Raw genomic sequence first — 141,944 nt, forward strand, 5'->3', positions numbered from 1 at the left:
ACATCATCGCTACACGCGCCATGTATACGGCGCCACGCAGCAATGACGTCCTGGTGACGTGCTAGGGTTGTGGGGCATCCGGAAACGGCACCCTGAGGCAACCCTAGCATGTTGTCAGGACGTGCTAAAGGGCCCATCTGGACTCATAGAGTTAGAAGGAGCCCTATGGGTCATCAGCAACATCTCCCTGCTCAATTCAAGCTGTCCAGCTAGAATAATAATAATAATAATAATAATTTGTATCCCACCTCTCCCTGTATTGGATGGAGGCGGATAACAGTAAACAAGAACAATAAAATCAAACTTGAGTATCAATAGATAAAAGCATAACAGGACATATTAGATCCTAGTTCCCCAATCTCTCTCCCACCATAAAATACCATTAAAACCAATTCCCAATAAAATGATTAATAACATAGATTGAGATCAAAGTCCAGTGGGTTTAGTTAAACAAATGGAGAGTGAAAATTCTGAGGAGATCAGTTTGGGAAGACCTGCCAGAAGAGATCCGTTTTTATTGCCTTCTTAAAGGCCTCCACCAATGTTATATGGAGGATCTCATCTGGCAGGTCATTCCAGATTTTTGGAGTGGCAATAGAGAATGTCCTCTGGGAAGTCATCTTCAGTCTGTGTGAGTACATAATAAAATGTAGTGTATGTAAAGCAGTGTGGTGTAGTGGTTTGAGCATTGGACCATGCCTCAGCCATGTAAACCCTCTGGGTGACCTTGGGAGAGTCACACTCTCTCAGCCTCCAAGGAGGGCAATGGCAATGCCCCTCTAAAGAAACTTGCCAAGAAAACCTCATGATAGGGTCACCATAAGTAGGAAGTGACTTGAAGGCACACAACAACATGCACAATAAAATACAATATGTGTAATATAGCTGTAAATAAGCCTTATGAAATGAATTTCTGTTTATCTTAGCGTTTTGTTCTTTTCTTTGGTCATGACCTTGTTTTTTTTCTTCTTCAGCGTCCTGTGTTTTGCAGTGCCTTGTCCTCATCCTTTTTGAGGATACGTCCTACATTTCTATCTTGGGTCCAGGAGGCCTTCCAAAAGGGCCCTCCCTTTTGAGCAGGGCTAAGAACAGGGTGGCTAGAGGTCCTCCTTTTCCCGGACACGTCCTACATTCCAACCTTCTGTTCAGGAGGGGACGTATGGGCATGTAAGGACTATGTTTCCCTATGGGCAAGTAATCCCCATGATTCTCTATGGGCAAGCAATCTCCATTATTTCCCATGGGCAAGCAATCTCCAATGAATCTCTATGGGCAAGTATGGTTTCCCTATGGGCAAGTATTGTCCTTTATTTTAGTACGTCCCGTTCAGGAGGAATTCCAAAACGTCCTCCATTTTGAGGAACTGACATTTCTACGAGTGTTTTTGTTTTTTTAAAGCTGTTCTTTGGTCAGGTCCCCAATTTTCCCGGACTGCCCTCCATTTTGCAGCGCCTGGTCCTCCTTTGCAGTGTCCGCTCTCCCGGACTCAGAAGCAGGCATTTCTATTCCTAGGAATATCTTTTGAGCCGCTTTCCTTTGCTCCTGTCCTCCAGTTCCCCCGAATGTCCTCTTCTCTTGCCATCTACTCATCCGGGTGACCAGGGAGGTCCTCCTTTTCCCAGGGACATAGAGCCTACCTTTCCACCTTCTGTGCAGAAGGTCCTCCATTTTGAGCTCCTGACTCAGAAGCAGGAATAATGGTCCTTTCTCTGAGTGCTCTCCTTTGGTCAGCTCCTCCCATTTCCCCGGACTGTCCTCCATTTTGCAGTGCCTGGTCCTCCTTTGCAGTCTCCCGGACTCCGAAGCCTGCTCTTCTCTTTCTATGAGTCCTTTGGGGAGGAGCTTTCCTTGAGTCCTGTCCTCCCCTCTTAGTCTTATTCCTCTTCTTCTCCTCTGGGTGACCAGGGAGGTCCTCCTTTCCCCAGGGACACAGAGCCTACCTCTCCACCATTTCGCGCCCCTGACTCAGAAGAGGGCACTGCCATCTCTGTTGGGTGTCTGCCTAGCTTCCCTTTGGCCCGCTCCTCCATTGCCTCTGGCCAGGGGCTGCCTGCCTTCTTGCCGGGCTGCCGTCGGGCCAGGAGCAGCGCTGCGGGAGCCGTCCTCCGCGAGTGCCGCTTGGAAGGCGCTGGGTGTCTGGCTGAAAGCAGCCCATTGGCCAGGGGGCCTTTGACGTCACAATCCGGAGTTCCTATAAACTCTCCCAAACGTTAGAGGCTCCGGAGAAGTTCCTCGGCGGCTCTTCGGACTGGAGGGGTGCAGACCCAGCTGCAGGCTGCATGAGGCAGAGGACGAGCAGCCGCCCCGTCCAGGGAGTGCCTGCCTGCCTTCCCAGCCTCCCAGAAGAGAGGGGAGCTGAGCCTGCCCAGTTTAGCCTGCTGTAGGCGCCGTCGGGGGTCTTCCCTAGGCCGCTATGGAAAAGGCCACCTCCCCAGCCAGCTCCCTCCTCCTGCAGCCCTTAGCTTTGGAGGCCAACCAGAGCAGCAGCAGCAGCAGCAGCAGCAGCAGCAGTGACAGCAGGGCCTTGGAGGAGAGCTGGGTGGTGGGCATGGGCATCCTGATGTCCCTGATTGTGCTGGCCATCGTCTTTGGCAACGTCCTGGTCATCACTGCCATCGCCAAGTTCCAGCGGCTCCAAACAGTCACCAACTATTTCATCACCTCCTTGGCCTGTGCCGACCTCCTGATGGGCCTCGGCGTGATCCCCTTTGGCGCCAGCCACATCATCCAGCGCACCTGGAGCTTTGGCAACTCCTGGTGCAACATCTGGACCTCCATCGACGTCCTCTGCGTCACAGCCAGCATTGAGACCCTCTGTGTCATCGCTGTGGACCGCTACTTCGCCATAACCTCCCCGTTCAAGTACCAGAGCCACTTGACCAAGAATAAAGCCAGGGTGGTCATCTTGTTGGTCTGGGTCATCTCCATCCTGACCTCCTTCTTGCCCATCCAGATGGACTGGTACAAAGCCGACACCGTGGAGGCCAAGGAGTGCTACGGCAACGAGAGCTGCTGCGACTTCTTCATCAACGGCGAGTATGCCATCATTTCTTCCATCATCTCCTTCTACCTGCCACTGGTGGTCATGGTGTTCGTCTACGCCAGGGTCTTCCAGGTCGCCCAGCAGCAGCTTAAGAAGATAGACAAGTGTGAGGGCCGCTTCCACCAGCAGAGCTCCCAACAGGAACAAAATGTGGGCAGAGCAGGTCTCAGGAGGGCCTCCAAGTTTTGCTTGAAGGAACACAAAGCTCTCAAAACCCTGGGCATTATCATGGGCACCTTCACCTTGTGTTGGCTTCCATTCTTCATTGTTCATTTTGTGCATGCCATCAATGAAAACGTGATCCCCAAATTCCTCTATGTTCTCTTGAACTGGCTGGGATATGTCAATTCAGCCTTCAACCCCTTAATTTACTGCCGGAGCCCAGACTTCAGGTATGCTTTCCAGGAGATCCTCTGCTTCCGGAGGTCTGCTCTGAAAATGTACGTCAATGGATATTCCAATAGCAATGGGAAAAGTGACTTCAATGGGGATCACAATGGCTATCATGTGGGACGAGAAAAGGCCTGTGAATTGCTGTGTGAAGAAGGATGCCCCCCTACTGGGGAAGAGTTTTTGCATTGCAAAGGTACTGTGTTGCATGGTAGCATTAATTTGCAGGGGAAGGCACGTAGCCCAGATGACTCCCTCTTAGCGTGACCACAGTTGTTCATATTCATGGCACATAAAATGGGGAAATAGAGTAGCTGCATGGACAACTTCAGCCAAGCAAAGGTTGGCTCCAAATGTGGGAGATGACACCATGGTGGTGTATTATATACCACTATTTTAGGAAGGGTATGATTGGATTTGAATCTATCCCAATTAGAGCTTCTTCTTCCACCAGGAGTTAAAGTACTGTTGGGGCCAACCCACAAAGGAACTTCTTGGTTGTGATGTAGTGTCACCATACCCATCTACCTCACAGATGTAGGAACAGAGCTGAGCTGTTCCAAAAGGCCCTGCACTTGAGAAGGAATTTGGTGCTATTGATGAGTCACTCTCTCATTGGAAGATGAGAGCTCTAAGAATTCCTTTCAGGTGGAGACATTAGGCTTAGGTTTTCACTTTTTAGGAATGCTGTAAAGTCAAGTGTTTACTTTTAAAAAAAATGTCCCTAGTGACTGAGTTATTTGAACGTATCAAGTTCTGTACCTTGTGTGGGAATCAGTTTAAGTGGAACCTCTGAAGTCCTCATCAGCCATTGCTGATATTGGTACAACAGGCATATTTTTAGCACCTCTTCATTTCAGTTTTTTTAAAAATTTATTTTCTGCCTGTGCAATCCCAGTATGAAATTTGGATGTTAATTGGCAATATTCAAATCCTCATTGCTTATGTAGCTGCCAAGCGGAGAGGTGTTTTGTAATGAAACCAATCCACTGTCCCTGTCTGTTTATTAGATGGTGTGTTTTCAAGTTGCCTGTTGACTTTTGGCGACCCCGTGAATTTCCTAAGGTTTTTCTAGGCAAGGAATACTCAGAAGTGGTTTTGTCAGTTCCTTCCTCTGGAATATAGCCTACAGCATCTGATATATGTTGGTGGTCTTTCATCCAAGTACAAACCAGGCTGGCTCTGCTTAGTTTCCAAGACCAGATGGGATATGGTGCCTTTAGTATATTTAGGCCCTAGTGTTCATTAAATTATCCCAGCATTAATAATCATGGGTTTCCTGCAGTCGGGATCATTATTTCTTATATAGACTCTTGACAGATAAAAAGCACAATTTTAAATGGCAGGGAACTCCTGTGGGTCCTTATTGTAAAATCATGAACCAAAACTTTTTGCTGCTATACTGTAATGCAGATGATGATTTATTGAGATCTAGGTGGAGTGAAGAGGTGTTTTTTTTTTTAAAATCCAGTTTGTGCTACACTATAAAATAATATTTGATTATGATGGCAGTTTAGCTCACTCACCTGCTGCACCAATGCCTTCCCTTGCCCTTTTGTGACTATGAGTTGAAACATGACAGAAGGATAAAGTTAAGGGTTGCTCTGAACAGTGCTTTGCTGGTCTTGGATCAGAAAGTAGCTTGCAAGCAGTTCCCATTCAAGGTACTTTGGCTAAACACTTAAGTTTAAGAAGTGGTTTTAAAGGCATAACACTACTTAAACTATAATGACAAAGGTAAATGGTCCCTGGCCACAGAAATACCACTTCTTTTATTTTGCTAAATTGAGGTCCACAGGAGCCTGGAGGCAATGAATTCTGGAATAAAAATGGGATCGATCTGGGTCATTTGTATCATATGGTTAAATTAGTACATAGTGTGCTTGGTCCTGCATCTTGTCCCTGCCTGGAGGTGTTTAGGCTATATAAAGACCTTATGTTTTCCTTAGCATTTCGGGTTCACTGGGTAGTATAGCCATTCCCCTTTAACACTTACCCCTCCCCAGCTATCTCCTTTTTGCCTCTGTCCAGTCAGTTGCCATTTTTCCACTCTTCTTTGGGAGCACTGCTGGGCCTGTATGACATTTGTCTGCCATGTATTGTGTGAGAGTGTGGAAAAGTAATCAGATGTCGTCACTTTTCAAGAAATTTGCCTCAATTACTGAAGATGTGAAAGCATTGTGCCATTGAACAGTCTTGCTGTCACTCTGTGAAAGTAGTTCTGTGATCTGAGTAGGTGTATGTTTTGCCACTTTTGCTTAAACTTAACTAAACATCTCAGAACAGAATGTTGCTGGAACTATTAGGAAACTGCAGAAATTCAGTAATTCTTGAAACACTCTAAAAACCCTTTGCTTCCACTGTTGGAACTAAGCCTTACCAAGGAGATGTAGGTAGCTGAAGGGGGATGTAGAATGATCTCTATGAGGCTATCCAATCTGGTGTGTGTGTGTGGTGGGATGGGGTGCCCACATGCACTTTGACAGGACTAGGGAGCATAACCAGTCAGTCATATGGTTGTGGGTGCCCTCTTCTCCTCCCCACACACCTGATTGCACCTTGGATGCAGCACTCTGTCATTTGCAAGCCCATGTTTGAAAGCAGCTTGTTTGCGATCCCTCCCCTTGGCACAGAGCTCCCTCACCTGGTAGCCAAAGTTTAGCTCCCCTTTTTGTCATGGGAGGGAAAGGGAAAGAAAGAAAAGAGATGAAAAGAAGAGCGGCACTTTTTTTCCCCAATGAGGTAGACTTGTTGCAACAAAGTTGGTGATTCATAAAGTGTGCATTTCAAAGGAATCCACATTTCTGTACGCCCTTCAGTAGGAATTCAGTAAGCAGACTATATTTCCTGTGGAATTTCTAGTCCTGGCTGAAGGGATGGGGGAGCATGGGGCGAAAGGATACTTCTTAAATTATATATGCTTTGGCTGACCAGATCAGAAGAGAAAAGCTCCAGAGAACTGCCTCTGTCAGAGTTTAGTGAGTGAGGTTACTCCAGTCTTTCAAAATCCCATTTGCTTATTATTATTTGGTCCATGGAGGAAAAACCGTTTCTTAGCAAAACTGAAATATTGGACCCAGCCCTGCCCAGTCATTATTTGCTTGTCATCTGACTGATTAGTTTATTTCATAGATTTTCTGACTGTCACTTTTCTTTTCTTATGGTGGGCTTCATGTGAGTTTCCAGTTCTCCATATTGTGAAAGGGGAAGATGATATCTAGACATGAGTCAACAGGTGCAGGAAAAGAGTGGATAATGGAGCAAGATGTATGTGGGAGAAGGCAAGCACTGCCTCCCTTGCATGGTTGTGGGGGGGGGGGGGTAAGCTCTGAAGTAAGGATTTTCAGTCATAGCACAATGCAAAACAAATGTTCAAATGACCCTAGTGTTCATTGATTATTTTTGCAATGTAGAGTTCATTTCCCCCAGCTCCGTTGCCTTTATTTATTTTCAGAACTGAGTGACAAGGAAATGGGGGAAGTGCCAAAGACCTACACAGCAGGATATACAGTATATTCTCCTACAAGGCAGGGACACATTTTCCATTCCAATTTTTCTGCCTGTCCTCATAATCACCATCATTATTATTGTCTCTCCACTCAATATTTGGCTTACTGAACTACCCAACCTTTCTAGGGTTAAGAGCTATTTTAAGCTCCTTGGAGTGCTCGGTTCTCTGTAAACTCTGTGGAGGACTGAAAAGAGGAAATGGCTTTTTTGCCAATGTATCCATTCTGGCATCCTCTTTAGACCACAGTATAGATTCATCCCTTCTAATGCTTTCAGTGGTGTTAGTTCAGTGACTACCACTTTCAGATATTATCATGATTTACTGTGACAGGAACAAGCCTTTGGCTTGTGTCCTTTTGCCTCTAGCCTGGCCCTGAAGAGGAAACTAGAGGCTTTCTAGTTGAGTTTTGATTAACTGTGGTCTAGTGTTATGTCCAGCCTCTAAACTGGAGAATGGAAGGGAAGCTCTGGAGACCTAATGTGAGCCATACTAGTGTGAGAGAACTGCAGAAAAAAAGAAAATGGCAGAAGTCCCCATAAATCAAGATTGATCTAGCTGGATTTGTAACTCTCCCTTTTGGGCTTGTGGGAGTAACCTGCAAAGGAGATACATTATGTTTAAAGCAAAACTGGGTCCCTGGACATTTCCAGAAGCAAAAATATTTTCTGCAATTTTTCTGGAAGGGAAGGGCTCAGAATGAGTGTGAAAGGGCCCACTAAGCACAAGACACCTGCCCCGATTTAAAATGTGGTTATTTCTAACTCTGGTTTGCTGAAACAAGGCAGCTTCTTAATCCATACTCTGAAACTGGCTTGTTTCAATTGGACGTTAGTTAAGGTGATCTATAGTTTGTTTCATTTGGATGGAACATTACAACTCACTGAACAATGGCAGCAAAATCTTGGATCTCCTCACATTTGCACTTGGGGTGTGTGGATTTCTTGGGCCCAAGGCAAGCTAGACTTTGCTCTTTTCACAACCCACTGTGTCTTGTGTCAACTCTGGCAATACTTTTTGAAGACTACAACTTGGCCAGAATTCTCCAGCCAATGTGGCATTTTATTGTGATACCCAAGCCAGTGTAATATGCAATATGAAACTGAGCATTAATAGCAGCAGCTGAAAGGGGAACAAGACAGAGGAGCAGAATAAGAGCAGGGAACATGTCCAGAAAGTACAGAAGGAAGGTGAGGAAAGCAGCAGTGATTCAGATAGCTTTGGCATTGGTAGGTATTTTCCTTTCTTCCACCAGTTTGTTGCTGGGTAGAATATCCAGACAGTGGCCACCAGCAGCAATCCATGTCATTCAGTCAGTGAATTCACTCTGGGTTTTGCTCCAATTTTTTTTAAAAAACTATCCAAGATGCTGAACCAGATTTAGGGACAGAATTCAGCACTTTTGATTACTTCTTTAATGTTCAGACTATACTTCAAAGCAGATTCACCACCACCACCACCACTAACACTGAAGCTATCAACCACTATTGCATCTAGGGCACAAAGCTTAATTCCTGGGTTTTAGTAATGTTATTTAAATTTTGAAATCTCAATAAGTCACTTTCTTTGGGCTGTTCTGTCCTAGGCTGCATCTACACTGCAGAATTAATGCAGTTTGACACTGCTTCAACTGCCATGGCTCAATGCTAGGGAATTCTGGGATTTGTAGTTTGTGAGATATTTAGTCTTCTCTGTCAGAGAGCTCTGGTGCCACAGCAAACTACAAAGCCTAGGATTCCATAGGATGGAGCCATGACAGACAAAGCGGTGTCAAAATGCATTAATTCCTCAGTGAGGCAGCAGCTCTAGTTAAGCTAAGTTATGGTAGTTTTACTCAGCTCTTTTATTATTAGAGTCATTCTGTTAACATGGCATCTATCTTGAATGTGTCGATTCTGTTTGTATAATAATTTTTTGTGAGGTTTTTTTCCTTTTGCTCGAAGCTACTGTCTAGTAATGGTGTATCTCATGCTGCAGGCAGCGAGTTAAGAACCTTTGGATTACTCCTCGAGGATTCTAATAACATGTTTCCAAGAATAGTGCCTTAATGAAAAAACATTGGGGAAGGAAATAATGTTTGTTTGTCTGATTTTTTTAAAAAGAGCTGCTCACAAGCTCTTGTCACCTAGCCTCATCAAAAGGAGGCCAAAGCACTTTATATTCAGAGAGAAAGATTATATTTTAGAAATACATTGTCTTTTTTATTTTGTTTATTTTTGAAGCATTGTAACTTCATGCTAAATACTTTTAAAAGAGATTTTTAAAAAATCATTGAGCATCAGGTGGCTGTGGAGAGAGGTATGCTTTTCGCTATGAAACGGGTATGAGCTGTCTTTCAGTTTGGGTTATTCATGATGTCTGCAGGCAAGACGTCTCAATGCAAAAGAGAGACAGTGAAAGAAAGTAAGGCTACACCAGTTTTCAAAACAAGAAGCTCAGCCTACAAAGGACTATTAAAGTACAGTATTAGCAAGTGTATGAACTGTGTAGTGTTGACCAAAATGTATTCTCTGATGAAGAGTTGTTTGTGCCTAAAATCTACTTGGGACCTCTGTTTTGTACATATTAAAGCACTGGTTGTACATTCTGTGGTTTTACACTCCCATTTTTGTTGAGCAGAACATCACAACAAACATGCATTTATTACACTTGACAGTTGCACCTTGATAAGACATCAGCCTGATGAGGATAGTCATAACTTTGCAAAATGCAGAATGGGACTCCTGCCTGACTGTCTCCCTGAGGTGAACTTGGTAGAGAATTGCTGAGTGCGTGAAAGGTGCTGTTTGGAGAACACAGGAATATTTGGTTCTTTCATAAGCATCTTCCACCCTCTGTCTGAGCACAACCAAATAGTTCTGCTGTTTGCAAACATCTTTCTCACAGACATATTTCCTGTACGATAATGTATCTTCGTAAACTTTTAGTCCATGCTGTGCTGGGCATGAGGTTTATTTTTATTTAGGACACTTTCTTAAGGCAGCCAACAATCCTGCCCTTCCTGAAGATGCCTGAAAGAGGAAGCTTTGGAGAGGAAACTTTGTGAGGCAGAGGAAGGGAGGACAGAAACTATCAACTCTCTGGTTTTGAAATAGTTGTCAAATATATTTTAAGCTGACTCAGAACAGTTCTTTTACCAAAGCGATTTTCTTCTGCATTTCCTCATTTATCCTCAGGTTGCAATTGTAAACAAACTTAGCAGGGAGAAAGGACTAGTGAATCCAGTGGACTTGTTTCTGGTTTGCACTGCAATTGCAAGATATGCAGCTTGACCCTAAATGTGTTAACTCAGGAGGAAGTCCTTCTACATTTAATTGGGCATATTATGTATTTGCTAAATACAACAAAATTCACCAAAGACCTTTATTGGCCAAATAAAATGCAGAAGATGCAGCACAGAGGCTTTCAAAGTTTTACTGGTGCTTTCAGCAAGTAAAGATGTTAAAAATCATACAAGAGAAGAAAGGTGAAGATGTTAGAGCCACAGGCCTATATTCTGTCTCAGATGTTATTCTATTCTCAGTTAAGATGGTATTGAGATATTTCAGTGCAGGCAGAGGCCATTGCCTTCTTGGCCATGTGAGAACCAGGGACAAAGGGCAATAAATGGTGGGTAATGTCTTATTAGCAACCAAAAAAAAATAACTTCCCTTGAAATACAGCTATCTCTGGCCTGTATGATGCTAACTACTCCTTTCTTAGGATGGGATTTCTCAAGGAGTCTCCAAACTGTTACATCTGGGAAAACTTTGAGGTGCTATATAGGTAAAATCTGACACGTAGTCCAGTGAAAGAGGTTTACCTTTGTCAAAGGTAAAAAACAGAGAAATCAGTCCATTGCTCTCTCTTGTTATAGTTTCCCCTATTGCAGCAAAATTTGATATTTTGATATTTTCAAATCCAAGAAACACATTCTTGGATTTCAGGGGTAGCCCGGGGTAGCCATACCACAAAGTATAACAAAATCCAATATCTACAAAAGATCAATATGTTTATAGGCCACCCAAAATGCAGAAAATGCATTCAAACTGCATTTGAAAGCTTCACTGGTTTCTTCATCAGGCAAAGATATTAAAATTCATACAGAAGAAAAAAAAGGTGAAGATGTTAGAGTTACAGACCTAGACTGGGTCTCAAATGTTACCCTGTGGATTTTGCATTTTGTTATATTTTGCTGTACGGCTGCCATGGCTTGTTCCCCTGAATATGTTTTGTGTATTGGGTGGTTACATTTTATGTATTTGTGAGCTACGTTTATATCTTGTCTTTCCTCCAGTGGACAAGGAAACCTGCATACTTCTCACCTAATCCTCACCACAAACTTGTATGTCACGCTCAAAGAGAATAACTGCCCCAAAGTCACTCAGTGAGTTTTATGGTTCAATGGATGCCATAACATAGCAATTAGTAATTTTAGGCTTTAGGCCACACACTGGCTCTCACAAGCAAGAGTACGGGGACTAAAAGCTGGAAAGAAAGGCAGTTTAAAAATGAGCATGCCACTGTAAGACAAGAAACAAGGAGAGAGGACCTCCTTTTTAGGTGAAATTCTATTCATGAGGTCCAATTTATTTCAAACAAAATCTTCCTTAGGCACACTGTAAAATAAAGCACTTTGAGTTCTTCAGTTATTTCCAGTGCATGTTATGTTGCACTCTTTGTAGAAATTATTCATAGGCGTGTTACAGATTATTCATTATTCATAGGCGTGTTACCGGCGCGCGCCGTCGGTTGCAGCGTCCGGGAACCGCAGCAGCCAAACGGCGCGGTTCCTGGACGCTGCCAAGAAGGAGCGCGAAAATCGCGCTCCTTCTTGCTCCCCGGAAGAGATGCCGCGAGGCGCTAGTTGCGCACTCGCGGTGTCATTTCCGGGGCGTGATGTGTGGACACAGAGCATCTGTTACGTCAAGATGGTGGCGGCCGTGTGGAACGGCCGCCGCCATTTGTTACGGACAGAGTCCGTAACAGGAGTAGGGGCGTCTAGAAGAGACGCCCCCTTTTTAAACTGGGACGTCCTAAGGACGTCCCAAATGGCAATATGTAACACTGAGGGCAACATGAAAGAGAGGAATCTTTCATGAATCAGGAGGCAGACAGCTAATTTTGATAATCTAATTGCAGACAGTTAGTAATTTGGCACAGTCCAAACAAAAGAAAAGGTATGGGAGGAGAAAAAGGAGCAAGGACAGGGATGGACAAAGAAAATACAATACTTAGAGTTTTCTTTAAATAAAGTGCAGAACAGCACTATGAGCAGTGTTGCCAACAAGCCTTGAAAATATTCCCTGGAATGTTTTACCAAAATCCAAAATCCCCAGAATTCCCCAATATTTATTATTGGCCTGGGACAGATCCCCTGAAAAGAGCGGCCTGCTGGTGGCCTCCTTTCCTCCGGAGGGAAGCCGCAGCCACCAAACGGTTCTCTGAGAAGTGGGTTCTTTTTCCGTCACAGGGCAGACGTAACAAATGTGCCAATGGTGCACTCGTTAACGTAAGTGACACGGGGCGCCATGTGGATGCCGTGCGTCGCTTATATAACAATGGCAGCACCCGTGTGCACTGGGCACAACTATTGTTACACCACCCATCCAGTTGCCGTGTGGTCCCTAACCCTAGAATCGGCACTGGTACGCCGCTTGTTGGAGGTATGTACTGCACCATTACTATTCAGTCAAAATCCCCAGAAAGAAATTAATTAAATTCCCCAGAAATTGGCAACACTGGCTATGAACAGGTTCTGCAAGGAGTATAAAGTGAATCTATATTTCAGTGTTTTAAATGTAAACTGTGAGGATTGCCCCCTTGTAGCCATCTCTGTGATATCTTCTAGGGGTGTTATTGCTATTTTTTGGAGAGCAGTCATGCCCAGTCAGCAAGCAGACCATTTTTTCCCCCAGAAGTAATATTCCTGTCTGTTATGACGTATGAGGTCATAGGCAGGCCCAGGGTATTTTTTTCCACCTCAGTATGAGGCTTCTTCCCACCTCAGGGCAATACGTGGAATAATGATGCTGGAAGAGTACACAATTGAGACAAGTCACCAAGTCTAGAAAAACATTTTCTCCTCAGATAAACATTAACAGGCTGTCCTAGCACAGTGAAACCTGACACAGGTTAAGACTTCTGTGCACTTGGGAAAAATCAGGTACTCTTTGTTAAGGAAGCCTGATTAACACAACAGGACACTGACATGCTGTATATCACAAGCAGTGATACACAAACAGAGTCATGCTGTACCAGCATTTCAGAGGTCCTTGAAGGAGATCAGTTTAGATCTGCAGTTAAAGTTGTCCACATCAGTCTTTACATTTTTTTACATAAAATATTCTATATCCCTTCCTGACATCACTGAGCTCAAGATGGGATACATAATCCTTCCCCATTGCACCCCACAACAACTTTGTGAGGTAGCTCAGGCTGAGGAATGGTCACAGGCCCAGGTCAGCAAGTATTATTTATGCAGGAGTTGAGATTCAAACATGTGTCTCCCCAGTCCTAATCCGAAACCCTGACCACCATATTATAATGGGCTCACTCTTCTAAAGCTATCTGTCATTCAGTCAATGTGATCAAGGGAGATGAAATTTGGGGTCTGTGAACACTAGTAAGCTTCAGACAGCATTTCCTAATGTGCCAACATCTGCACACGTTATAGTCCTAGGTACTGTTAAATCAGAGAAAGTCCCTTTGATGAAAGTAGGATTGGACTAAATGTTCTTTTAAAACACACCTAAACCTGAAACTTCCCACAGCAGAGAACACATGAATATGCTCTGGATTCCAGGCAGGCTACTGATATTTTCAATGGATTCATAGCTAGGAACATGATCATACCTTTTTGTCACATGATGCCAAATGACCAGTTACCATGTTCTGAGTTGCAGAAGGAGTACAACATAGACAGCAAGGGAAGCAAACTCTTCACAGTCTTTTGTATTTTTTTATGTGGCCCCCAAGTTTGCCTAGAGAACCTTGTAAAATAGCATATGTACCCTGATGGTGAGAGCAGACTGAACTGCCTTTGGAACATTTAAGAGAAGTTGAAATAGGGAGCACACATTTTATAGTGTAACATGCCACTGGAAATAATAGACATAGAAAAACTAATTTATTATTATTGTTATTATTGTTATTATATTTATTTGTATCCCGCCCTTTTCCCAGAACTGGGACTCAGAGCGGCTTCACAATATTAAAAAAACAATACAATTAAAACATAGAAAAGCAATACATTACAACAGAATAAAATTGTTACAATATTAAAATAGATTACTTATTAAAGAATAAACATACAGTTTAAAAGATTAAAATGTTAAAACATTTAAAACGATACAACACCCCAGCTGGTCCTTGAAGAACATTCTGTTTTACAAAGCCTGCCTGCACAAGAAGGTTTTAACCTGCTGGCAGAAGGCTAATAAGGAGGGGGACATTCGGGTCTCCCTGGGCAGGGAGTTCCAAAGTCTAGGAGCAGCCACCAAGAAGCGCTTGTGATGGTGGTGCAACATGGAGAAGGGCTTCTCCAGAGGATCTCAGGGCGTGGGCCAGTTCATACAGGGAGATACAATCTACCTGATATCTTGACTATAAGTTGACTTCATGTATAAATCAAGTGCAGATTTTGAAGCCAAACTTATGGATTTTGATATGATCCGTGGATAAGTTGAGGGTAAAATTTTGAGGCATATAACAAAAGATGTAATGGATGAAGCAAAGGAAAACAAGGTCAAAGAACTTACAAAATTCCAGCAGACATAACTGCTTTTGCTCACCTTAAAGCCTGGATGGAGAAGGAGGGAACTATGACAAATCATGGCTGTACAATGTGTTCAAGAGGCAACTAGGCACAGGTGGGGCTAAGAAAAAGCACACTTGTCAAAAAGGATGTAAAGGCAAGAGTTAAGATACTGCATTAACTCTTTTTTTTTTAAAGAACCATCCCCTTTTTTGAGTAGAGTGGCAAAAGATAAGCGCTTATCCCATCTCAGGAGAACCTAAAAGAAGCACTGACACTCCTCCCCCCCTTTACTCTGTTGACACTCCTTTGAGAAGAAACACCAAAGAGCTGCCACCACCACCATTTTTCTGGCCAGGTACTCAAAAAAGTCAGAAGCAGCACAGTGGTAGAGAGAGTAGAGTAGGGGCCAGTGTTTCTTTTAGGTGCCCCCAGGACAGACTAAGGGGGGAAGCAGACTGGCAGTAAGAGCCAGCTTGGGGGTGGTGTGTGAGCATGACTGCACACTGCATGCCCTGACTCTGCCCCCAAGCTGGAGTCACCCCACCCACCCGGTGGGCAGCGTGGGAATGCTCCTGCAGCACAGTGATTAGACGCCACACGCTGCAGGAGCACAGTGGTGATGAAAGGGGTGCCTTTTTTCTGGTGCAAAAAGGAGCATCATTTCACCAGTCTACTCAGAGAAATAGGATGGTTTCTTTTTTTGGTAAGAGTTAAGTACAGTACTTACATTGGTGATGTATTGTATCTGGGAAATTCTGGAGGCATGTTCCTTGTGCATATTATTGCAAGATGTCTAGCTATGATTTACAATCCCCAGAAGCAAAGCACTTTCCTTCCTGAACTGCTAAGAATGGAAAAGAAATCCACTGGATTCACATTTCTGTACAGAAATGTTGTATTTTCTGACACTGCTATTGGAATGGAACACATTTTGCCTCAAAACTGTACATTTGTGTGACTCATAAGACATTTCAGAAGAAAAAAGACCTATAATGGTATGCATTCATTTAATGTGCACAATTGGAAGTTGTACAGTTTTAAAAATCAGTGTGTATCATTTTTAAAATATATACTATAGGCAGTGCATTATTAGAAAGAAAACCTATGCAAATAATATGCATATTCAGAATGCATACATTTTGGCGATAGGAGTGGGGAAGAGAAATCTCACCATCCAGTATGGGAAGTGAATGTCAGTGGCGAATTTGGGATCAAATCTGATAGACTTGCATATCCTTTTGAAGTATCATCATCATCATCATCATCATCATCATCTTCATCTTCATCATCATGAGGTTTATTTATACTCTGCTTTCCTCCCAGTACAGAGACTCAAGTCAGCTTGTAAACCACACACAACCATTTTCTTTAATCACAGACACTGTCTCTGACATCTTCTGTAATCACAGGTATCAGTCAAGTATTATTGTGGCACATGTGGGGTTAGGGGGGTGGCATCATACCAACTGACCATGCCACCCAGCTCTCCTTTTGTTTGTAGAATTGCCAATTATACATTCCCAAATTTAAAAAAAATCATGCCCAAAAGGGACTGCATATATCTTCATAAAATTAACTTATGTTAACATATTTGTATATAAGAGAATTTTGAAATAATGAGAATAATTGTAATAATTTATTGTGGCACCAGAGCCCTCTGACAGAGAAAGTTTTAGAATTTGCTTGAGAAGTTTTCAGATAGAGTGTTTCTGGCAATCTCCAGGGTGTGAGTCATATTTTGAAAAAAATTTTTGCTTTCGGGGTGCCTTCCCATTCACTCTCCTTAGCTTTTCTAACTTTGAAAGCTCTTTGTTTTAATATCAAAGGTAATTGGATAAGCCAGTCAAGATGACCGGGAGTCTACAGGAGACTTTTGCATCCTTGGATCTGATCTCTACCTCTCTGAGGCAAGTTCAGGCTTTTACACAAAATTAGTTGACACTGTTGCACAGTAAATTGGTTAGTAGTTGCTCATCATTTGCTGTTGATCATCATTTGTTGTGGAGGATTCCAGACATTTTTCCTCATGGTAGTTAAAAAAAAACCCTTCTCTTCCAAAACCAGCAAAATAAAGCTACTTTAACAGAGGCATTATCGATATATTATTATAAGAATGGATTGCTCTCTGGGAGCCTAGCCCTCAACATTGCAATGGAGCCATTTTAGTTCTTTGCACCACCTGAAAATAGGGTTGGGGGCTGCTTGGAGCAAAAAAATGTTTTTCTAAGGTCCTGGGCATTTGCAAATTTCATTCCATTACCTTTTTAAAGAAGCACATACATACACAAAATCAATCAGGTTTAAATTTGGTGATATGAAAACCAGACAATTGGCAAAATTCTAATTATATCTGCTTGCTTCTTTGACTACTGGTTTTCTGCATAGCGCTCTAGGATCAGAAGCCAATTCTGCATAGGAAAGAGAGCACTTAGCAACTACCAAGGTCGGTCCATAAACATGAATTCAGACTTGATCTTTAAATATGGATCGTGAAAGCAGAATGATCATTTCAGAAGACAAGATGTCAATATGAGACATCTGAGTTCAAAAGCCTCCCTGATCAGCCAAGGATTGTCTGTGAGATTTTGGCTAAGACAGTATCAAATGCCCAAAGGAATGGGTTCATTTTTAAATACCCAGCCTCACAGAAATACAAATGGAGAGGCGGCATTAAAGAAATTAATATAGTATAGATTGTAAATTACTTTCCATACTTAAAACACAACTGTAATCTAATTAAATTGCTGAGCACAACTATTAAAAAGTGGTAATATAGCTTGATTGAAGGATTTATTTTCTGTGCTATTTTTGATGTGAAGTCCTTTAAAAAGGCAGTAGTTCCCAAATTTTGGTTCCCTATTGTTGCTAAACCTTTCCCCTGTTTCAGGGCATGCCTACATGGGCAAATGAAATAGTTTCCTCCAGACCTCACTGTAATATGTCTTCACAACTCAGGGCCAAAGCCCCAGTTCGACTGTGGATTGTTTTCATGACATGAGGTCAACTTGAAATGAAATTTGAAATTTTAACTTTGCATCAAAGCCCAACCACCTTGCCTTAAACGTCATTAAAAAAACTTACTGTTTGCTCTGGATTTTGCAGGAAAATCTGGAGCACTTCACAGTGATAATGGGTAGCTGTTTACACACATGTTCTTCTCTGCTGCCCAGCATCACTGCCACTGGTGAGAGTCATTCCCTCTGAGGTCACAATGAGGTGTCTAACCATGTGGTTGTCCTCAGCAACATGCAGCAGCACTGGGCAGCACAGCAGGACATGTATGTAGATAGCTGCCCTGAGTCATTCCAGAATGCGGCAGTAACAAGGAATTCAGGGCAGAATACTGTAGACCCACCCCCAGTTTCCTCTGCTCTACTTTGATAGTTTACCAACCTCCTAATAGGAAAAGAATAATAAAAAGTCACAATGGATGTTCTAGAAATATGGGTCTAATTCTCTCTCCCCCCCCCCCCCCCAAATCTAATTGATAGTCTCAACTAGAGTAGAATTGTTGAATCATGGGAGCTTGCTTAAGTATTGACTTCCTATTAGGGTTGCTCTTTGTGGATCTAGATTTAGGCCTTAGATTTTTCTCAGATATCTCAGCAGGTAACATGAAAAACAGGCCTGTTAAATATCAGTAGACTGCCTTATGGAAAGGGTGACAGATTGTCATTTTGCATACTCTCCAATTGTCCCAAACTATCAGAGACAGTTTGGATTAAGCATCTGTCATCCCATCTTTTCAGTTGCTTTTAAAATGACCCACTTCCTCTCTCCTCCCACCTTCTCATTTTGTCCTCAGCTTACTTCAATTGCTGAAATTGAGCTCAAAGTGCAAAAGTAGCTTGTACTCATTTAACTCAGTAGGGAGAGGTGAGGAGGGGTGGAACCTTGGCCTTCCCAGTAGGCTGAAGCAAAAGCAAACTGAAGCAGCCTCTTCTAGTTTGTAGGGTCTTCCTTGTTAATACCCTTTGCCTTCTTGACCATATTCTAATGTTGCTTGGCCACATGTGTCCACGTTTTCATCTGTGGAAAGTTGGGCGGTATTATTTTATTTACTTGAGACTATTAAAAATTACTGCATTTCTTGTTTTGGAACATTCAGATTAAGGAATGTCAACAGTGACAATGTAATTCCAGCTCCAAAATAATGTAAGGAAAAAGAAATAAGAAATTAGATTTTCAAGAACCCCCTTTCTAGTAGCCCTTTCTGATTTAACATGTTCCTTCATTTTATCACGTACATGAATTCCTAGTAATTTATTTCCTCCACGCCTGGAAGGACATGTTGCAGTCTGTCCTGGGTGGGGAGTACAGAGGGAACCTTTCAGACTGCAGAAAGATTGCAATATGTGTCTGTCCTCTGTTGCCTGTTAGAAAATTTATGATTGATCATGGGATGTCCATAACTCATTCCTCCAACTCAGGTTGCAACTCTTGTTTTTACAGTCCATGGAGAAGCTAGGACGTGCATGTTACCAAGCATGCTAGCTGCTTATCAGGTCCATTTCTCAACAGAGTTTCCATCTTAACTTATTCAGTCAAGTTCCTAACAGGCTGAAAGGAAAAACATCAATTAGCTCAACTGAGTAGAAACAAAGTAAAACAGGATTTGCCAGCATCTATCAACTACTTAGTCATTTGGGTGCACATATTTAATAAGAACAAAAGGCTATATATATACTAAAAGGTACATTGCATCTTCAACTAAAACACATTTGGTTTCCTGAAATAGTCAAAAATATTACACTGACTGACCAGTTTTTCAACAAGGTATCATGATGTGTCATAAAGGATGTGGAAATTTCTTTACACCACTAACAACTTAACATCACAGTTCTAATAGTTAAGTTGCTGCGTATTTATTAGGGTTGCCAGATTGAAAGTAGGAAAGGCCCCCTCTACATTTAATGTGTAGAAGAGGAAATTTGAGCAGTGTTGATTATCAAGCAACCAGGTTACAAGCAACACTTTCTGAAATCCTGGACCTACATAACTGTTCAAGTTCCAGAGGCCATCTCCAGTTTTCATTCTGGAAATCCTATGCATACTACTATTCTTAATTTAAAATCAAGGTGAATCCCATCTAGAATTCTGATTCTGAACTAATCAAACAGAATGAGCATTATAATGGTCTTCAAGGCTGGCCCAATCATTTGCAAGGAGGAGGTTGCTGCCTCTGGCAAGACATTTTGGAAGTCATTAAAGTGTAGTCACTTGTTATTTGATTTGATTTGTCTCATATATATATATTTTACACCCAGGATTTGGGAGAGTTATTTGTGATACTGACTGCTTCATGTGTTGGAATAAAATGGCTGGCTTTGGCTAATGTACACCATAACTTGCGTATGGAATGCTATTTGCTGCTCCTCTTCAGGCAATAAAACTGGGCCTGCTCTGATGTCCTTTCAGACACTTTATTCATTGGTCTTGATGTATTGGTGGCTTTGGACAAAAACTATTTATGAAATGGATTAATATCATACAGTGAGCTGGCATATCATCAAGCTAGCCAGTTGCAAATTGGAGCACCCATGGATCAGCCTGCTCCCATATAAGTCAGTGGCAGCACATGCATGCAGCTGCCTCAGTGTGGACATGCACATCGCTACCCATTGGCTAATATGGAATTGAGCTCTCATGTTTTTTCCCATCCATGTGGTGGGAGACTGGACCTGAATCCCTGTGGATGGGAAGAGCACATTGTAAGTAAAAAATGAAAATCAAAAGTAACTGGGTTGGCTTTTTAAAAAAGATTCAAAATATGTATTGGGTGAATACTTTTTATTAGGCAAACTTACATTGAGCTGGGGGGATCCATTGCATAAAGCTACAAAATATAGATATCATTGACTAGATAGGGATGCAGTGGAAAACATCAGAATGTTATTTTTTTATAATATCTTTATTGATTTATCACATACAGAAAATATAATTCAACATAGAACAATTATCCACATAAAACATACTGTATCACAAGAAAAACAGATACTTAAATACCCAAAGATCAATCACACATTGATAATATAATAAAAGAAACTTCCCAAATAACATGAGATCAGCATATGTCATTATAGTTATCCAACTTTCTTAGTAGAAACTGAAAAAAACCTGAAAATTGATAAGATACGCATATCATTTTGCTTTAATATTTCTCAATTTTCTAATCCTCTTTTAAAATTTAAACTATCTACTGAATAGACCTATCTCATATGAACCAAAATTAAATAATTCAACCATCAGCAAAGGCAGTAATATTCAAATTATTCAATTTACATTGTAAATATGCATAAAACTTTCCCCAATCTCTGGTAAATTTGCTATTAGCTTTCCCTTCAAGGATGTACATTAGTTTGTTTATTTGCTCTGTGTCTACTAACTTCCCCATCCATTCTTCTTCTGTCAGAGTAATGGACAATCTCCAATATGTAGCAAATAATGGCCCGGTACATACCACCAATAAGCGGCATACCAGGACCGATTCTAGGGTTAGGGACCGCACGGCAACCGCATGGTCCTTAACCCTAGAACGTAATGGTGGTGTAACAGTGGTGGTGCCCTGTGTACATGGGCACTGCCATTGTTACGTAAGCACCACGTGGCGTCTGCATGTTGCCGCACAGCACTTACACAACGAGTACCGCCCCTGCGACTTTAAAATAACCCACTTTTTGCGGGTTCTTTTTCTGCCGGAGGGAAGCTATGCGTTTTGACGGCTACAGCTTACCTCTGGAGGAAAAACAGGCACCGGCAGGCCACTGTTTTTGGGTGGTCTGTACTGCGCCTTAAATTGGGCGGGGGAGGGGGAGGGGAATCCATTGCATAAAACTACAAAATATAGATATCATTGACTTGATAGGGATGCAGTGGAACACATCAGAATATTATTACCCATGTACATAATCAAAATATATGCTGATTAAAAAAAATTGAATAAATATTTTAAGTTTCTTCTTAATAGAAGTACTGGCCTCTAAGAGCTGAAACAGACCGGCAGTAAGCGCTGTCTTGGGGCTGGCATGGGGGCATGGGGTTTAAATGATGCCCACCCCAATGATGCCCCCAAGCCGGCATCATGCCGCCCACTCAACAAGATGGCAGGCAGAGTTGTGGTGCTCTGGTGACCTGGCGATCAGATGCCACACACTGCAGGAGCGGAGAAGAGATGCTGCAGTGACAAAAAATGTTAGAGAATAAAGCTTGAAATAAAATGGCCAGTTGTGGAGAAAGTGACAAAGGTAACTATGGGTCACTTGCATCCTGATAACCAAGGACTTGGTTGCAGCTGGTACAGGACATGTGATGTATCTGCAAGGTCATCATGTGCTTGGTCATCTTGGTTGGGGGACAACAGCAGGAAGAGGCTGAGCTTAGTGGCTGCATGGCAAAAGTACATATAAAGCCCAAGCCTCATTGTACAGTGTGGGTTTGTTGGTTGTCGATGGTGGATGTGTAGCTTTGGATTTTGGTTTCTGTATATAGCAACTGGAAGATTAAAGAGCCTCTTTGAAGACACACATGTTTCAGTGTGCTTTCTCAGCATCTCGAGGGAAGGAGGAGATTCCAGATCAGTCACACAGCTCTGTGACAGTCTGCTTGGTGGTTCCTCTGGCAAGAAGCTTTTGTGTAAATTCACACAGGCTCCGCACTCAGCACATTCCAACAAAAAAGCCCCAAAAGGAGCAGCATTTTGAAAACACTAGATTGGGGCTGGGGCATGCAGTTGCTACGGCCCCGATTCAGCACTCAAAAGGGCAGCGTCAAGCCACCCCTTTAGAGCCATCTGTACCAGCCCTAAATCTGTTCATCTTAACTCATGAAGAGCTTTTGCATCAATTGGATTTACCTGTGTTTCGGCTCGCCATTCAGCAGTTGATTCAATGGGTCTACTCTCATTAAAGCTAACCAACAGGATTCCAGCCATTGGAGCATCCTCATCCCTGAGATTCTAGGGTCAAACCCCTGAGAGCTAGGGACAGCCCCTTATGTTGTCACTTGAGGCAAAGCTGGTTCTTTCATTAATCATCAACCCAAATTATTCCGAGCATGTAGTTCAAGTGAAAAATATCATTTTAAAAAGGTGAGAAAATACTTCCCTAGTTGGCAATTAGGTTTTCCAAGCATTGTATTGAATCAGACAAGGGATATTTTCTCAGCTCTGTTCTTTATATCTTTCTAATCACTGCTTTTAAGAACACACGGAAGTTGTAGTGTATCAAGTATCATTTTCTAAGATCTGCTTTGAGCAGGAATAAACAAAAGGTTTTCCAGCTGTGTTCTGAAGATTTTGCCAAGCACTGATTTTAACACGAGAGCTGTATTCCAACCAAATAAACTTTTCTAAGCAAAAATAAAGTTTTTCAAAATGCTTGCTCTCATTTATCAGTGCCTCATATCAACCACATTTTCTGTTTTGTTTGGGCAGATTGTTGAATCCTCCTTCATTCCTCCACTCCTTACAAAAATAATAATCATAATTGCAACAATAATCACCAACAATAATGAACAATATGCATGCAGATTCAGAAGTGAACTATATTGAGTTTAGTTGGACTTATAGCTTTAAAACCAGGAAAATCTAACATATCTCACTCATGGGCTCAAGGTTATCTTGGGCCTGAAAGAGTGCAGCAGAAGAGAGACAGAATGGATGGGAAAGAATGAGAAAAAGATGATGTGTATAGCTAGAAAAAGTCAGAGTACAAAGAGGAGGATGAGAGAACGCAAGTGATGGAGAAAGAGAGAAAAGATAGATGTAGCAAGGAGAACTGGAGAGAGAGAAGAAAATATGAGATCTGGTCACTAGTATTCTAAAGTATTCAACTAGTATTCAAAGTTGTAGCAGTTCTCTATGTGAATTATTTACGTTTTGGATAAACAAGTGTATTCCAGATTTGGAAAGTTTTCTCTTATGAAGATGCTAATCAAATCTGATGTTTGAATAGAAATGAAGATTGATTTGTATCTCTGCTTTTTAATGTCCATCTTAAAAGATTTGGGGCCCAATTCTAAATGGGAAGTCTTTCTGCATTATGTCCATGAGCCCAACCAAATCAAACTTTCCTATCCTCACAGAAATGTATTTCTTTATTTAGAAACAGTTTGAGAAACAGCAAGGACTCACTTTTCAAGATCAATTCCACCACAATGCACATTTATAGAGCAAAATAACTTCAGGTCTATCTGATATTGAACTATGTCTTCATAATAACACCTCAGGACCACAGGGTTTTACAATTGTTCTATCTTTCTTTAGTGTGATGCTCATTTTCAGATACTGGTTTTGTGGCTTTTATGTGCTATTGTAAATCAAATATCAGTTCAAAGAACCCAGTGCAACAAATGAGGCTCATTTGATAACCAACTGCAGAAACTAGAGGCTGTAGCAAAAAGAACAGCATGATCAATCACTGTTTATAGCAATTTATTTAATGGATGAGGAGGATTTTTTTTAAAGGAACAATTGAGCTGGACAAGTGAATACTACTTCTTAATAATCTGAAGATAAGCACCAGATTCATTAGATTCTAAGTCTGAAATACTGAAACCATTTATTTGGGACAGTCCCATTTGAAGCCTTATATCCCCTTTACTTAGAATGGATGAGACAGGTGTTCAGAAGCGTAGTACAGGGGCCCCCAATTTCCTTTCTGAGTATAGAGAATTCATGCTGTCTTCCTGTAGATAGCCAAATAACTACTGCACAATGTCCGTATCGGTTCTTCACCACAATATTCCTCCTTTTGATAAGTATCCAGTTTATTAGGAACATTTAAATTTTCCTTGACATGCAGAGATACAGACTGGGAACAGAAAGAATCTTTACAAATACTCAAAAAGGGTGAAAAAACATCCTTGAGTGTTTGGAAGCCCTGGTGCCTTGTTTTGTTTGCTATTTTTGCCCCCCAAAACATGCAAATTTTGCACAGAATAAGTCCCCAACTACAGCATTTACCATGTACAAAACAGCATGGGGGGGGGGGGGGGTTGAGAAAAATATTTACGTACACAAAATGCAATTTTCCATACAATTTGCTGTTTTCTGTGCAGAATACCCCCACATGTCAAATTTTCGGAGAATAAGTCGTAAACAGTGAATAGTCTTCCAGGAAAAAAAAGAGCACAATTTACACCAGGAAAACAAATTGCTAAAATTTCTCATTGCTTCTTTGAGTATAAAAATAGCAGAGAATTACGTCACTGGAAGTGACAGGGTGAGAACACAGAAGCATTGCTGTTTTAGACTACAGTATTGTTACAGTATTGTAACAGAAACAATGGACGAGGTGTTCAGCGATTCCGTTAATGAGATTGTACTGGATCAGCTTCAATCTGTGAGTACCGATGACGTGGACAAGCTCCTTGGTAGAGTGAGGAAAACAACTTGCCCTCTTGACCCTTGCCCATCATGGCTGGCCATCCGGGGGGGGATGCATTGAGGAAGTTCCTTACGGATATCGTCAATGCATCCTTCAGGGAAGGACATATTCCATCTTGTCTGAAGGAAGCGGCTGTTAGGCCGCTTCTGAAAAAACCTTCCCTGGACCCCCTGGATATGAACAACTATAGGCCAGTCTCTTTGCTACCATTCTTGAGCAAGGTAATCGAGAGGGCAGTTGCTCTTCAACTCCAAGCTGTCTTGGATGAAACTGATTATCTAGACCCATTTCAAACTGGCTTCAGGACAGGCTTTGGGGTTGAGACTGCCATGGTTGCCTTGACCGACAATCTGCGTCTGAGCATCGACAGGGGCAGTGTGACCTTGTTGGTGCTTTTAGACCTCTCAGCGGCTTATGATACGATAGATCATGGCATCCTCTTGGATTGCCTGAGGGGGTTGGGAATTGGAGGCACTGCATTGCAGTGGTTCCGTTCCCTTCTCTCGAGTAGATCCCAGAGAGTGCTGCTCGGGGACAGCTGCTCCAGTAAAAGGGAGCTCACCTGTGGTGTCCCACAGGGTGCTATTCTGTCCCCGATGTTATTTAACATCTATATGAAGCCGCTGGGTGAGATCATTCGGAGTTATGGAGCTGGGTGTTATCAGTACGCTGATGACACCCAAATCTATTTCTCCATGTCTCGTTTGTCGGCCTTGAATTCTGATGGTGTCTCCTCTCTCAATGAATGTCTTCGGGCAGTAATGGGCTGGATGAGGAAAAACAGATTGAGGCTGAATCCAGACAAAACGGAAGTGCTCACGGTAGCGGTCCCTAAACCAAGAATTGGGTTGCAACCTCTGGTCCTGGACGGGGTCACACTCTCCATCAAGGACTGCGTTCTCAGTCTGGGGGTGCTCCTTGACTTGTCGTTCCTGATGTCGAACCAGGTAAATGCGACAGTCAGGAGTGCCTGTTATCAGCTTTGGCTGATACACCAGCTGCGCCCTTTTCTGGAAGTAAGGGATCTTGAGACTGTTGTGCACGCGCTGGTAACCTCACGTCTAGACTTCTGTAATGCACTCTACATGGGGCTACCCTCGTGCTTGGTTCGGAAATTGCAACTAGTACAGAATATGGCAGCCAGAATAATTTCTGGAACATCCAGGAGGGACCATATTACCCCGGTTCTAAAGTCCCTCTACTGGCTTCCCATTAGCTTCCGGACCCAGTACAAGGTGTTGGTTATCACCTTTAAACCCCTAAATGGCTTGGGTCCAAGCTATTTCCGGGACCGCCTTCTCCCCTACAATCCTCCCCGCGCACTCCGCTCCTCTGGGAGAGGCCTACTTCAGCCACAAAAATCTAGACTTTCGACTACCTCTCAGAGGGCATTTTCCATCGTCACCCCCAGACTGTGTAACGGCCTGCCGGATGAGATCCGTCTACTTACATTCTTAGACAGCTTTAAAAAGGCTGTTAAGACGGATCTCTTCCGGCACGACTTCCCAGAATAGAGAACCCGGCCTTAGAAAAACGTCTGGGAAAGATACTGCTGCTCCCACTGGTTGCTTGTTGGTATGATGTTGTTGACCTTCTGTTCAGTTTTTAACTTGTATGTTTGTTTGTTTGTTGTTGTTTTTTGTTCTGTTTTTTAAAAATTGCATTGAATTTAATACTTTTTTAAGGAGGGGAGGGTACCAGGGATTTTATATGTTTTGTATTTTTAACTTTGTTAGCCGCCCCAATTGTTCTCAGAGGGGTGGGATACAAATAAATTTTATTATTATTATTATTACATCTCCTATCATCCCTCACTCAGTGTGCCTACAGCCATGCTGGTTGGGGGACTCTGAAAAAGGCACCTTTCTATACTATATTGGTTGTATATATTGGCTTTGTCGATCCACTTGTAAGCCTGTTACACTTCCAGCACATTAAACCCCTATATAGTATTAGTTGTGATTTCCTACAACTAGAAGAATGACAGTAGGAAATGATTTCCTGCAATCAGAAACAGCAGACAAACTGTTCTTTTGGGAAGGCAGTCCTTCCTTTCGAGCCTGCAGCTGACGTGTTAGGAGACACTATGTAACAGCTGTGGTCAGACCTCATTTGCAAGACTAGGTGCTGACAAACTGTACAGCACCATGCTGGGCAATGAGGGACGGGAAGAGAGGGTGGGGGACTCCACTGTACTTTAGAGCAGCAAAGCTGCATAATTAAGGTCAGGAACCTCACTCATGAACTGACGCTGAAAGACCTCTGACTTGAGAGCAGTAGCTGCGATCACAGGAAGTGACACAGTTTCTCAGTATGACCAAGTTTGCTTTGGCTTGGAGAGGCAAAAATGAAGAAAAGACAACATGCATCAACCAAAACTCTGGCTTTTGTAACTGCTCACAAACATCCAGCTTCAGCTAATATCCCAATGGTTTGTTGTGTTTTTTTTTTTAAAAATACACATACTATAATTACATCCAAGATATTTAGAGAATGTGTCCTGTTCCAAACTCAGAGACTGTACAGACTGGCCATTAAAGTTGACCTGGGGCCGGAGTCAGGGTGTGATGTCCACACGATGCATGCCCTGACTCGGCCCCCAAGCCAGCATGCCACTGCATGCCACACGGTGCTCCTCTGCCACTGAGTCTAGATGATGCAGTGCCAAAGGAGCACTGAAAAGCTGCAGCACCAGCAGCTATGGCACCCATTCTGCAGTGTAGAAAGGAGTTGCTTTTTGCAACTCCTTTTTGTGCTGTAGAAAGGCGAGATTGGGACTGCAGCGTACAGTTGCCATGGCCTCTATCTGCTAAAAGGGGTCATCTGTACAGCCCCAAAGAGATGGACATGGCACATAGGCATACACATTTCTGCAGGCAGATCATAACACAGAAACACCATGATGGATCTTATTATTATTATTATTATTATTATTATTATTATTATATTCCTCCAGCATACTATTCCCACAGTGACCAACCAGATGTCTATGGGAAGGCCACAGGGAGGACAGGAGGGCAGCAGGACCCCCTGGCTCATGTTCTTGGCATGTTGCCTCTAATACTAGAAGCAGTTGGACTACCACCCTAGAGACCAGGGTTCAGTTCCCAGCTCAGCCATGAAACCCACTGGGTGACCTTGGGCAAGTCACATGCTCTCAGCCTCAGGGGAAGGCAATGGTAAACCTCCTTTGAACCGATATTGCCAAGAAAACCCTACTGTCTTAGTGTTGCCATAAGTTGGCATGATTTGAAGGCACACAACACACACACACACAAAATATGCAACCATGATGGCTAGTAGCAGCTGATCATTCATGTGCATTAGACTGCTGCACTGTTGCAGATTCATCCAAATCTGATAGTGTAAGGATCTTTATTCACATAGCAGCTGGCTGAAAACAACAGCTACTCTCAGAGTGTCTTCAACGCCCCTTTGTTTCCTCAGTGTTTTGTGCTTTCCAGTTGCTAATCATTTATGATAACCCTAAGGCAATTCTGTCATGGGATTTTCCTGGAAATATTAGGAGAATGAGAGAATATGACTTGTGAGAATATGACTTGTGAGTTTCCATGGGTGAGTAGGATTCAAACCCTGGTCTCTCAGAGTCCTAGTCCAATATTTAAACCACTGCACTACATTAACTGTCTCTATATGCTGCTGAAGAATAATGGGCATGCCTAGTACTCATTATTTAATATTTTGGGGATGTACAGAAAGTATGTAGAGATCTATCAATAGCACGGATACAAGAAATAGTTTTCCATATAGTCAGGGACAAAATGGTGTCCCAACATTTGGGAAATCAGCTGAGAGAAAGGAGAATGACTTAAAGATTCTTTCCAATTTTAGGTATCTTTCAGGACAATTTGTGCAGAAATACACATGGCTTTTCTGCACACATTTTTCCTTTAGTCGAGAGTGTGCTTGGTTCAGAAAGCATTGTTTTCTGTGCAACCCTGCCCTTTACCACTGCATATATTTCTGCATCAAAGATTTGTCTTGAAGGATGTCCTGAAGTGTGGATCGTGCACAGAATCCCTTGTATTCTTGAGCAACAAAAATGATTCATTCTTGCATATGAGGACAAAAGAAGCAAAGATTTGCAAGAGATCATAAAGGATTTCTGACTCCCAGTAGTTTAACAATAGCAACAACAAAATTACTTTGGGCACTCTAAATTATACTGCTGAAAGAAAGAAAATTGGAGTGTGTCAGAGGAAAGGATAAAGAAAAAATGGATTTTGTGTATGTAGAAGAATTAGGACTTCCATTTACTGCTTCAGAAAATGTGAATTCTTCAAGGTGGTTGACATCGGGGTTTTACTTGAAAACAAAGTAAATTATGCAAGCCTGAAATCTGTCCACACCTGTAATCTTAGAGGGGTGTGTGTGTGTGTGTGCATGCACGCGCACATACACAATTGTGTTATTGCCATATATTTCTTTATTCCAGGCTTCTTTCCCAAATCAAACACATTGCCCACCCAAAAAAATCACTAAAAGTATTGTACCATTTTACAATACTGAGCTCAAATCTGTTATTCCAGAGGTGACACTGAGAGGATCTTTTTTTTTTTAATACTTTTATTAAATCACATATAAACACATAACAACACATACATAAAAATACTAAAATTGAAAAAAGATTTTCTATGAAGTACAAATTATTTCCGTAACCAAGCCTTATACAGGAGTATTTGTTTACCATACTTCTTTCATAGTCCATTTTCTTAAAAATGTTCAGATATCTATTTCAAAAAAAGACTATCAAGATACAGACTACATATTATCATTGTCTAAAATAGTGTCTATTTACTACTATATTACTCTATTATTATATTTCTAAACATAAATCTAAAACACAACTATGACAATATTAGACTAAGATGACACAGTTCTTCCTACTCTGTGCATGAGAGTTTTACTCAATATTTCCTTTGTTTCCTTATTACTAATAATATAATATAAAAAAAAACTAAAAAAAAATCAAAATGTATTAGCTACTTATTAATTATTTGCAATTCTGAAAATAACCCCAATTTTGTTATGTTTTTTAGGCAGTTGTTTTAAAGTTATATTTTACAATTAATTGCTGTATATTTATAGAGGCTGTTATAAGAGAAGTCATAAAGTACATCTTATTACAGATTGAACAAAAGTTGTAATTTACTTATCTAGATTATTCAGTTTTTTAAACCCTCTACAAACACATCACTTCTTCCTTGCTGTAAGTAACTTAAAACATCTTTCCAGTCTCTATAAAATTCATCCAGATTTTCATTCTTCAGTAAGCGTGATAGTTTGTCGATTTCTGCCAGTTCGTATAGCTTTGTGATCCATTCGTTCATCTCTGGTATATTCTTCTCTTTCCACCTGCGAGCCAACGTTAATCTTGCCGCCGTAATCAAAAGGAAAATAATTCTGCCATGTTCCTTTTCTAAATCAAAGTCTAATATATTTAACAAATAGGTTTCCGGCCTAAATTTCACTTTGAATCCAAATAAATCACGTATTATCCTATGAATTTCCTGCCAGAATTTTTTTACTCTTGAGCATGTCCACCAGCTATGGTAAAAAGTTCCTGTCTCTTTTTGACACTTCCAACATTGGTTTTTGATCCCATATATCTTTGCCAATTTATCAGGGGTCATATACCACCTGTAAAACATCTTATAATAGTTTTCTTTGATATTTTGGCATCTTGTATATTTTAACCTCTTATTCCATGTATACTCCCATTGTTTTAATTCGATATTATGACCAATGTTCTGGGCCCAAATTGTCATATTAGCCTTAATAGTTTCAGTTTCTAATTCAATTTTTAAAAGATATTTATAAAGCTTTGATAATAATCCTTTGTTGCCTGATTTTAATAGTTTCTCTAATTGAGTTTCCTCTGTGACAATGGATTTTTCTTTTTGGTCCATTTTAAATCTCTCTCTTAGTTGCCATCTTAAGTACCAGTGAATTTTGTAGTTTTGTTTATTGAATTCTTCCTCAGTTTTAAACCTTAGTTCGTTCTTATCCTTAGTTAATAAATCTTTGTATCTTAACCAATTTTTTACAGATCCTTTTTCTCGCCAAAGGAAAGCTTCTTGAGGAGAAGCTTCCAACGTAATTTTTCCCCCAGTTTTTTTCCTAGTTCTTTTCCAGATCCAGAGAAGAGGCCTTCTTATACAGTGGTTATTAAATTCTCTGTCTACTGATTCTTTGTTATAATATAGATAAGCGTGCCAACCAAATGCTATGTTCCCACCTTCCAGCTTTAAGAGTTTTTTGTCATTTAGTTCCCACCATTCTTTAATCCAAACTAGACAAGCCGCCTGATAGTAAAGTTTTAAGTCTGGGACATCTAGTCCACCTCTTTCTTTCGCGTCCTGAAGTATTTTCATCTGTACTCTAGGTTTTTTGCCCATCCAGATAAATTTTGTCAAATCTTTCTGCCAATTTTGAATTATTTTGTCTTTTATTATTATTGGAATTGTTTGATATAAAAATAATATTTTTGGTAAGATGTTCATTTTTATACAGGCAATTCTTCCTAAAAGAGATAATTTTATAGATTTCCAATTTTCTATATCTTTTTTAATTTGTGTCCATAATTTATTATAATTATTTTTGAATAAGTCCGCATTATTTGTAGTAATCTCTATTCCTAAATATCTTACTTTTTTTACTATTTTATTTCCTGTCACCTTTGTTATTTCTTTTTCCTCACCTTTATTTAGGTTTTTAGTTAAAATATTCGTTTTACCTACATTTATTTTTAATCCAGATATTTTTCCAAATTCCTCTAGTTCGTTATGTAATTCATTAATACTTATTTGTGGATTTTCTAAGAAAAACGCTAAATCATCTGCGAAGGCCAATGTTTTAATATTTAGGCCCTTATTAAAAATTCCTTGAATTGATTTGTTTTGATTTACTTTCCTAACTAATAGTTCGATTACCATAATAAATAATAATGGGGATAGTGGGCAGCCTTGTCTAGTACCTTGCATAATACTTACCGGTTTTGTTTTTTCTCCATTAATTATAAGGCAGGCTTCTTGATTTTTATAAATGGCTTTTATCCAATTCATAGAATCATAGAATCATAGAATCATAGAATCGTAGAGTTGGAAGAGACCACTAGGGCCATCCAGTCCAACCCCCTGCCATGCAGGAAATCCAAATCAAAGCATCCCTGACAGATGGCCATCCAGCCTCTGTTTAAAGACCTCCAAGGAAGGAGACTCTATCACCTTCCGAGGAAGTGAATTCCACTGTCGAACAGCCCTTACTGTCAGGAAGTTCCTCCTAATGTCTATGATTCTATGATTCTATGATTCTATGATTGTGTGAATTGCTGTCACAATTGCTGTCACATTATGAATGTTCTATGGATCAGTCATAGAATCTGCAGAGACAGTGCAGCTTCTGCAAGGAAAGGAGGCAGTCACTTTGGCAGGGAAAATTGTAATAGCTTTAAATCAGTCTAGGTTAAACTGGAACTGAGAAAAGGAAGAACAACAGGTTCCTTGGCTGCTTTAAACACTGCCAATATTCCATCTCAATCAAAAAACATGGGGAAAAAATCCAGTTAAGCACATAAGTAAGCAACAAACAACAAGGTAATCCCAGTATAAATAACATAATTGTATCAATTGCCAATCTAGTTAAATTCTTCTACTGTACTTTTCAGAACATCTCTTTTTGTCTCTCTGATGTTTCTTCAGATGCATTAATTCTAAATGTGGTGCCAGGAATATAACAGCAAATCTCTGCAAAAAAGAAAATGAAAAAAAATACCCCTTCTAACCACTCACTAGTATTGTGATCTTGTTTTCCTACAAATCCAACACTGATCTTTCTGATCTTCTTTTGCAAGATTTACACAGGCAGCAGAATGAAGTGGCTGAACATTGAGGAGATGCCAGAATGAGTGATACCATTCAGGCTCCAGGTATGAAACCAATCTTGATTGCAGCCTCATGTAAAATAAATAAATAAATAAATTTCCACAAGTAGAAAACTAACCCTTAGAAGGAAAGATTCGAAATATTTAGAATATTCTAAATATTTAGAGTAGAAAGGGTTTTTTCAGGGCACTGATATCTTCTGTGTTTCATTAAACCATCTCATGAAACATGTTCTGACCTCAACCAATGATTCTCACCTCCATCCCCCTTGCTTTTTCTCCACACACTTTCCCCAAATCTTCCATGACTCTCCCTTTGGGTTCTTCTAGTTACACGTTAGAGAACAACTTTTCAGAACCTGACTCAAAAGTGGAAATGCTCTTTCATCCTGAGGTCCAAATTCAATTTCAAAAGAGTTCATAGTGCTCTTTCTGACAATTTTCTTACACTGGTTGAGCTCTTTTATATTAAAATCTGTTAAAGCTAGAACCAGAAGAATGAAAGAAATAGGAACACGATAGTCACAGGGCTGATCCCAGATGTTTTGTTGCCTGAAGTTAAGCCCAAAATGGCCTCTTCTCTCATTCTGACAGACTGGAGCCAAATGGACTGGACACTGAGCCTTCGTTCCACAGTGTCAGTGGCAAGGCATTTCCTTGCATGGCTCTAACATCTTGACATTACATCCCTTGGATAGTTTTCAAACAATTTTCTACTGTTGCCTGCCCTCCAGCATCTGATGCCTGAGGTGACCACATCGAGCATTGCTATATTTCACTTCCTCAAATCTGGCCATATAATTTGCACATTATGCAGATTATTCTAGTTATGGAAATCATTCTAATCTATATTCTAATTATAACCCACCTCAGAACAAATCTTGCAAAAAACAAAACAAAAAAAACCACAACAAAACCCTGTGGGCTTAGGGTCACCATAAGTTGGAAACAACTTGATGGCATGCAACTATGACTGCTGTACAAAATAAGCACATTAATTTTTGGGTTTTTTTTCTTCCAATATACTTGAGCCTCCATACCATTCTTAATAGTAACCATTAATCTGAGATAATCAGTATAGAGTAATGTTTAAAGTACTGGATTTGGAACATAGAGACCCAAGTTCAAATCAGTGCTTGATTTTGGATTTTACCATGTAACCATAGAATCATAGAGTTGGAAGAGACCACAAGGGCCATCCACTCCAACCCCCTGCCATGCAGGAACTCTCAGTCAAAGCAGCCTGGACAAATGGTCATCCAGCCTCTGCTTAAAGATTTCCAAGGAGGGAGACTCCACTACACCCCAAGGGAGTGGGTTCCACTGTCAAACAGCCCTTACTGTCACAAAGTTCTTCCTAATGTTGAGATGGAATCTCTTTTCCTGGAGCTTGCATCCATTGTTCCAGGTCCTGTTCTCTGGAGCAGAAGAAAACAAGCTTGCTCCCTCCTCAATATGATTTCCCTTCAAATATTTAAACAGGGCTATAATATCACCTCTTATCCTTCTCTTCTCCAGGCTAAACATCCCCACTTCCCTAAGTTGTCCCTCATAGGACATGGTTTCTGGACCCTTCACCATTTTATTTGCCCTCCTTGGGACATGCTCCAGTTTCTCAATATCCTTTTTGAATTGTGGTGCCCAGAACTGGACACAATATTCCAGGTGGGGCCTAGCCAAAGCAGAATACAGTGGCACTATTACTTCTCTTTATCTAGACACTATACCTTTATTGATGCAACCTAAAATTGCATTGGCCTTTTTAGCTGCCTCATCACACTTTTGACTCATGTTCAACTTGTGGTCTACTTGGACTCCTAGATCCCATTCACATGTACTCTCATTTAGCCAGGTGTTCCCTATCCTATATCTGTGCATTTTATTTTCTGCCCTAAGTGCAGTACCTTACATTTCTCTGTGTTGAATTTCATTTTGTTAGCCTTGGCCCAGCTTTCTAATCTATTAAGGTCATTTTGAATTTTGATCCTGTCCTCTGGGATGTTAGCTGCTGCTCCTAATTTGGTTTCATCTGCAAATTTGATAAATATATTCCCAATTCTGTCATCCAAGTCATTGATAAAGATGTTGAATAGCACTGGGCCCAGGACAGAGCCCTATGGGACCCCATTGGTCACTTCTCTCCAGGATGAAAAGGAGCCGTTGTTGAGCACTCTTTGGGTTCAGCCAGTCAACCAGTTACAAATCCATGTAACTGTTACCTTGCCTAGCCCACATTTTACAAGCTTGTTTTCGAGAATGTCATGGGAAACCTTGTCAAAGGCCTTACTGAAATCAAGATATACTATATCCACAGCATTCTCTTCATCTAACAAGCTGGTAATTTTATCAAACAGATAAGATTTGTCTGGCATGACTTGTTTCTCTGAAACCCATGTTGACATTTTGTAATTATGGAATTGCCTTCTAGATATTCACAGACTCTCTGTTTAATGATCTGCTCTAGAATCTTTACTGGTATAGATGTCAGACTAACTGGATGATAATTGTTAGGATCCTCTTTTTTTCCCTTTTTGAAGATGGTGACAACGTTTGCTCTCCTCCAGTCTGCTGGCACTTCTCCTGTTCTCCAGGAGTTCTCAAAGATTATTGCCAATGGCTCTGATATTACATTAGCCAGTTCTTTTAATACTCCTGGTTGTAGTTTATCTGATCCTGGAGACTTATATTCATTTAGATTAACAAGGTATCCCTGTGCTAACTCTTTAACTATTCTGTGCTGAATTCCCCTAATTTGTCTTCTTCTCCATTATCCTCAGGTTGAACACTCTTTTCCTTTTCTGAGAAGACTGAGGCAAAGAAGGTGTTGAGTAATTCTTCCTTTTCTCTGTCCCGTTAGCATTTTGTCATCTTCTCCATGCAAGTGGCCCTACCATTTCCTTATTCTTCCTTTTATTTTATTTATTTATTATTTATTTATGGTATTTATACCCCATCCTTCAGCCCTAAAGGCTATCAGAGCGGCTTACAATTATTATATTTAATTAGACCGTTCCCTGCCCTCAGGTTTACATTCTAAAAGACACGACACAAAAGGAGAAGGGAATGGTGTTGGGAAAGGGGATGATGTCCAGTGGTTATTCTCTCCCTCAGAGGCCTGGACCAAAGCAGATGGACTGGAGGGAGGACTCTTCTTCTTCAGGCTAGCCCTGGTGGAGCTGGGCCTGCCTGTTTACTCCTTCACAGGCCAAAGGATGACAGTTATCATGGAGGGAGGGACATATGCTGCGGACATATCCCAAAAAAGCTCATTTTATTGTTCTTAACCTCTCTAGCAGGCCTGAATTAATTCTGCGCTTTACCTTTTCTGACTTTACCCCTACACGTGCTCGCTATTTCTTTGAATTCCTTTTTGGTGATTTCCCCATTTTTCTATTTCTTATATATATTATCCCATCCATCTTGAACTCCCTTCTCTTTTAGTATTTCTGACCACAGGATCACCCTCAGTACTTCTCTAAGTTTACTGAAATCCGCTCTCCTAAAGTCTAGAATGCATGTCTGACTATGTCTGGCTTCTCCTTTCCACTGTATAACAAACACCAGGAGAACATGGCCAGTTCCACCTAATGATCCCACCATACTTCTCTGTGTGACATTCCTCCATCTGTCTGCCTCCTGTGTATGTGAAGTGACCTCCTCCTCCCCAGCAACTTCCTCTGTGTGGTTCCCATCCAAGACCGTTTGTTCCGTTCTGTCCAGGGAATCCTCTTGCTCCCTAGTGACTCACAGAAGCTCCACCCCCTCAGCAACAAGCAGACTCCCTAGTTTAAAAAAAATTCAAACACTCACACTCAAAGTGGCTGCCCAGATACTTCTCTCCTTCTCCTCTCTCCTCTCTTCTCATGGCCACCATTACCTCTCAGATAGCCTGGATTACATCCGCTCCCTTGCTTTTTCTGTATAATGGCTCACACTCCTCACTTGCCTTTCCCTCCTACTCCCTCTCTATCTCATGTTCTTGAATTATGCCCGTCACTTGCTTCTGCCACTGGCACCACTCACTTTCCCTTACCTCCTACTTCCCCCTCCATGTTGCACCCTTGCAACCTGCCATCCCCTTTCTTCTTGCTATCTGCCACCAATATCCCCCACTCTCACCTCCCTCCTATTCACTTTCTCACCTCACCTCATGCCCTCTCAATGCATCCCTCTGTGCAGCTTATTCTCCCTTCCTTTCTGTCTGAAGGGCAGACTTGTTCCTTGCAGAAAATTTCACAGAAGTTTCGGCATTTTGTATTGCATATCTCAGCATCGATAAGGACTTAGGGACTGTACAAACAGCCCCTAAGGGGCGGCTGCTGCCTCTTTACTGGCTGGATTGGGGCCGTGGTCTCTGCATGCCGTGGGCCTGAGACGGCCTCCAGAGGGTGCAAAAAGGAGATGCAAAATGCAGCTCCTTTTTTGCACCCTCTAAAGGGCATCACAGCCACAGTGGCGCGACTTTGTGATGCCCTTTTGGTGCTGCATCATCTAGATGCAGTGCCAGGGCTGCACAGTGATGCAGCGCACTGTTTAGAATGGTGCACTGCATCATGGTGCAAGTGGGACAGAGTCATGACATCCAGCGTGCGGATGCTCCACCATGACTCTGCCCACAGGCTGGCACTTTGTGCCCATCTGTACCGGGCTTTACTTTTTAAAATGAAAGCTTTGAATGCAGGCCAGCTTGTGGTCCAAATGGACACTTGACCTACCTAGAATCAATCCACGTAAAACCTTGCTAAATTGGGGTATAGCAACCCTAGCCTTATCACTCCACTAAATGGTAGGCCCAGTCTTGTTTGGCTGAACTCCTTGAAGCCTTTCTTCTCTCCCCCCCTTTCCCCCTTATCATAACTGCTTCTCTTCAGGAGAAAGATCTTTGTTCCTGACAGATAAGTATGTTAAACTGTACCATTCTGTCCTTAAATATTTGTCTTTCATTTCTCTACTCCTTCTTCATCCTGTTCTTCACAAGCAGCTCTATCATAAGCAGCATTTGGCAGTAGGATTTCTGAATATGTCAGTTTACTCATGAAAAACTCTCTGTCCTTGACAAACAAATGAACATGAGGCAAAGTCTTAAAGGACCTCCAGATCTGATTTGATGAAAGCACCCAAGACCAGGCTGGTTCAACGTTTGGAAATGTTACTGTTTGGGGCTACAACCCATAACTTCCACCAACAGCACAGGCAGTGGAATTGTTGAGCTGCAGTCCTAAAAAAATAACTTTTTAAGTTTAGGGTTAAGTTCAGGGTTATACCTTTTTCCAGTCAGTTCCAGCTGATCAGGGGCTGGGTGGGGTTACCAGATAAATGGCATGACTTCACCACCAATATTGTGAAGCAGGAAAGACTGCAAGATACCTTTGCTCTATATTCCTCCAAGGGCGGTTGCCACCACCCACATACTATTAATGATAGGCCTTATTTTATATTTAATAGCTTCTCATCTGGATACACTGGAATCCAGGCTTATGTCTTTTATATATGGAGAATGCCAAGCTCCTTCTCCAGAGCTTCCTTTAAACTCCAGGTCAGTGTGTTCTCCCAGCAGTACAGCACATAAGTGAAGCCAACTTGAAGGCTGGGCAAGAGAATGAAAATCAACTCCAGATTCTAAACGAGTGCATTTATTGAAGAATCAAGCAGAGAGACTGTAGAAATAAAATGCTTAAAAATGAAAAATAACATTAACATAGGATTAGTTGCTGCTGCTGCTGTTGCTGCTGCTGCTGCTGCTGCTTCTTCTTCTTCTTCTTCTTCTTCTTCTTCTTCTTCTTCTTCTTCTTCTTCTTCTTCTATTTATTTGTATCCTGCTCTTTTCCCAGAACTGGGACTCAGAGTGGCTTCACAATATTAAAAAGGAATACAATTAAAGACATAGAAAAGGGGTGCATTAAAAAGGAATTAAATTATTACAATGTTAAAATAGATAGCTATTGAAAGAATAAAATACATTTTTAAAAGATAAACTGTATAAAACACTTTAAAACAACATCCCAAGCCGGTACTAGAATGTACTTAACTAACCCAATGTACAGAAGGGTAAGTCCACATAGGACTCTGCAACTGGGACATAGAATATTAAATTCAGCTACTTGATGGGGAAAAAGTATACAGACATTTAATTTTTAACGTTTAAGACATATGGCTGAGAAAACTTAGAACAGTCTCAAGATTCTTCACACTTTGGAACTTCATTGGGGAAAAATCATTTGCACATGCACACCCCAAAATGAAGTTTTTCTGCAAAGAAAACGTGTTGGGTTTTTAAAGGGGAAAGCACTTGTAAATTCATGTAGACTTTGCAAATGCATTACATCTTGCATGTAAATCTTGCATGCAAATGTTGTCAATTGCAAAAAGCAATATTGTGTGCAGAAATCAGTGTACCCTGTGCAAAAATGCTGCATTTTGCATTGGAAACATGTTTTCTGTTCCCCAAAAATATAATCTGAAAGATGTTATTAGTGGCTAAGGGAAGAACATACAGGAGGTCCTGCATGGTGTAGTGGTTTGAGAGTTGGACTAAGACTCTGCAGATCAGAGTTCAATTTCCCACTCGGCCAGGAAACCCACTGCTCTCAGCCTCAGGGGAAGGCAATGGTGATCCTGTTGGGATGTAGAGACGAGCTGTGTCTTGCGTGCACACCTGCAGAGTTGATGCGCATAGGCAGGAATGTCTAGAAGAAGGTCTTTGTGAAGAGTCTGAGCTGCACAGAAAAATTCCTCCCACACAAAGGCTGCAGCCTTGAGCTCCCAGCTTGAAGAAATGAATCTCCGGACAGTGAGACTTCACTCAATATGAGGGCTTTTAATCTTTGTTGCAGAGCTATATACAAAGATTACAGTGAGTACCAGACTTGAATACTCACAACTATACAGACCAACAAAGTGCTTTGCCAACCACCGACCACAACAACCCCAACAAAGGAGATAGTACCCCTTCCTTATATAGATGGTCTTCCTGGAGGTCATGTGACAGCTATGCCACCAATGAAACCTGGCTGGTTTCATACCCTGTACCTGTTGCATCAGAATACTACCCATGATGCACCTCTGGATGGCTTCAACTACTGTGCATGTTGCATCAGACTTCCTATGATGCACAGCTCACCAAATGGTGACTCATGCACCTGCCACTTGAACTGTAGTAACCTCTGCTCCAGTTCCACCTAGTGGCCACATCCATGTCATTTTCCAGGCCAGGGTGCAACATGGTCTTCACAGAACCTTCTCTGAACAAATCTTGGTAAGAAAACCTTATGATAGGTTTGTCTTAAGTTCTCTATGGCCTGTTACAGACAGCCAAAATAAAGCTGCTTCGAGTCACAGTGGAGGCATGGTGTTTCAATGATGCATGAGTCCTAAGAGTCCAGAAGCCACACCAAAGCCATGCTCCAGTCCTTAGGGCTGGAGCGTGGCTTTGGTGCAACTTCTGGACTCTTAGGACACATGCATAATTAAAACACCATACCTCCACTGTGACTCGAAGCAGCTTTATTTTGGCTGTCTGTAACAGGCCTATAAGTCAGAAACAACTTGAAGACATACAGCAGCAAAAATCAGTAGTGTCTACCCTAAATTTCTAGACTTATAGATGAGTACATACAGTGTATATGTTTTCACCTCTGCTGTAAATAGCAGTCCAGGGAGGGAGCACACTATTTGCAATGGGAAATTGGCATGAGGAGATCATGAAGAACTCCCATCACATTGCTGCTGGTGGTAGATTTTTAGGGAAAGGAAAAAGGTATTGGGAGAGGCAGTTACAGATCTTGTATGCTTCACAAATCACGGCCCTGACAAAGGAGATGGAGACAAAATATTGACGAGGGAGCAGTTAATAAGCATTATAGCATCATGGATGAAATAAATGAGAACCACTCTAAGGTGCTTTGTGCTTCATGCAACAGCATGAACACATTGATCTACTGTGACTGTCACTCTTTATCTGACTAGGAGATTGATGCCTCCAAATACACAGTGGATGTGGAGCAAGGGACTATTGGCTCTTTCACTCTTCACAGTTTAGGCACTATGATTCCACTTTAACTACCATGCTTGCATCCTATGAAATCCTGAGGGTGTTGTTTGGTGAGGCACTATTGTTCTCCAGCTGAGAATTTTAAATATTGTTTCCTGAACTGCAGATCCCAGAATGCCATAGGATGCTGCCATGGCAGTTAAGTGGAATCACAGTGCTATAACTGTAAATTTTGGAATGCTCATGGAGAAACCTGTGTGTCAGCAATCTCTGGCCAAATGTTTGAGTACATATATCTTTCCTTCACACTGACGTTAATTCTAGTATTTTCACAGTGTCAGCTGAGAGTGAAGCTACTGTAAACACAAGAAGATAGGAACATAGGCCTGGTACATACTGACTCTTTGCGGCATCATGGCGACATGCTAGGGTTGCCTCGGGGTGGCATGTGTCCAAACAGTGCTGCGTAGCTGCAATGCCATCGCACCGTCTCTGGTGGTTTGCGGCAGCACAATTGCACCGCAAAAAGGAGCCACTTTCGCACGCTCCTTTCTTGCTGCGCAGCAGCATCCCACAAATTGGTTGCTGCAGCACTGCTGCAGAGCAAGGAGAGGCGCCTCCCTGGTGCCTCTTTTTGGTGCTTTGTACTGCACCATAGGAAGATCACTTCTACTGCTTCAGGTCCATGTAATCCACTGTGGCTAACTCTGAATGGCAACTCCAAGTGCCAGCCAGGGTTCTTTCCTAGTTTTGCCTAGAGATCCCTAGAGTACCCAGGTGGTCTCCCATCCATGTACTAATCAGGACCAACCCTGCTTAGTTTCTGAAATCAGATGAGTTCAGATATGTTCAAAACAGGGTAGCAAGGTCAGGGCTGTCCCTGGCCCTGAGGTTTCAGGACCAAAACCTGAAGCCTAAATATGACATCTTATGGTGTCATAGGGTGATGTGGTTGGACCTTGGCCCTGAATCCTGTTGGAGCTTTATACTTGTGTAACTGGTCAGTTATATTTTTAAAGAAGAGCTGTGTTAGTCTCTTGCAGCATAAAAAGAAGGAAGGAAGGAGAAAAATGTGTCAGCACCTTTAAGACTAACTGGATTTTCTTTCTGCACAAGCTTATGCAGATATGAACCTACTTCTTCAGATGTAGTACTGAATTGTATTCACGTCTCAGGTTTAAAGCATGTTTATACAGGTGAGGGAGTGAGATAGAATGTAATATGATCCAGAAAGATGCAAGCCATGACTCTTGCCCTTAATTTTCAAAGAGCTGGGTAAGGTGATACAGGTATTTCAGATGTTTACAGTGGTCAGTTGGTGTGAAAGCAATAAATATGCTTACCAAAAGTCAGTTTACCAGGGTTCAAAACTTTCACTGAGATGATTCCTTTCATTATATGTGTAGTAGTGAGGACTCTTAATAAAAAGAAGTGTACCACAAAGCTATTGTCTTTGATCCTAAAAATACAAACGCCAAAATACCTGAGAGAGGCATTTACTCGAGCCAGATTTGATCAGCTTGACACAATGGTAAGATATGGTAGATTTAATGGTATTCCTTACGATGAGTGAACTTGTATTTGTGGAGACCAAGTGATTGAAGATTTAGCTCATATTCTATTCAAGTGTAATTTGCACCAACAGGAAAGAGACCAGTATCTTGGTCCCTATATCAAACGATCAGTGTTCTGGGATACCCATGTTAGAACTTCTTACTTCATGAATGGTCAAGATTCAAAAATATCTATTACCACAGCTTGGTTTCTATGTAAAGCAATACCATTGAGAGCTAAATATGTGGGGACAATTGGGGTCAACTGTAGAAGTGATGAGGAATTTTGATGTGTGACTGATGTTCAATCTTTTGTTTTATGTACTATCATTTTAAAGACGTATTTCCCCCCTCTCTCTCTTTTACCCATTTTTGTATTTTGAATCTTTTATATAGATTTTTATAATCAAGTTTTATAATTTTGTTTCATTTATGGGTTTTGTACTTAAGTTGTATGTCATTCACATGGTATCTATACAGTATTTTATTCATATTTTAGATTTATTATATTTAGCTTTTTCCAATTTCTATAGAATTTCTATAGAATTTTTATAGTGTGTTTTATCTGTTTTTGTGTTATTTTGATATGGCCTAAGGGCTAATCAATAAACATTGATTGATATTGTCTTCGATCATACCTCTGCTAATGAACTGGAATTTGTGAATATAATTCAGTCCTGCAGTTTCTCTTTCTAGTCTTCCTTTGCAATTTCTTTTTACAGGGACTCCATCCCGTAAATTCCTTACTGCGTGTCCAGGAAGGTTGAAATGTTCTGCAACTGCTTTTTGGGTATTGCCATTTCTAATGACATATTGTGTCCATTAATTTTCTTGTGTAAAGTCTGTCCTATTTGTTCAATGTAAAATGTAGAGGACTATTGCTGGCATAGGATGGCATTTATATCACGCTGGAGGAAGAGCAAGTAAGGGTACCTCCAATATTGTAAGTGATGCTATTGATCCTTGTAATATTTCTCTCAGAGTAGATGTGGGGACAGAGTTGGCATCTGGGTGTGTGACAGTGTCTGATCCTTGTATTGTCATCCATGTTATGTATCTTGTTGTATGCATTTAGTTGTTTAAGATTTTGAGGTTATCTCTAGGCCAATAAAGACCTGCCTCCCAGTCCCAGAGCTTATGAGAGGGCTGTGTTATTCTCCAGAACTGGTGATAGTTATTTGATGATGTTTTAGAGTGGTCTAAGCTGAGTTGCACAGCACTCAGTTTGAATAGTCAGTTGTATAAGTGTTTGAATTTCTTATTGCTTTGAATAAGGAGTCCTCAGAAACATCTTTATGCAGACATTTTCCTGAGTTGTATAATAGTCTTTTCCAGACACATGGAGTGGTGCTACTGCTTCCTACATCAGTCTGGATGCTGTAATCCAAAAAAGTAAAAATTTCAAATGCTGGGAGAGTGGTTGTATGTAGATCTCTGGCGCTCCTCAGCACTGGCGCTCCTCAGCACTGAACGGGGACAGCTTGGTGCTGGGCACCGGAATGGGGCCTTTTGTAGGACACTTTGGTGTGCGATAAAAACCGTTTTTTCTTGGTCACACATGCACACAAGCATCCCCTTCCCGTGCCCATAACAGGGGGAAAATGGGTGTGATAAACTTCATGGTCAGATGGTCAGAGAAAAAATTAGAACCTTTTTGACTGATCTACATACAACCATTCTCCCAGGGTTTGAAATTTTTACTTTTTTGGATTACAGCTCCCAGAATTCCTACAGTGGGATACAGCATTGTAGGAAGCACTGTGGAATACAGCACCTAAAAAGCCTCTCCAAATATTTACACACACACACCCAAAAAATCCCAGTGGTAAATTTTTCATCCACTTCAGTAAAGGTTTGAATTTGATTAGCTATTAAATATATTATTTATTTAAATTATTCCTCGGTTCTACACTAAATTATCAGTTCAGTGAAGGTCAGCAGACACCTGTTAATAGCATTACTAAGATGGTAGTCTAATTTATGCTTTTGTATTGTACCATCTCTTGACTATAGATCTATAAAGTGGTTGTATTCATAACTTTATTTGCACATCATTAGTGATTCCAGAAAGTTTCAGAAGGGTAGATGACTGGCAAACCACAAGCATCCCCTTCCTGTGCCCATAATGGGGGGGGGGGGAGGGGGGGACGGGTGCAGTAAACGTCAATAACAGTTGTTGCAAATTATTATAGCTAAGATCCTATTGGTTCTGCTGGTTTAGTTAGACTGTTGATGATGGCAAGATGAGGCTGCAGGCACAGCCATAAGGAAGAAAGAGTAAGAAGTCAGTGATACCCACAACAACAGAAGGTTGGCAGGTCAAGTCCAAGTCACCATTTTCACCAACCCATGGCTTCTGGTAGGGCCCTTGTAGTCACGTAAAACCTCTTCATGTTGGTCTGTTCTGTGCCCCATGGCACAGGCAACAATCCAAGCCAACCCTTCTGAAGTAACATGGCTCTGAAGGGCTCTCCCTGAAAGCCATCTATGGTGTGTGTGTGGGGGGGGGGGTAGCTCAGTACCAGCAGCCTTCTTTTCCCACTGTTGCTGCCACTGCCACCTCCTCCTTCATGTGTGATTCTGCACAAAGTGCAACTGTTGCATGTGAGTGTTGCACGTGCACCATTCTCCTTCTGGATTCTGACCCACATGGGCTTCAGCTTCTCCTTAATCCTTTTAGTAAACTTAAAGAAATGCTGGGTGTGATCCCATGGTGAACAATACTAAAAGAGAAGGGAGCTCAAGATGGATGGGAGTTTCTTAAAAGGGAGATTCTGAAGGCACAATTTCAAACAGTTCCAATGAGGAAGAAAAATGAGAAATGTCTCAAGAAACCAGGATGGATGACTAAAGAACTTTCAACTGAGCTAAGATTAAAAAGGGACATGTATAAGAAATGGAAAAATAGGGAAATCACCAAAGAGGAATTCAAACAAATAGTGAGCCTGTGTAGGGGTAAAGTCAGAAAAGTCAAAGCACAGAATGAACTCAGGCTTGCAAGAGAGGTTAAGAACAACAAAAAGGGCTTTTTTGGATATGTCCACAGCAAAAGGAAGAAGAAAGAAATGGTAGGGCCACTGCATGGAGAAGATGGCAAAATGCTAACAGAGGAAAGAGAAAAGGCAGAATTACTCAACACCTTCTTTGCCTCAGTCTTCTCACAAAAGGCAAAGGGAACTCAACCTGAGGATAATGGAGCAGAGGACAGAAAAGAGGAATTTCAGCACAGAATAAGCAAAGAGATAGTACAGGAATACCTGTTTAACCTAAACAAATATAAGTCTCCAGCACCAGATGAACTACATCCAAGGGTATTAAAAGTGCTGGAAAATGTAATATCAGAGCCATTGGCAATAATCTTTGAGAACTCCTGGAGAACAGGAGAAGTGCCAGCAGACTGGAGGAGGGCAAACGTTGTCCCCATCTTCAAAAAGGGAAAAAAAGAGGATCCTAACAATTATCATCCAGTTAGTCTGACATCAATCCCAGGAAAGATTCTAGAGCAGATAATTAAACAAAGAGTCTGTGAACATCTAGATGGCAATTCCATAATCACAAAAACTCAACATGGGTTTCAGAGAAACAAGTCATGCCAGACAAATCTAATCTCTTTCTTTGATAAAATTACCAGCTTGGTAGATGAAGGGAATGCTGTGGATATAGTATATCTTGATTTCAGTAAGGCCTTTGACAAGGTTTCCCATGACATTCTTGCATACAAGCTTGTAAAATGTGGGCTAGAGAAGGCAACTGTTACATGGATTTGTAACTGGTTACTGGCCGAACCCAAAGGGTGCTCAACAATGGCTCCTTTTCATCCTGGAGAGAAGTGACCAGTGGGGTTCCACAGGGCTCTGTCCTGGGCCCAGTGTTATTCAACATCTTTATCAATGACCTGGATGACAGAATTGGGAGCATACTTATCAAATTTGTAGATGACACTAAATTAGGAGGAATAGCTAATACCCCAGAGGACAGGACCAAGATTCAAAATGACCTGACTAGACTAGAAAGCTGGGCCACAGCTAACAAAATGAAATTCAACACGGAGAAATGTAAGGTATTGCACTTAGGGCGGAAAAATAAAATGCACAAATATAGGATGGGTGATATATGGCTGAATGAAACTACGTGTGAAAGGGATCTAGGAGTCCAAGTAGACCACAAGTTGAACATGAGTGAACAGTGTGATGCGGCAGCTAAAAAGGCCAATGCTATTTTAGGCTGCATCAATAAAAGTATAGTGTCTAGATCAAGAGAAGAAATAGTGCCACAGTATTCTGCTTTGGTCAGGCCCCACCTAGAATATTGTGTCCAGTTCTGGGCGCCACAATTCAGAAAGGACATTGAGAAACTGGAGCGTGTCCAAAGGAGGGCGACAAAAATGGTGAAGGGTCTGGAAACCATGCCCTATGAGGAACGACTTAGGGAGCTGGGGATGTTTAGCCTGGAGAAAAGAAGGTTAAGAGGTGATATGATAGCCCTGTTTAAATATTTGAAGGGATGTCATAGAGGAGGGAACAAGCTTGTTTTCTTCTGCTCCAGAGAACAGAACCCGGAACAATGGATGCAAGCTACAGGAAAAGAGATTCCACCTGAACATTAGGAGGAACTTCCTGACAGTAAGGGCTGTTCGACAGTGGAATGCACTCCCTCGGAGGGTGATAGAGTCTCCTTCCTTGGAGGTCTTTAAACAGAGGCTGGATGGCCATCTGTCAGGGATGCTTTGATTTGGATTTCCTGCATGGCAGGGGGTTGGACTGGATGGCCCTAGTGGTCTCTTCCAACTCTACGATTCTATGATTCTATGATAATCAAGGATTCTCATCTAGAATTAATTGTTTTAAGAATAATAGTAAAGCCTAAGATAGTAAATCAAAACTGTCATCCACGGAACCTACTACCATTTCTCAACTAAGAGTAAATAGTAGGTACTGCAGAAGAATAAGCTTCTTAGTTATGAACAGATAGACTTTTTTTTTTTTGCATTTCTGGAAGATTTGGGGTACTAATTATGAACTTTAACCATTCCTGATATATAGTCACTAATAGGTTGATTCTTTATAGAAGTGCTTAATCATGATGTAGGCATGTTTAGGCTAGCCATTTCATTAGGCAGAGTGAAATGTTTGTCTCAGATCCTGGGAGGTATTAACAAGTTATTGGAGAAGAGTACACCAAATGGCCAGGCCAGTATGCTATAAGATAGCCTCATGTCTCAAGATATGGTGGAAGATACCATCCAATCAGCGGTATTGAAGAAAGGTTAATCTTTCAGCCCATCAGCCTTTGTGCATGGTGGGGATGCTATCTTGTTCTTCATTTCAAGCAGTAAAACTTCTTGGTCTTTGTATGAAAGACAGAGAAAAAGAGAGAGTTTCCTTATTTCTACTCCTTAATACAGCTTGTATGAAGCACTCGAGTTTCAAATTTTACCTGCATTCTCCAGGATTCGTTGCATGCTTCACTCATGTGGGTATCTTTTCAGCCATCTGGTACATACTGACAATCATCATAAGATTTCAGACCAGTTGCTCCGAGCTGGTTTATTGCCATCCAGTCCTCTCAATGCCTTCTTTCCTTGCCCTCCAGGACTGTGACATGCCTGAGTGATAAGTTAATTTTCCAAGAGCCACCACTGGCTGGGAGTAAAGACAAGCTGGATTCTCTCTTGACTTCATTCCGGGAATGTTTATGAAGGACAGCCTTGTTCATCGCTGACTCTCCTCTAGATAGACCCCCTTTTTTAGTTTTTCTGCCTCAGGCTTCATTTCACACTCATTCATGTGATAAATGCTGAAGTCTGCATTTTTTCTTGCAGAATTATACTGGATAGCTTTGCCTGGCAGTTGTTAGTAAAAACAGTGATCTCACAGAAACAAACTTGGCAATGGTGTGTCTTGTTTTGCCAGTCTCTCATGTTCATAGATACCTGTGTGACTCAGTTACAAGTAAGCATTATTCCCATTTCTCAGCTGCCTGACCCAGTATGACCCAAATATGTTTTTCTCCATCTAAAAGTGAAAGGGAGCCCAAACCATTCTGAATTATGGTAAATTAATGGTTTGTCCCCACATTTTTTTTCTTAGAACACCTAGTACTTTACTGTTATTCTAAGATATTATCACTGTTTTCAATATAAGCATGGAATCATGAAAATAAAGAACCTTCATTGGCTGTCCTCTTCTTCCCAATTTGGTAACAAGGTAGAAGAGTGACCTATGTCTTGTAGCTAGCAAAGAGAGCTTGTAGGTGTGGATCACAAAAAGAACAGCAGAACTAGGCAGTGGGCAGGGCTTGAACTGGAAAAACAAAAGGCTTAGCCATGGCATCATTTCACTTAAAAAAAATTTAGTCACCTGGCCTCAGGCAAAGGAGATACAAGGGCTGGGTTGTTTTCTTACTACATACTTTTTTCCTCTCATATCATTGATAGCCAATGAAAAATACAATATTATACAATATTATATTTCCATGTATTTTGAGCGATGTAAAATAGTAGTTGGAATCCTATTGGTGACATGTGAATGCATAATTTGAGGTTTCATACACATATGCCTTTTTCTAGATGTTGCACAAGGAGGTATTCACTAGCTCCTTATGTAACAATCAAACACGCACACTTTGTCAAAGGCAATCTTCAAGCCTTGCCGGGGGGGGGGGGGGGTACTGCCATGACCATTTCATGGCTGGAGAGAGGAGGCACATGTTCTGACTGTAATTCTGCAATTGGGAAAAGAGAACTGAGCTCACTCTCTCCAGATCTCCAGTGAGTCACTGAATGTGTTTACAGAATTCCTGGGATGATAGTTACATAACCTCTTGTGGAAGCATGTTTCAGAATGTGTGGGAATATTTGAAGGCAGATTTACATGCATGCCCAAGTCCCCACCAACCATTTGATCCCCCACCATGAAATAAAGAGGCCAGACATGTAAACTGGATACAAATAAATGGGCCTTTATTAGACCTAAAACATATTTAAACCACAACTGATAACTGTAAACTTTCGAGACTTCAACTGAGGGTGAAATCCTGATGTGGGTTCAGCTGAAGCCAGGTGTCTTTACCTAGACTACCTCTTCAGCCTTCCCATAGGGCAAAGACACCAGACTCTAAGGGCAACCGAATCCTTGGATTGTATCCTCAGCCAGTCATAGGGAGGTAGATATGAGGCATGCTCTCCCAAACTCCCTTGAGTTTGTAAGAGAGGGCAAAACCCCCATATCTTCCACAAAGGCTGTTTCATGAGCAGCCTCCATGGCCCTTGACATGTAAAGGTTGCCCTGATCAAGACCTTTCACTTCAATGGGGTGCCTGGGTGCACATCAATTGTTTCCCCACCCCCATTTAGGCCAGGAGAATCCTATTTAACATCCTGAATTACCCATCCCTAGAAACAGTATGAGGTAGCCAAAAAACCCCAGGAAAAGGGGAGAAAATTCCTACCTGGCCCCGAAGCGACCAAACATCTCCATACTGGCCTGAGGGTGGGAGGGCGGGATGCAATCTCGCAAAAGAGGCTGATGAGGGGGAAAAGACAGCTTAAATAGCTTAGGTCTGTCCCCTGTTGGCAGGTTGGGCCCATAAGGTTTCTCCTTTTATTATAATCCTGTTCTCAGTTCATGGGCGGTCTCAAATATTACACCCAAGCCTATAGTGGCAAGCCACTGTTTGGGTGTCCATTAGTCTTCCATGCCTTCAGACAACTACCTGAAAAGGGCCTAAGTCTTCCAGATGTTTAGCTGGGACAATTGCTTCAGCCAGATTTATTTTCAGGGAAGGAAGAGCAAGCAAGAAGAATGTGCTTTACTGGTGGTGAAGGAGAGTTTCCCATATCTTCCAACATTTCACAGTTGAAAACTGGGACTTGCATCCAAGTAATGGGAGCAGGGATGTAGCCAATGGGGGGGTCCTTGGGGTCCAGACCCCCCCCCCTTCCATTAGAAAAATGAATGGTACATGTGGCTGCGCTGCCGCACCCAAGCCCCAATATAATGGTGGCACTTAGTCTGGACCCCCCCCCTTCCTAAAATCCTGGCTACGTCCCTGAGGGGAGGCTGTAGCCATTTGCTTTTGCCTTAGTCTACATTCTGCCACCTCTTCTTTTCCATTTGCTGAGTTAATTGAAGGCAAACTACTTTAGCACATTTGGACTTATTTTGCATAAGTAAAGCCCCATACAGACAGGCCAAAATAAAGCTGCTTCGGGTCACTTTGGAGGTATGCTGTTTAAATGATGCATGCGTCCTAAGAGGCCAGAAGTTGCACCAAAGCTGCGCTCCAGTCTTTAGGACTGGAGCATGGCTTTAGCATGGATTCCGGACTCTTAGGACGCACACATCATTTAAACAGCATACCTCCAAAGTGACCCGAAGCAGCTTTATTTTGGCCTGTCTGTATGGGGCCAATGATGAGGACCAAGGGGGAAAATTGGAAGATGAGACTGAAACTGGGGTATTTTAAAAGCAGCTGAAAAAGCAGGAGAACAGATGATTAATCTGAGTGGTTCCTGCCAAACCATGACAGTTGAAGGATATGACCTCTTGAGACCAGGATGTGAATGTTTCTGTTCAGAATTACTATAGATGTGATGGTGTTTACTGTTTACCTTACAAGAGGTGTACGTTGCAGTACTACAAATGAGTTGTTTCCAGTTTTTTCCCTTTCACTTTTGAGGATCTTATTTTTATTATTTCTTTTGTGAATATTTATGTTTGATGTTGTTGTTGTTGTTGAGTGCCTTTAAGTCATTTCCAACTTATGGAGACTCTATGATGGGGTTTTCTTGGCAAGATTTGTTCAGGGGAGGTTTGCCATTGCCTTCCCCTGAGGCTGACAGCATGTGACTTGCCCAAGGTCACTCAGTGGATTTTATGGCCAAGCTGGGAATTTAACCTGAGCTCCAGAGTCATAGTCCAACACTCAAACCACTATGCAACACTGCTAGTTTGGGTTAAGTACAATTAATTTTCCCTTGAGAAAATCCTAAGTTTCAAAGCTACTTTTAAGAATATTAGGACATGTTGAAGCCATCTACAACTAAACAGTGCTAAGGATGGTGCTCTTTGTCCTAGCAAAAAAACCCCAAACATTTCTATATGTTTCCTTTTATAGATACAGTATGTCATTATTTATATTCATTATTCTCACAAGTCTTTTCCAAGCCTTGAATGCTGCATGAATTTACAAACTGTCAATATCCTTCTTTTTGAAAAGGGAGGTAGGCCACTGCTTGTCTCAAATACATCTGGGATGCCAAATGTAGAAAATATTTTGTAGCAGTTTTTAGGTGTTTCGTTTTCTAGTGGGGGATTTTACAGTCTCCCCATCCATAGTACACACCAAGAGCAACCTGCACACATTTCTGATGATGACCTTTGGAATAATGCATCCATCCTTATGAGTGGCTGTATTTCTGTGTTGTGTGGCAGCCAGACAAACATTTGCTTTAGTGATCGCCTTTCATGATATTTTTTTTTCTTCAGTCTGCATCTGGCCTTGCCAGAAATAATCTTTTCTTCACAAAAATCTGGCATTTACTATGCTAACTGATTTGTCTTTAGCATTTTTATTCCCCTTTTTAAAGACTGGAGTTTATTGACCTTTTCTCTTGGGTGTTGACTTGACATATTCTTTCACTGATTTTTAAATGCAGAGTTTACAGGCTGAGTCTCCCTTATCCTGAATTGAAAAAATAAAAATATTCCAAAATCCAAAATCATGGGTAGCTTTCTGATGGTTCAATGTACAAACATTTTGTTTCATGCACAAAATTATTTAAATATTATGAATACAATTACCTTCAGGCTATGTGTATAGGTGTATATGAAACATAAATGAAAGTGTTCATTAAGTATATGCAAATATTCCAAAATCTGAAATCCAAAACACTCCTGGTCCCAAGCATTTTGATGAGAGAGACAGAGACTCAACCTGTATTGATAATTGCCTTGGTCCGTTTAATTATTCTCTGTTTTTTCTGCAATGTATTGGTTTGTTTGCCAAATTCCAGGGCCAAACTGTGTGTAAATACTTTAGTAAAAGATAAAATTTAAATAAATAAAACCCAGAGCAGCAATGGGAGGTGACTATTTGAAGTGAATGTCTGAAGGACAAGGCAAGTAGGCAATTAAGCACCCACCCCTCTCCTTGTGTATTTTTCCTCTATAGGTTTCAACTGTTTGTGGCTGCTTTAGTTTTTAGAAAACAAACAGGGAAAACATTCTGGCAAGTCAATGTCACATGTACTTTGCCTTTAATTATTTCAAAGTCACTGGGTTTTTTTTAGGGCAAAGTAATCTGTGCTGTATTTTACAGCTATTTGAAAATGATCTTCTGTATCTGGGATTGTGTGAAATATAGCATGCTTTTTTCCCCCTCCCCTGTTTAACACAATAACAAAGCTATTGTCCTTGTATTAGTGCAACCACCAAGGGCCAGTAATAAGTTTTGTGCTCTGTGTCCCACTGTTGGCCACTGCTCACACCCCTTTGTGGCGAAGCATCACTGTCTATGGCTCTGTCCGCACAGGCTAAATAAAATGTCCTCCCTCTGTTCCCGTAGTGACCAGTGCAGATGACACTGGGACCAATAAAAATACTTTATCCCTCTGGGGTGTCACCCATTGCAATGCCCATCCTGACACTCACTAGTGATGCCACTGCCAGTGTGCCCCAGGTAATAGGGGGACATCGGGGCAGCTTTGGGGCCAGAATATTCCAGGCTGCTCCCATAGCATTCTAGCCTGTGTGGACCTGGCTTATGTGAGCTTTATGCTCTGGCAACATACTGGCTAGTTTTGAGCAGCCATTTTAAAACTGGAGAAGCCAAAGAGTTTGTATTTCTTCACTTCTGCTGCATAAAGCAAGTCGGTCTTGTCATAAGCATATTTGTCTGTTTCTCTTCTCTGTTCCCTTGTCTCTGGTTTTTACCTCACTGACCGATACAAACTGTCACCTATGAATAACTTTTCAGGCATCTTTTGTTGCTTCATATAAGTTGCACAGTTATCTGTCTGACCATGTAATTCTCTGTTGCTCTTTTCATGGGCTCCTCAGTTCCTGCATGTGAGAGCTTTGCTGTCTTGAAGTGAAAACTAGAAACATGACCAAATAGAAAAACAGCACATAAAATTCCAATAAAAATACCTTATCTCTACTTAAGCAACCCTTAAGTACATTTAATCATTTGCAGTTATGACTTTTGACTTATGGTATTTGGACAAGCTAACACTGCTCAGACCTTCACAAGGGATTAGACTGAGACCTAGGAGATCCAAGTTCAACTCCCTTGAGCTGTGATACTCACTGAGTTGACATTGGGCCAGTTGGCTGTATGTGCATAGGCTCTGAATATGCAGTCTGCACCCATCATTATCTCATGGTGTACACTGCATGTATGAAATGTATATACTTTTCTGTGAACATTCACATGTCACCAATGCCCAGGTTTCAGTGAACATGTATGTTCCTCAGTTCAACATGTTCATGTTTATCTTGTGTGACAGTGCTTTAAGGCATGGCTTTAAGGCATGGCTTGCTAGTGTTTACACTTTTAATTCCTCATATCCTTGTTAATATGTATTATTTATTCCAGAAAACAAGCAGTTATATAGAAGACTTGATTCCCTTTGTTTGGTGGGAGATGGAGAAATGAAGGATCTGGATTGGTGAATATAACTTCATGTGCCTGTAGAAAAGGTTTTTAAGCCAGCAGATGTATCAGGTCTTATCATCTGTGGTGAGGCACAACTATCCAACTAGTTTTCTCAGTGGCTTAGGTGAGAGTTTGGTCTATTATTCATTTTGTTTTGTCCTGTTAAGCTGAATGACAGATCACCCAGGCTGCTCCCAGTTGTTTGCAAGTCTATGCTCACCATGGGCGTGGTGCAGACATGTTGTTGTCTGTCAGTGTTACAGTCAGTGTTTAGTGTTAAAAAGAAAATACCATTCCTTCTTATACTTGCCAGACATTCTTCTGAATCTCATGCTGAAAAAATGGCCCCACTACTGACAGACAGCAACAGACTGGTTTCTGAGAAAATCACCTGTTGATAAGAGAATGAATTGGAGTAATGTTGTGGTGGGTGGAAGGAGACAAAGCAGGTTGGCCAGGGCAGGGAGGTAAAGTGAGTAAAGTGATTTATATGACTGCTGTCAGAGGAGATTCCAAACAACACTGAGATCTACAGAATAATGCTGTCCACAATAATCTTCTTCTCTCTCTCTCTCTCCACTCCTGCACTGATTTGTGTTATCAGTAATTAAAAACATTTGTTAACCACCTCTCCACAGAAAGATGGTGAACAGAAAAGCTTTAACAAATAGACCAATTATGTCTCCAGCCCTAAAAAATTTGACCCCTCTCACACCAGCACCAAGCAAACAAATTAGCCAGTTGCAGACTGAACAAAAGGTACATGATTTATACGGTCTTTGGAAAGCTACTGGAGGGGAAGGTCTTCATGTGCAGGGGAGGCTTTCAGCTGAACCCAAAGGTTTGAAAAGTTACTTTTTTTTACTATAGTAGCCTGAATCCCCAGTGATTAAGGCCAGTAGCCAAGTTGATTGAACATTATGGGAGTTGTGGTCGAAACAAACAACTTTTCTAATCTGTGATCTAGCCTTGCTGTGGCCCTACTCTTGTCTTCTTTACTAGATTACTTAGGCCCAGTACACACCGCCAATAAATGGAGTACTGTGGCCTATTCTAGGGTTAGGGACCATGCGGCAACTGCACGGTACCTAACCCTAGAACGTAATGGTGGCGTAACAATGGCTGTACCCTGTGTTATGTAAGCAGCGTGCGGCGTCCGCACGTTGCCGTGCGGCACTTACATACCCCACCTGATATGAATACCCCTCTGATATGAATGACTTGCACTGTCTGTGTATGATCCCTGCCTTGTTTGTTGATGCTATTGTTACCGTATGATGTTGTATATTTTATTGTTTTTAGCTGCTTTTAATTGAATTTTTATGTAAACACATTGTGCTTTTTTAGTCTATAACCCTGCTTTGATCCACCGGGAGAGGCGGGGAAACATAAATAAATTTTATTATTATTTATTATTACATAACAAGTGCACCAATGGCACACTTGTTACACCGCCCCTGCGGCTTTAAAAGAACCCACTTTTCACGGGTTCTTTTTCCACTGGAGGGAAGCTGTGCAGTTTGGTGGCTGCGGCTTCCCTCCGGAGGAAGAACAGGCATCGGCAGACTACCATTTTTTGATGGTATGTAGTGCACCTTAGAGAGGCAATAGCAGTGTTTTCAAAAATCTCGTGGTAGTTTGCAATGGTGATGCATTCTGACTTAATGGAAAATACCAGACGATATCAGACAATCACATGTTGCCTAGCTCTGATTAGTTAATACCTTCCCAAACTTCCCAAACAGGCTTTGATTTGTCCTTTAATTAATGGACTGAGGGGCTGTGCAGACCAGCAGGAAAAGCCAGGTTGGGGGCGGAGTTGGGGTATGGTGTCTATATGACACACGCCCCGGCTCCGCCCCCAGGCCAGCGTGATGCCATGTGCCGCACTACATGGCGCGTGGCATCACGGTACTCCTCTGGTGCTGAGTCCACATGACGCAGTGCTGAAGGAGCACCATAAAGCCATGGCACCACAGCTACCATGCCCTTTGTAGGGTGCAAAAAGGAGCTGCTTTTTGCAGCTCCTTATTGTGCCCTGCAAAAGCCAGATCAGGGCCACTGTGTGTGGTTGTTATGGCCCTGATCTGTCTGCACAGCCCCTGGGAGAATTACAGAAGCAAAGAAACTACAGGAGTAAAGAAAAAGCATCCATTACAAAAAGAAGAGGCATACTATTTGCTTGAACCCCCCCCCCTCCAACACACACACACTCATACACAATAGAACAAAACAAATGTAGGACTGGAAGTCTGGCATCTCTCAGAGCTCTGAGCTGGCCACTAAAGATATGCCTGACTGGATTTCTTTACTGTTGAGCTTCTGAAAATGATAATTCACCACTGGAAAAAAGAAAATCACCATTGAAAGTCATCCTGCCAGTGTAGTGATGGAGTTAGGAGAAAAAGGGCCATCAGTGCTGGGGCTACAAAGAAAGTGAGGCAGTGGACAAACAGGCCTCCTTCCCTCACTACTGTCTTCCTTCCTTTGCCACAGCTGTACAATCTTGGGAAAATGCACAACTGGTAGTGAAGAGCATCTGCAGGACTCTAGCCATAGTTATAATTGTGAAATCATTGGCCATCTTTGGCATGGTTTTTGAGATGATGGGCCAAATTGTTCCATTTTAAAAATTCACTGCTCCCCTCAACTGGTATCTTAGTCTTTAACCGTCTACCTCTTTTTGATTGAAAATGTATAAGTCTTTTAGCCAAATAATACAAGAGAATGAGCCAGGTTGGTGTAATGGTTTGAGTACTGAACTATTGGTTGTTGTTGTTGTTGTTGTTGTTGTTAGTATCCTTTCTCCCGATATAGGGACTCAAAGAGGCCACCAACAAATTTAAAACAGTAAAAGTTATAAACAATACAAAAGCATTACAAAGTATAAATATAAAGTTTAAAAACCAATTAAACAGTTTAAGAAGTTACAAACATTACACATTAAAATATGTAGGGTGGAAGGTGCACATTTTCTGGGCTAAGTTGGAATATCCTAGTTTCTTTTTTGTTCCCGTTTTTAGCTGTAGAGTGTGGCTTCAATCCAGTTTCCGAACGCTTTAGAGGCATGTGTCATCTAAACTGTCTTCAAACCAGGTAGAAACCACTTTATTTGGCCCTCCAGACTAGAGTTTAATTTCCTACTTCGCCTTGGAAATCCATTGGATGACCTTGGGTAAGTCACACATTCTCAGTCCCAGAAAGCATCATGATATGTTTGCCTTAGGGTCACCCTAAGCTGGAAATGACTTACAGGCACACAACAAAAGGCACAAGTGAAGTTACCTTAAAGGCCCACACAAAGGTGAATTCCTTCTTTTTCAGAATATGAAAGCCAGGGCATGGAAGATCCATAATCTCCAATTAAATGCTTAGCTGCCCGAGGTCAGCTGTGGTGATGATAATGGAATCATTGATCACTTCAGTTGTATAACTTTGGGAGGAATGGTTGCAGGCAGCTAATCTCTGAAACACTCTTCCCGAACTTGGTGCCCTTCTGATGTGTTGGACTACAACTCTGACCATCCCATCAATAGGCATGCTGGCTAGGGGTGGTGGGAGCTATAGATAGATGCAACGGCCAAATAGATGCGACGGCCAAGAGTGCTTGGTATCAGCTTCGGTTGATATGCCAACTGCGTCCTTACCTGGACCGAAAGGACCTTGAAGCAGTAGTACTTGGACTGGTAATCTCTCAGTTAGATTTCTGCAATGCGCTCTACTTGGGGCTACCCTTGTATCAAATTTGAAACCTTCAATTGGTTCAAAATGCAGCAGCCAGATTGGTCACCTGAACATCTAGGTTTGACCATATAACACCAATACTGAAATCTCTTCACTGGCTGCCAATTAGCTTCCAGGTGCAATATAAGGTGTTGGTTATTACTTTTAAAGCCCTACATGGCTTGGGCCCAAGTTACTTGCGGGAGCGCTTCTCCCTACATAATCTTCCCCGCACTCTCAGAACATCTGGGAAGTTCTTACTAGAATATTATAATACCAGGTTAATGACAACTTCACATAAGGCATTCACTGCCGTGGCCCCAAGATTATGGAATGACCTACCGGAAGAGATCCGTCTCATTACTACCTTAGTGGCTTTTAAGAAGGCACTCAAAACAGATCTCTTCCGGCTGGCTTATCCACTGAATTCCATATAAAAAGGTTATGACAACTGCTCTTCTTTGACTCTGATTGTTGGCTAATGGACGAATTGTAATTTTTAGAGAACTAATAGGAATTCTTGGTAAATTCAGTGTTAGTATTTTATTGTTGTATTGATTGTAAATTGTACTAAGTGTCTTTTAAGGTTGTAATCCCGCCTCAATCCGTGGGAGAGGCGGAAGGTCCATCTGCCTTGGTCCAGGCCTTGGAGGTAGAGAGGAACTGCTGGACCTCTTACCCTTTCCCTCCACCACTCCCTTTTCCTTCTGTGTCATGTCTTTTTAGATTGTAAGCCCGAGGGCAGGGAACTGTCTAACTAAAAAGATTGTATGTACAGCTCTGTGTAAATTTACAGCGCTTCATAAATAAAGGTTAATAATAATAATAATAATAATAATAATAATAATAATAATAATAAAGGTATAAATAAACTATATTATAGTGTATCACGCCTAGAGGGCATCAGATTGTGGCAGGCTGTTAGCATGTGGCTTTGCATTCCACCATTTCAGTTAGTGCTGTTTCTTTTAATCATATTTAACTAATGGTAATATTGATCCCAAAGGCTATAACATTTGTATCTCACCAGCTTCGCACTTCGCTGTTTCTCCACTTTCCTCCACCCATTGATTACCAAGAGTTTCTCTTTATATGTAATGTCTTTCTTCACCCCCATTTTTCTAGGTGTTTTTTTTTTCTCAGTGAAGCAAGAGCATTTTGTTTTCTCAAGTGAAAGCCCTACCCTGAAGAAAACATTGTTGGTACGCAGAACTCTAAATATATATATATATATATATATATATATATATATATATATATATTTGAGAATCAACCATGAGAAAGACAGTACATACTCTCCCTTTCTCCCTCCCCCAGCCAGTAAATAGCCACGGCAGTATTTGCAAGGCTTAAAAACTGCCTTGAGGCAGAGAGTTTGGATACCGTACAAGGAGAAATAAGAAGGTTGTGAGTAGCTCCCTGCACAACATCCCAACCAAGGCAAGCACATCCTAAGTCCACTTTAGGCATGAATATGTATATCACCAACAGGATTCCAGCTGTATGTTAACACTGAGATCAAATTTTGATTTTAAACAATAATTTCCTTAAGGAAATCATCCTAGGATGGGGATGGAAGTGCTGTGTTTACTGCTTCCCCCCACCCCTATTGTGATCTACTACTTTCTAAAAGAACAGGGTACCTATAACAGCTCCTTTGGCACAGTAAGTCAAAAACCTGCAGATTTTCCTTGCAAGAAGATACAGTGACCTACACCTCTTAAGGCATCACAAATTCAATCTCTGCTGTCATGCAATTTATGGTGATAGAGTGAAGACTCTTTCAAGGTAAAAAAGGAGACAGACATAAAACAGATTCTAAATAGATGAACTTAATTTCTTGAGATGTATTGTTCTGATCCCATTTAATTTAGCTGTGGTTTTTTTAATTGTTGTCCTTTGTTTCATTTAATGAAGGGCTCTGAAGTTCTAGCCAGAACATGAGAATTTTTTTTTATTCTAGCATTTTATCAAAATATTATCTATCTATCTCTCTATCTAGAAAAGCAAAGGTTTGAATTGAAAACATTTGCCATCTTTCTGTCATATTGTTTGTTTAATCCTTTCTGAACTGTATGTGAAAAGCACAGCAAATATGGAGGCAACTCTAGAACTGGGGAGGGGGGCACAAATACATTTGATGAGGGCTTGGAAATACAGGGTCTGCTAACACAGACAGCAGCTACATGATTAAGCAGAAAATAACAAGATTAAGTTGTTAGTCACATGGTAGAGGATATTTTGGGGAGTTTATTTTCTTGTATGTGGGCTTATTATTGTATGTGGGCTTATTATTGTTCATTGTTCTCGGGTTGACCTCAACTCATGGCAGCCCAGCAGATGAGACATCCACAGGGTCTCTTATCCTCAACCACTCTGCTCAGTTCCTGAAGGTTCAAGCCTGTGACCTCCATGAGGGATGTAACCAGAATTTTGGGAAGGGGGGGTCCAGACTAAGTGCCACCATTATAATGGGGCTTGGCCGCAGTGGCACAGCAGCACACGCCATTCATTGTATCTAATGGAAGGGGAGGGTCCAGACCCCACAGACCCCCCCCCCCCTTGGCTATGTCCCTGTCTCCATGATTGAGCCTATGCATCTGGTGTGCTGCCTTCCTCTCTTTCTACTGTCTTTTACCTTTCCTAGCATTATTGCCTTTTGTAATGAGTCATTTTAATCATGATGTGGCCAAAGTACAACAGCATCTATTTAGTCATCCTGGCTTCTAGGGATTGCTCAGAATTTATTTGTTCCAGGACCCATTTCTTATGAAGTGAGCTGAGTCCTTGATGTAGTTACTTCATAGGAAAAATCAAGAACCTGGTTTACTAACAAAGAGCTAATTGCATAAATATTTGTGTATGTAAAATCAGTTTGATTCTTCTGATTGCATTCAGATAAATTTTTCTGTTTTGATATTTTCCTAAAACATAAGACCACAATGCCATAGATCTCATTGGGTCTTCCTTCTAAGTGAATGCACTTAGAATTGCAGTCACAGATTTCTTATACTTTTGCTGGAGTTGAAAGTTTACATAGCAATGTATACCTTCTGTGCTAAATAGTCGTCAGTATTATCAAATATCTATCTATCACCACCTCTTTAATCTTTCATCACATGCATTGCAAATTGCAATCATTAAGAGTTTCCCTTGGGCTTATTTCACATTCCTGTGCTCTCATTTATGCCAAATGCTGAAAGCTGTGTATTTGTCTTGGTAACTCGATTTTAATATTTTAAATCTGTGTAATTCTATTATGTTAGCAAAAGCATATTCATACATATTGACTCATACTGTCATGCTAAATCCTATGGGATCACCTCTGCTTTCAGTTAGGCTTCTGAGCTATATTTTGATCTCAAAAATTCTACTCTGACTCCTGAGACATCATGATAATTGTGTGAACAATATCTTTTAAAACAGCAGGGTTTTTTCTAACTGTTGCTAGATTTTAACTGTTGCTAGATTGTGTTGTCCGATTAACCTTGTCTTTCAATTAAATGTGTCTTAAGACAACAGAAATATGACTCCCCTCTTTCTGAACTTCTAACCCTATATCTAAAAAACTTGTATCTAATATGCATCTGTTTTAGCATAAAAACAAATAAAGGAATCCAGTAATAACATGGAAGAATAAACTTTAAATGATTGTGAGCCTCTCCAAATGAGGAAAAAAGTCTCAAGAGGACCCTGATTTTGTTTCTTTGCAAACTGATTTCATTTTAAAGATCTACATGACATTTTCTTCATCCCAAAATATTTCCTAGCAACTCCAAGCACCAAGGACTTTCCATTCCTACTTCCCAGTCAGTTTATATTAACCTAGCATTTTACGAAATGATGAATACTCAGGCCCCATTCAGACTGGCATCAAAAACCTGGAAGGAACTGGGCTGATTCGGATGCCCCTCCCCTGAATCTCTCCATTAGCAAGTGCTCACTACAAAAAGAGGGCCATTCTGTGCCTGCTGTGAAGGTACCTGCTGTCAATCAAGCAATCGTCATGGTGACGTTTTTGCAGGGGCATCAGAAGTGTCCTCCCCCTCCTTTTTTTTAAAGAGCCATGCACAAAATGCCCCAAAGTGTCAATTTTTTAAAAACCTCTTTTTTGTGTGTTGTGTGTATGTGTGGGCATTTGGGTCAGATCTGCCCCTGTCCCCATTTTCAATCCCATGCAAGCTAATGCATCCCCCACTCCTTGCCCCCCAGAATGCCTCTTACACATGAAATAATAATGATGATGATGATGATGATGATGATGATGATGATGATGATGATGATGATAATAATAATAATAATAATAAATTCCTCACCTCAGAAATGCCAGAAAAGGATGTGATTGCCTTGCATTCTTTTTTGCTTTTAAAAGCAATTCAGGGCTGCCTCTGAATTCAGTAGCAAAAGCATGTATCATTTTGTCTAATTGACAAGAGCAAAAAATGTAACATTCGCACTGTAGGATTGTAACATTTGCATTCACAACATTTCCCCTTTGCTTGAAGCGAGCAGAGAAAAGGGAAAGTGCACAAGATGCTAGCCCTGTTCTATCTATCTAATAATCTGCCTCAAGAAAAAAAATCATGTGCATATTTGGTCAAAAATAATTTAAAAAAATATGAAAAGGGGGGGGTGCCTGATGTGAGCTCCGTTCGTGCCCTGCCTTTGACCTGACCTGACCTGACCCTTTTCCTCCTGCTAGAGGAGCTTTGCCATTGCCTTCCACTGAGGCTGAGAGAGTGTGACCTGTCAGTTCCAACTAAAGTAGACCCATGGAATCAATTGGGAATAAAATGGAAATGCAGCACAGGCATTCCTGTAGCATCCTCATATAACACAAATAATAATAATAATAATAATAATAATAATAATAATAATCCAAGAGCAAGAGGAAGTGAAAGTAGAACAAGCAGCTTGATTTCCCTACATGCCCCAGCGTAGCCCCGCAACCCAATTCCCCCTGGAAATCCTTCTCCTCCTCCTCCTTCCTTCAGACCCTCTCCTTCCTCGGGGATGCCCATTGACCCTTTCCCCCAGCTCCTTCATCCTCCTCCTCCTCCTGCTCCGTTTTAGGATCCCCTCCATGGCTCCCTTCCTCCCACGGCCCCTTTCTCCTCCTCCTCCTCTTCCTCCTCCTCCTCCTTCATCACTTTCTCCACCCCCACCTCTCTCTGACAGCCCTGTGCAGCCCAAAAGTCACCCCTGATTTCTCCCTTTCTCCTGTCACCTTTTGCATCCATATTCCCCCTTTTTTTGGCTCTTTCCTCCTTCTCCTCATCCTCCCCCCTCCTTTCTGATGATGAGAGGGAATGCTCCAACCTCTGCCTGCCCCTAATCCCTCCCTAATTTGCCCCGATCATGATCAAGGGCAAGTTCAAATTTCGTGCAACCCGAGTCTTTTGGGAAAAGATGGATTTTAGCCCGAATCTGGATACCTCGGTGTATGGGGCATTTCTTTGTGCAAGCCCCGACATGGATTGTGACGGATTTGGATCCAATATGAACTTCACGTGCAAGAATCACTTTCAAACCCGTTTTTTTTCTGTAGTCTGAATGGCCCCTCAGATGCCTTTGTATTATCCTGGGACTAGCTAAGATGGTTGCCACCAGTAAACATAGCTATTGTTTCCAGGATATATGTTCAACAGAGACCAAGTGAGGGAAAGAGGAATGATTGCACCAAAACTAATGTTTAATGCTTAATTAGAGGATTCTGCTAAAGTGCTTTAGCACTTTGGCGATGACTCCTGATAATAATGATGGCTCACTGGAAATTGTTGAAAATTTCAGTTTCTGACATGTTGTTTGAGTTTAGATGTGACTCTTGATGGGGGGGAGGGAGTAGAACACAAGGGAGTGGAAAGTGATGGAAACCCAGAAGGTTAGGCTGCAGACCTGGGAATATTAAGGTAAAATCAAAACAAGAAAAAACCTAAAAACTCTCAGTGTTTCCAGTGACTTTTCCCCTATTCCAATTGGCCCATCTGTCCACAAAAGCTTATTCTAGCAATTTCTTCTTCCCAGTTAGTCTCTAGGATTCCTTATTTCTTTCAAAACCTTTCAAAATACATTATAATATATAATTGCATTAGGCAGTGCTTTCACTGAAATAAACCAATTTTTTGAAAATCGAGAGAGCTACATTCTGAAATTATGAGTGTGTTACCTATGGCTAAAATCACACATGAAAAATAATTCAGCTCCAGTGTGCAGCGTTGTGAGCCAGTGTAGTGTAGTGGTTTGAGTGCCTGACTATCAGCCTGTACAGACCGGCTCTATAAGTCGGCATGGGGATGGTGTTGGGCATGGCGTATGTACGCCAACCGCCCCCACATTGCTCCCATGCCTGCATTAAGCCACATACCCAACCACACAGTGAGGGCCATCACGGCACTCCATTGGTGCAGGATTTAAATATGCTGTGCCAAAGGAGTGCCGAAAAGCTACCACTGTGGTGGCTAGGGCACCCTTTCCATGGTGCAAAAAGGAGCCACTTTTTGTGCCTTCTTTTGGTGCTGCATCAAGGACAGATTGGGGCCGCAGCATGTGATTGCCATGACCCCAATCCAGTGAGGAAAGGGGCAGCACAGAGCCACCCCTTAGGGGCTGTCTGTTGAGCCCTTATGACTCTAGAGATGAAGGTTCAAATCCTAGCTTAAGGTCACTGGGTGTCCTTGGGCAAGTCAAATGCTCTCAACTTTGAGGGATGCTGATTCAATGGCAAATCCCCTCTGAAAAAAGATCCCTAGGGAAATTAAACATCTACTCAGTCAGGTTAGCCCATGCCATTTAAATTTCCTTTGATTTGATCTTCCCTCTAGATTAACAAAACTAAAAAAAAAAAAAAAAAAACCTACAGTATGAAACAGCTATTTGTAAACCTATCCTCCTCATTCCAGCAAAAATTACATCTCAACACCCCCCCCCCCAAATGTTTCTTTAAGTCTCTTTCCTGCTGGGTCCAAAGGAATTTATTCCCCAGTAAGGCTGTAATCTTCTGCTGTCTTACTTAGGGGTAAATTCCACTGTATGCAATTAGACTTACTTTTGTATAGGAATGTATAAAATTGATAAATTCATAAGTGACACAGCTCTGCATTGCCTTATGACAGAGGCTTCCCCCTTACCCCCCCCCCCCCCACGCTCTGAGCTTATGTTGGGCAAACTGGATTTTAACCCCTTCTCTTTTTACACTCCTTTTCTACCACCCCCCAGCTTCCGATCTCTCCCCCATTTCCCCTATTCCTCCCTAGCCAGTGCCACCAATTCTCTTTTGTTTTGTTCACCACTCCACAACTGCTCCTTTTCTTTTTCTTCCACTGTTTCTGGGCTTTCCTGAGGTTGCAGCTGATAAAGTGGATGCTTATCAACAACAAAAACTGGCAGCACCACATCTGCCAAATGAGGATGCCAAGGCAATTCCTATTCTCCATCCACCCCCCCCTCGATTCTGCCCTGATCCAGAATACAGGGCACACACTTAAAAACAAAACAAAACATTTCCCCCAAAAATCTCAGAGTAAAAAGCATTTTTAAAGTATCATTTTGAAGCCTTCAGGTGTCAACAAAGTAATTACAATACAATCAGAAGCATGTTTATTCTAAAAGAATCAGGTTTGAGGTCAGTACAAATTATTTTGCATGGGGTTTGTGTGGATTTAGTCCATGTAGGATTTGAACTAGAAAACTGCAGTTCATGTAAGCTCAAATGCCCAGTCTTGCTTGAAGATTTGTTTGTGTCCTGTGGGCAAGTAGCAAACAGAGAGGAGACAAGCTCTATATGCTCTAAGATGGCCAAGTGTTTATTCAGTGTTTAAAAAGCCCAAAGTGTTTACTCAGTGTTTAAAAAGCCCAGTGGACTTTGTCATGGACAGACCAGAGGATGGAATGTAGAAAAGGCAATGGTACAGGCATGAAAGAATGACAAAGACAGCAAGGACATATGGTGGCAAAGAAGTTCATCCCAGTAGGCATCATGGTTCAGACAGCAGTGACATACATTCCTCCATTTGTGCTTCAGAAATAGTCATACTGTACAACAGTTGTGTTAACTTGGATGAGCTAACAGCTTTTTTATGAACTGAAAAATCTCCCACTGATCCAGTGCTCCAACAGAGCAAGAAACAGGCTCTTGGGCTGCATGCCCTGAAGTGCTTCATTGAGAACTGGACAAGAGCTTGGAAGCCCACAAGCCATAAGCACTCCAGATCCAGAACAGAAAGCCAGAGTGAGGACTGATTCCCAAGGCCAGAACAGCATGGATTCATCTCCATCAGCAGCAGCTTCCCCTATCATTTCTGGTTTCTTCCTCATTATCTGAGGCAGTGGGTAACCATTTCCCTTTAGCCTGCCTGACTCTAGAAGATCATACAGTTTAGCTAGAACTCTTGTGACCGCTCCTTGTTATCCTTAATAAATAATTACACTTGATCCCAGTCAAAAAGTCAAGATGTAGTTATAAAATACTCTTTCATAAAAGACTGAACTTGCCAACCTTGATAGTGCATGTTTTGCATTCATTAGATCCCAGGCCCATCCTTTCAAATTCAATCAAAAAAGGACGGATTTTATTATTGCCAGACTTAGATCTTTTTTGTTTTTGATATTTTATTAATTAAAATGTTTATATCCCATTCAGTGTCACAGGAACCTTAAGATGATATACACGTTAAAATCAATTTAAGCAAAAACAATTTTAAATAATAAACATTATTTAAACAGGTTGAAATCATCTTGAAGTCCTCCCTTCTTCCACCATCTTGGGGGGGAGGCAGGCTGGCCCAACTGCCTGCCTGAAGAAGAAAAGCCCTCCCTTCTTCCACCATCTTGAGGGAGAGAGAGGCAGGCTGGCTCCAGCTGCCTGCCTGAAGAAGACACGCCCTCCCTTCAGCCACCATCTTGGGGAGAGAGAGGCAGGCTGGCTCCAACTGCCTGCCTGAAGAACAAAAGCCCTCCCTTGTATTGTTTTTAAATGGTATGGGTGGGTTTTTGTATTGTTGGGCTATGTATTGGTTTTGATGGTGTTTTTGTAAACCGCTGTGATCTGCAAGGAATAGCGGTCTAGAAATAAAATTTCATTCATTCATTCAAGTGTTTTAATATTATGAAATATATTTACAAGGTTAAATAATTACATATTCATTTTGGAATCCTAAATCCATTAGTTAAAAAGCCCTGTTTTTTTGTTTGTTTGTTTGTTTTGTTTTGGGCACCACCATGAAGTTAGGGCTTAATTGGGCTTTCAAGGGCAGGTCATTCCATACTGGGGGCCACCACACCTGAGAAAGCTTTTATTACTTGAGGTTATTAGAGAGAGCAGGATTTGGGGTGGGGGATAAGATTTATTTGTCTGTCTTCCCCAGTTTGGGGGGCTCCTTAATATATGTTAGGGTGGGGGCATCTAGGGACAAGTTCAGTTTGAGGGCTATGGGCCCTTCCTCCCCCTGGGTGATGGAGGAACCACATTTGTGGTTTGTGCCCATGTGGATCTCACTTTTGAAACTCCACACCAACAATTTGACTGGGGGACTGGGTTTTCATCTGTTGATAGGCAGGTTGTCCAATGCTTCGATCTACTTCATGATAGGTCAAGACTTTACAGCTGTACCAAGAAAGTTTAATTATTTGGCTATATGTTATCCATATGCCTTTACTGCCCGTACTCTGCTACAAAAGTTGGCTTTATGGTCATAATGTGGAAAGAAAAACAGCTAGTAGAGAAAGTTAAAACAAATGATAGAATGGATATGTTTTAACCCGAAACCCAATACTCTCCAGCCTGGAATGACTGTGTCATGATGTCCTGCTGAAGTATTCCAGTTTATATTCTTTTACTCCTGAAGATGGTGTAAACCAAGACATCATGAGCATGTTGTGCTTTCTGTTAAAGTGTCCTGAATGTCTCAGCACTTTCCCTTCTTCCCTCCCCATCTCTTGAAACAATTATATATCATTAAGGGACAGGTCTGGCCTGAAACACCATTCCCTTCATTTTCACAAAATAGATGGTAGCATAGATTAAACAAGTGATTCTCCTTAAACAGTGATGTGCTGCATGTTTGATCGTTTCGGTTTTGAAGCAGCAGTAATGTTTTTGAGGAAAATTAAATATTTCCTTTAAAACAACCCGAACTGAACAACAACACCTGCAGTTGCTATAAAAAGTCTCCCTTTCCTCCCAGTCAAGTTCACAGGAATTAGAACTTTTCTCTTTCTTCCTAGACTGATTCCAGCCAATCAGAGATCTCATAAGTAATTGTGATGTCACCATGAGAGTCAGAGAAGCTTACGCAGGGCTCTGTTACCTGTATAGGTTAGCATTCATCCATTTTCAAACAAACCCTTTCAAAAATGTGATTTTTTTTTAAGCGGTTAGAAATTTTGGGGAAAGCAACACCCACTTTTGGCTCAGCCCTGTGAAGCAGTGTCTCTGCCAAAAAAAGTTGTGGGAATAATATTGTGCAATTATAGCCAAAGAGAGTCCTCAGTTTGGGTGTTACGTGTGCTCCACCCTAGAATTCTAGGTCATTACTTGTCTTTCACTTGTGTTTTAGAACTCAAGCTCTTTGCAAATTGGAGACATCATGCTGTCTCCAATTTGTTATATAACAGGTGATGCCTAGCATTTTAAAAGTCAGCTTGTTTGTATGGCTTACTATAATGTCAGAATGATAGAATCATAGAGCTGGAAGAGACCTCAAAGGGCCATCCAGTTCAACCCCCTGCCATGCAGGAATACACAATCAAAGCACCCCCAACATATAGCCATCCAGCTTCTGTTTAAAAACCTCCGAAGAAGGAGACTCCACCACTCTGGGGGCTGGTGGTGTTCCACTCTCAAACAGCTCTTATTGTCAGGGCGTTACTCTTAATGTTGAGGTGGAATATCTTTTCCTTGGTTTGCATCCATCGTCCATGTCCTAGTCTCTGAAGTAGCAGAAAACAAGCTTGCTCCCTCCTCAACATGACATCACTTCATATATTTAAACAGAGCTATCATATCACCTCTTAACCTTCTGAATGAAGTCAATCTTAGAATACTGTGGTGGTATTCCTTAGGAATATGACCTTCTTATGCAGTCTTGGAAAGCACCTTATGAAGCACAGTAGATGTTTTAGCTCATTATTTTCACTCATGATGACCATCTCACAGAGAGCTGAAACCAGTGGCATCACAAGGGGGCATATTGGTGCGGACCTCACCTGGTGGCACCACAGAGGGGGTTTTCACCCAGTGGCTTAGTACACGGAGGGGGGGATGTGGCCAGTTGCCTTCCAGGTCTCATGTAGCCATGGCCATGTGTGAGTCATAGGCTGGGGGGGCAAGCATGGTCTTTACCACAGTGCCATTCTAAGCACCATGGCAGCGACGTGGGGGAGTGCCCTTTTTGCTCCGCCCCAGAAGTCACACACACACACACACACACACACACACACACACACACACCAAGTGACAGTGGGGATGCCACTGGCTGAAACTAGATTTTTTTCAATTTAAACTGCATGCCATCCAACATTTCACAGATGAAAAGTGGGATATGTATAACCAAGCAACATCAGAGTGTGGGCATGATGGAAAAAATATGAATAAGGAAGAACAGATTAGCTAGAGGAGGGTGCAGCAGTTTGCTTTCATCTAAGGCTACTGGGAAGAGCAAGGTTCTTTCCCCTTCTCTCCTCTTCCCGTTGCTGAGCTAACTGTGTGCAAACTACTTTTGCACTTTGGAATCAGCGTGCAACAATTGAAGTAAGTTGAGGACAAAAGGAGAAAGTATGAGGAGGAGGGAGAAATGGGGGCATTTTAAAAGCAGCTGGAAAAGTGGAATGATAGAAGATTAATTGGAAATGTTACTTTCAAAACAGGACAGTTGGAGAGTGCGAAACTGTAGCTCCATGACCATCTAGTAGTGTATTACGAGTGTTGCAGATAACATTTTAAAAATACTTCATAATCATAGTAGGTCAATTTAGACCAAACAATATTTGGGAAAAGGACTAGTTTTGATATGAAAATGTAATACATAAGGCCTGCAGAACTGTTTATATAATCATGCTCACTAGTAGAACTTGTCAGATGTTACTTCTAAGCATGGTGTTGTTAGACACTCAAAGTAGCAAGTCACAGGGCAGTTGCTGCAGCTCAGTCACATATCAGCAATTGCAATTTTGAATTCTGAAACAGAATGACATAGGGCAGAGTCTGAAGGAGTTCATTTTGGGGGTTTCTTCTACAGTGAGAACAGAATATGGATGTGGAGCAGACAGACAATTACAAAAGGTAAATTCCGTAATCTTGGCAACCAAGACTATTCCCAGCCTCCAGCTCAGTGACAATAGCATAAACCAAACCTTTATTTAATGGGAGACTTTTCATAGGAGGCTTTTGTCTCATCATCATCATCTCATTCACAGAATGTTAGGGGGGATGTTCACACTTTTGTTGTTTTCCCCTTGCAACCCTCCCATATTTTTCTAGCACTTCTTCCATCTTTTTTTTTTCTTCTTACAATGAAAAATCCATTAAGGAGAAAATGACAGAACTTCACCTTGCTAATGTAAGGAGCCTCCCGTCTGAAAATGCCCACAGTCTTGAGGCTTTGAACAGAGTGAAACTAAAAGGAGCACACACAAAGAGGCCTATACATAGGTTTCCATAATGAGTTTGGACACTGCCATCAAGCAGATGGATTTTAGAGCCCCTATTCGCACCATGGCCAAATGTTAACAGCTGTCCAGTGGAATCAGAGCTAATTTGGATTAATAAACTTGGATACTTTTTGCGTTGCTTTGGCAGTTAGAGGCTGGGAAAAGATATTAAACTAGGAGAGTAAATTTTCCTTTGCTGATAACCTGCTTGTACAGTTCTCATAGCTATTGAAAGGAGATGGGTTGTGCTTGTGTGCTTTGTTTTTCTGTTTGCTTTGCTATATATAATCCTTCAGAGTCCATTTTCCTTTGGCCTCATCTTGGGAGGGCAAGGATTCCCCATATATCTAAGCAAATGGAACTCAAATTTGATCACTGGTCAAGGTCTGGGTAGCTTTTGTTTGGGGACCTATTTTTACCACTGACTGTGAGGGGATGCTGCACTCCATCAGCAAAAGTGTTGGAATGCTTCTCTGCTGTAGACCATCTGCTCCATCATTTAACCCCAATAATGCTTCTCTTATAGTGGTAAGGTGTGTCAGTGTTAAGTATTGATAGAACCCGTTCAGACACCTTGAACAACACCCTGCTCTGGCACTAGACAGTATGCTAGACTTACTTTTCTTTGTCATAGTTTACTACAACTCTGAGCGTGGGCAGCAAGCGTTGTACACAATCCCACACAAAATCTAACTGAAAGGAGTGGTGATTGATCCTCTGGAGGTGAGATTTTAGTTGCTGTTCCACACCCATAATCAACATATGGGTATGAGATAAAAGAAATATTTAGATAGAACAGACTCTACTGTCAGGACAAATGAATATGGGTTTAATAATAGCTACCACCTTTCTGTAACAAGTAGTCATTGGGTCTGGAGAACAGACAGGCCTATTTTCATAATGCCCTAGTGCATACAACATTCTTTATAGTCCAATTTCTGTCAAAAATTGGAAAAATTACCTTTTTGGACTACAAATCCCAAAATGTCCGATGAAGGGTTCTGGAAGTTGTAAAAAAAGTGTAATATGTTCACAGCCTGGTTTATATTGATAACCATTCCTTGAAGTTGGATTTTGCACTCTGTGGCTACAGAATTCAGGGTGGAGCAACACATATGGCCTTAACAACAATGTGGCTACAGCTCCACTAGTATGTGTAGGTGGCTGTGCCATTTTGATTACAACTTTAATTTTCTCCATTTTTTTAATCAAAGAGAAACTACATAAAAAAATTTTTAGGGGGTATACAGACTGGCAGAAAGGGGCAGCGAGACGCCACCCCTTTCTGCCCTGGATGGAGGCTGCAGTAAATAGCGTGGCCTCCGGGAGGCCTAAAAAGAACATGATCCCGGTGGGTTTGTTTTATGCCATGTGCAGGGCACCATTGATGCGCTTGCATACGATCTTCATGTCTGGGTGGTGTTGTTTGGGCACTGCACCACGCAGACGTCATTGTTGCACTCCCCATGTGGACGAGGTGTGGCAAGATGATGCCTGCACGCTGATAGTAGAGCTGGGCATGTGTAGACACCCAGCTCTACCTAACCCTAATTTCGTCTCCAGGCCAGTGCAAAGTGCTGGTCTGTACCAGGCCATAGGGAATTTATCATATCAACAAAAAGGATGGGAGCATAGTGGGATGCTCCTGTCAATATTGTGTGATAAAGCCATGATTATCACATGACGTTACATGACATTGCTATTATCCCGTAATTATCTCATAAATAAAGAGGAATTCTAGCGCCACTTTTTATTCACAAGATTTTCCGTCACTAAAAAGCGGCACTAGAATTTCTCTTTATCCACAGGATAATCATGGGATAATCGCTGTGTCATGCAGCATGTGATAATTATAGCTTTATTGCATGATATTGCATAATGTGTGATAATTCTAGCTTTATTGTGTGATATTGACGAGAGCATCACATTCTACTCCTGTCTTTTTTGCCAGTGTGATAAAGTCCTAGGAAACAAAGATCCACCTTTCTTAATATTTAGGCAGAAAGGATTTTTCATTTATGTAGAGTTATTTTTTTGCTCCCTTATTCTTCCTGTAGCAATTGAATAATTATTTTATGCTTTGGTTTCACTCTCTTTATGTCACCTATGTAAGGAGCAGTGTTCCTGCCCAAATATTGCTAATGCTGAATCTGGTTCGGCATTGCACTCTGGTACTGTATTGTGACAGTGGCCCTGTACACATTGGCCATTAAGGCGGGCATGGGGGCAGAGTCAGGGCATAGCGTCCTCACAACACATGCCCAACTCCACCCCCAAGGCACCCTGATGCCATGCGCTGCTCCACATAACGTGCAGCATCATGCCACTCCACTGGTGTTGTGTCCATACAATGCAGTGCCGAAGGAGTGCTGTATAGTCACACCACTGCTGGATCAAGGCTGCGGCATGCGGTTGCCATGGCCCTGATCTGGGTAGGAAAGGGGCGGCATCCCACTGCCCCTTGGGAGCTGTATGTATAGTCCCTGAGTTGCCATGGTAGGTGTCTTAGTTTGAGAAACACATTTCAGTTTCCTTGCTGTCAGTCACCAGCCCTGCTTTAATTAGAATTTTTATTTTTCACTGTCCTATTAGATTTCGTTAACAGACAGTGGAAGCCTCAGAGAATATCTTAGGTACAGAGTATTTGATTAACAAATAATGGTCTTTTCAGTGCTGAAGGCTGAATACATTAGAGCAGTTACTTACCTTATTGTTTGTTGCATAAGTTCAAATGAATTAGACAATACCCTTTTTATTTCTGTGGAAATGTCACAATTTATTTGGAAATGTCTGCATTAGTAGTTCTGTTAGTATGCATGAGAATCTTGGGAGTGGGTGCCAAGCATATGAGTAAAACAGACATTTCACTTTTGGGATGTTGATTCTTTTGTTAACTCAGCCCCTTTCAAACTCTAGCCCTCTTGAAGATGAGCAAAGGAAAATGATTTTCCAACCCTAGAGCCCCCCCTCCCCCGGGAGGGGGGGAGAGGGAGAGGGAATTTTAATTCTGTTGTTTTATTGCTTTTTCCTGATTCTACTCATACATATCTCCCAGGCCTGAGGCATTCAAGGGGTGAGAACCTGTTGCAAATGCACATGCAGCACTAGCAAGAGAGATCCCCTGTGTGACGGGAGACTAGAGTTTCTTGCTGTATTAGAAGCATAAGGGCTTGCTCTTTTGCTCCATTTGCTGGCAGTGAATGGTGGAGAGCAAGTGGGAGGTGTGCCTCAGTTCAGATAGCTTGATGTGAGGTGCTAAAAATAGTGGCTTGCCCGGGGAAGTAGTGCCACCCTGAGCAGGTTGGATAACATGGAGGTGGGCCATAGAAGGAAGATATATGTAGGAGGTGAGAGAAGTCACCAAACAAATGTGTTGTCCACCAGCTCCTGTCCTGGTAGAGCTTATTTAAAGAGCTTTCCTCAACTTAAATTAACACCATTTAAGGTGGCTTCCATAAAGTTGTGGGGAACATTACAGGGTGAAAAAAGAAAAGAAGCACAATCGGTGCTCTGGCTGGCATCCTCTTAGTGAATTAAGATGGCCTAAGTTACACTTAGAGCCAGTTTGGTATAGGAAATACCCCTTTGTTCCCTTCTAAGCCTTTTGAGTTTCCATATGAGGCAAACTCATAGGAGAATAATTCTTTTGAATCTATTGTACAACTGCAAGGTTTTGATTAATCAGAGTTGGTTATTTCTGTTTCCAGATTATTCTTAAAATTCCCCTTACTTGGCTGTGACAATCACCAAGGAATATTGATTCACAAGCAGAGCTTTCAAATGTTACTTTTTGGTGGCAACACTCAGAATCCCCCAATCATTGTGGCTCCATAAATTTTGGGAGTTGTAGTCCATCAAGTAACATTTCAAAGCTTTGCTTACATATATGCAGCATGCATCAGGGACACAGTGGCTCAAGTGGTTAAGATACTGACTTTGTTGACTGCAAGATCGACAGGTTGACAGATCGAGGCCCAAGTGCTGCATGATGGGGTGAGTTCCCATCACTAGTCCCAGCTTCTGCCAACCTAGCAGTTCGAAAGCATACAAATACAAGTAGATAAATAGGTACCACACCAGTGGGAAGGTAAACAGTGTTCTGTGCAATCATGCTGACCACATGACCCACAGAGTAGTCTTTGACAACACTATCTCTTCAGCTTAGTAACAGAGATGAGCACCACCCCCTACAGTCGGAAATGACTTGACGACCTTGTCAAAGAGGAATACCTTTACTTTCAGACAACATGCACACTTAATAATAATAATAATAATAATAATAATAATAATAATAGGATTTATTTATATACCACCCAATCACTGGGAATCCAAGCGGTTTACAACACAGGGGATAATAGATGGTTCCCTGCCCTCAGGCTTACAATCGAAAAGGAGAAGGGAATGGTGATGGGGGGAGGAAATCAGGTCCAGCAGTTATTCTCTCCCTCTAAGGCCTGGACCAAGGCAGATGGACCGGAGGGAGGGCTCTTCTCATTAACTTCTCACTGTTAATGTGCAGTCCTTTAAAATAATTGTTTATGATGTCTGTAAGTACAGGGTTCATGTGCTCTGGTGTGATAAAACCCAGCTACTTCACTGGGGACTTGCAGATTTCATAGTTCCAATTTTGGGTATAGTGCCATTGTGGAATCTGTGAAAAACAATGAGAGATGGGAAGGTGCCTACTCTAGAGACCTGTTCTGGTGGATGAAGGCTGCTTCGTCTTGCCACCCAAAGACATAGAATCATAGAATCGTAGAGTTGGAAGAGACCACTAGGGCCATCCAATCCAACCCTCTGCCATGCAGGAAATCCAAAAAAAAGCATCCCCAACGGATGGCCATCCAGCCTCTGTTTAAAGACCTCCAAGGAAGGAGACTCTATCACCCTCCGGGGGAGTGCGTTCCACTGTCAAACAGCCCTTACTGTCAGGAAGTTTCTTCTAATGTTGAGGTGGAATCTCTTTTCCTGTAGCTTGCATCCATTGTTCCGGGTCCTGTTCTCTGGAGCAGCAGAAAATAAGCTTTCTCCCTCCTCAACATGACATCCCTTCAAATATTCAAACAGGGCTATCACATCACCTCTTAACCTTCTTTTCTCCAGGCTAAACATCCCCAGCTCCCTAAGTCATTCCTCATAGGACATGGTTTCCAGACCCTTCACCATTTTAGTCGCCCTCCTTTGGACACGCTCCAGTTTCTCAATGTCCTTTCTGAATTGTGGCTCCCAGAACTGGAAACAATATTCCAGGTGGGGGCTGACCAGAGCAGAATACAGTGGCACTATTACTTCTCTTGATCTAGACACTATACTTTTATTGATGCAGCCTAAAATTGCATTGGCCTTTTTAGCTGCCGCATCGCACTGTTCACTCATGTTCAACTTGTGGTCTACTTGGACTCCTAGATCCCTTTCACATGTAGTTTCATTCAGCCTGGTGTCCCCAATCCTATATTTGTGCATTTTATTTTTCCGCAATACCTTACATTTCTCTGTGTTGAATTTCATTTTGTTAGTTTTGGCCCAGCTTATTCAGGTCATTTTGAATTTTGATCCTGTCCTCTGGAGTATTAGCTATTCCTCCTAATTTGGTGTGAGCTGCAAATTTGATAAGTATGCTCCCAATTCTGTCATCCAGGTCATTGATAAAGATGTTGAATAACACTGACCCCAGGACAGAGCCCTGTGGGACCCCACTGGTCACTTCCCTCCAGGATGAAAAGGAGCCATTGTTGAGCACCCTTTGCGTTCGGCCGGTCAACCAATTACAAATCCATGTAACAGTTACCTTGTCTAGTCCACATTTTACAAGCTTGTTTGCAAAAATGTCATAGGAAACCTTGCCAAAGGCCTTACTGAAATCAAGATATACTATATCCATAGCATTCTCTTCATCTACCAAACTGGTAATTTTATCAAAGAAAGAGATTAAATTTGTCTGGCATGACTTCTTTCTCTGAAACCCATGTTGACTTTTTGTGATTGTGGCATTGCCTTCTAGATGTTCACAGACTCTTTGTTTCATGATCTGCTCTAGAATCTTTCCTGGTATAGATGTCAGACCAACTGGACGATAATTGTTGGGTTCCTCTTTTTTTCCCTTTTTGAAGATGGGGACAACGTTTGCCCTCCTCCAGTCTGCTGGGATTTCTTCTTCTTCTTCTTCTTCTTCTTCTTCTTCTTCTTCTTCTTCGTTTATTTTTCTTTGAAGGAATTTTCCTTTTTTTCTTAAGTAGTATAAGTAATAGCATTCAATAAAAATTATATTTAAAAAAAGGAAGAGGAGACGCCATGAACATTGTCTTTCCCATGAACAAGCCCATGAACATTGTCTTTCCTTAGAGTTCCACATATTCAAAGGACATTGGGCCCATTCTCATTAATGAATAATGTTCCCCTGTCATAATTTTTCTGCAGTGTTTTTTTTTAAATCACAGCTGTGTATCTTGCATATGTGAAAATCTGATAACATTTCAAATATCTGATAAAGTAGGTAATAGTCCGCAAATGTTCCTGCTACAATACACGTGGTAGTACTTTAGATGCTTAAGGATTATTTGTTTTCATTTCAACAATCCTGATAAAGGTATTCCTTTGGAAACTATTTTACTGCAGCCTAAATCCTGAAACTAGTGGCCCTAGCTGTGGGGTAGGTAGAAGAAGGATGCTGAAGATACTGAATATTAGCTGAAGGGGGCAGAAAAGAGGGAGCATGCTGATAAGCTCCTTTGTGGCAGAATGGCTCAGCAGTGTTTAGCTTAATTATAGCATTTCATCTACAAGAAAAGGAAATTTCTAGGTTGCAAATTCAAACTAGAGAAAAATCCATTAGCTATGGTTCCACAAAGAGCAAGCTGACTGGATGAAAAGAGAGCAAAGTGTTTATTGTCTTTGTTTCCTCTCCCCACAAATCTGGAACACAGTTTTATTAACTGAGCTGAGTGTTTGTGTTTTCAATCTAAGATACTGTTTTTATATATATACGGCTAAAATACTTTCTCTGAGGGGGTTTGGTATATCTTTCAAGGTAACCATTTGAAACAGTGAAAACAACCAGCTAGATGTGTCCTGAATAAGTGTCAGTCACCAGGAAAGTTGTTTAGTTTAGTAAAATACAGTATAGTACAATACAATAATGGCATGTGCTGATGACAGCAAAACACTTAAGTTATTGTCTAAGGGTGAACCTCTGGTTACCAGGATCAGTTTAAAAGAAATGTGTCATTGGCTATTATGATTCCAACTGACATATCCTATCAATGTGGTTTGTGTCATTTTGTGTTGGTGTTCTGTGGTTTATGTGGCTGTTTTATGATTCATATCGACCAAGTCAGTTTCTGCAACATTTTGGGATAGCTCTGGGTTGCACCAAGTTCCCCCATGTTGCCATGACACTTAGCAAGAAAAACCTCTATGGTTCTCTGTTGTTGTCCATCCTAACTCTATGCATATCTATAGCCTCCAGTCACTGTAAAAGTGAAACTGTTTTCCATAAACCTACATGCCAGTTGTTCACCTCCAAAGTTGTGGTATTGCTTGAGTGCTTTGGTTGCTCTTTTCAGGGTCCATTTGCTTTTCCCACAGTTAGGTTCATGTCATTTATCAAGAGAGACATACCACAAGACTGTTTACACTCTTCTTCTTTGCATTTTCCACACTAATAATTGTTCCTTTTCCCCAAGAGAAACAGCTTTCTTCGGGTTCCATAAGGATGAAAGTAGGATGTAAATTAAATAAATAAAATAAATAGATAAAATTAAAATATAAGTCTCTCACTGCCCACTCGTCATTCTCTTGCCTCACTTCTGTTCAGTAACGTTGTCCAAGAGCTTTTCCCATAAACAAAAAGAAAGTTTTACCTCTTCTGGCTTGAATTCAAGATCCGGGATGCCCTTGGATGTTACCATACCGAAATCACTGACTATCTAGGCAGTATGCCGCCACCCAGATGCATCCCAGGTCAAAGCCTTGCTCAGCTGGCCAATTTTTGAAATCGGAAGTTCTAAATGCACCTTTCCTATCCTAATAGCCCTTTTAAAGTATCATGGAATCCTTGCAAGTTTTTGTGATACAATCTGTTCCCAAAACAGTAAAGCTAATTGACGCAAGTGTCCACTATCCAAAATATTTTTTATGGAACACATATTTAATTTTTTTTGTTACAGTTCAATGACATTTTAGTATGTAAAAATTTTGTTACATTCGTTGACTTTAATGCACAGGTCGTTTGAAGATCATACTTTCCCCAGCATGGTGTTATCCATCTGTGCTGGACCATGATGTCCGATCGCTGAAGCTAGTGTGACCAATGCTAGGGAGCAGATGCATTGATGTATAGAGAGAAGGGATTGAAACACTTTGTGTCATCCCTATAGCAACAGAATTCTGATATCCAGACACTTAGATCACATTGTCTTCTTTTCACACATATTATCACATATTTTCCTTCTGCTTTTGGCATAATTTGATAAAGGGGGCAATGATTCCCCAAGTGTTAGAAAACAGAATGAACACAATATGCTGTGCTCTGTGCACTGTCAATTAGCTGGGTTCCAGATGTGTTTATCCTTCACCAAATATGCATTGTCACTCTCACTGTAATTTTTATCCTCTCATTTCTCAAGAAACGTCTTGGAGGCACCCACAAGTGGTCATTGGAAAGCCCCAAAGCATACTAACATACATAAAGGTCTTTGTTTTATACAGGATACTCATAGATCTTAGAATTCTCACACAAAGGGTTCTGAAGATTCTTCACCCACAAAACACTTAGCTCCCTGGGCCAAGGCATCTTAGCTCCCCAACAAAAGAAGTAGGAAAATTGCGGGTTGAGGACTACTTGCAGCACCATTTTGTGCCTATCAAACTTCCAAATATCCCTGAAGTCCTTAGATCCTACTCCTTTTTAATGTTTCTAGGTGATTTGTTGCATGAAAATGCTGTAGATGCCTTAAAATTTCCAATAAATTTAACAGTTTGATTCACTTCCCCTACCCCCACTTAACCCCAAAGTGTTCTCCAGAGCAAACAAAAATTGCCAAAAATTTGGTCTAACCAGGAAACAAGATTGATAAAGTATCACTTCTGAGCACTAGCAGTGCACTGGTGTAACTCGTGGCTGGCTGGGTGTATGAAAATTCCCTTTCCCATATGCAGTTGCCCACCGAATGGCAACCAGAAAGGCCATGGTTTCCCAGACTGTCGGCCACTATGATTTAGAAAATGAGGGGCTTCAGAAAGAACAGAAGCTGAGGAAGAGAAAGAGAGTACAATGCCTTGCTAAAGCTAGGCTCTTTGCTAGTTATAACACAGTCGGGCAACTCTACAAAATGTTTCTTCAATCTAACATTCAAAGATGAATAAAATGCCTCATATTCATCCAGGGCCTTTTATACCACACAGTTATAGCACTACAAAATCACTTTAAATGCAATGGCTGCCTTCTATGGAATCCTGGGAGTTGCACTCTAGGGAGGAGTGTTTAAACTTCTCAGCCTGGGAGCACCTTTGGCCTCTGACCAAACTACAAACCCCATGATTTCACAGGGTGCAGTCATGGCAATTAAAGTAGAACCATAGTGCTATAATGGCATGGTGCAAAAGGTCCCTCAGTGAAGCTTTCCATTTATTGGGAATTGTTAAAATATGGTGGCATATGCTTGCACAGAATGAAAGGAGTGCTTCCAGTGAGGACTCAATATCCACCCTACATTCCATAGAAGAGAAATTGGCTACATGTCACAGCTGGCTTTTAAATATCTCTGCAATTGCCTGTAAATGGTAAGGGTGGTGGTAGCACAAGCCTATGCAGATACATACTGTATGCATCTTCTGACAGATATCATGACCCTAGGAAACATACCATCAAACAAATGATAGAACACTATTAAACTATAAAGGACTTACATAGACATCCTGGTGGTTGTCAGCATCTCATAAACATGTCATCTGAAAGAAACCCAGGAGTTTGATTATGAGGAAATAGCATTTCCCAGAAATAGTCAAAACAGCAAGCTAGCTGGTGGGAATCACAGTTCTTTCAAATTCCACAAGCAATTGCTTTGCATCTGGAGAAATATTTCCATCACATGGAGCCAAGTGGCCACAGAGGTTTCCTCATTAAAAGCCTAGATCCATTTTCATCTGAAACATTTGAAAATAATTTATTGTAATCATTAAAATGTTCACATACCAGCAAAGGAAGCCCTTGTAACCCTATTTTGTAACCTTTGATCTCTCACCTCACCTGCTTTCATTACTGTTACTGTTTCTGTCATGTACACAATAAGATAAACCTAATCTAAATATTCATAAAGAACTCAGTAAATGTTCAGAAAGATCTCAATTAAATATTCAGAAAGAAGTCTTGATTTACGCATTCTGGATCTTCTGGTATATAGCAGCAACAACAGTAGCAATACTTATCATGAATACCATCACAACCATCATTATGGTACATAGCTATCCATTCAAAATATCACCAAAGTCTAGATTACTACTTACCAAATAAAAACCTAAAGATTTTTCATATTTTCAGGATTTTCCCCAATGCATAATTTTAAAGTAAACCTTGAAATTTATTATAAAATAATACTCATACCCAATTTTCAAATTAATTTTCAAATCACGTCCATGCCCTAATTCTAAAGAGCTTGTTCATGCTGATTCATTTAGTACAGGAAGGTGCCTGTATTCCCTGCTACATTCCCATCTCCTACCAGAGGTGCATCCTGCCCTTACCTGATGCCTATAGTGACATGTAACCAAGAGTGAAATAATACATCGATCTCCTACAGCAACAAAAAGGTGGGGGAGAAGTGAAGAAATATCATCATTGTTGAGATTCTAGTTGATCCTGGCTGTCTTGTAAAAGCAAGACACAACTCTGAGTTTCTCTAGTGAGCAGCTCCTCAATCAATCCTGCCTCCAGGTGTGAGACATAGATGTCAAATTGGATGTGTGTGTCTCAATATTTCTGAAATGGTGCAAATTATAATTTGCATGGACCTGCTCTATGGAAAACTGTTGTTTTGCTGTTTGTGAAGCTAAGAGAGAGATGGAGAGAGAGTGTATAAGCACAGGAGGCTGATTGATCACAAAGAAAACCCATCATCCTGCGCTACTGTTTTTTACTTCAAGGAACAGCTACTGCATTTTTGCAGTACTACATTTGTAATGGAAATGAGCAAATTTCACAAAATCCACACATGAAAAAGATCATCTCTTTTACCCTCAAATGATGAAATAAATGAGAATTTACTAACAGATGTATGTGCATCCCTTTGATAGCCAGGATCCAGTAAGGTTTTTCTACTGATGGACCTGCTTCCATCAGTTGCATGGAGAAGGCAAGGGTCATCCTCCCTTTCCTTCCAACGCCCTAGGTTCCCTCCATACCTGCTACAGTTTGCTGGGAAACTCTCCAGGGTAGTTTTTTGAATTGCACAGAGGGCTACTTTGAAGGAGAAAAGTGGAAAAAAGTATCCTGCTGTTGTAACCATTGTGTCCTAGTCCAACTGTAGATCTGGGCCAGTGTTTCAACACCAGGACCATGGCCTTGGTCCCTGTACACATCGGCCATTAAGGCCAGCATGGGAGCAGACTTGGGGTATGGCATCCTTACAACGCATGCCTGACTCTGCCCCTAAGGGCACCATGATGCCATGTGCCACTCCACATGCCATGCAGCATCGTAGTGCTCTTCTGGTGCTGTGTCCATACGACGCAGCCCTGAAGGGGTGCCGTATAGCTGTGGCAATGTGGCTATGGTGCCCTTTTGAGGGCACAAAAAGGAACTGCTTTTTGCGGCTCCTTTTTGCGCCTTTGAAAGGCTGGATTGGGGCCACGGCATGAGGTTGCCGTAATCCCGATCCAGCTGGGAAAGGAATGGCATCCCGCTGCCCCTTAGGGTCTGTATGTACAGCCCCTTAGTAATTGAATATGAATAGCACTGTTAGCAGAAGAACAGACTGCCTCAAGAGGTAGTGGATTAGGGTCTCCCTGTGAGCATTTGAGCAAATGCTTGGGGGGGGGGGGATTTGAGAGGGACTGATTATGCTGACATCCTGCAGTGGGCACAGAGATGGATTAGGTGATCTCCAATTCTGTGACTGCATGTTCTTTAAAGGGAAAATGTATCAGAGTTTTAAACAAAGGGACTGGAACCAAGTCACAGAGCCTCAGTGTTCCCACTTCATTTTGAGTGATGCTGGCTAATGCTGATGTAGTTTTATTAATAACAGCAGGAGCCCTTGGCAGAGAACCCAATTCAATCACCTTTCTGAGTGATCTGGCACAATGATAATACCCACCCAGCTTCAAGAGCAATACGATATGAGTATTGGGGGGGGGGGGGGTGATGATGATGGTGAATGGCTGCCTGGAGATGAGATGGCAAAGGGTTGCTCACATAGTAATCAAAAGTGAAGCATTTGGAAAGGAAATTTAATGTGACAATTGACACTTAATGACTGGCTGTGTAACCATGGCAGGAGGAGATGGTAGCAATTAGCCTCCTGTATATGAGCCATAGCAGTGAAGTACAATATTCCAGAGCCCAGGGCTCATCAGTTGTTGAAAGTAATGCATTTAATCTCTCTGCCATTACTGATTGAATCAATTATTTTGCATCCCCCTCTTTCCCTCTCAGATTTAGATCTCATAGCTATGTTGGTGGAAGGTGGGAGGTGAACTGGCATGTTCAAAGAAGCAGGTTGGAGTCTAGGTTGATTAAATGTCAAAGAAAAGAATATATATATATATATATATATATATTCCCCTCCTCCTGAAAATTATTCATATCACTAGTAGCAAAGCCATGCAATGAGGATTTTATCAGAACTCAGATTGATAACTGTGTCTGAAAATCTGTATTCGTTTGAATTCGTATGTGAGCACTAATACTAGGTATCTCAAGGGAGAAAAAAATAATTGAGACTACACACATGTAGTCACACAAATGACAGTATTTTTTTAAAAAAATTATTGATTAAAACCATAAAATACACACAACGTAAATGTGACACAAAACACACATATATAAAAAACATAAAAGAAAGAAAAATTTTTTTCCAAACAAACAACAACATTCAACACTTAACTTCCTGAGCTAGTAGAGCTCCCTGTTTCTACTATATTGTTCTAATCCAACTGTTCTTATTTTCACATAAATGAAGTTACCCTCCAATTCTGCTATAACGTTCGAGATACCTTTATTATCCTAATGTATTTACTTCTTTACTTATATATTTCCAAATCAGTAATCCTACACATCTGATTTTGTTAATGTATAAATGACAGTATTTTGGTACCCAAGGAAAATGTGATTCTGTGCTCTACATAGCAGTGGTGGCTGTTGGCTCCCATGTCAGTGGGGCTATAAATCCAATCTAAATTTTAATCCAGGTTTTTCAATAAACTAAACCCTGTCACTTAGATATCTCCTTTAATGTTAGCTTAAAGTCTGGAATGGCTTCATCACCACACTGACATGGAAGCCACCAGTCACTTGCACTATATAGTGTGTCCATTGATGGTATAAGAACATGCCTGCTGCTGTGTATAAACATCCATTCTATGTAATGGGGGCAAGGGGAATCAGAGTAGTCAGATAGATTCCTTTCCCACTGACATCCCTGCAGACTACTTGATGTAAGGTGGAATGGCCTCCAACGCCTCTCCATAAGTCACTGACTGCCTGAGTGAAGCACCAGCTGGAACCTCTGGCTGGGGACCCTAATTCGACTCCAGGAGAGCTCCTGTTCAGCTTGGAACAGTTGTGAGGTGAACTGTGGTAAGATCCAGAAAAGGTTTGCCAGCTCTGCAGGGGCAGATCTACTGGCTGCCTCTGCCTCTTTATAGTATTTATATGGGTATGAGTGGGCTGCAGTGGGGAGGATGAAGTAGAGAAATCCAGTTCCATCAACTCAGTTGTATGCACCAAAGCCTGGATCCAATTCATACTTGGCAAATGCATTATTTGATGGGTTGGAGAGTCATGAAAATGTCACATGCATAGAGTACTAGATTTTCTTAATTATTTTTCTCACCTTATGAGCACTAATTTCTTTGGGGATAAATTCCATAGGAATCATTTGTTACAGCAGCAATAGCAACCACTACCAACACAGGAGTCTGTGGCACCTTAACTACCAACAGTTGTATTGTGGCATAAGCATTAGATGATCAGAATGCACTTCACATGCATTAGCATGCCACAGGACTCTCTTTTTTTTTTTTTTTTTTGGCCAGGAACAAGAAAGGGAAATGCAATAACTTTGTTTTATCAGCTCCTGCTGTGTTATTCCACATTCTAAGTAAGCTGCAAAATTGTTCATTGCTGGGAGTAGGGTGGTGGGAGAGAGAAAATATGTACTTGTAGTATTCAAAATCTGTAAAGTCATAGCCTCTTCCACCATCTTGGAACTACAGCCATTAGTTATATGCGGGTGTATTTTTCTGGCATAGTGGCACCACCAAGTGGTGATGTTCTATTCTACTGTATAATTAATGCTAAATGACTAGAAAGAATTAAATACAACAAAATCTAGAAAAATTCTATTGACTATTATTGATTTATTAGGATTAAACAGATGGACCAATTAAAGTGGTTTCCACCTGGTTTGAAGGCAGAACATTTAAATAACAACACTTCCAGAGCAGGTGGAAACTGGATTGAAGCCATGCTCCGGGGTTAAAAACTGGAGCAAAAAGAAGCTGGGATAATCCAATTTAGCTTGGAAAATGTGGACTTTCGACCCTGCATATAAATGCCCCTACACAGGAGCAGTTCTGAAGGAGTGATCTATACTAACCCTAACCCTAAAGTTGCATATAAACACATTGCTGCAGGTGCACATTTAAAAAGGACAGAGCCAGTGTACCCAAGCAGTTGGGGTGGCAATGCAGAAAAGTGAAAGTCTGACACCTCCAGTGCATATAAGTACAACATACACAAAGCAGACAGCCTAAGAGAGGGCATGGGATGAAGGGCGGTGAAGGAGGCATGTAGGGGAGCATGGTTGTGCTTTGCCAGTATTTTACTGGGCACAGTGATGCTCTGATGGTCTGTACCAGTGGAGGATCACAAGTGTGACTGTGGGGTGGACCAAAGGGGTGGCCATCTAATGGGATGACATCCAGGCAGCAGGCAGTTTCTGGAGATGTTTTTATGCAGTGGTGCACATGCATGGTGAGAACAAAAAAAAATTAAAAAAAATTACCCAGCAGCATGGCTTGATGCTATGCTGTGTGGTCAGTCTGTGCACATTCGGGCCACCTTGGGAGCAGCCAGTGCAGACAACGGGGTGTTGACCTGCTTCTGGAAAATGGAGATTCCAGACGCTTTTTCCTGCCCATCTGTTCTACCCTGTTGATGACTTTATTGACCAATCAAAATGTACAAAATACATCATGCCAGCTTTCAAAGCTTCATTGGCTTCGTCATCAGGCAAAGATGTCAAAAGTCATACAAGAGAAGAAAAGTGATGATGTTAGAATCACACGCCTACGTATTGTCTCAGATGTTAATTCTGATGTCAGTTAACATAGAGAGATCTCAATTCAGAGGCCATTCTTCTTCTTGGCCATTTTACTTCATTGCCAACATGACTACTCCTGAATATGTTTCCTAGAAGGAATTAAAGAAATGACTGCTTAATGCACAGCTCTCAAAACAAGAGACCAGCCCTACAAAGTGAGCAGAGTGGACAGAGCACAAGATCCTCCTTGTTCTCTACCACAGAACTGTTGAAATGCTGAAGATAAATAAGAACTTTATCTAGAAATCTCATGTCTCCTGTCTTAGGCTGGGAAATGGGATTTTTTCCATACCTTTCCCAACAGCACTTTCTTAATGTAGTGTAGAAAACAAATGCCACCCATTCATTATGAGATTCACATAAATGATTGTCTATGATTACTTGCATGAAGCGAGAACAGACTTGGTAACTGTTCCTCACTTATAATAGTGCACACCTCCCCCCCCCCCCCCCGCGGGTTTCATTCAGCTTTACTGATAAGTATGTATCAGGGTAGCTCCTGTGCTTTTGACTGGACATCATTCATTTAGAGCAGTGAACAAAAATGAAGAGTAACTGTTCTATCCTGCAATAACTATCTTCCTTTAGAACTGATGGATTCATAACAACCTATTCTATTTATTGCCACTGCTGTACAATTGCCACTGCTGTACAATTGGGCAAACCGTCATAAATCCTTTGTTATACTGCAATCTTTTGGAAGAATGGATTGCTAAGGTCCCCGAGTTAACCCAAATGGCAAAATTAACCTGAGTTCTAAATGATAAGCCAATTGAAGACTTTTTTTTTTTTGAATGACTGAAAACTGTTTATGGATTTTTTTTAGCAATAAGAAATCAGATTATGTAATAATATGTGGTTATGTTTTTCAGTAATCCTAGTAGGATTATTTAGTTGGATCTGTAATAGTAAAATATTTTTTTTCCCCTTTTTACTTTTCTTTCTCGTTACAGTCAGGATTATGGGGTCAGAGCCCCATTATGTATTAGTTGTGCCCCCCCCCCCATTTTAAAAACATTTTTCTTTTTGTTCTGTTTTTTTCTTTTAAATCTTCAGAATGTATAGTTTTGTAAATTAGACTATTAAGGTTAACATTAATAAAAAAAAAGGGGGGGGGCAAATAAATTCTATCCATGGTCTAGTGCTATGGTAGAGGCAGAAAGTGAGTCTGCAAGCCATCTGCCTCATTACTCAGCATTTTCTGTGTTGCTTTCCACTAATCAGAGTCACATTGTGATACAACACAGTAGCTGAAAAAGAAGCAGGAACATATGAAAAGTTGTTTGCCAAGGGTTTCTCCCTGTAGAATTGGGAAGGGTGACAATGTCACCTTGGATGCAATCCAGCCAGAGCAGGGAACATTGTAATCCCATTCACTTTAATGAGAGAGTTTTGCATGAATTTATGTTTCATCCTTTTTTTAAAAAAACACCTATTTTGGGTGGTAATTGTAGTTAAAGGGTAATTTGGTGGTAGGACATGTAGAGAAGGTAGGGAGCACTATAAAGGAAAGATAATGATGAAAATCAACACCACACAATGAAAAGCACTAATTCTTAAGAGAGAAGGGACTATGCAGTGAAGAATTAATATATATACAAGGAGGAATTGAGGCTGAGGGAAAGGAAAGAGGATTATTGAATGGTGTGCTTGCTAATCACCCTTTTAAGATACCTTGCTGAGGGTTTCCTCTGGTCATCCTATTTCAACTGTACTAAATTATAAAACAAGAGCCAGCATAGCATAGTGGTTTGAGTGCTGGACTGGGAAACCAGGGTTCAGTTTCCTGCTCAGCCATGAAATCCAGTGGGTGACCTTGGGCATTTTCTCAGCCTCAAAGGAAGGCAATGGCAACTCTCCTCTGAACAAAGCTTGCAAAGAAAATCCCATTATAGGATTGCCTTAGGGTTGCCATAAGTCAGGAATGACTTGAAGGCACACAACAACAATATTGCATGTTCATTGCTTTCTGGGATAAAAGTCAATCAAACAGGACTAGAACAAGCACAGGGTTGCATTCAGGGTAATTCAAGGCTACTGGCAAGCCTTGTGAGAATTTATTTCAAGTTCGTTGTTGTTTTTATGTCTGCTCAGTTGTTGGATTTAGTCAAATTTTATTCATGGGTCAGCAAGGATGGCCATGAGAGGTCATGAAAGCTAAATCTCTCACTCAAAGCAAGGAGTAGCTAGAATGCTGGTTTAACATCTGTTTTCTGACCTCATGAGGCAGATGTTTAGGGGAAAGCATCAGTTTTCTTTTTTCAAAAAGATGTTAATGCCTTGCTTCATCTCATTCTTCTCTTTCTTCATGGTACATAGTAATAAATAATTTCCTTTAGGCACTAAAATAACAGCTTAGTTTCCATTGCAGTCTCTACAACATAATGAATGGAATTCTTGCATAATTTGATGTAGTTTTACAATGGGGAGAAAGTAATAATTCTTCTTTATTCAACTTTTATACAGTGAAAAGGTAGCACTTGATAAAGACTACTTCCACATCGGGACTGTAAAACTGTGTAGCCAGGAGCATCTAGGTTTGCTGTGTGGAATTAGGTTCTCTGTAAAGGCACAAAAAGCTACATGACAAACTTACATAGATATTTATGCTTTGAACACTCATGGCTTCCAGCTACTTAGAATACTAATAATTTCTCATTAGAGTCTAACCCTCTTTCAGAACTACATTTTTCTTGCAAGAAGGAATGCCTACTGAACCATTAGATCTGGCCATTTCTAGTCTTGCTTCTGTGTTAGTAATGCAACAATTCTCAACATGTAAAGAGGTAAAGATGCCTTAGAGAGAGAGAGCAGCAGTGATAAGGTTACATAATTTTTCATGATCCAAAGTCTTCCCATCTCTTGTCTACTTATATCATAATTATATCCTGTCTTTCTCCCAATACAGGAATTCAAGGCGGCTAACAACATGTATAAAACAATACAATTTTTAAGCAACACAAAAACATTAAAAAGTATACATATAAGATTTTAAAAATAATTAAACAATTTATGAAGTTAAAAATATCAAAACATTCACTAAAAGTGAAACAAGCTTAGTTCAGTGTTCACTTGGGACTTTACCACACCAGACTGCTGTCCTGCCACAATCATGCTTGTTTAAGAATAGAAGCATAACAGTTTGGCATCCTTTCTTATCACAATTTTCCCCATGATAGCACTTTGGCACACCATGGTCATGTTTTCTGTTTTCCACACTGTCAAACACCATCTTCCAGGTGGAAGGAGGGACAGAAGCATTTGCAGTTGGCAACTGCCATCCAAAGCCAGCTGCTGTGTGAATGTGCATACAACAGCCAGCTCCAAAAAGGTATTGGTTGCTGCAGTCACTGCTCTGCCCCCTCCCGGAAGCATGGGGCTGCTGTGTACTCATTAACACACCAGTCCCATACTTTGGGAGGAAGGGGAGGACAAGTGATTGTACCTGCCAACCCACCTTCTAAAGCCAGGTGCTCTGTGAATGTGCACACAGTAGCTGGCTTCAGGAAGGTGTTGGCTACCACAATTGCTATTCCTATCACATGAAGTTAGGAATGGAATAGCAATGAGATTGAGAACTTATTGATGGGTTTTCCCCATCAATGAAAAGGTGTGCTACAGTAATGAATGGAATGCAAGGCAACAGCAGGGTGAACACAACCTATTGTGTTAAGTACTGGCCAAAGACCCCTTCATCCTGTTAAAATTCCACTTTTCTAACCTTATATGACAAAGTTCTTAGATCACTTTTCTGCCTTTAATGGAGTTGTTTAGTTTGTTTCTTTAAGCACTGAGGTTTTTCCTCCTTAATCAGAATTACTAGCAATTGTAGACATGTGCGCATGCGCGCGCACACAAACATTCCAAGGATGTGGGTGTGTTGTGTGTTGTTTTGTTGTTTTGTTGTGTTGTGTTTGGCCACTTTGGGATCTGATACAGCCCACAGGGGGTAGGGTTGCCAGACTGGATCTAGAGCAGGATTCTTCTAACATTAATCCTTAACAGATCTTGGAACAGGGTAAGTACCATAAAGTTCCATCAAGCCAGACAAAGATACCTCTCCTCCCTCACTTTTCAAACCCCAACTTTCAGCTGTAGCCATCCCCTCCCACCAGAACTATTGCCTAGTGGGTGGAGGCAGAGAGAGGGGGTGTAGAGAAGCATCTCACTCTGTTTTGTGGCCTTCTGTGACCACTTCCCCACCAGGGGGGTAATAGCTGTATTGAGAGGGGACAGCTACAGCTCAAAGTTGGGGATTGGAAGATGAGGGATGATAGGAACCTTCATCACATTTGACACACCTCATTCTATGCCAACATCAATTAAGGATTAAAATTACAGGAGCCATGTTCCATTTCTAATTTGATAATCCTACTCTCAGGTCTTTCAGTGTTGCCCAGCCCTGCTTTAGAATGCTTAAAAAAAACAAACTAACTAAAACAAGCTGCAAGTAGTTCATACACTCACCTTCCTCATTGGTCATAGTAAAGAGAGGAATTTGGACACACTGTACACTGAGAGTTTAAAAAAAAAAAAAAGAAATTTAGCAAAATAATCGTCTTGCCCTTAAAAAAAAAAGCTTATGTCCTCATTTTCTGTGAACATTCCAATACAAGAGTTGTGAATAAAGAATAACACATTTGGGTTTGACTTGGGCAAAAAACACTAACAAAATGAAATGTAGAAACAAAGCAGATAAAGTAATCAAGCCTGATTAATAAATGAGAGCAACCCACCCAAGCTAATCTGGATCTTCTTCACACTGCCACACACCAGGTTCACTTTTTTCTGCATCTTTCATCACAACCGTAATATCTTTTTCCCTGATCTTTCTGGAACAGAGGGCATCAATGTTTGTGTAAAGTAAAGGGGGTTGATGGAATATTGTGCACTAGTGCACCATTATATACACTAAACCACTTCATACCATTCAACATTTCAGAGATGAAAACTAGGACACATCAGGCAACACCAGGGCCCATTACAGACGGGCCTGAAAATACAGACTGGGTCCGTATTAGGGTTAGAAAGGGGCGTCACTTCCTGACCTCCCTAACCCTAGTACGGACCCAGTCCATACAAAATGGCAGCGGCCATTCCACATGGCCGCCGTCATTATGACATCACGACCGCGCTGCCTCCAAAAGAGACAGCATGGATGTGACATCTTTGCGCCGCATGAGGGCATCTAGAGCGCCCTTTCCGCGGTGCAAGAAGGAGCTGCGAAACGGAGCTCCTTCTGGGGTTTGCATCGCTGGGCGCAGCCTTTACATGGCTGCGCCCAGCGACGCAGAGGAGAAAGGGGCCCAGCAGCCCCTTTCTCCTCCTCCCCGCCGTCGCCAGGTGTCCTTGGGGCTTGAACCCCCAAAGACACCCCTTTCCAGGCTGCAGGGAAGCAGCCTTTTGCCACTTCCCCGCGGCCTGCAAAGCGGCGGATTGGGGCCTCAGAGGCTGCCGGTCTGGCAGCTGAAGCCCCAATACAGCGGGGAAAGTGGCGGGTGCAGGCCGCCCCAAATGGGCGGTCTGTAACCTGCCTCGGAAAGGTCAAAAGGGTTTGGCCAAGCAACAAGAGGGCAACAGTTATTAATGGGGAGGAGCTTGCAAAACTACAGTTTGAAGCAGAGAAACACTGGAAATTATGCATTGAGTATAGGAAAGACTGAAGAAAGTGGAGGGACCTAAAGGACACTAATTGGAAGGGCAAAATTTTACTGTTTCCTCTCCCTTTGGCTGGGAGTGCCAAATACTTTTTTTCCACTTTGAACTCAGTTTGAAATAAGCTGACAACAAAGGAAGACAGTTAGAGGAGAGAAAAATGGGATTTTAAAAGTAATTGAGAAAGTGGGACATCAGAGGATTAACTTGCCTTGTCACTGCTAAACCAGGGCAGCTGGAGAGTAGACTACATTTGACATTGTACTGCAGACTTTGTAGAGATCTTCAGTTCTTTGCAGTCTCTTTTTGGATGAAATCCAATTGCTCATCCCAACCAGAATAGCCCTCTTGAGTCAGTGAGACATCAGAAGTCAGCAGTCCGTTTATTCAGTCAGTCTGAATGGGACTAATTCTTGTTTTTACCACCGTGAATAAATTAGTGTCAATATAACATGATGGAATTCTCTTTGCCTACTGGAATACCAGCTACAAAATAAATATTTAAATCACATGCTTGCTTGTGGAGGGCTACTTTTTTATTTTCTTACAGTGGGAGCCAATAAGAAAAACCTAATTTTTGGAACAGCTTTTAAGACTTTCTGTATCAGATAGTAGTACCTAAAGATTAAAAGAGAACAATGGCCATATTTTCCTCCTGAGAAATATGCAGTGGTTACATAGATTTGGTTCACTGTGACAATGATAATAACTGAACATGTCTTTAGAAAAGCTGATAAAGGAAGGCAATATGTTATGACAAGCATTTACTGGACTGGATATGAAACTGAATCCAATTATTAATAAGCCAAGAAGGAAAGTAATATGCTAAAGAATTATAGATAGTGGTTGCATTATGTGACTCAGGCCTAGAAAATACTCTTTTTTGAAGGCATGAAATGTAGGAATGTTCTTAAATAAAATGCACACAGAGATAAAACTTAACATAAAGAGTCAGTGTACTACTGCTGGGGATGTCTTAATAATCTCTGTAAATGTGACAAGCAGATCTCCTCATTTGCATAGATATTATAGAAAACTTAACATGGGGTGGGGGACTTCCTTCCGCTTCAGTTATTGGCCCCAAAGTTAAAGTAGAGGTAGTTGTACCAGGAACTCCCATCCTTCGTAGTTCATGCCTCAATAAACTTGGCCAGTAGGTAGCCAGGCATTTTTAAAACTGCAGATATATTATGCACATCCAGTAAAATTTGACCAGACTGCTTTGAAGCAGAAAACGGCAAGGGTAATGGTGTGATCAAAAAATATAGCATTCTGCCATGCCCTGACTACTGAATACCAAGATATTGATAAGCAATGGGGATGGTTCAGGTTCCAATATATTGAAACATAACAGTGAGAAACTGAAGATGGTTCACAGCTAGAACTCATATTTTCTGTGTTCTCAGTGGGTTAGAAACTTTTCATGGCCCTTTTGTTTGGATGCCTAAACTGTATTTTTCAGTGCCTTGATAAAGTTTTAACTTGAAACTGTAATGCTAGAAATTTGGGGACTAAAGGAAACTTTTATTTCTAAGGGACACAATGCTTATTTGGGGAGCAATGCCTTCATGCCCCACCACCCATTCCTACACCTCTGACTATGATCCTTTACCTTTGTGGAGGGCTACCAGCTGACCAAACTATTTTTCTATCTCCACAGAGATTCCTGGGTGTCCTGGAATGGTTGAAAGCTGAATGGGCAAAGCTGTCCTCCTCATCGTTTGCAACTTGCCAGAAGCTTGCGGAGAGTCAAGTTCAAGCTCAGCTATACTTCTGTCAGAATGGGAAAATGATACATTCCTTTCTGAAGGGATAAAAGAAAGGGCAGCAAGTACGCCGAGACAGCAGGCTGTGGTGCATGTGGGAGTCTGCAGTGAATGAACCATGCCAGAGACCCAGCTATGAAAAACCGAATTCATTCTGTGAAACTACTGTTTGAGATTAGATTGGTGGAGTCTATGCAGTTCAGAAATGAAAGATGTTCTTAGAGCTGAACAATATGAATTTCCAGTGCCAAGGGAAGAATTAACACAGTCTTTCTCACCTACACTGTCTCCAGAGGATGTAAGGAGCTGGAAAAAGACTGGGAATACATTTCCCCCTATTAGTGTTAGTCCACTGATAGAAGGGACACTAAACATCAGGCTTTCTGGTGAAGCCAACAGATTGGCCAGATTGGGACTGGATCTCAATGCAGACCTTTTCGCATTCAGATGTTAAAAGAAATCTGAAAAGGATACACAGAGAAACAGTATTAAAACCAGTTTAGGTTCACAATGTGTTTTCAAAATCATTTTCTGATCCTTAAGTTTTTGACCAACTTTTCCAAAACAAAGGCACCCGCTCCCATAGAGACAAAAAGGAATCATTACCCTACAATAGGATTTTAAATCCTTATTCAGTATTTATCTACTTTTGAAAAACCTATGTTTCCTCAGTATTTACTAGCTTAGCTTTTCCGACACAGTTTGTTCTGATATTTTTTATACAATTTCATTTAAGTTAAGATTGCAAGGTCAGAATTTGGAGGCAGCTTCTCAGTTTCTCACTTTCTCCTCCTCCTTCTACATTTAAAGCAACTAAACATCGTTCATATACATTTCTTGAAGCAGGTTTTCTTGCATGACCCTAACGTATCATAGTATGACTGAACTCTTTCTCTGCCTTACTGAGACATCTTGACTTGTTTATTCAACTCATTTCAGGTGCTGCTGCTGAATAATACCCCTTGTTAGTTTGCCAGGATAAAGTTTGGTCATTCAGATCTTTTTAAGAAGGCAAATGAATCCAGGTGGGGCATCTGGGAGGGACAGACAAATGCTGAGGGTTATGTGAGGAATTTGGAGTGGAGTGGCTCAGGTTATGGGAAAATCTTCAGAGTTGTGGTTTTATAGCAAACCTGCATTCCTGATCCATTAAAGATTGAAGCATTTAAAATATTGCTTTCTTTTGGGATCTCCCCCCCCCCCTAGAAATTAATATTGAGCTTTAAAATGCAGAAGAAAAGGCCTTATTGTATGGAGGACTTTATCCTGTAAGACATGAAGGATGCCTGGAGCTCCCCCCTGAATTATGAAGACTTCTAATGTACATCTTGTTCCAAATGTTCTATGTGATGGAATTCAGCATTGCCTAAAATCATAGATTTTCAGTTTCCACCATTTATGGCTACAAAAAAGGAGAATTATGGCATCTCCACACCAAGAAAATTAATCTGTCAGCAGAGATGCTGGTTACTATTCAGGACAAGAAATGATTGTATTGCTGCTTGCTGTTGTGGACTGTGCACATGCATAAACCTCTGTCCTTGGACAGTTTTTGATTCCTGGATTTCTCATGTATTGTGGTGGGTGGGCTGGAGGGAGCAAAGGAAAGGTTTCAGGACTCTGTGAGGCATGTCTGCTATGAAATCAAGGCATGTGTGGCTTCCATCAGGGCTGCTCTATAGCTGGGACTGTTATTTATTTATTTATTTATATGATCATGATGATGATGATGATGGTTGATGATGGTAACAACAATCACGAGGATGTAATAGGAAGCTGTAGTTTCTTTGTCTGATCTTCTAACCTTCCTTTCCAAGGGGGAGACAGCAACAAACCTCCCTCAGCCCAGCACCACCGATTCCACCAAAATAAAATTGAGACTCTGCTGGTTGACTATGTCCAATATCTATTGTGGAATAGATGGGCTTTCCATCTCCCATCTTTTTTCTTTTTCTTTTTTACTGCGGAGGTCCAAAAAAAGAACAAAAATAGTTTATCCGTACATAATTAGCTGGCCTCCCGCTGCTAAATGTTCTCTTTCCTTGCTGCTTTCTTGGTGACACTGTGCCCAGCATGGAAAACAAACATGATTTAAAGTGAAGCAGTCCATTACATACCCTCATTGTGTAGCATCAGTGGGCCAAGAGGATATAAACCAGGTTGGTTTCATTACCGTTGCAGTGTTTATCTATGCATATTTCTCCAGTTGAAGCTTTCCACTGTGCCTTGCCTCCTTACATCACAAGCCAGTTATGAAGTAACTGTGTGTCAAACATTTTCTTTGGCCACACTGGCATACAGCCATGATTCAGGAGGACTGAACAAATTTAAGGACCTTATCAAGGAGAGATACTACAGAGGCGATGTCAGTTGAGACCACAGCATTAAGGAACAGGCTTAACTCATACCCTCCAACGTTTTCAGCAGCTTTTAAAATGTTCCAGTTTCTCTCTGTTCCTCTTCCTTTCTCCTTTTGTCTTCAGCTTGCTTCAGTTGTTGAAAACTGATTTCAAAGTGCAAAAGTAGTTTGCACTCAGTTCATCAGGGGGAAGAGGAGAGGGCAGAATCTTGTCCTTCCCAGTAGACTCAGGTAAAAGCAAACTGCTGTAGCCTCTCTTAGTTTGTGTGTTCTTCCTCATGAATACCTTTTCCCATCATGACTACATTCTGATGTTGCTTGATCACATGTATCAAAGGTTTCTTTTGTAAACTGTTGGAAGGTATGTTTTTATTTACATTAGCCATTTTAAACTTACTGCATTTCTTGTTTTGGAACATTCAAGCTAAGGCACATCAGCAGTGGCAGGAATAGCCACAGTGATCCCAATATTCCTCCAATATCAGCAATTCTCTTAGAACTTTGATGGACAACTTCATTATACCCAAGGGCCAAAGTTTTCCCTCTGCATGCATGACAGATTGCACTAGGCATGGAAATGGCTAAAAACTGGTGACTGGCATGGGGTTAATAGAATCAGAATCATACAGTCCTAGAGTTGAAAGAGACTCTAAGGCCAAGCAGCTGAACATTTGCATGAGCAGCAACTGGCTGCTCAGTCACTGCTCCCTTTGCACTCACTCATTCTGGGAGCAGCAATCAACCACTTGCTAGCCAGCAACCGAGAAGCTTCTCACCCATGCTGCTCTTCCAGCAGAGGCCACTGTGGGCAAGAGGCCTCTTTGTCACTTGCTGTTCCCAAGATGACTGGGTGCAAAGGGAGAAATTTTAATCTGGTGAGGAAGGACTCTAAATCCTTCTTTGTTGGGGCAGAGAGCGGTATAGCCAGTGTGTGAGTAGGGTGTTTACAGGAGCCACATGCTCTGGACTGGAAACTGGCATAAACAGGGAAAGGAAGAGATTTTAGCTACAGGGGCCACTGCAAAGTGAAGGACTCTTTCCAAGAATTCTCTCCGAATACTCCTTCCGCAGAAAGATGTCCTCTCTACACAATTTCAGGTGTTCTCCACATACACCAACATTGGACTTTATCACACGGAGGAAATCAGGGGATTCAAAAGGCATTATCTAAGTTGTGCGATTGTGGCTAAGATTATTACACACATCGTGATTAAAGAGGACTTATCCCAGGAATAACCAGGGAATAACCAGCAACAAATCATTCATGGGTAAAATCCAGGAATGCTTTGTTGCTGGTTATTCCCTGGTTATTCCCGCTCTCTAATTGCAATGTGTATGATAATCTTAGCCGCGATTGGGCAACTTTCCTGGATAATGCCATTTGAATCCCCTGCTTTCACCCCTTGTGATAAAGCATTGTTTCTTCTGCTACCTCTTTTCTCAGCCTGTTGGATGAAATAATGCAGGAACACTCCAATCTGGCAGCCAAGTCCCAGCAAAGTTCACAAAGTTTAAGCCTGGTCCCAAATTTGAAAGCTCATTTTTACCGCCACTTCTCCCCTGCCACCATATGCTCTAACTCCATGCTTCAATCAGTCAGTGGGTCACCAAATAGCACCAATGCCCTGTGCCCAGCCTCACAAATTTCCCAACTGCTACGACCACTACTGGCAAAACGTGTCCAAGGAAGTGAGCTCATATGGGAAGATGAAGAGCAGGAGACACCACCACACGAAGCTATCAGTGAAGCTGTACAGTGGTTTTAAGGGACTCCGAAAAGATGTTTCATGCAACCCTCTGGTGTAATGGCAGCATATGTTGATTTTTGGACACTGTGAAGGTAGGAATTCACTACCTCCATTACAGAATGCCTTTCACATTTCAAAATCCATCTGCTACTTGTTGTCCCCTAGAGGCAGCCATGTAATAGCTGGTAAGACAGGAAGCCTAGATACAACTGGGTATGTCCCTATAGCCAAATGCACAATAATGATATCTCTGGGAACCTTTCAGTGGCACTCTGGAGGACTTGGAAAATGATATCATTGTGTGTTCCTCTGAAAGGACACACCAGAGACTTCTCAATCTCTACCCTCTGTAGTTGCTACATGACCTTGACAGGGGAAACAGAAAATAATAGATGGGTTTTAAGGCAGGTGAGAACAAGGAGGGATATGGAGTGTTTCTGCCTGGACAAATTGTTACACCTGTCTCTTGATGCAGCCCTTGTTTGAGGTAAAACAGAGCAGTTAGCATGGATACCAATGGAAAAAGAAGTGCACCCCATGTCTTTTGGGCCGTAATGAGGTACCTGAGTGATAACTGAAAAGTGATACCATCCTAAATTACAGGTAATTTATTTGTAGCACCAGCAGTTTTCTGTAGAATGGTAGCATTGCTTCAAAATAACCCAGGTAGAGCTAGATCTGTCTCTGCATTGCCATGGCATTGTAGATATCTTACATAGCTACCGTAATTTCCAGCGTATAAGACGACTGGGCGTATAAGACGATCCCCAACTTCTCCAGTTAAAATATAGAGTTTGGGATATACTTGCCATATAAGACTGCCCTTCTTCCAACGCACACCAAATAAATTTTTTTAAAAATCAGATTTTATTTCAATATGGTAATTTTAATTCAAATGCTTATGACATGCAGGTACTTAGCATGAAAAATTGTTGTATACAAAGCCTGCTTGGATTGGTCAGCTATCCCTGCCTGCCCAGCCCTCCCTGTCTCCAAGATTTTCTTCTACCTTACTTGTACAGCGCCACCCTTGCTGCTTTCATATGGTCACCACATATGGAGGGTATGCAGCCACGGCTGTTTTTGAGCTCCCCCCACCATATGCGGCGACTGCAGATTTTCCAGTCTGGCTCGGAAGTTTCAGCACCTGCCCTATAAGATGACACCTGGCGTATAAGATGACCCCCGACTTTTGAGAACATTTTCCTGGGTTAAAAAGTAGTCTTATACGCCAGAAAATACAGTATATCCATTTAAAAATACAACACAGAGCTTTCTTTTCTGCACCCAAATCAAATCGTTTTTTTTCTCACTGAAAACCAAACACATGAAATTATCCAGTTCAAAGGTTCTATTTGTCTCTATGCACAAAGTTTACTTTAGCTGGAGATAGTGTTTACCTAAAGAGATGTTGTTCTTTAGGATGCTTAACCTAAACCTTGCTCTTTTGACATTTTGGAGACCTACTTCAGTGAGTCTTTGCCATGTGATCAACATAACAAGGCAGGTCAAATGTTCTTCTATGCACCAAGTCTGTGGAAGTTCCTCCTCTGCCAGATCCTCCTCACCATGGTTTTGCAAAATGTAGGAGTAAGACTAAGACTGATGTCTACTGAGAAGCTTTTAGGTCAGATAACAATTTAAATCTAACATGATGTAGCTGTCACTAGGAACACTAATGAAGATAGCACTACTCAGCATGCCAGCACTGTAAAGTACAACCCATGGAAATCACAATCACATGGGTTTCCTGACATTTTAAAAATACAATGTGTAAATAGTGGAGAAAAACCTACATCAAGCAGGTGGAGGGAGGTATTTTCCACCTGGGCAGTTCCATGTCCTCCTCTATCCCATAGCTGTCAAGCACAAGAGGAACACATTTAGATGCTTGTTATTGGTGGAGAAGGAAGGGAAGGGCAAGGGAAGCAATACAGCCAATAGAGAAGTGGCTGGTCTCAGCTCAGAGACAAGGAGAAATTCAAGATGCGCTCACAGATGGAGTGTTTCTTCCTTTTTCTTCCCCTTGAAGACCAGACCAGCCACATAATAATAATTGGAATTGCCTCTCCACCAGTAAGCAGCAACAGTAGTGGCACCTCCCAGGATTTCACAATCAATATGGGAAGGTTTGGGACATGGTACAAAGGGGTAGACTAGAATAATCCCCTGCATCCCATCCAAAAAGAGATGCACACATGTATCTGTCACTAACACGATGCTGTCCAATGTTTCTAGAACTGCAACAGTTCATGTTAGGGGAGCACAATCCCATTAATTCCCCATGCCATTGGCCACTCACCCCAGTGTAGTATTGTTTTAAATTCGTCATGATCTCACTCCTAACAATAGACAATAAAATGATACTATTCAAAAGAAGTGATAAATGGCAGACATTGAGAAACATGCCCTCACATTTCAACACTGCCATCTGCCACCAACCTAGTGATGAACAACAGTAATGCCCCCACATTAGCTATGCATTGAAGGAACTGATCAATGCACAGTGATATCCAAATAGCTGCTTTTTCTCAGTGACATACACAAGGTACAAAAGAGCTACCAGAAATATATCCCAGCACCACATACACCACTGTGGCTCAGCAGCCACAATTGACCACGGGATGACAGCCACTGGCCATGCTGGCTGTGGGGTTCTGGAAACTGTACCCAAAAAATAACTTTTCTGGACTTTTCTGATTTCAAGAATTATGATTGATAGTCTACTTAGCTGGGCTCCTTGAAAATAGGATCTTTGATGGCATTGTAGCATGAACACAACCTGCAACTGACCGCTCCTTTCCCAGTCAAACATATGTAGCTATGGGGTGGGGGGTGGGGTGGGGTGGGATTGTGTCATTCCTGTTATAACATCTAGCCATCTCTTTAAGTTAGTTTGGAAGATGAAGAACTCATGGATCACTCATAAGAACAGGACTAGAGTCCCAAAGAAATCCATGCAAAGGTGTTATAAGAGTGTTGCTGCTACCTATGTAAAGGAGATAGCTTTTGGCAATGTCACATGGCACAAGGAAAAGAAGGATCTAAAACAAACAGTCCAGAGACTCAAATGAAAAGCTGCCTGAGAGCTCAGTGGAAAATCAAGCTTTTATAGGAAATAGGAGTGAATCACACATGATGGCACAGCCACACACGGGGAAATAGAATTTATCCTATCGCAAGAGAAAGAAACAATGATGCTGGCGAAACATCAGGGAGAAACTCTTCTAGAACATGGCCACATAGCCGGAAAAACCCACAAATAACTATGGATGCCGGCCATGAAAGCCTTCGACTTCACCTCAGTCTAAAACTTGAACCAGATTCACCACTCCACTACCATTTCAGCCATCATCTGCCACTGCCTTCATGCTGCTATGGCAGACCTAGGAGCCCTGGAACACAAGGGGTGGAGTCCTGTTGATGCAACACACTTGCAAAACAATGTCAGAAGGGTTGATAGCCATAGGAGAGAAAAGACTTTCACTGCAGCCAAGATGGAAGTGATGCACTGGAAAAACAGACTGCTTGGAGCCACCAGATCCTGTCAAACTTTTACATCTGAGTCACTTCCCTGCAGAAGCAGTAGGACATTGTTGTTCAAAGTGGAATTTCCCCTTTCAGTTCACATTTGCAGAAGCATTGTGCATGTGGTTCCATTGTGCATGTAGATGTGCATGTGCCTGGATGCTTATGAGCATGGATGCACATGGGATGTGCACACACAGAGAGAAACTTGATTGTGCACTCAGTTGCATGATTGTACCATTCAATACATAGGTTGCACAGCACAGTCAATGCATCACTCTGCATGATGAGGTTTATACTACACAAGCACTATGTAGAATCTTGGCCTTAGTCTTCCCATATCTCTGTGACTCTGTAACATGTGCCACTCCTTGATTTCTCCAGGGTGTCTAATTTAGATTTAAAAAGAGCTTCAAAACAAGGTAGGAGAGTGGCAAGCATAGAAGCAGCCAGCAGACAAGGGAGCTGAAAACTCCTGAGGGAAGAACTTGAATAAATTGGCCCCATGTAGCTTTGTTCAATCTTAGCACAAATGCCAGCCAGACAGACAGTCATTTGGCCAAAATTCATTAAGTAATCAATAGACATCAATTAATGAAGTATTTGTTCGCTGTCACAATAAACCTATCCAATATTTTGCTTTAAGGTAGAAAGAAGGCACAGGCTTCACTCCTGTTCAGTTCTTTAGAGGTGGCAGGATAGGAAAAGTTGCCAGCACAGCAGCCGTGAGGGAATAAAGACAATGGAGAAATAAGGGCCAGAATTCACTTGAGTAGATATGAATGTATAGCCATCATTGTTACATGGCTAAGAAGAATCTCCTGGTCCTCCCACTCCCCACCAACTGGTCAGGAGTCATTGCAATCAATGGGAGTCGGTTCTTTGTCAATTGGGAAGCACATGAATTAAATTTATGTAATTTTAATCCTTAACTGGTTAATTCTTTTTTAAGCGGGGTATATTGTGTATATATTGTTGTACTATTTTTAATGATGTATGCCACTTTGATTGTCTTAACAAAAAGCAGGATAGAAATAAAAGTTTTATTTATTTATGAATGATGTTTCCAAACACACCTCTTGTGCTACCAATCTCCTGTGCAAGCAAGAATTGCGACAAAGACCCTGCTTCTGCCTGGCACACTGGAAATCACTCATGGGAGGGAGTGGGATCTGTGGGGTTTTCATGGTCCCTATGTACAGTATCCCCTAAATTAATGAATATGTAGGGACTGTGACTATGAAACAGTCACAAATACATAACTCTAGGTCATAAGTGACTTGGTGAATTCTGGGCAAGTTCCTTGTTCTTAAGTGCCATCAAGTTGACTTTTACTATGGTGACCATAAATGAGAGACCTCCAAGTACTCTATCATCAACAAATCTCCTCACATCTTGCTGTTGTATCTGGTTGCCTAACAACATTGGCTGAATACCTCACTAAACTACAAATCCCAGGATTCTGTAGGATAGAGTCATGGCAGTTAAAGTGCTGTCAAACTGCTTTAATTCTGCACTGTGGCTACACCCCAAGGCCCATGAAAATCTGCATGGATATAAAAGACTTTCTCACTGCAGAAATTTAACCTCAACTGTGAAGATTGATTTTACAATTTATAACAAGGAGACAAAGGAACAAAATGCTGGAATACTGTTTTCCAAAACAGAAATTATTTGACATCTCATGTTTTGCTGTCTTTTCCTACAGCCCCAACTCTCTGAAATCCAACATATCTCCTTTCTCCATAAACCCTGAAAATAGTTGCAGCTCTTGTTTTTTCTTAGGCAAGTGGCTGCAATAAAACTCCTAACTCCCTCCTTTCATGGTTAGATGTGCAAATGTGAATTATGACAGTTTAAACAGTCTTGATGGGAGCATGTAAAATTACTTTATGCAGCTTTTGTGTAACAGCCTTGTTAGGCAAATGAAACAGACAACACGTGCAAACAAAGCTGCCCAAGTGGGGCTATTTTATTAATATAGCTCTCATTTATCCACATACCACATGAAACATTGTGTTCAGACTCGCTTACCCATAATTTTTTGTAATATATAATTCTTTCAATATTTTCCTCAGTTGTGTGTGTTCCTTCACCATATCTTCTCCTTGTATATAAATGCAATTAATCTTATTTTCTCCTTCACACACCCATACCTCAACATTCATCCTGCTAACTCCTGTTTTGGAAACATTAAGAAACATTTGGAAACAACATCTTCTGTTGTTCTGGTGTGATACAATTTAGAAAACATTTATTTTCCTTAACACAGAAACTCTCTGAATGACCTCCTTTCCTACTCCTGTTATGCAACACTTCCCAGTATGATAATTCAGTTCTGGTTTAGTGCTGAGTTTGGGTGCTCAGTGGATGGGCTTTAGGTATTGTTTAGGTGCCCTTTTCTCCCAGTGATCAGGGGAGAAAGAGAATGTATGGATGTTTTTATTTGAATTCCTGTCAATTGGTATAGTCACTGAGAAACTTTTAAACATTTCCCCCCTCTCCATTGGCAAACGTTTCCCTGCCCCGACTAGGGCTTGCCAGGGAAGCCAAAAACATTGCTCACTGCCCCCCTCCCCACTTCCTTTTGCAGCTGAACAGCCGAGTTCTGTAGTTTCTGTCTCTGTCTCTGTCTCTCTCTCTCTCTCTCTCTCTCTCTCTCACACACACACCTGGAAATGTAAGTGGACAATTTAAAAAACATTTATTTCATTATCCCTTTTCTGATGTTTTTGTTACAAAGGTTCAAAGCTGATTAATCGCTGGGAGATTAATTGCTACTTTATTTGCTGGCTTTCATCTGCCAGTGATTAATGAAGTCTATCCCACATCAGAAAGTTGTCCACCCCCCCCCCCCCCCAAACCGGGAAAAAGGCCTTTTTAAATATAAGACTGTTTTCATTTCATTTTACATTTCTCTGGAGGAGGCATCTCTGTGCACGTGTGTGTGTGTACACCAAACTTGGAAAAGGGGCAGGGATAATGTCATGGAGACAGTAGTGGGTGAGAAATCCCAGATGCTGTGTGTGATAAACTGTTAGTCCAAATGAAGCCTGCAATACCAGAAAGTTTCCCTGAAGTGCTTTAGGGAAGATAGCAATCCCACTTGCATAGCATTTATATATTTTTTTAATATTTTAGCAAAAAAGATCTGTGTGCTAAAGTCCATGGACAGGGACGTGGCCAGGATTTTGGGAAGGGGGGGTCAAGACTAAGTGCCACCATTTTGAGAGGCTAAGAGCCCCCCCAAGACACAAAAAGAGGGTGGAGCGTTTACCCTCGACACCTCGATGGCACCACTTTAACTTCCGTTATGGCTTCGTGCTATCGAATCTTGGGATCTGTAGTTTTGAGGACCTGTTGAGTCATCTGTCAGGTGCCACAACAAACTACAAATCCCAGCATTTCACAACATGGAGCCAAGGGCAGTTAAAGTGGCATCAAACTGGATTATTTTTTCAGTGCAGATGCAAACTGAGCCCTTCCTCTGAAGGTGTTTACATCAGATAAATTCAGCTCAATAAAGCAAAGTGTAGCTTCTCAAGCAATGAGCGGCAGCCACTCTGTTCATGCTCAGAGACACTCTGCTCATGCTTTGAGACACTGTATTCCAACTTCTGAGCTGAGCTAAGAACCCAGGCTGCATCCACACAACATTTCATTCCCACTTCCAAGAGGGATTTTTAATTTTAAGACACACACACACACACACACACACACACACACACACACACACTTTTTAATTCCAAGACTTATCTATCTATCTATCTATCTATCTATCTATCTATCTATCTATCTATCTATCATAATTTTTAATTCCAAGCCATTATACATTCCTTTCTTTTTATAATAAACAAACCCCTTTAAAAGAATCCTATTTTGGGAGAAAGGCAGGGTATAAAATCAATCAATAAAAAAATATAGTGCAATAGTCCATCAATGCATGGCTTGCATTATAAGACTTTATACCTTTATACCTTTAAAAACAATTAAAATCACAGTAGGCTCAGAGTGCTTTAGAATCATGGAATCATACAGTTGGAAGAGACCCCAAGGGCCATCCAGTCCAACCCCATTCTGCCATGCAGGAACTCCCAGTCAAAGCATCCTCAACAAATTATGTAATGGAGGTGTCCATCTACATTGTAGAAAGATATACTATAGATTAATGCTATGGAAAATCACCACCTTGAGTCCGTATATTGGGAGAAAGGCGGGATATAAGAAAACAGTAACAACAACAACATCTGGGTATTGTAGTTTTGTGAGACATTTAGCATTCTTTGTCAGAGAGCTCTGGTGGCACAACATACTACAAATCCCAGGATTTTCCATAGCATTAAAGTAGTGTCAAACTGGATTATTTCTGCAGTGTGCAGTTCCCATCAGTCTGTGGTGCTGCTGGATGATGGGGCCTGCAGTCTAGCATTGCCTGGAGCAGGGCCATAGGACTCCACAGCCCCAATTCATCGTCTTAGATTGATTTCACATATTAATTAATAAATCATAAAATCATAGAGTCGGGAGAGACCCCAAGAAGGGCCATCCAGTCCAACCCCATTCTGCCATGCAGGAACTCTCCATCAAAGCATCCCCATTGACATGCTAAAAAGGGGCCAGCTAACTGTATTTTATTCTATTTGTCTTTTTAAAAAAGCACATAGTCCTGAAGGTCACTGGATGACTGAGAGCTTTATGCTCCTTTCAGCTCCTTGCAAGAATGGGGACAAGCTGTAAGTGTGATTTAAAAGGGAAAGAAGAGAGGGTTGCTGTTGATAGTTCTTGTGAAATCTAGGAGAGAAAAGGCCTCTCATGCAAATATTTCTATATGCAGACACTTTGTGAAAACTGCTGCCCTACCTTCCCTTCTGACAGTTGAAGAGAAATGAAAGAGGTCTTGCTTTCCAAATCATGCATAGTTTTCATGACAAGAAAAGTGGCACTGATAATTCCCTGTGATGTTGCTCTGAAATGCCCTCTAGTAACAATAATTCTTTCCTGTTTTGTGTGCTGCATAAAACCACCAGCTAGCTTCATGTTAGAGAAAGCTTTGCCTGCTAAATTTCTGTGTCTAACAATTGTGAAGGGTATGAGAGCAGAGAAAGTAAAAAGCACCACTGATGACCATCCCAGGATAGTTTTCTGGATGAAGCAAAGGACAGGATACATCTATGACTGGTGATTTTCATGTCAGAGGTGTGGTGAATCTGTTGTGGTTTTTTCCCCCCCAGGCTTTAAAGGAGCTACTTGAGGTGTTGAGCTTATCTTGGAGAAAGGACTCAGGCACCTCAATTTGTGGGAAAATTCACAGCAGATTTGTTGCACATCTGACACAGAAGCCACTGGCTGCCCCTACACAACCCATGTAGAAAAGTTGACTGGGAAGGCACTTCAGTCTTACTTCAGCTCTGATGACAGGACAGCCAACTGCATCATCCACTATACCAGAAAATAGTCTCATGTGAGTCAGGGAGGACCATATTGACCATGAGGGATAAGTCCAAAGTTTTCAGTGGCCACATTTTAATAGTGAGTGAAGTCCAAGGCAAAAGAGTAGAACCAAAAATACCAGCACACACTAGCTTAAGCTCTTACTGCTGATAAACAAAGGTTAGGAGCAGCATTTAAGAAAGTGAAAGATGGGAAAACTTTGAACAATGTTGCCATGAGGAAGGAAATCTACCTGCCTAGGAATTCCAAGTGGCTAAATCGGGAACCCAGCAGGACTGGATTTGGCACAGGGCCTGAGGTTCCTCACTGGCTGAGGAAGTGCAGAGTAGACTATGTGGCTTGTGCAACTAAGAATAGAAAAGAATGGGTTTATCCCTTGATCTGTACTGTGATGTATGCAATTTAGTGGTCTCATAATCCAGACGCAAGATTGACACCAAAGGCAAATCATGTTTGCAGATATGATCAACTTATTTGTATTACTGAGATCTCAAGCAGACTGTAAAGAACAGTAAACAAACTTTCCTTTCCAGACAGGATGATTGGGCAACTTGAAGTCTGAGTAAGTCAGTAAAAACAAGAGAAAAATAAAGCATGGTTTTTAAAAAATTGAATAAAGGAGGGGACAATCCAATGACTTCATATTTATTGTTGTTATATAATTTATACCTCATTTTCCCCACAAAATTGGGACTCAGAGTGGTCTACAATTTAAAAACAGATCATTCATTAAAAGAATAAAATACCATACAGTTTTAAAAAGATTTTAAAAGCTTAAAAATATTACACTATAAAACCGTACTACACCAACAGTCCATTCGTGGTGAAAATTTGACACACTGCTGGATATCACTAGATGACTTCCACTGTGTGCCAACGCTGCCACCAATTTATATGTGACAATGATCCACTCACTAACTGAAGAGTCTTTAATGTTATCTGTTCTTATTACATTTGGTAGCATATTTGTTGTTAACTGTAAATTACTTCAGGTACCTCCTAGTTGAACATGTAGGAGATTATCAGACGAGGCACACCCCGTCCCTGTCCTATCATGTTCCTGTCATGTTCTTGTCCTTACCATGCAACTTTCAGACAAGATTTGTGCTTATCCCATCTGGGAATCACAAATGACAGTGATTGTGTGAAAAGCTTTCAGATGGAGTTGCACAGATCCCGTCACTATTCCACCATTAACCTGTCATTAAAGTGACATTGGCTGGCATTTTGCATTAACAAAAGTTTGTGTTAATGTAGTGCTGCTTTAATGGCAGGTTAATGTTGGGATTGGCACTACGATTTGAAAGCCTTTTGGACCATCGCAGTAATGGATGGGTTAAGGATGGGGTAAGGACGGGGGAGTGATCCCGTCCTTATCCTATCTGCATGTGAAAATCTCCCCTGAAAAGAAATTTATTTACATTCAGAACATATTACTGTATCTTTCTTAGTGACTGGTATTTAAGCTTGTGTTGCATAAAACAAATTACTTCAGTTGTTAAAAATTCATCATGTTTACTGACTTAGTTCACACAGAATATATTCCCTTAATACCACTGGACTTCTATTGGCCTTTAAAAGTTTTTTTCACTGAACTGAGATTATGGGTCCCATCCAGCTGAAATTCTATTCCTAACTGCACCTTCTGGCAGTCTTAAAACCCTCACCTGCCTCAGCAGGATTAACACTCACAGCTTCCTTAGCTGCTAACCTTACAGGTTACGTAGCACACTCAGCTCAGCTCTTTCTCAGCTCAGCTCTTTTATTTCCGCACCTCAGGTAGTTTCTCTTACCCACAGCCTTCCTGGCTAGAAATCCCTCTGGATTCTGACACACTCCTCTAATATCACTTCACAGACATCTTCACACACTCTCTCTCACTGGCTCCTTCTCCTTTTATACTTGCTTCTGAGAGCAGCTCCCACCTTTTCCCAGCCTGATTCCTATTGGCTGCTGCAAACATTGCATGCCACCCGTGTTTCACCACACCATTCTTTAAAGTTTTTCTGTTAAAAAAGTCTTCACCTGGCTTCATCTTCCTGGGAAACAGCTATTTTAGAGCACAGCAGGAGGTTTCTGTGAGCTCAGTTTGCTGTGGCAGTGAAAAAGAATGCATTGTCCAAAGTTATTAGGGAAATGGTTGAAAACAAATAGGGAATGTCACTAGGCCACCCATTATATAAAATTATATCACTCCCACTCTTAGAATATTGGCTGGAATCCTGTTAATAAATTACAGTGTCATAATTCTGCCTTATGACATTACAACTCACTTTTTCTGTTGTTGTTGTTGTTGTTGTGTGCCTTCAAGTCATTTCTGATTTACGGGGACCCTAAGGCAAACCTATCACAAGGTTTTCTTGGCATCTTGGCTTTGCTTTTTCCTTCCTCTGAGGCTGAGAGGGTGTGACATGTGCAAGGTCACCCAGTGGGCTTCCATGGCTGAGCAAGAATTTGAACCCTGGTATCTGGAGTTGCTGTAGTCCATTGCTCAAATCACTACACCATGCTAGATTCTGTTCTGACCACAGAGAGACCAAAAGCACTTCACCTTGAAAATCTACCCTGTAAGTCACACAGCTCCAACATGGCCATATCTGGGTTGTCAGAAAGCAGTGATGCATCCAGACATTTTTCTTTAGTAGGACATGCTTCATGGATGTCCCCTGCAGGGACATGGTAGGGGTCCCCAGAGGCCCTGCCAGCACCTGTTGCAAGATGCCCAGCTAAAAGAAAACATCTGGATGCATCACTGCTGATCTCCTCACTCTCTGACAATCTAGATATGGCCATTTGGTGGTGGGGATCGTGGCTTACAAGATGGGTGTTGAGGAGAAACATTGGGGGATATGGCTACAGAGACGTAGCTATGCGAGACACACCTGGCTGGCATCCTATTCAGTAGTTACTGGGATTACGAGAGTTATAAGCCAAAAAAGTATTTTTTCCAGGCTTTGTTTCTGAAGATGATATTACAGGTGTTGTGGGACTACTGACCACTGTTTACCACCCTGGTCACTGGGTGACCCTCACATAATATACATCCACATTAAACTAATGAAAGAGTTTGCTCATTGTTTTGACAGGTGCTGCCACCAACAGGTGAATGACTTCCAAGACTATTGTTGTTGTGGAGACCCTAAGGCTTCTAGGTCATCCAGTGGGTTTCCATGGCCAAGTGGGGAATCACATCTGGTCTCCAGGACCATCATCCAGCACTCAAACCACTATACCATGCTGGCTTTCTCCAACTTTATAGGCTTCCTCCAAACAGGGTAGATGTGTCAGAAGATTGCTAGAGGCTGAGGTATTTGTAACTGTAGCTTTGAGGTTTCTTTTTAAAAAATTCAAACAACGTTTGTATTGTCCTGGACTATTTTTCAGCAATTCTCAGTACCAGTTGCTGCATTTTATTCCCCTCAAGTGGGTTTCAATTTAATTCTGAGTCATTGGAACAAAAACATACCCTCTTCTCGTCTTTTAATTTTTTAAGAGTTGTAGTGCTATCACTTCTATCATGCATCACTGAAATGACTCTTTTGTATCATAACACTATAGTTCATAAGAAGTTTTTTAGAACAAAATTAAGAGAGGAGAAAATTTGACCATCAGCCCCCAGAAACATTTCAGCAAACTGTATTTTTTATGTATGTATGTATGTATGTATATTTTAAAAAGGTGCTTTGGTAGAACTCTAAAGCAGATCCAAGAAAATGATACCAGCAGCCTTCAAAAAGAATGGAACAAATGGATGTGGAAGTGACAACAACCAGAAAATCCCAAGAAGCCATATCACGAGAATTCACACTTCTTTAAGCCAATCTAGAAAAGCCTATATTGTCTTTTTTTCTTTTTATTAAGCTTTTTTTGAGCTTTAAAACGACCACCCCACTCATTTCCACATAATATATGAAATCACAACCCTACACTAATCTATAAATATAACCCTAAACTAAACTAAATAACCCCCAAACCATCCCAATTCCCTTTCCCTACATAACATTAAACACAATAAATGCAAAACTAATTCGCACAACTAACACAAACTATAATTGACTTTCCATTTCCCAAACCTAAAAATATTAATGCTCAATATATATGTTTTCTGAGTAATGCTAACTTATTTTTATTTTACTTTTGACCTAAAAACAAAACAAAAATGCTTCAGGTCTCAAATTCTGTAACTATAAGCTTCCCTTCTTTCTTCTTCATATAAAGCAACAGTTCCCAGTCTTTTAAAAAGTTATCCAACAATTTTTCTTTGATTAGCATTGCCCGTTTGTCCATCTTGGACAACTCAAAGGCTTTAACAGTACACTTTTCATCTGTAGGGAGATAATCAGTTTTCCAACTCGGGGAATACATCAGTCTTGCTGCTATAATCACAGAGTGCATCACTTTATAGTTTATACCTTTGAATTTCTCCTTTGTTATACCCAACAAAAACAGCTGCAGTCTTAATTCTATTCTACATTTAAAAATAGATTGCATTAATTTTTGTATCCTTTTCCAATAGCTTTTCACATTACCTTATTTCTTTCATGATTCGTAGAAGATGTATATGTTCTGTATCATGTTGTTACAGGACTGGATGAAGACCAACAAATTTACATTTAATTCAGACAAAACAGATGTATTCCTGGTTAGTAGAAAGACTATCAGGAAATTTAGCTTCAATCTGATTTTTTTAGATGATGATAATGATGATGATGATGATGATGATGATGATGATGATACTCTCACCTTGAAAAATCAGGTTTGTAGCTGGGGGCACTCCTTCATATATTTGTAGACCAGGATGTGCAGTTTTCAGCAATAGCCAGGAACATGCCAGCTGTACCTCATAGATGTCTGACCTAGCCATGGTAACACAAGGCTTATATTCCATATTCATATGGAATATGGCAACATACTCTGCTTGGGGCTGCCTGTGGAGCCTTTGTGGAAACTATGTCTGTTTTACAATGCTGCTTCCAGGCTTTTGAGTAGGGTCAGTTATCAAAAGCATATGATGCCTATGTTGCAATTTCTAAACTAGCTGCCACTCCCTTTCCAGGCTTAATACAAAGTGCTGGTTAAAACCTATATAGTCCTAGGATCTTATCACACTAGCGAAATCCCATTCAGAAATGGGATTTAAACTAGATTTAATTTTTTTTTAAATCGCATATGCAGGAAGTTCATCACACGGCGTTCCTGCAAACGTGAAATAATGAGAAAATAAACGATAGGTAAAGTGGAGAAAAACAGCAGCTTTTTACTTTCAGAACTTCTTTTTACTTTCAGAAGAAGAGAAAAGAAACATCTGATTTTATTTTTATTTTTTAAGTGCAACATGCTGGCAAAAGGATGCATTGTTAAGAGCATTTCCCCTTCAGTCTGTTTTGCAGTAGTGGCCTTGTTCATTTTCCTATAGTCGAATGAAAAATAGCAAAAGAGTTGGTTATGTGCCATCTGCACATCTGACAGTGTTAGAAAAAGACCAGGAGAAGAAAATGGTATTTTTAAGAAATGAAAACAAATTATAGTAATTCAGTCCTGGAAAACAAGAGAAAAGCATATAAAGAAATGGTTGTGCGTTGATGCTGCCCTTGAACAAAGTGTTACACAAAATCAAGAGAGATGGTGGGAAGGGAACAGGTCTGGCTGTTCTTTCTTCTATCTAGAGGATATCCTTTTACTCCTTCATTGCTGGTCTCCAAAACAGTTCTACTCTTCCAGAAAAGCAGCACATAAAATGTGTATTCAGTAACTCTGGAGCCTGGTTCAGCTTTGAGTTTTCCAAGCAATAGACATTGTGCTGCCCACAGCATGAAACAGCTGTTGGTCAATAAACATGAATCAATTAAATTGGTGTCTCTCTTCTGAAGAGTTTAAATCTCATTTACTTTGCATCATATATTTCTGACTAGCTAGGCTACCCCTACATTTTGTAGAACTAGCTACTGTGTTGAAGAAGAGTGTCAAACATGTTAGCTCAAATGCATTTTGGAAGCAAAGAGTTACAAAGAACAAGTTACTTCTAATTAATTATCAGACCTTGTAAGTAGCATGTTACAAGTGATGTAGTTAGCAGTATTTTTTTTTAAAAAAATGATATTGTCATTATGTCACATTTCAAAATTAGCACAATGAGCATAAAACTAAATGATGCTACTTGTTTGTGTGATGAGTGTAATTTTCATGTTGCCTTTTCATTACTTTTAAAGAGCAATTTAAAACATTTAAAAAGACATTTTGAGCAGAATTATTCAAATGTTATGCTATTTTCTTACCAGTCTTAAGGGTCCCTTCTACTTAAAGAAAAGGTAATGAAAAAGTAACAAACAATGTAATATCTAATGTAATGAGATTTTCTATATCTTGGCTCAGACAAAATGGAGACTGTAGTCAGGAAATCAGAAGACTGACTGGATCCACACTGCTGACATAATGCAGTCTGATACCATTTTAACTACTATGGCTCAATGCAATGGAATTCTGGGATCTGTAGTTTTGTTAGATATTTAGATTTCTCGGAGAGTTCTGGGGCCATAACAAATTACAAATCCCAGAATTCCATAGGATGGAGTCGTGATCTTTAAAGCTGTGTCAAACTGCATGATTTCTTTATGTCTCTGTTATGACTGCAGTTTTGTCTTGTACAGCAGGGTGCAGAACAAACATATCTCTCCCACTGAGATATTCATTTATGCAAATATAGATAGTCATGCATCTGGCTAGCATAGGTCATGTTCTTTTTTTTTAACTTGTCTATTGATGTTTAAAAAAAAATACTGAATTCACCTTCCCAGTAATATTTACTAGTATGATATTGGTGCATATTAACATTCTATTTAATCTCTACAAAACTCTTTGTTCAGAAGGCTTGGGCAAACTGACAAACTGTGAAACAGCACTACTTGAAATAAAATATGAAGTACATGTTGCTTTGAGCTTTTCTGAATGGTAAACCAATGCTTCTTCTTGCCTGTCAAATATGAAAGCTTATTTTGTTTGGTTGGTTGTTTTTTCTAAACAGACATCTTTTGGGCACCATGTGAGCCACGGCAAAATCTTAATAATAATAATAATAATAGGTTTTATTTATATACCGCCCAATCACTGGGAATCCGAGCGGTTTACAATAGAGGGGATAACAGACAGTTCCCTGCCCACAGGCTTACAATCTAAAAGACACGACACAAAAGGAGAAGGGAATGGTGAGGGAGGGAGGGAGGGAATCAGGTCCAGCATTCTTCTCTCCCTCTGAGGCCTGGACCAAGGCAGATGGACCGGAGGGAGGGCTCTTCTTCTTCAGGCTAGCCCCTGATGGAACTGGGCCAGCCTTCTCTCTCCCTCAGAGGCCGAAAGATGACAGTTAGGGAGGGAGGAGCCTCTTTCTTCAGGCTAGCCCCTGATGGTACTGGGCCAGCCTTCTCTCTCCCTCAGAGGCCAAAAGATGACAGTTAGGGAGGGAGGAGCCTCTGTCTTCAGGCCAGCCCGATGGTACTGGGCCAGCCTTCTCTCTCCCTCAGAGGCCGAAAGATGACAGTTAGGGAGGGAGGAGCCTCTTTCTTCAGGCCAGCCCGATGGTACTGGGCCAGCCTTCTCTCTCCCTCAGAGGCCGAAAGATGACAGTTAGGGAGGGAGGAGCCTCTGTCTTCAGGCTAGCCCCTGATGGAACTGGGCCAGCCTTCTCTCTCCCTCAGAGGCCGAAAGATGACAGGGAGGGAGGAGCCTCTGTCTTCAGGCTAGCCCCTGATGGAACTGGGCCAGCCTTCTCTCTCCCTCAGAGGCCGAAAGATGACAGTTAGGGAGGGAGGAGCCTCTGTCTTCAGGCTAGCCCCTGATGGTACTGGGCCAGCCTTCTCTCTCCCTCAGAGGCCGAAAGATGACAGGGAGGGAGGAGCCTCTGTCTTCAGGCTAGCCCCTGATGGAACTGGGCCAGCCTTCTCTCTCCCTCAGAGGCCGAAAGATGACAGTTAGGGAGGGAGGAGCCTCTGTCTTCAGGCTAGCCCCTGATGGTACTGGGCCAGCCTTCTCTCTCCCTCAGAGGCCGAAAGATGACAGTTAAGGAGGGAGGAGACTCTGTCTTCAGGCTAGCCCCTGATGGAACTGGGCCAGCCTTCTCTCTCCCTCAGAGGCCGAAAGATGACAGTTAGGGAGAGAGGAGCCTCTGTCTTCAGGCTAGCCCCTGATGGTACTGGGCCAGCCCTCTCTCTCCCCCAGAGGCCGAAAGATGACAGCTAGGGAGGGAGGAGCCTCTGTCCCCAGGCTAGCCCTTGACTGCAACACCCTTCTTTAGCTGCTTATGTGTGCAGGGAATATTGTGCAAGGAGGGGAAAGCATTCAGTCTTGGGAGTTTCCACCTGAAGAAAGAGTTTAGGCTTGGATCACACTGAAAGGGTAAAAAATGGGCTGACCTGTTCTTTCCAAGAATTGTGAAGAACTTTGTTCACTTAGAAACCAACACAAACTTACTAACTTGTCACAGGGCAGTGATATATATATATATATATATATATATATATATATATATATATACATACACATACATACAGGGACACCAGCCCTTCAAAGTATTCCCCTCATGGGAAACAATGGGGATGGATTCCTCACTGTTTTCCCTATGGGGCTATCATCAAGATAAAAACAAAACCTGCTCTTGTGGGTGGGACAGGAGCCAGTTCTTTACCAGGGGAACCCTCTTGCTCAAAGGTTACTTTTGTGAGGAAACAGTTTTAATGTTCATGAAGTCTGGTGGGGTGAGGAGATGGGATCCCTGAAAGCAACTCCTTAGCAAAGCAAAGGAAAATGCCTCCATTGTTTTGAAGGGCTGATCTGGTACTGGAGAAAAAGAAAGCAACCCCCCCCCCCCAAAAAAAAAAAAACCAGCATTTTTTTCTCCAAACATTTCCAGGGAGGAGAGGATCTTTCCAGACTGATCTTCCCATTACACTGATGTAGATTGCCCTTCGTTGCCCAAATGTCTCTACCCAATCTTGTCTATTTTAAATTGATTTTAATTTGTATTTTTAGCTATGGTATTTTAGTTGTTAAGATAATGGAATAATGGTATATGTAATTTTTAGTTATGTATGTGTTATGTATTTATTTATTTATTCTATTGAAACTGGCCTTAATCCTTCTGGAAAGGTGGAATATAAATAAAATCTATTATTATTATTATTATTATTATTATTATTATTATTATTATTATTATCTTGCCTTAAGCAGATGTTTTACTGGAAGCAGTTTTCAAACCAGCCACCTTGGCAAACCACAAAGGCTAAAATGAGTTCCTGTGCCAGTGAATCTGGTTTATTTTGAAGCTTTAAAGGAGCTTTCCAAGGTGCTGAAACAATTTGGGGGATAAGGTTCACTTTCTTAGACTGCTCTTGCAAAGTTTGGGCTAACTCCCAGAGTGGATTCACTGTCACTCTGACAAGGGAGCCACCAGCTGGTGGTGTTTAAAAAGCCAAATAGCTTATTCTAAGGCAGGCAGTATTAATGTGAGCTCACAATTGTCTATCTCTCACCACAGGTTGAATAGCCAGTCTCTCACCCTAAGTCAGGTAACATCACACATGAGGGAACAATGTGAAGCCTCTCACCTACTGGAAAACAGTATCAGCTTAAAGATATATACAACAGCTAGTCTGTCTCCTTCAGGCAAACAATATCTATGTGAGGTAATAATGCCTTACTTCTCTCCTCCAAGCAGGGAGCATCACACAGGATACACAGTGGCTTCTGCTTCTTTTCTCCTGGCATAGAGCACCAGTGTGAGGACACAACAAGCAGTTTGCCTCCTTCAGGCAGGCACTATAAGCATGAAGTTCCAGTGGACAGGCTCTCTCCTTCAAGCAGGTCATGTCATTGTGAGGTCATAATGATCCGTTTCTCTGGAATGCAGCCAAGATGGTACAAGTTCTAGAAGCCAAGCCCCATGAGCTTAGGGATCTGGGCAAATTTAACTTGGAGAAGAGAAGAATAAGAAATTATATAATCTTTAAATAGCTGAAGGGATGTCATGTAGAAGATGGAACGAGATTGTTTTCTTCTGCTCCAAAGACTAGGACACAGACCAATAGATTCAAATTAAGTAGACATAGGCCCCATACAGACAGGCCAAAATAAAGCTGCTAGAGGCCACTTTGGAAGTATGCTGTTTAAATGATGCATGCATCCTAAGAGTGCAGAAGCTCCTCCAAAGTTATGCTCCAGACCTTAGGAAGACTACATGCCAGACGGATAGACTCAATCAGAGGTCACTGGCACAAATCTATAGGACTTAAGCAAAGCAGTGGAGGACAGCGGGGGTTTGATATGTCTCATCAACAGGGTCACCATGAGTCAGGGTTGACTTGAGGGCAGTTAACAACAACAACAACAACAACAACAACAACAACAAATAGAATTTTATCAAAGAAGGTGGAATGAGCAGGTCTGTGTTATCCTAATACTTCTTTCAAAAATGCACAAGCAAAACCTGCTGTTGGTCATCTCATCCCCCTGTATACATAGACGATTATTCAATTTTTTCATGCTGATTTTGTCTCAGCCTCACTGCCTGTTCAAGATATGGGGAAGCACACAGGCCTGTCATTGGGAGGCACACTTCTGAACATCCCTCCCACATCCTCCCAAAGGTACTTTTACCATTCACTCACCTTTTCTGTGGGCCCTGTAGGGTGGGAAAAAGGTGGTGACACCTTCCTCCTCTTCTTCTTCCTCTCTTCCTCCTCTTCTTCTTCCCCTCTTCCTCCTCTTCTTCTTCCTCTCTTCCTCCTCCTCTTCTTCTTCCCCTCTTCCTCCTCCTCTTCTTCTTCCCCTCTTCCTTCTCGTCTTCCTCTTCTCTTCTTGTCTTCTTCCTCCTCTTCTTCTTCTCTTCCTCCACCTCTTCTTTTCCTCCTTCTTTTCCTCTTCCTCTCTTCCTCCTCTTGTTCCTCTCTTCCTCCTCTTCTTTTTCTGGAGGGAGGCCTGGGGCCACACGGGCCGAAATGGAGCCCACGGAAGCGGCCTGCCTTTCACAAATCCATGTGAAAGTTACCTTGTCAAGCCCACATTTTACAAGCTTGTTTGCAAGAATGTCATGGAGAACCTTGTCAAAGGCCTTACTGAAATAATTCCTTTTTCTTCAAGTGGAAGGCAACAATCAGTATAAAAGAAACAATGCAAAATAAATGAATTTTCCCCTAACATTTCTGTATTTTATTTGTCTCTGTTTTTGGCTGTCTGTGACCTAATGTAACCCAAAGCAAAATTCTCTTTAAGTTTTTTGGGCTTGAAATGGATGCTGCCAAGAGGAAGCCAAATTAAAAACACTGCATGACTCACAAAAGTGGTTCTGTGCCTGTATCTGGAATACCCTCTGAACTTTTTGCAGATGATGGATGATCTTTCCATCACCTTTGAGTGATTACTCTTTTCCAGGATGTTGCTGCCCATGGCCGGCTCAGCACCTCTACTCTGCCCTAAGCTACTGCCAGCCTTAGTGACAGGAGGTCCCTTTGTGCTTGTTCTCACCAATCTATTCATAGCTGCCCATTTACAATTATAAATTTATCTGTATTATATCATCATATATTCCAGTTCTGAGAGCCAATGTGGTGTTGTGGTTTGAGTGTTGGACTACACCTCTGGAGACCAGGGTTGGCAAGAAAACCTATGAAAGGGTCGCCTTAGGGCTGCCATAAGTTGAAAATGACTTGAAGGCACACAGCAACAGCAAAATTCTAATTCTAGTTCAGCTCTTTGAGCTCTGTTGCTTATTTGGCATGAAATGTGTCACACCCCAAGAGGGAGGTACAGGAAGCAACCCTGAAGTCTACAGGACTTAAAACCAAAAGTAAAAAAAAGCTTGAAAATGATGCATAATAAGTGATATTACCTCTTGCAAAGTTTTACTTTGAGTGGTATGGAGACAAATAAAAAGGCTCTCTATGAAGTTAACAATTGGTACCTTCCTTATTGTGAGTGTATGTGATAAAGTTTACTTAGTAAGGCAAAATGACTTTTGTGGTGGGAGGACAAAACTGGAAGTAGATCTAGTTTGCCACATATATTATATTAAAAGTCCTGCAACAAGTATAGAACTTTAAAAAAATGAATGAATGAATGAATGTTATCAGTATACAACATTTCTGAATTGTTAGAAGGTGAAAATGGGACCAAGCTCAGCTCTAGGCAATGTTGCACTTTCTCTGTTATTAGGAGGTATAAAGTCTGGCATGTGTGGTGACATCCCATGCAGTTAGGAACTAGTAAGATGAAATAGCCATGGTATGGCCAAGTCTAGACTGGAGAAAAATTAATTTATGGGCTCTCAGTGCCCCTCAACAACTTAGCCCTTCTGGGAGTTAGCCCCAGAATCCCTGAGAGTTCTCGAGTTCCAAGTCTTTGCCAAAGCCACTACATTAAGCACATTGTTATGGTCTCCATGTGATATGTATACATGTTCCAATATTCCAAGAAATTCGGCATTGGGTCTTAGGTAGCCAAAGGTAGACCTGGAGATGAATCTGCCCATATTCTGAAAGTGTTTGATGTACATCCCTCATCATAGGTTAGGTGAAAAAGAGTTTTTGGGTGAGTGTGCTGTAGCACTCAGGTAAGCAACATCCTCCCCGTGGAAGCCTACCTAATACCAACACTGTGTTCTTTTATGTGCTGGGCAAAACCCATCCATTTTAAAAATCCAGCAGTATAATCTTTACCATATGAATCCCCACTTGAGTCATGGCAGCTGGCCAGCCCTGTGCAATGTGTTTTAATATGAGTTGCTCTGTCTACTATGTTTGTTTTTTCACCCTGGGAATTTATTGTATTACATTGTTTTGCTCTGTTTGATTGTCATGGTGTATCAATTGTCATTTTGTACTATCTGGGTAAATCAACAGCTGGATAAACCCATTGATTCAATAGGTCTGCTCTACCTTAAATTAACAATAAGACTAAAATCCTTGAGTATATTTCTAAGAATATTGTATCTGTTCTTAGGGATAATCTTTCCTCTTGATCTCACTGGCAGGTACACAAAGAGTAAACACTATAGAAAAACCAGTCCAAGGGGGCAGTCCATCCTCCTCACAAGGTCCCTGCCAGACATTGTTGTGACTGCTGCCATCAGGGAATAGATTCCCACAAGAAGAACAGGGGTGTTTTCTCTTCCCAGTTTGCTCACTCATGGCAGATCAGGAAATTGATGAGCACTTATATACAACCCTAATATGAAACTGCAGCATGGCTGTGGTGTAATAATCTATTTGGACACAAATATGTCAGTTCAGCATAAAGATGGAATATTTCTCAATTCAGTTTAAGACTCTGCTGTTGGAATAAGTGCTATGTGAGGCTATCAGCATATATTGTGATTAGATTTCCTGGGTTTCTTTTTTAACAAGGCCCAATGTACTTCCTAATCTCCAATAAGACTTGCACTTTTACCAGTCTTAAAAAACTGTAATGCAATCGAATTGATAGTTCCAGAATTGTCATCATTTGATTGCCTAGCACAAGGAAGAAGCAATCTCCACTTATATATTAGTTTTATACTCATGGTGCATCATTTATTCTTACAGACAGCTGTTATCCAATTGAAAATAGAGACATTCCTATATGTATAAATCTTCTTATGGTGAAGGGTGAAATCAAATGAAATCAGTCCCCAGTCCTTTTGTGAATTATTATCATTTTGTCTTTCCAAGGCAAACAGTAGTTCTTCTTGGTGTGGTTGGTAGTGATAGTGAAAGAATATATTTGCATCTCATGGTCTCTTCTGTGTGTGGGCTGGGAATCTTGAATTTGTTACCATGGAAATTAAAATGCAAAACACAATAACTTCCTCTTTCATTGTGAAGACAGCCACACTAAAAAAGAAAATTCAGTTCTGCCAAAACTCTTGGGAAAAAATCATGGAGTGGAAGGTGGGGAGAGAGATGAGACTTTTTGACATTACATGAAATTAGTTGCAACACAATCCAGAGAAGTGTGTTGTGGCTGCATGGATATAGCCCTTTTATCAGAAATAATACACCTGCTTTGCCTCATTTGCTGTCCATGTGACATGCAAATGAAGGGAAGATCTTCCCCCAAGGGGATGGGAGAAAAGACATTCTGCCTTTGCTTGAAGATATTTTTCTAGTTTGTTTCACAGAGCCCATTGATGTGTGTTTCTTTCTCTTTTGACAAACCATCAAGATATAAAAATGCCTGCTTACTAAGAAGGAAGTTTTATTGAAACTGGAGGATCTAATATTCAAGTAAACTTGTAGGTTAAGGCTGTTTCTCACTCTGTGTTCCCAGCTCCTTTGAGGTGGGATAGGTGCCCAAAAACATGATCATAAAAGGAATGCATTGCGGCCTCAAATCTTACCCCAGACCTATGGGCTGGGAAACATTCCATGGCAGATTTTTGGAATGTACAGAAGGTGGGAGGAAGAGAAGAAGAGAAAGAAAAGTGAGAATATTCAACTGTGCCTGCAGCTGTTCAAGTAGTGTCACATTAGATTTAGGCCCTTGGTTTTGCATTGCAGTATAGGTTTCCCTGTAATAAGTATCTCAGCATATGATCATCATGGCAATGTCAGATAGTTGTGAGCAGAAGGTGAATTTAACTTGAACATGAAGTAAAGATTCTGTTTGTTTCTAAAATTACAGCTTGATCCAGAGCACTAACCACAGAATAGCCCCGTGGAGCATTTGGATTTAGTTGAGTTTTGCTTTCATTTTATAATAAACTCAGGTACAGTGCGCCAAATATGCTTGTGAAGCGAGATACTTTTTCACACTACAGTGTTAAAGTGCTATGATTCCACTTTATCTGCCATGGCTGCATTCTATGGAATTTGGGTTTTATAGTTTGGTCAGGAGCACCAGATGTACTCCCTGGCTGAGAATTCCAAAAGCCCCAGCCTCTAAATGGCAAGTCCCAGAATTCCATAGGAGGACGGAGCCATGGCAGATAAAACAGAATCTTAGCACTATAATTGTGTAGTGTGAAACAACCCCAAGCCTGAGATCCCAGAAAGCTGAAAATATGCTTTAAGGAAAATGCTCGACACTCCTATTGATTGTGTCATCACAATCATTAAATACATTTATTTAGGTGGCTTAAAGTCTCTGTATGTACTGTGAGGTGCATGATAGGAGAAGATAGGTTCTTCCGAGCATTTTCTAATTGCTATCATATTGCAAGCTTCTAACAGGAGTTTTCCTTGACTTCTGTTCCTGAAAAACATTTCATCCGTGATGAGCCCAGTAAAACATGAGATTAATTTAACAGGGGATGCTGCTCTTGTCTAATTTGGTCCTGATGTACATCCCTACTTTATATGTCACCATATTGCATTAAGGAAAGCAGTAAACAGTGAAGACCAGCTATCAGTGTGTGGCAACAGGAAAGAGTGATTCTCCCCATGGAGGTTAATCATCTTTTCTCCTTTTTCTTTTTTATAACATTTTATAAATGGGTTATGCAGAAACTGAGAAGAATTGTTTTTTGCAACTGCACTTATTTTTAAAACTAATTTTATTTCCAGTATCTGGGGGACAGTTATTTGGGGGGGGGGGGGGGGAGAGACTTAAGTTCCCTTGTACATGTGGAACTAGTTTCATGGTTCCTTCGAATCATGGGCTTTGTACTAACTTTCCTCATCATTTTAACTTCTCAGCATCTTTCTGCAACGTCCACCTATTTTATTTGTACCAACCCTGCACAGAAAGACAGACAGATGTGCAGAAGTATAATATGCAGAAATGTGATCTTTTTAACAATATTGGCTTGACATATTCTCTCTCTTGTTTTGTTCCCAGTGAGTATCATTGAGCAGTGATACCTAAATCCAGTAGGTAGTGTCACCTAGCATAGACACACTGAATCAATGGAACTCACATTAAGGAACTCCATTGAATTAGGGTTTGAATCACTGCTGAGCCATGAAAACACACTGAACAACCTTCAGCAAGTCACACTCTCTCAGAGCAAGACAAAAGTAAACCTGCTCTGAACAAATCTTGTCAAGAAAATCTCATAATAGGTTCACCTTTGTTGTTGTTATTAACTGCCCTTGAGTCAACCTCGACTCATGGTGACCCTGTGGATGAGTCATCTCCAAGACCAGCTGTCCTCCACTGCTCTGCTCAGGTCCTGCAGGCTCAGATCCATGCCCTCTCTGAATGCCTGGCTTCAAAAGTGAAAGGGATCACAGAGCCAATATGAAAGGGCTGGCTTGGAAAAATCACCTGTCCTGTGGCAATGGCAAAAAGTCCAAGTCACCTATCTCAAGTTTGAATGTCTTGGTTATTGCCAATCTAATTGGGTGATACTGTAATGTAACATCTTAATGCTCCTTATTGGTTTCAGTCACTGGAAAGTCACACCCAGCAGAATCCAGAGTTAGATTAAAATTGAGGTTGTGGCCTTGGAGGAGGTACTTTGTGATTATGCTGTTGATTATTCTGTCTTTTGCAGGAATTTGCTTCCACTATACTCTGCTTCTAAATAGTGCCAACATACGGAAGATCCTGACTCAGGGCCAGCCCTATAATTAATAATAGTGAGGTACTGAGGGACAGAATTCTGGGAGTCAGGTGGTCTGCCTTGCATCCCTGAGCTAACTTTGCTCTGCAGGATATTGTCCTGTTGCTAGTGTTGGAATAAAATTAAACTACCAGGCGGTTTAGCTTCTGATGATGGAAGAGTAAGGAGCAGGGGAAGTGTGCCATTTTATTTTTTGCCTCATGTAGCAAAACCTCTTGGCCTGGTTCTGTCATCTTTAGTGCTTATCCAAAGAAAATTATGTACCTGTAGAACTTTTTCATCTTGAGGCAGTAGAGAACACTTTATATCTGAAAAACTCTGGCTGGCATCCTGATGGTTAGTCCTAACTAGAGTACTCATTCAAACAATTATTGAATGTGAGTCAACACATGAGTAAATTCCTTGTTTCGATGGATCTACTCTATTCAGGACTAGCCACAGGATTTAAGCCATTGGTGACCTACAAAACATGATCTTGTATAATGAAGTCCAAGGATACAGTGAGGTAACACAATGTCAGTCAAATTGTTGTACCATCTCTTGTTAGTCTATGAATGGGCACATATGAAAAAAGAGCCTGCTTATCAAAACCCAAAAAGAGGCATATAACCTATTAATGAATTACAATGCTGTAAGTCAGACTTAGAGCCAGTATGGCTCTAAGGACCTGGAGCAATGGATTCGAACTACAAGAAAAGAGATTCCACCTCAACATTAGGAAGAACCTCTTGACAGTAAGAGCAGTTTGACAGAGGAACACACTCCTTAGAGTGTGGTGGAATCTTCTTCTTTGGAGGTTTTTAAACAGAGGCTGATTGGCAATCTGTTGGGAGTGCTTTGATTCTGTCTTCCTGTGTGACAGGGGGTTGGACTGGATGGCCCTTGCAATCTCCTCCAACTCTGTGATTCTATGGTATAGTGGTTTGATCATTTGACTATGGCCTGTTACAGACAGCCAAAATAAAGCTGCTTCGGGTCTCTTTGGAGGTATGCTGTTTAAATGATGCATGCATCCTAAGAATCCGGAAGCTGCACCAAAGCTGCACTCCAGTGCTTAGGAATGGAGTGTGGCTTTGGTGCGACCTCCGGACTCTTAGGACCCATGCATCATTTAAATAGCATACCTCCAAAGAGACCTGAAGCAGCTTTATTTTGGCAGTCTGTAACAGGCCTATGACTCTGGAAACTATGGGCTTGGACAGACAGGACAAAATAAAGCTGCTTCAGGTCACTTTGGAGGTATGCTGTTTAAATGACACACACATCTTAAGAGGCCAGAAGCTGTGCCAAAGCTGCACTCTAGTTCTTAGAACTGGAGCGTGGCTTTGGCACGGCTTCCAGTCTCTTAGGGCGCATGCAGCATTTAAACTCCAAAGTGACCTGAAGCAGCTTTATTTTGGCTTATCTGTTCAGGCCCTATGACTCTGATCCCTACTCAGCCATGGAAACTCACTGGTTGATCTTGGGCAAGTCACACTCGTTCAGCCTCAGAGAAAGGCAAAAACAAACAAACAAACAAACAAACAAAAAACCTCTGAACAAATCTTGCCAAAAAAGCCCTGTTATCTTACAGTCATCATAGATTAGAAATGACTTGAAGGCACACAACAAGAAGTCAGATTTATGCCATCACAATTCATTTTTGGGGTCATTGCAGAGGTCAGAATGGCATTCTGACCAAGCAAAAACCAACCTCTCCCAATCTTCCTTGTAAGTAGCACAGCCACCCCTATCCCCCCTCCTCCTGCCAACATGGAAAGTACATGTTCTTGGAGTGTACAAGGCTCAGTTGTAGAAATGTCCAGCTGTTTTCTTGTAGCTGGATACACTGCAAGAATGTCATTTGCAGGACCATCTTGGGGACCCATGGAATACTACTGGTGCCTGATGCAGTGCTTCCAGCTACAGGGAAATAACTGAACATGCCCCTGCTGATCCTCTGTTATCCAACAACACAGATGTGAATGTGTTGGAGGTGCTAGTTTGCTTATAAGGAGGGCTTAGGTGGGTTAGCATACCTCCATGCAGGACCTCAGCCAGTGTGTCTTTGTGAAGCCTGGCACCCCAGGATCAGAGGTAGTCATTATTCTCTGGCCAATTCTACAGCTTTCCAGGCTATCAAAGTTCATTCCTAGGAACCTGAAATGACAACTGCTAAGATAAATGTTCTTTTATGGTAGATTGCTAAGGAACAAAACAAAAAAAAAACCTTTGAGTTTTGAACCAGTACCCAGCTCTGCAGGAAGAGATCAGGAAGTAGATTTTGTCTAAAATAGCTGCAGGGACAATTTGCAATACTTGTTATTTTCAGAAAAATCAAATTCAGCAAAAAAAAAAAAAAAAGTTGGCATACTGAGGATCTTGAGGAACCGAAAATGCTTTTAAAGAAGCAAAAGTAAAAAGATAAGAGGGAACCATGTCTTGCTGTGGAATTTTTGTCTACAATAAATAATTATATGAAAACCTCAACATCCAAACTTTATGAATGCTCAGTCCTTCTAGACAGGCTTTTTCCCCCACTCCACACTGCCTGAACACACCTTCTTGGCACTGTTCTGTATTGGGAAAGGGGGAGAATTTCTGTAGACCTGTTTTATCAACCAAACCAACCTACTTTGCATCTCCTGGACAAATAAATTTAATACATTGTGAACAGTTAGCATTTGCATATTTAGATTTTTCAGTATAGTTCTCAACTCAGCAAATGAAACACAAAAAGGTTTTCATTGGAGGAAGTTGTGTAGAAAAATTAAAGCACATTAAAAATGAAAAAAGGTCTCAGACTAATGCAGGCCTAGGATGGGATTGACTTAAATGTAAATACAGTACATATAAACCTGGCACAGACTATGACTCAGTACATTCATCCACCTATTTTCTGAGCGCATATCCTATTTCTATCAGCCCTCTTTACCAGTACTGTAACCAATGCTTTACAGTCTCAGAAAAATGTCTACCATATATTCTCGACTATAAGTCGACCCCATGTATAAATCAAGGGCAGGTTTTGGGGCCAGAATTATGTATTTTGATATGACCCATGGCTAAGTCATGGATAAAACTTAGGGGCTTGAAACAAAGGATCTAAATGATGAAGCAAAGGAAAATAATGCCAAAAAACTTACAAAATTTTAACAGGGACAACTTTTTGGACTTCCCCTAAAGGCTGGATGGCTGAGAGAATAGAGGTGCTTCCAGGACACCAAGGGATGGCTCCCTTTTATATAAGAGAGTTAAACTACAGAATTTACATTGACCCATGGATAAGTCAAACCAGGTTTTGGGGGTCAATTTTTTGACAAAAATTTCCAGACTTATACATGAGCCATGCCGGAAGAAGCATCGCCGTGCCCCGGAATAATAACCGGGCGTGTGCCTGTGGCGTGCGCACAATGCCATGCTGCCAGAAGCACGAGCTCCATTGACTTTAATAGGGATCTAGCATATGCGGAATTTCCCTTACGTGGGGGGAGGGGGGTCTGGAATGGATCACCCACGTAAGGAAAAGGACCACTGTATATACAGTAATATCTCGAAAACCATCATCATTGCTATGTCCCATGTATTCAATTCCATCTTTTTTTTTATTTTTTTTTATTATTGATTATAGAACTTATATTTACATAGAGAGAAACACATTCAATCATACTTTGTATTACTTGTTTTCTCATAATAAAGCAATCTTATCCCACTTCTCCTTGTATTGTTGCATGGACCTATTGTTTTTATACATAAATATCATATCCAAGTTTGCTAAATCTTTCACTTTAGCAATCCATTCCGCTTTTTTGGGGATTCTGCTAGCTTTCCAATATTTAGCCCAGAGCAGCCTAGCGGCTGTTATCATGTATAAGAGAGTACTTATCTCATCTTGAACTAAATTACCTTGGATATCATCTGTAATGTTCAACAAAAATAGCTCCGGGTTTAAGGGTATGTTCTTCTTAAAAATATAGATAATATTCTTATGAATAATTTTCCAATATTTCTTAACCACCACACATTGCCACCATATATGATAAAAAGAACCTTCTTTTTCTTTACACTTCCAGCAAAGCGAGTTTCCATGTTTTGCTATTTTCGCTATTCTAGTTGGGGTCATATACCACCTGAAAAATAATTTGTAGTAGTTTTCCTTTAGTTGGTTACAGGGGGTAAAACGTAAATTTCTTGTCCAAACATTCTCCCAACTAGCTAGAGGTATTACTTTATCAATACTTTGGGCCCATTTTATCATATTTATTTTCACCGTTTCGTCTAGCATTTCAATACTTATCAAAAATAAATAAAGTTTTTTAATTAACTTAATTTTATTCCCTCTAATTATCTTATCGAACTCTAGTTCTGTACTCTCGATTCCTACTGTCTCTTTATCCCTTTTCCAATCTTTTTTAATTTGCCAATAATCCAGCCAGTTCAAGTGGGAATCGAGTAGTAATAATTCATCTTTGCTTATTAGTTCTTCTAGTCCTTCTTTTGTCTTTGTCAAATTTTCATATCTTAACCACATATTTGTTTTCCTACTCTTATGGTATGCCTCTTGCGGGGAGGTCCATCTGGGTATTCTACTATAAATCCGTTTCTTTAACACATTCCAAGTATCCAATAGGGAATTTCTAATGCAATGTTGTCTAAATTCCTTAATCTCCTTATTTGTATCATAGCAAATATATGCATGCCATCCCAACTTTAGACCCCATCCTTCAATACAAAGCATTTTTTCATCTTCTAGTAGTATCCATTCTCTAATCCACATTAGTACGCATGCATTATAATAAATTTCTAAATTTGGGAGCCCCAGTCCCCCTCTATCCTTACTATCCTGTAGAACTTTAAGTTTTATTCTAGGCTTCTTTCCATTCCACAAAAATTTCGTAATATCTTTATCCCATATCTTAAATTGTCTCCTCTTATTAATGATTGGCAACGTTTGAAACAAAAAAAGCATTCTTGGGAGAACATTAATCTGAACTATGGCAATTTTCCCCATTAAAGAAATATGTTGTTTTCCCCATCTTTTCAGATCTCCTCTTATCTTTTCCCATGTTATTAAATAATTATTTTTAAAGAGGTCTGAGTTGTTATTAGTTAAGTTTATTCCTAGATATTTAACTTTCGTAATCAGTTGAAACTGAGTACAGATTTCCATATCCTTTATTTCCTTTTCCGTTAGATTTTTAGTCAAAATACCTGTTTTCTTTTTGTTCACATATAATCCTGATATATCACCGAATTCTCCCAAAATTTCTTCCAACTTTGTAATCGACTTCTTTGGATTTTCCAATATCACTACCAAGTCATCCGCAAAAGCTCGTATCTTATATTTATGCCTTGCTAGCTCCAATCCCTGTATTCTATCATCATTATTAATTTTATTTATAAGTACCTCTATTACCAACAAGAAAAGTAATGGTGACAAGGGGCAACCCTGGCGTGTCCCTTTCTCGATACCAATTTGTTCCGTTTTTTCCCCATTTAGGATAATTCTAGTATTTTGTTTGCTGTATATATGCATTATCCAATTTTTAAATCTCCCCCCTATCCCCCAAGCGTCCAGAGCAATTTCTAAAAATTCCCAATTTACATTGTCGAAGGCCTTTTCAATATCCAAAAATATCAACCCTAATTTCCTTCTTTTTTGTATTTGTATTCCATCTTGAGGGGGAGAGAGGCAGGCCAGCAACAACAGGCCTCGCCTGCAAAGACTAAGAGCCCTCCTTCCGACTACCATCTTGAGGGGGAGAGAGGCAGGCCGGCAGCAACAAGCCTCAACTGATGGCTTTGACTGCTTTGTACATGGTTTTTGAGGATTTTTGTTGAATTGTATGAGATCGCTGATGTCACTGTTGATGTATTGTATTGCTTTGTGCTATAGCATGTGACATGTAGCTTGTATGTTGTGAACCGCTTTGATCTGGAGGAAAAGCGGTAAACAAATAAATTATTATTATTATTATTATTATTATTATTATTATTACATCCCTGCTTGAACATCAGATTTGCTATATCCCAATCAGCATTTCTAAGTAATTATTGTTGATTTAGGTTTTGCAGAAAATATAAAGAACTCCATTAACTATTTAGAAGATGTCCAAATGCTGATGGCTCATAAATTGATCCTAAAAGGAGCTGCGGATACTGCTATTCAGCACTGACAGGTAAATGGCTTTTGAGCTGCAGTGTTGACAATGGTAAAAACTCTCTTCTCAAATCTGTTAGTTAGCCTAGGGATAGGCAAAGTGAGAATCAAAGGTTTGAAGCAGCCTTTGACCCTTAGTATTCTGGTGCCAGTCCCTGAATGCCTCAGAATTCTCCCAATTTAAAAACAAATTTAAAATGGTGTGATTTTTTTAATGTGTTCTTTGCCCCCAAACTGCTCAGAAAGCCCCTATTCGACTCCCAAAGCTTCTCAACTCCCAATGTTCTTCCCCCTCAAAAAACTGACATGTTTTTTCAGCCATTTTTAGCTCCAGATCTCTTCAAAGAAAAAAACCAAATGCATCAAAGCACATGATAGCACACCCCACAAGCATGCCCGAACCCCATACTTTCCCCCAAATACCTGTTTTCCTCTGCTGTCCCTTTCAAGCAAGATGCAATATCACTTCTGGTTGTCATTTTGAGAGGGACTGCAGAGGAAAACAGATGAATTTGGGCTTGCTGAGCAGAATGCAGCCTACAGGGTTGTTGGAGGGGGGGGGGGGAATTAGCCACTTGCCCACAGTTGCCCACTCTGGAGTTAGATATTTAAGTCCCACATTCAACCCACTTCTTTCATAGAAGACTTTACTTTCCAGCTATGGTTAGCCCAAAGGTTTTTTTGTGAGCATATAGATCAAACTCTAACTGATGAAAGGCTCTATGCCAAGTCTCTCTAACCACTGAAGTGGCATGTAGAAACACTTAAAAAAATATCCACAGATGTTAATACCATCCACATCAGCAGGGGTGCCAGATGGGTTGACTAAAATTACCCATGATGAGTGGGTGTTCACTGAAAAAGAAGCTCCTCGTTTGTTTGCGCAAAGCATGAGATATGCTTTGTGATATATCCGGAAAATTAAATCCAACTTCAGAGATTGGCAAGCCAGGGTAAATGGGAGTGCTTATTTTGTGGATATGGAACACAACGTAGACAATTAAATAGTTATAAAAATAATTCTGTATGTAAATGTTAGTTCATGGGTTTGTGTGTTTCTGTTCCAATAAAACCTATTATGAGGCCACCATAGTGTAGTGGTTTGAGTGTTGGACTATAACTATGGAGACCAGGATTCAACTCCTTGTTCAGCCATGGAAACCCACTGGGTGGCAGTGGGCAAATCGCAGTCTCTCAGCCTCAGAAAAAAGCCATGGCAAATTCCCTCAAAAAACCTACAAAAAACAATTCCCTCTGAACCAATCTTGCCAAGAAAACCCTGTCATAGGTTGCCATAAGTTAGAAACAACTTGAAGGTGCACAATAAAAACATAATCTGTTACAGCTCTATCATTCTGAATATTTTGATTATGTGAACAGGAACAGCCTTAAGGTGCATATAGGTCCTAATTCTCTACTTAGGCATACATTCCTCCTCTTTTCTGTTCCACCACCCAGTTCCCTCACTTGTGTTCTCTGAAGAGCTTCAGATCTTGCTGGAAGCCAGACATGAAAGGCAGCAGCAGAAGAAGCTTACACTAAACAAGTGTTAGGGAAGAGACCCTAGCTCGGTGGTCCAGTACAGGCTTTGCATGCAGAAGGTTTTAGTTTCATTCCCTGGCATCTGAAGGTAGGGTTAGGGAAAACTATCCAAAAGAATGGAGAGTTGCAGCCCTTTCACTGTCAACAATGCTGGCCTAGATCTAAGGTGTTCAGTTTGCATTCCTGGTGATTCATAAATAAAATAAATAAAACTTTAATTTATATCCCGCTTTTTGTTACCACAATCAAAGCGGTGTACAACTTTTTTAAAAAAATACAATATATACAATTCCTCCCCCTAAAAAAGGATTAAACAATTCTATGCATTAAAATTACAAATGATAAAATCTAAAAACAGTACGATAATAAAATAATGGTGGGTTGAGTCTTTGCTTATATATGTCTGTGGCGGGAGCGTTATATGGCTGGGTTCCATTCCGGGAAGGCCTTCCAGAAGAGATCCGTCTTGACAGCTTTCATGTAACCCTTGGTGGTGCCCTCTGTGGACCGTGAATCTGGCAGGATCACAATGACTGTTATGGGCAGCTCAGAGAATGGAAGTACATTAATATGTGTGGGAAAGGGAATGCATGCATGTATGTACATATTTGTGTGCACCATGTGTGTGAAGGCATGTGTGCCTCCCACTCAAAATGGAAAATGATGTTCAGAGCTTTAGAAAGTTAATCTTTGGACTACTAGTCCCAGAATCACCCACTCAGTATTGCCAGTGATTGTGGAGTCTATAACCTCTAATCAGTAGGTCCATCATGTTGTGTAAGGAGATTACATTATTAAAATATTAAAATATTGATTTCACACCCTATGTCTGAAGATCTCAGGGTGGTGTACATTAATATTTTCTACCATGAGAAAATTCTTGTCCCCAGCCATGAATAAAAAACATATAAAGAATTGTTTTTAAAACAAAACAAAGCAAAAGACCACCATGCCAGGAACTACTAATAGGAAAAGGAGATTCTTTTTTTAAAAATGAGTATTAAGGCTGATTTTTCCACCCTGATATATTTAAAATTACAATTAATCATCATAGGTAGACAGGCTGCAAGTGAAGTAGAAGGCATACTCAATGATTCCATGTATCTCAAGAATATTTACTGTAGGCATTGTTTACCCTCTGCTTCAAAGCTTGTTGCTTGAAACAACAAGCATTGAACTGCTTTCTCATATGAAAACAATGTCAAGAAGAATTATAGTTACAATAAAATAAAAATGAATTACCTTTCAACCTAAATGTTTTTACCAGGCACAGTTTTTGGTATGTTGTATAATGCTTCTTCCTTGAAACAGATGTAGTTATAGCAGTTTAGGCCCCAAAGAAATATGCACTCAACCAGCACATTTGCAATCAAATCTAGACAGCTGTGTGTAGCAGTTTCTGGTCTCCAGAATGCCAGTGGTTCTCCAGGAGGGAAGAAATCAGTGAAATTCTCATTGTTAGGACTTTGCTACCTGAGGCGGCCACCTCACGGAGGACTTTCACACACCAGCCTCTTGTGTCACAGCAATCTCTGCTGCTTTGGAGATCCATGGTCTCATGCTTGCTCTTCTGCACTACCTTGCTAACCCCACCTTCCTTCTCATGTAAGGCCTTACCAGAACATGCCTACCTTTCAATTGTTTTATTTTTATATTTGCTATGACTGCACAATTACAAAAAAAATTGACAAAATTGAAAAAATTAAAATACAATTTCAAATCGATTGAGAATGATGGGTTTTTACTTTTGAAGCGGAGGCTAACACTTATTTACCAGAGACAATTATGGACTGGGCAGAGGAAGCATTAATAATAGGCTTTTTATTTCCTGAAAGAACATTGAGGCTTCTATGGCCATAAGAAATATGTTGATAGGCTTTCTCAGAAGAGGTGGTGACAGTTCTGCTCAGCTTGCTTCATACAGCACTTTCTGCAGTCTAAGCACCATAGTTTGCGGGCTCCTGTTCTGAAGGTTTCTCCTCCCTCCCTGACTTCCCAATAGCTGGTGGTAAAGAAAGGTGGTGAAGGAGGAACATTTCAAAATAAAATCTTGAGTAGATTCCAATGGCTCCACTCAGAGCAGAATTGAAATGCAAAGCAGCAACAGGAGAGACGTAATGCCATGTGATAAGTATTTGCCAAAGACACTATTATCCAGCTTTAATTTCAATTTACTAGATTCATGTGATAAAGTCTCACTGACCTCCTCACTGAGCTAGTGAGCCTCATGGTAGAGTCAGTTTTGCTGTGATCCTTAAGTCCATTACCACTTGTACAGCCATTTGTACTACTTTATGCAGTCAGCTGCACTACTAGAAACTGCATTGGAATTACACCATGCACACAGTCTAGAATCAGTTGTTAGTGAGTGTAGTGTTACTTGTGCTAGTGGGATGACTAGCTGATGAGGGACCAGGTTTGACTGTCTAGTTGGGAAAAAAGATCCATGATAGGAACACTGGCTAAAACCTCAAGAAAAGTCCTATTCCTTGTGCCCACCACTGTCTTTTCTGACAAAGGTGGCATTGGCCAAGGTCTTTCTTGGTTGCTGGCAGAGTGTAAATCTTCAGCCATGTTCTTTCATTGGGCTTCTGCTACACTATTAGGCTTCTAGTTGCATAACACAGCTTGATGATACCAGATACAGTCTCATGGTCAACCAGTGACCAGAGAGAGGCACCATCTGGTTATAGTCAAGCAATGCAAAAGAAGAAGCAGCTGTTGCCCTCTTCAACATCTATTGGATATGCTGGAGGTCTAGATGGATGACAACTGTTCTTTCCCCCCAGTTAGGTTTATCTGCTGTGAATTATGCAGTACTAGTAACTAGATGTATCTCAGTCATCTCCCACATGTGTAAACTTGTAGTTGGCACCAATTGTCTTCTTCTCATTCCTTACTCCCCAAGCAGAGGCTGCACCACAAGCACAATTCATTCAGCTGTGAATAAATGTTTTTCACTTAGTTTCATCTTTAATAAGGAGAAAGTGTAATTATGAAATAGCATTTGCCTTCAGGAGAGGTTTAATTTCATTCTAATTTGTATCATGCTGAGCTGATGAATAAAGAAGGCCAACAAAAGATTTTATGACAACATCATGAATTTGGGTAAATTAATATACAAAAACAAGCTTTCATGACAGTGCCGTGCTTGGCTATGTTTTGTTCATTCCATGGTGACTTGGGGACAAATGTACCTCAATAGAGAGCTGCATTCTGCAGTAGGATTCAGCATTTGGGTCTGCAAGAGAATTAGCATTTGTCCTCTTTATTCTCCCATATTGTATGCTTGGAAAATTACCTGTTCATGTGGGGTCAGAGTAATTACATCTATTGCAAGCTGACAAACTGATTTTCTGTGCACTTTAGCCATGAAGTGATTGCAAGAAAGTGGGGGGATGATCTAGCATTTTGCTTCAGTTCATTTTTATGAAAATCTATAAAGAAATTGCAGATGGAATGAACTTGAGTTTTTTAAAAAAATGAATGTGAGAAACACTGTGACAAAACTATCCATCTAGACATAAAGCTTTGAGTGCTCAATCCTTAAAAGACTGATTTTGCAACCCTGTGTATCCAATCATATTAGTGATGAATTAAGATTGTTTTTCCCAAAGAACCTCCTCATATTTAACAGCTGAATGACAGGCAGGTACAAAATAGTCTACTCTGGCCTTGTTCCCACTGTAGTTTAAACTGGATCAAGATTTTAAATGATCTGGTTCAAACCACCATGGTTGCCACTCAGTTCGAATCACTGAAGCGATTTGAAAAGGGGGACCATGATTTTTACCCCTTTTTACTCATTTAACCCATGTCAAAAAGACACTGTTAAAATGGGGTTTCTTTGGGTTGAATTGATTTATTAGGGAAATAAATCGATTCAGCCCAGTGGGAACCATGCAGATTTGAATCTGCACCCCGGCGCAAGTGGGAACCAGAGAGGCAGATTCTAATCCACCTGGCTGTGACAGCTGGGGAAAGTGGGAAAGAGGTTGCAAGAAGGAGGAGAAGCCGGTGGCCCAGGTAAGGAGAGGCAAGGGAGGCAGGGAGGCCGATGACAGGGGAGATGGCTGGGCCTTCCCACTACATTTGCTTCATTCCTCTTGTTCTGGCGCAAACATAGTGGGAACCATGCTTATTGCTGAACCGATTTCTGGATTTGGTCACAGAAACTAATTCATCAATAAGTGGGAATGACCCCTCCTTTTTGGGAACAACTGTTGTGTTTGGCTTGTACAGGTGGGAGATAATTGGGCTTCAGCTTATATAGGAGTGCTGGTGGCACAGTACAGCAGCCACTCACTCAAAACCATAAGGTTGCGAATTCAATACCAGCAAAAGAGCTTAAGCTTGACTTAGGCTTACATCCTTCTGAGGTCACTAAAATGAGTTCCCAGGTATATAAATGAAGCTTTTTGTTTTGTTGTATTTCTGGAAACTTTTATCAAAATCAAAAAATATTCTTCATATTCAGGACAGAAATAATTTATTTTTTATTTTTTTTAATCCAGGAGAAAGAGAAATGTATAAATATTCTTGCAGAACTGCAAATGCATGAGGCTGCTGAATCTGGCAGTCAGATAAGAATATGATTAAAGTATAGAATGTGTTTGGTACAGTCTAGGCATTTCTTCTCTTTCCTTTTTAAAAACAAACAAACAAACAACAACAAAAACAACAAGTTTATTGATTAGTCAACTAACCATATAAATGATAAAATACATAATATCATGATACATACAAAGATAAAACTGAGTCACTCCATGAACTCATATAAAATTAACTAAAAAGTTAAAACACACATAAATAAAAGCACAAAAAGTTAAATAAAGCAAATGTAATAAAATGCAAGATAAGATATATAAAACAAACAAAGACACTGACCCTGCGTGAGTGGGAAAAATCAATGGGAGTATTTAAATAAACTCATCACCATGGCATGGAACCCCGTTTTGTATTAAAAATTTATCTCTCAGGTGAGTAGCATTTATAATAAATTTTCCAATACAGCGCACTAGACGTAAGTTCCCTCCAGAAAGAAAATGGTACAATTTAGCAATAGGATAAACAAACAAACAAACAGACCTAGAATCATAGAATCATAGAATTGTAGAGTTGGAAGAGACCGCAAGGGCCATCCAGTCCAACCCCCCTGCCATGCAGGAAATCACAATCAAAGCATCCCCGACAGATGGCCATCCAGCCTCTGCTTGAAGACCTCCAAGGAAGGAGACTCCACTATACTCCGAGGGAGTTTGTTCCACTGTCGAATAGCCCTTACTGTCAGGAAGTTCCTCCTAATGTTGAGGTGGAATCTCTTTTCCTGGAGCTTGCATCCATTGCTCCGGGTGCTGTTCTCTGGGGCAGCAGAAAACAAGCTTGCTCCCTCATCAATATGACATCCCTTCAAATTTTTAAAGAGGGCTATCATATCACCGCTTAACCTTCTCTTCTCCAGCCTAAACATCCCCAGCTCCCCAAGTTGTTCCTCATAGGGCATGGTTTCCAGACCTTTCACCGTTTTAGTCACCCTCCTTTGGACACGCTCCAGTTTCTCAATGTCCTTTTTAAATTGTGCTGCCCAGAACTGGACACAGTATTCCAGATGAGGCCTGACCTAAGCAGAATAGAGTGGCACTATTACTTCCCTTGATCTAGTCACTATGCTTCTATTGATGCAGCCTAAAATCGCATTGGCCTTGTTAGCTGCCGCATTGCACTGTTGACTCATGTTCAACTTATGGTCTACTTGGACTCCTAGATCTCTTTCACACGTAGTTTCATTCAGCCAGGTGTCCCCCATCCTATATCTGTGCATTTCATTTTTCCGCCCTAAGTGCAGTACCTTACATTTCTCCCTGTTGAAGTTCATTTTGTTAGCTTTGGCCCGGTTTTCTAGTCTGTTCAGGTCATTTTGAATCTTGATCCTGTCCTCTGGGGTATTAGCTATTCCTCCTAATTTGGTGTGATCTGCAAATTTGATAAGTATGCCCCCAATTTTGTCCTCCAAGTCATTGATAAAGATGTTGAATAGAACTGGGCCCAGGACAGAGCCCTGTGGGACCCCATTGGTTACTTCTCTCCAGGATGAAATGGAGCCATTGTTGAGCACCCTTTGGCTTCGGCCAGTCAACCAATTACAAATCCATGTAACAGTTACCTTGTCTAGCCCACATTTCACTAGCTTGTTTGCAAGAATATCATGGGGAACTTTGTCAAAGGCTTTACTGAAATCAAGATATACTATATCCATAGCATTCCCTTCATCTAACAAGCTGGTAATTTTATCAAAAAAAGAGATCAGGTTTGTCTGGCATGACTTCTTTCTCTGAAACCCGTGTTGACTTTTTGTGATTATGGCATTGCTTTCTAGACGTTCACAGACTCTCTTTTTAATGATCTGCTCTAGAATCTTTCCTGGACCTACAACCATTGATTCAATGCTGGTTTTGCCTTCTTAGCTCCAGTGACCAAATTTGATCAGTCTGCATTTGCTGCAGCATAATGTGGGCAAGTTTCTGTGTATGTCCTGATTGAAGAGATCATTGGATAAGCTTCCCTGTCATATTATAACTTAGTTGTGCCTTTGCTGCTTTGAGAAATGTTTAGATCAGGATCAGCAAAGCGATTGTCTGCTTTGAAAAATGTACAGTCCAAAACCGTATATTGCACTATTCTATCATTTTCTTTTGCAAGCTAAGGTTCCACAATACTAATTGTAGAACTATCCATTATTGTCACTTCTTACAATACTGTAAGCTAAAAGCATGGATTCTTGTGAATCTCCCAGGAAAGGTGACTCGGGCACACTATTCAGACCAATGGCATAGAAATTTAATTGATTTTTTTGTTGTTGTTTTGCCTGTAAAATTTGATACTCAGCTGCCCTAATACTATTGGATTTCCTGTCATGCTTTTTTTATGTTGCTACTCTATGCAAAGTGTTTCCTCTGATAAAAATCTCATTGGGCCCAAACATCATTTCAGAAAGAGAGCCCAGTGCAGTTGTGTAAGATGCTCACATAGATGCATTATTCCAGTCTGAATATGCTCAGTCACAATTCTGAAGTTACACTGGTTGCATTTCTTAACTTATACCATGAGGCTCACACTGAGCTTTTCTACAATGGTCCAATTTCTCCCTCCCCCCCGCCCTTTATTTTTTCTTTAACATAATATCCAAGTTGAACGAGAAACCTATTATGCCAGTTAAACTCTTATAACAGTTTGGTAGGTCTTAATAAGCATATTCTGTCAATGTGGCTTCATAAATATGTGTATGATTCATAAACAGACCAATTCACTTTAGAGATTATTGTTTTCTGGGCCTTTTTAATTGAAAATCATTAATTAGCTCCCAGAATTCAATTTGGTGGCTTTTGCTTCTTTGGTTAACCTCCTAATGTTTCTGGATGCATATTTTGTAGTTTTAGCCAGACAGGAGAGACGTATTCCTCCTTATTCATAACTTTTGCATCTTCACTGTGCTCTAATATTGTTTAGCCACATATGTCCCATTTTTCATCTGTGAAATTTTGGAGGGTTGGATGCAGTGTGGCCAAGTATGTATTTTTAAAATCTATTTTTAAAAGTTAAGCAGCCTCAGAGTGATGTGCAAATAACAAATTACTAAAGTGCCATTCTTTACATAGTCATGTTAACAGTCCATTTAGGCAAACCAATAAACAAAAGAACAAGCATTATCAAAATAACCACCTTTTGAACTCCTAGCTATTTTCAAACTATTTCTGTTCTAAAGCATTGAAAGGCCATGCCTCCATTCTTAGCCTTTTGGCTCCTTCTGCTGTTCTGTGACTTTGGTTGCATCCACACTGTAGAAATAATCTAGTTTGACACCACTTTAACTGCTGTGGCTCAATGCTATGGAATCCTAGGCATTATAGGGGATGTTCCCACTAGGTGAAACCCTGCGTTCTGAATCGAATCCAAGGAGTGGCGTTCCTATTAGGATCCGATTTAAACCTAGAACGGTTCTAGAGCAACCCGCAATCGTCCCCACAACAAATCGAATCGTAGAGCGGAATAAAATTTTGAATCGAGTTTTTGTCATTTAACGCGCGTTAAAAAAGATGTAGGGTCTGACCTTCGTTTTTCCCTTGATTCGAGTTAGGAATCGGAGCATTTAGATAGGAACGACAGCCTTTGAAATCGGGTTAGCTGGATGGGAGGAGCGGAGTGCGATGGGGCTGGCCTTGGGGGAGTTGCCCTTTCTGTCCCCATCCGTCGTGGCTGTCGCCATTTTTGCTTCCCTCACCCCTTTGTCCGCTGTGGTCTTTCAATAAGAGATAAGGATTATTTTTATTTTTTTATTTTAATGGTTTACAGGCGCTTAATCTCTTCAGCACTTTAAGCACCTGAAGTCCCGGCTGCTCAAGTGCCTGCATCTGCCAAAGGAGTACAAGGCTTCCCCCGGTGGATTGCAACCTCCCCTCTGTGTGGGGAGAGCCCATTTCTAACGGAGGAGAGGCAGGAAGGCAAGCCTCCTCTCGAAGAGGCATTCCCTGCCCGCTTGGGCTCTGATCTCGCCCAGGCAGGGAAGGGCTCTGATCAATGGGGGGGGGGGGAATAGAGCCTTTCTCCCTCTCTTTCTCAAACGGAATCTGCCTTCTCCTCCAACCCTGGAAAGAGAATCTTTGGGAAGAGTGCTCCCTCCCTGCTTTTCCAGCAGCCTCCTTCATTGATCTCTGTGCTCTCTGAAGGGATTCTCCCTGGCTATCTTGGGAGACATCAAGAGGGGATGCTGTCCTGCAAAACCCATCCCCATAGTTTCTCTGGAAACAGCTTGGGCTCCCCAAATTCGCTTTGCCAGAAGCCTCTCCCATTGATCTCTGGGCTCTCTGAAGGGATTCTCCCTGGCTGTCTTGGGAGACATCAAGAGGGGATGCTGTCCTGCAAAACCCATCCCATAGTTCCTCTGGAAACAGCTTGGGTTCCCCAAATTCACTTTGCCAGAAGCCTCTCCCATTGATCTCTGGGCTCTCTGAAGGGATTCTCCCTGGCTGTCTTGGGAGACATCAAGAGGGGATGCTGTCCTGCAAAACCCATCCCATAGTTCCTCTGGAAACAGCTTGGGTTCCCCAAATTCACTTTGCCAGAAGCCTCTCCCATTGATCTCTGGGCTCTCTGAAGGGATTCTCCCTGGCTGTCTTGGGAGACATCAAGAGGGGATGCTGTCCTGCAAAACCCATCCCATAGTTCCTCTGGAAACAGCTTGGGTTCCCCAAATTCGCTTTGCCAGAAGCCTCTCCCATTGATCTCTGGGCTCTCTGAAGGGATTCTCCCTGGCTGTCTTGGGAGACATCAAGAGGGGATGCTGTCCTGCAAAACCCATCCCATAGTTCCTCTGGAAACAGCTTGGGTTCCCCAAATTCGCTTTGCCAGAAGCCTCTCCCATTGATCTCTGGGCTCTCTGAAGGGATTCTCCCTGGCTGTCTTGGGAGACATCAAGAGGGGATGCTGTCCTGCAAAACCTATCCCCATAGTTTCTCTGGAAACAGCTTGGGCTCCTCAAATTCGCTTTGCCAGAAGCCTCTCCCATTGATCTCTGGGCTCTCTGAAGGGATTCTCCCTGGCTGTCTTGGGAAATGAAATGGAAACGATGCCAAAAGTTAAATCGCTTCCAAATATTCCGGATTAACGTTACGTCATTCTGACGTACTATTGATTGACAGCCCCAAATAAGGCATGGAGGAGAAGAATCGCTTTATTTAAACACCGATTTCATGCCAAGTAGGAACGCTTGCAGGTAAAAACTTCGATTTAAATAACCAGATGGGAACAAAGAATAACGCGTTTCGGAACGCGAGATAACACCAGGGTTATTTTGAATCGGTTTTATTAAAAACGTTGTATTTTAAATCGTTTCAAATATTAAGTGGGAACAACCCCATAGTTTGTTGTGGAACCAGAGCAGAGCAGACCACAGGTGGTCATAAGCTTTTCTTTTCTTTTTTCTTTTCTTTTCTTTCTTTGTTAGCTGTTTCTGGATGAAATGAAACCAGGATCTTGCACACATGACAACTGAACAATTCTGTGTTCAATTAAGCAGAAAGATGCAAAATTTTCAGAGAAGGAATTTTTTTATTACCAAGATAATCAGATGATTTTTCATTTACAAATTGACAGAATGTTCTATGAGGCAGAAAACAACAATCAACTTTTCCTGTTAAATGTTAGCTTTGAAGAACGATGTATTCCATCATTAGCATTTGCTGAATCAATATAAATAATCTGAAGTAGCTCCAAGCAGCAGGGACAGGTTCTGTTTACAGAGGGATGAATATTGATGCGCCCTTTGAAAGTGAAGTTAATTTCACACAGCTAAATCTTCTCCATTTGAAAGGGAAAATACAATCAGGTCTTGCAAGTGAAAATAAATAATTTGGATCAGTCTGTTGGTTGACATCTTAGAAAAAGCAACATGGGCCCGATCTAGATGGGCCCATAGTGCACCCTCGTCACATGCTAGGGGATGGCCGAGGGCGCACCGCCCATACGTGCCTCATCCCTAGCACATGACGAGGGTATCAAAATGGTGGTGCCCTGTACACATGGGTGCTGCCATTTTGATGTGACAGACACTTAGCGTCCACACGTTGTGCCCCCTTGTGACATCGCAAGTGCGCCATTGGTGCACTGCAGCGTCACAAGGGCGCTGCAGAAAGAACCCACTTTTTGCGGGTTCTTTTTGACGCGTGAGGAAGCCGCACGGTTTGTCTGCTGCAGCTTCCTCGCGCAGCAAAACAAGGCGCCAGCAGACTTCCCTGCCATAGTATATTAGATAAGGCTTCCTCAACCCGGAGCCTTCTAGATGTTTTAGATTATATAATTCTTGACCATTAGTCTTGATGAAGGGGCTGATAAGGGGTAGGTAATTAAGTCAGTGTAAACCAACCTGTTATTGTTGCATGGCTTATTTCTGATTTATGGTTATTTCTGATTTATGGTGACCCTAAGGAGACTCCAAGTGTTTTCTTGGGAAGATTTATTTAGAGGTTTGCCACTTCTTTCCTTTTAGAAGGCTGAGAGTGTGCGACTTGTCTAAGATCATAGTATCAGGAACGAAGGAGAGATGTAGCTATGTCTCCAGGACAACTGAGGAAGTAGAGCCACTGTAATGTTCCATTGGTCCC

General features: G+C 41.2%; 1 protein-coding gene across 5 annotated transcripts; it reads left to right on the forward strand.

The window, feature by feature from the left end:
- The first annotated feature begins 2,337 nt into the window (after positions 1-2,337).
- LOC149284481 (beta-2 adrenergic receptor-like) lies at positions 2,338-95,378 on the forward strand. 5 transcript variants are annotated; one of them, XM_089496696.1, is made up of 3 exons: positions 2,338-3,629; positions 32,938-33,012; positions 93,391-93,441. In XM_089496696.1, exons 1-2 carry the CDS (start codon positions 2,414-2,416, stop codon positions 32,973-32,975), a joined length of 1,254 nt encoding a protein of 417 aa, XP_089352822.1. In that variant the 5' UTR covers positions 2,338-2,413; the 3' UTR covers positions 32,976-33,012; positions 93,391-93,441. The 5 variants fall into 5 exon arrangements, with proteins under 5 accessions (XP_089352822.1, XP_089352823.1, XP_089352824.1 ...); XM_089496697.1 differs by lacking the exon at positions 93,391-93,441 and adding an exon at positions 35,745-35,790; XM_089496698.1 differs by lacking the exon at positions 32,938-33,012 and having other exon boundaries at positions 93,391-95,378.
- The last annotated feature ends 46,566 nt before the right edge of the window (positions 95,379-141,944 follow it).

Source organism: Sceloporus occidentalis, unplaced genomic scaffold (genome assembly GCF_023333645.1).
Source record: "Sceloporus occidentalis isolate IW3139 unplaced genomic scaffold, rSceOcc1.0.p SCAF_92, whole genome shotgun sequence".
Lineage (NCBI taxonomy): Eukaryota > Metazoa > Chordata > Lepidosauria > Squamata > Phrynosomatidae > Sceloporus > Sceloporus occidentalis.

Coding starts and splice junctions, on each gene's coding strand:
- LOC149284481 (XM_089496696.1), top strand. CDS start 2,414: ATGGAAAAGGCCACCTCCCCAGCCAGCTCCCTCCTCCTGCAGCCCTTA. Junction 3,630..32,937: donor AGAGTTTTTGCATTGCAAAG/GTACTGTGTTGC, acceptor TTCTTTTGCAAG/ATTTACACAGGCAGCAGAAT.